Consider the following 144,179-nt stretch of genomic DNA (forward strand, 5'->3'; position numbering starts at 1 on the left):
TTCTAATCCCCCTTTTTCCTTTCTCATCTGCAGCATCCGTTCGTAAGTTGGGGTTGAGTCTTGGACTTTTTCCTAGGTTGGCAGCAAGAGTCAAAGATTTTCCTCTTTTCTTCATAGTTGTAATGTCATCCTTTTCATCAGGTCCTTCCCTATTTTCCACTGCTCTTTGAAGTGAGAATTCCCTCTTCTTCACAGTTGAGTTATCCAAATTACCGTCCAAATTACTAGGCTCCTATAATTTTACATATTCAAATAGCAACAGCATATTCAAATAGCAGTAATAAGAAGAGATAAAGTAGCCAAAGTAAAACCTAACAAAAATTAGATAAACTAATCTTCTATTCATCAACTCCATCCACTTTGTCATTGTCCTTGTCTTTTTCTATGCAATCATCATCACGAAATAAAGGAGATGGTGGGAAGGTGGAACTTTCTACATCTGAATATGGAGCTTTGTCCTTTAATATGTTTGTGATTTCTTCCAGTTACTTTTCAATTGATTTCTTCCAAGCAGAAAGCTCAATCTAGTGATTTTCAATTGAGTAGCGAGGTACATTCACGCTGTGAAAGTACTTTGTAACGTTAACAAATTTGCCAACACCTTGTATGTGACCAGTTTGAGGAAGCCTTCCCAGTGATTGTGCAAGTATGTCGTTTCTTCCATCTGACTTCAATGACCTTTCTTCAACCTCCTTTTTCAGCTTCTCCTGTAACATAAAAAAGAAAGCAGTCATATTTCACCACATTAATATAAAGGACAATGTTTAAGTTGCTCACAATTTTGTTAATAATGTCTGCAGTTTCGGGGTCGTATCCTCCATTTTTCATTCTCCGAGCTCTCTTCCAAAGTTCACTTCTATCAACTAAATCTTCAGAAGCACCGGTTTCTGAGCACTGGTGGATAAACAGGTTACATTATTTTAATGCAGTAAATAAAATCTCTTAAAATAATTAAATTAGTATAACATGAAAGCAACTTACTACATCTTTCATCAAACCAACGTATCCTCTTCGACTGAGTCGATGATTGAACTTATATAAGGCCCTTTTCCCCTTGTTCGTGGAACTGACTCTCTGTAGTAAAACATACATATTAGTTATTTCTTGTTATATGTCAAACATATATGAACAAGTGATGAATCAATTCTAATTTGAAGATATACACATGAAAGTCATCAGCTAAATGTTTATTAACAAACTCTCTCCAAACAAGTTTCTTAATTTGGGGATATTCAATGGGGGGTATATAGCAACTTCCGATCCCCAATGAATGGCATGATGTACTTTCCTGTCAGCACGTACTTGAAGTTACGAAATGCATGCCCAATTGACTATAACAGTGTCTTTTTACTGTTAGGATGAATAACAAAGCGTTCCTAATAATCATTGATAACAAAATAGAAGTGAGTGTTAGTAAGTGAAGGTTACTAATAAATAAATTATGTATATTCATCATAGGTTGTCTATTCAGAGTATGTAATGTTGAACTTTACCCGAATAGACTCCCATAGGCAATCCTTTATCTCAAATGACATTTTACGCCAATCTTTTTCGAGGATTGAAACCGAAGTACGAGCCAAGACTCCAAGATATGTATATAGCTCAGTGGCCTCATCACCTGTAGGAACTCCCATTGAATTATATTGTACCACTATCCTCCCCTTCGTCGTTCTTAATTTTTTATTCTGCCTGGCACCCCTATTGACACCTCTTTTCGGGTTACTGCTCTCTAGAACATCAGCACCTTGAAATCGTCACCTTGAACATCAGCACCTAGAACATCGTCACCTTCAACAAATTCACCTTCAACATCACATCTTCAGTGTCTTCGTCTTCATCGTCTTCATGGTTAAGCAGTTTATCATAATATGCAACCTCAAAATTATCCTTGTCGTCAAAAGAACCCTTTCTTTTATCCATTTAACTACACCTGAAAATTGCAAAACATAAATAACATAAGAACTTAAGCCACGACACAGAATTAAAAGAAAAAAGCCATCACACGCAAACATATGCACAAAACACACAATTAAACAATAAAATATTTAAGAAATTAATGATTACTCACTGCCAACAGGGTTCTATATAATGGTATTTCAACGTTCGATCCAAATTCCCTCTTCGGTATTTCGTGAGAATATTTCTTGCTCGCCATTGACAGAATGTAGAAAAGCATTAGTTGGTAAATCATAACAAAACGGAGGGTGTTCAGCAACATTGTAATAGATATCATCTTCAATTCTTTGGTAGGGATCACCTCTACTGGGCATATGACATACAATAGACCATTTTGTTTCAATCTGATCAGGTACATAAAACACTTGATTGGCTTGAGAAGCCAATATAAATGGATCAGATTTATACCCTAACCGGTTTAAGTCCACTAAGATGAATCCATGTTCATCCTTCTTCACACCACCCCTATTTTGAACCCAATCACACTTCAACACAGGAATTTTTAACAAGTGGTAGTCAACAACCCATATCTCATCTATAATCCCATAAAATGTCATGTCACATGTTATAGGATTTTTATCTTTAGAAGTAGCAACATGCATGACTTTCTCAACTAGAGTTACTCCACTATTTTGAGTAACTCGGTTTGACTCTCGATCACGTGTTACAAAGTGAAAACCATTAATATCATAACCTAGTTGTTTATCTACGAAAGGAAAAGGGCGTTGTGATATCCAACGTAAGGTATCCGATACAGCAACACGATTTTCAATCAACGAGTACACCTAATAAGCACGAAGTGTATGTGAGCATTATTTTTTTTAATGAGCAATAACAAACAAGTAAATGAATATTGAACTTAACACAAATGTTGAGCATAACCTTATCAGTTATCCAATCGGCAAAGGTACGGTTGTGTTCCTCTTGTAACCATTTTTCATTTTGATGTGGATGACAAGTTCTAAGCCATTCCAGGTACTCACTAAAAGGAATTGAACATATGATACATTACACATGTTATCCAATATAGATATTATACAAACAGATTACATTACATGGTAGAAATTGAAGAGATTACCTAATGTATGGTTCAACTTCTTGTGTGTTATGCAAAATGTACAAATGTGCTTGATCTAGTAAAGTTTGGTTAACTTTCTCCAGTTTTCCCATAGACAATGGCTTGTCAGAGAAAAGGTAGGGAAATTTATAACACAAAAGTCAATAAGCAGTTATAAAATGATGAGATAATCACCTGGCTGGTTCGTATATGGGGTGTCAACGGTCTACAATGGAGGCTAGGGCTCTTTTTATGTCAATGGTGTCCACTCGGCTTGGATTATCTTGAATCGCAGAAAACCCACAACAAAAATCATAAATAAAAGCAAAATGCACAATGGAGTAAAAGGAAAGAAGAGGATGCACGTACCTGAGTTAGGAATGAAAGATTCATCACGGGTGAGTAGAGGGTCGCCCGTCGATGGCTTCCAATTTCAATGGCTTCGATCTTCAAACAGCTGCGGAGATGCATAGAGGGTTGCTCCGTCGATGGTGTCAACGGTGTCGATGGCGTCGGATTTCAGGCCGGTCTTGAGAGTTTAGAGTGAATCGCGACTTCGATTTCCAATGTAGGTCTTGCGAGTTGTGAGAGTGAATCGCGAGAGAGTTGAGCAAACACTTAGAAACACTAGGCAAGCAACGGTTGTATTAGGTTAGCAAAACACACATTTGCTTTATTTTTTTAATAAAATATTATGAATATATGGCTTATTTTGTCTAACAAAACGCAAAGTTTGCTTTATTTTATCTAATAAATATTAATTAAAATTTGGGTCAAAATATGGTTAATATTAAAATTTTATCAAAAAAAATGTGATAGATATAATTTCTATCACAAATTTATCATATTTTATTGATAGACAAAAATTATATCATACGTCTATCACAAGACTATCATCTATTCATGATATACATAAGTTCTATCACAAATCTATTATTAATAGTCTGATAGACCGTTTTTCTATCACAAATATGTCATTGTTTTGTGATACAATGATTTTTATCATAAATGCTCTATCATCTATTCCCAATTTTCTTGTAGTGATTCACAATAAAACCGCTTAGTAGGATTGAAAATCGGCATATTTTAAGAATTGCACGAAATTCGATCAGGTGACTCGAATCAACATGGTGATCAAGACTAGGGCCACGGTTCTAGCCCCACTCTATTTTTTCGAAACTCCATCGTTTAGGACCTTAAATGGACAGTTTTATGTTTCAAGGATATTGTACTAATTTTACATTTTGTATTTTTCATTATTTAGGGTTGTAGATGACCCTTGTGGTCATTAAATTTGATTTTGATAAATATATTGAAACCCTATAGAGTTTTCTCTCAAATCTGGTGGATTCCAATGTTGTATTGTTGATTAAACGTTGATTAAATCTTCTTTGTTGTTTCCATCTGTCAATCAACTATTCCTTTGTTGAAGTAAATAATAAACGTATAAAGATAATCCTTGTATATTTGTTTAAATGTGGAACTTCCTGCTAAGAGAATGGTTAATAGCTATCAAGTCATACCGTTTGCATCTGCTTAAAAATTATCATGTAAGCCTTTTGCTTTGTGATTTGATAATGCTTTTCAATGCCTGACTTTTCTACTTTATTTTAAAGAATCGTTCTCATGCGGGATAAGAAATTGCTATTAAATTATAGAATTTGATTGACTACCAAATTTTATTACACTCCTGCAATTGACCGCACGAAATGCCCTTGTACATACGGAGACTCCATTGTTGAACATTGATTTTTTTTTTCTACAAAAAAACTAAGACCATTTCTTACATAAAATGGTCCTCATATCTCTGCAATTGACCATGAATAATAATATCTTAGGCAATGGCGTACCGAGTCTTTGAGGACTCAGGGCGAACTCTAGAAAAATGGCCCTATTAAAAAAAATTAAATGTCATATATTACTAAAATATGACTCTTCTAAATTCAAACATTTCGAGATGCAAAATCACTCATTATATGGCAAAAAGATATTTTTCATCCCTCAACTATGGGGTAAGTTTCATTTTTGTCCCCAAGCTTTTTTTCTTCCATTTGCGTCCCTCAACTATTGAAAAGTATCATTTTCGTCCTTTTAAGTGAGATTGAAGTTGGGAAAAACCTGATCTGACGAACAATATGATGCCACGTAGGATTTTTCAATGGTTGGATTTATTCGAGGGATAAACAAGGTACTTTCCCATAGCTGGGGGACAAAAAAGAGAAGAAAAAAAAGTTAAGGGACGAAAATGAAACCCGACCAATAGTTGAGGGATGAAAAATACTCTTTTGCCCTCATTATATTGGTGTAATCAATTTTTTTTTTCGCCAAATCACTTTTAATACCCAACATATTTAACTTTTATTGATTTTTAAGTTGAAATGGGCTAGAAGTTATTAGGCTAATTTTTTTCCCCCCAAATATGCCTTAAAATGATTTGGGTTGCTATAATACAAATAATTTTTCAAAAAAATGGGGTCATGAGAATTTGAGGACACCGGGGGGTCGGCCCGTGTTGCCACCCCTCAAGGACGCCTCCGATCTTAGGGTTTGCCCGCAGGAGGAGAAGATGGGTGGTTTTCACCAAAGCAACTGGTCCACGGTCAATAAAAAATTTAAAAAAGGCCATGTTTTATTTGTTGGTCCACGGTCTTCTCCCATACCTTTCAAAGCCTCAAGACATTTAAATTTCTTCAGCTTATTATATAGCCTTGGGTAACACATCTCCCATGCTATATAATAAGCTGTTGGGACACGGAAAGGAGTAGGAAATAATAATAATTTTCGATCACTTAAAATAAGCAAACAAAAATCCCAAATTAAAATACTCGCAAGCGTACAAGACTTTAGTATAATAGGTTATGCAAGAACGAAGTCGAACCCCAAGGATTGGATAAACAATACAATTAACTACTATACTAAACCTAGCAAAATAAATAATTATTGGGATATGGTTGATTTTAGATAGCAAGTAACGAAATTAAAGTAACGAAGTAACGAAAACACAAACTTGTTGATTTTAGTTGAGAAAACAAATTTATGAAAGCACTAGGACAATGAATCCATCTCAATAATCCTCTCTAGTTGTTGATTACCTTACCTTACCTTTAATCCACTCAATCGATGTTGTTGGCGAATCCACTAAGGTGTGAATTACCTATGGTATCTAGGTTAATTCGTTTATCTTAACATGCAATTTGGTTATGGTATCTAACTCAAATATGAACATGCAAGATGTCCTTAAGTGCAAGAATTCATTAACATGCCATGTAAACCCTAGGAGTATGGTATCTACCCTAGGCGTTCCCAATTCCTAATCACAACAAGCTGGTCCCAAACGCCGTATGGTATCTACATGAGCTTGCATCAAATTACTTAATTGCAAACATAGTTGGTGGCCAATCATCCAAGCAATCAAACAAGTATATAGCACAATGATTAGAAATCCAACATCAAAAGAGCAATCAAAGATAAGAACAGTAAACAAACTAGAGAATCATATCAAGATTTCATCATGCCCTAGCAAAAGTGTTAGTCATGAATGAAAACCACAAGAAAAGCTGGAGAACACCCTAGAAAAGTCGACTAAATGTCCGAGTGTTGAACCCTCCGAACGTATGTGAGAATCCTCTGAATTCCTCCTTAAATAGCTCTTTCAAACCCTAAACTTCTTCTACAACAAATACTAAAACTCCAAGGAAACTTACCCTTGGTTTCCGAAACAATAAACCCAACAAAAAGGGAAGAGGTTGACTTCTTCTTTGATTAGGAAACTGCACCGCTGGATGTCTTGCACGTATTTCTTCCATGTTCCACCCTTCATAAAAATCTCTAAAAATATGTAAATTGAAGCTTGATGTCTTAGCTTTCTAGTGCTATATCATCTCTAGGAAAATTATGTGGAATCTTCTAGACCCACTTCTTCACAGGTAGCGCAGTTTTGCCAAGATCGTATTTCAAGTCAACTTGTCTTCAAAATCTGGGTCAATTGGCTTCACCAAAAATTCCCAAAATATTCTCCAACATTCTTAAAGGTCTTAGCTTTATTCTCCAATTGACGGTTCTTCAAAATACTCAAAATAGACCATTTTCCATCAAAAACTATCCAAGTGCTCAAGAAAACTGAAAATGAGGAAAACAAAGTAATAAGTCCTTTTTAAAGCTAATCCTCTAACAAAAACCAAGTTTAGATAGTACTAAAATGAGAGAATATATGAGCTTATCAGGGAATATATAGAAGAGTGATCATTAAAGGAAACAAAGGTACAGTTTGTGTAACAGGGTACATAGCTTCATGGTTGATCATGAGACTTCTTGAGAATGGTTATTGTGTCAATACAACCATTAGGCCTCATCCAGGTCAGTTTTTTTTTTTCCCCTCCTCTTGCTTTAGCTTAATTTTGAACTATAGGACATGCTTTATTGTGTCATAAAATAACACTTGTGAAATAATATTGTTCACTCCCTCGAGTCCAAGTCCAAGCCTAACCCATTATAGAACTTTCAGGGTCTTTCTAAGATCACGACTTTAAAGCGCGTCGTACTAACTCAAGGAAACTCATGGTATTATAACATATCCATTATATTTTTATTTTAGCGATGTGAGACTTTTCTCAACAAATCCCCCTTTCACTGTGGGCCCGAGATCAAGCAAACCAAGTGGAATCAGGAGACATAGGTGAAAGATGTAGGCCACACAAGAAGGGGGTAAATTGTGTCCCAAAATTCCTTTAGGAACCTCTTTAATAAAATCATCACACAAAACACAAAAGATAAATTTTACAAGATAAGCAAATAATAAAAACAATAAGGAAAGTTGTAAAAGTGTAAGGAAGAGAAATGCAAACAGTGATTTATAGTGATTCGAAAACTTCACCAAGTCCTCCCATGTCCACTCTCTAAGCACCCTTGCTTAGGAGTTCAATTCACTATGAAAATGGTGATTTTTCGGAGTTCACCACCGAAACTCATAGGTTTTCACAAGTTCACCCTCTTAACTTTTACACACATGGTTTTAAAGGCAAATCACAAAACTCTCACAATTCTCATAAGGATGATATACCCAATTAAGGGCTTTTACAAGTGTTTGGCTCAGGTTCTCTCTCAGCATTTACAGCAGCAAACTAGGAGAAAAAGGATAATAGCTCATGGGTAGGATATGTAAATGAAGTGTAGGAGCTCTTTTAGAAGAAAAAATATACTCAGGTAGAGATGATCAATAGATGCTTGCTTGGATAGAAAAAATGAAATAATTGAGAATTGATAGAGATGATTCATGGCTCAATAGCTTGCACAAGTGTTCTTCTTAGTCTCTCTTGATGCACGACCATAATATATGGTTGATACTAGAGTTTGTCAACCCTTCGATTCTGATTTGATTCACAAAGTTATCTCCACGATTTCCTCTTCGGAATACGGTAATGTGATCTCTAATTTACTTGGCAAAAGTATTCTCAATCCTTCCATGAAATCAGACGTCATAATGCTCTCCAATTTGGCATACGGTTTGACTATCCAATTAGGAAATAAACCTTCAGTCTTGGTTTTCACAAAGTAGGAAAGAAATCCTCCAATTTGTCTTCACAAGGGGCGGCTATGATTTCTTTAATTTCTCTTCATTTTTGAAAAAATCAGCTCCCTTTGATTTGTATGGAATTTGATTTTCTTCTTCATTATTCTGCAGATTCAGCCCTCTTGTCTAGTATGGAAAATCTTCAAATAATCAGCTATTAATTTACTCTTATTAATGGTGAAATCGGCTCCACTTGAATTGGAAGATAAACTTCTTCACTTGTTCCCTTCTATAGCCGGCCTTGACTTCAACAATATAAGTAGACCAAGTCCTGATTTTATTTCCCACAATTTGTGCCTTCAAATGTGGTAAGTCCTTCCTTCATTTTGAATTCAAACACCTATAAAAAAATCAGAACCTGAATCCCTTGAATCTGGCTTGATTATATATTGGGAACTTTCTTAAAATTTGTCTGAGCTCTCCATTAATTACTCTTTGAAATGGCTTCCTTGATTTTAGATTTTAAGTATAGAAAGCGAAACTTTAAGTAGGATGAATAAGGAAGTAACCTTGTTTCTTGCTCTTTTGTTTTCAAGTAAGATTTCCTTCTTCACTTAGTCAACAAACGACAACCTTGAACAATAATTTAAACGTGCCACATCATTCACACAAATATAGCATGCTCGGCCACCTCACTTCTTGACATGGCCAATTTCTAAATTTACTCCAATTTGCTTCTAATTGCTAAGGGTATATAGGAATTTCTTAGAAAGCCCTAGGCCTTTCAAGACCATTCTTGGACCGTTGGAATGCTCATATATGTACTAGAAAATTCAGACCTAGCCTGAAAAACTTCAAAGTGTGCTTGTAAGATCACTTGAGCATCATGCTTGACATATGAGTTAGTTGAGTTCAAATAATCCATATTTGCACATAGAACATCATATCACAGATATATAAATATACATGTAAAATTTTAGCTTGAACGAATATCGTTAAGTCACATAGTAAACTACATAAGCATTCAGCTAAGAAAATAATATAGCAAATTCGGACGGTGATTAGAGCACAGATTTTGAGCAAGTAAACATTAAATTTTTTCAATCATTCCACCACAAAAAATGTTCATCAAGATGTGAATTAAGTCTCTGCCAAATTTCAGCTTAATCAGCGTTCATTTGATATAAGAACAATCATTAAGTTCTCAACTAGTTTTGGACACTTATAATGAAAACCGATTTTATGCAAGTTTCAAGTTCAATCATTTTGCAATCACATTCATCACATAATGCATTGAATCAAATACCATGGCATGGTTCAATCATCAAAACTAAAATTTAGAACCTTTGGTCCAACAACAGGTACAACCCACATTAGAGTTAAACAACCTCGCTTTGATACCATTGTTAGGAAACACCAATGGACTCACTTGCCCAAACTTGACTATCATTATAAAATACTGTCCACTGAAGCCCAGTACATCACATAATTTCTACTACCTTTCAAGGCTGATGGTTTTAAAATGCCTTAGTAAGTGAAGGAAACTCATGGACTTCAAATTTGTCTAGATTTTTATTTTAGCGATATCGGACTTTTTTTCAACATTAATCAACAAAATAGATGAAATTCAGGGTGTCTCACTGCATTTTACCCTACATTTCTTAGACTTAGGGTGTGTGCTGTTATGTTGATGACAAGACCATGTAACTAGTCTCATTTCTTCTTAACCACCCATAAACTTTGTCATTATAGTAGATGCTTGACTAAGATTTATAATAATAACATTTAACCAGTGATCATTATTCATTAATAAAAGATTATCACGTAGCAATGAGTCAAGTCATTCTGATTATTTTCTTTAAATGATAAAATATTGGAGTGCAAAGAGAATAAAATTTATAATCTAGATCGAAATGTTTTGTTTCATCTTAGGTTGCCAATAAAAATAACAGAGGAGCCACAAATCTCACCTATCACAACATACTAACAATCACGTTATGGAAGAAGGAGAAGAAGGTATCAACAATAATAAGATTTATTCCGGGACAGCTCATGATGTTCGTATTGATCTATTATATGCCTCTGTAACTAGCATTGAGTTAACCTCATATAATAACTGTTCTAGCCCAACCGTATCTTTTGTTTCATTTCTCTATTTATTTTGAATCCAATGCTCTATGTTATGTGGAATAAAATAATCAAATTCATTAAAGAAAATGCATAAAAATCAAAATGGTTCTAAACACTGGATGAAAATTGTATAACACAATTATTTTTTTTTAAATTCAATACTTAAAATTTTACATGCTTTCTATTTATTTTTTTGAGATTTAAAAAAAAATATTTTATACCTCACGGAGCTAAAATGGAATTATCATATTCAAGTGTTAAATGGACATCCTGCTAAACAGGCTAGTTCTATTGTACTTTATATGAAACCTGGTCCGAAGGTTAGGGGTTCCAAAACACTTGCTTAATTAATCAATAGGTCATGCACGCATGAAAAAACCTTTTTTAATAAAATTGTGTTAATGTATGATTTTTCGGGTTTCAATTATTCTTTACAAATGGTTTAAATCCCCGCACTTTATTCCATAGTAACAAACGTTACACCTAGCATCACGTTAGTGACCTAGGAATTTACAAACACGAACTAAGGAATTACAAAACCGAAGAACAAATACTATACTAATAGCAGGCAACACCGAGATGTTCTCGAATAACACTGTCTCGGGCTAAACCCGAACAGACTAAACAAAAAAAGAAGAAAAACAATACACATGAATTGGTTCAAGATTCTTGGCTTCCCCTTCATCAAAAAAAACCATCTCCACCAAATCTATGAACTCCATCATTATGCAACAAATATGTGTCACTGGAACATACCAAGAGAATCGATGTTGTGAAGAATCTATGACAACGGGATGAGAAGAACCATATTTCATTTTCATAGGGGACGGCGTGGTGAAGAAACCTTGCGTATTTCTTTTTGAATAGAACATAGATTGTAGACTAGATCTATGAACTAGCAACAACAGAACTAACAAAACATACTATAAAAGGTGTATGGAGGAGAAGGAGATGGTGGTCTCCTCCTCCTCCTCAGATCTGTACTACGAGAGAGAGAGGAGGCGGGTAGGGTTTTTTTTCGGGTTTCAATTTGAAGATCTTTAGGCTGGAAATAATTGAGTAGCTATTTATTAAGATAATTATCTCTTATTTAGATTTGATTGTCTTATGCTTCATTTTAGAATATATTTATTATTTTAATTTTCTATTTCTATTTCTATAATGAATTGTAAATGTTTGCAAACATGTCACAATAGTTAATGAATAAAATTCAATCAAAAAGTATTATTTCAAACTTACATTTCGAAAGAGTTCTAGGTTAAATAACATTAAAATGGATCAATTTTGTTGGGGATAGGCATGGCGGAACAATCACAAAATATACCATCTCAATGAACAAATTCGAATATAAACCAATCGGGACAAGTTTGAACTTTGAGCTACCAACAAGCAATAACCACATGCAGTGTAGGAGCCCACCCTCAAATTTACGCCAGAAACTTACATGGTTCAGTTAGAAAAAGCCTATATCCATGGGGTTGCGAGAGTGTTCCACAAGATGAAGAACTTGAACTTATTGGACAACCTCTAAGTTTGCTCAATCAAGTTTTGATCACACCTCTCAACAGGGATGGATGCAGTGTAGGAGTGTTGCAGATTACCATAATTATCTCCTAATTAGTTGTAATCAGATTGATAGAGATAGTCCATAATTAGTTGTAATTGATAGAGTGATCCCTGTAATTATGTGATTGATTCACCGTGCTTAATTCCTAGTCTTGTACAAAGGGCTATTAAAGAGGCCATGTATCCTTGAGTTTATTTATTGAATAAAAATCATCTTCAGTGACCTTCAAATCTTCATGGTATCGGAGCAGGTTCCGATCACTGGAATCCTTCGACAAATACCTGACTCTCTGTAACTTCATCATACCAAACCATGGCCACCAACCCAATTGAACCCACCACCAAATCATCTTCTCCCATTATCCATGTACAATCTGAAAACTCTGGCTTCAATGCCGGCATAACTCTCACAGAAACCAATTACGATGTCTGGTCCCAAATCCTTGAAATGAATATAGCTGGTCGTGAAAAACTGGATTATATTCTCGGTGACACTCCCGAACCTGAAGCAAAGGATCCTTCCTATTCCAAGTGGTATGCTGAAAATCAAAAAGTTAAAAGCTGGTTACTCACATCCATGGTGCTCGAGATTATGAAGAGATATATTCGCCTCCATACGGCTCGTGAAATTTGGAGTGCTCTTGCCAAAGCATTCTATGATGGTTCCGATGAAACACAAATCTTCGCTCTCAATCAATGTTCTTTTTCTCTCCGTCAATTGGGTTGTCCTCTTCCTACATATTATGGTGAACTAGTTGAAATTTTCCAGGAACTTGATCACCGTGACAAAGTGAAAATGAATGATCCTGATGATATTGTTGCGTACAAGAGATCTACCGAGAAATTGCGGATTCATATCTTTTTGAATGGGCTTGATGCTGAATTCGAACAGGTGCGAGGAGAGATTCTTCGTATGGATCCAAGTTTGGATCTTGAACACACATATGGATATGTTCGACGTGAAGCTAATCGTCGAACTCTTCTGATTGGTGATCTGACTACACCTGATTCGGTGGCTATGTTAGCCCGCCGTCCTACACCATCTACCCGTCGATCTGCATCCACGCCAACCTCCCGGAGTTTTGAGATTGGTAATAAATCTTCTGGATCATCGGGACCACCGAGAACTTGTACTCATTGTGGTGGCACGGGACATACCAAGGCACGATGTTATGACTTGATTGGCTACCCCGAATGGTGGGATCCAGCTAAGGCTCCAACTAAGCGTAACACAAAATCTTTGCGTAACGCTTCCGCTGCTGCTGTCATAGCTGAATCATCTACACCAGATGTTGCTACATTACATGTTTCAACTTCCCCAGGTAAGTCTCTCGACAATCCTGCTACTAGTGGGTCTTGTACTTGGATTATTGATTCTGGATCAACTGATCATATGTCCTTTGATATCAATTCTATCTCTAATTTGAAATCCCCTGATACACATGTCGTGTCTACTGCCAATGGAAACTCAGCTTCAGTTATTGGTGAAGGTTCTCTCTCTCTACCGAAAAATCTCAATTTAGATTCCGTTCTTGTGGTCCCTTCACTAAACTTTAATTTGTTATCTGTCTCTCAAATAACTACTACCTTGAATTGTGTGGTAATTTTTTGGCCTGATTTTTGTGTCTTCAAGGACATCAAGACGCGGAGGACAATTGGGTGTGGTACTAGGCGAGGGAAGCTCTATTATCTTGATCTTGCACCAACTAGCTCAAGTGCTTTAGCTCAGTCTTTCTCAGTCACTAATCAGACGTCTGCGTCATCTTCCAAACTCTGGTTGTGGCACAAGCGTTTCGGACATGCTTCATTTGGTTACTTAAAGCATTTATTTCCCAAGTTGTTTTCAGATATTTCTCCATCGTTGTTAAAATGTGAAGTTTGTGCATTGGCAAAGAGTCACCGTGCTTCTTTTCCACTGAGTTTGAATAAAAGTTCTTTGCCATTTATGATCGTACATTCTGATGTTTGGGGCCCTACAAAAATTCCAACCCTGAGTGGTGCAAGATGGTTTGGTTCTTTTATTGATGACCATAGCCGCATGACTTGGGTATGTTTAATGAAAACAAAGCAAGATGTTTGCTCTCTCTTTAAACAGTTTCAATGGTTGCCTCTCAATATCAGACGTCAATTCAAGTTCTTTGTACTGATAATGGTGGGGAATTAATCAATCATGAGCTAAAGCAATTCTTGAATCTCCATAGTATTGTTCATCAAACCACCTGCCCGTATTCCCCTCAACAGAATGGCATTGCGGAAAGAAAAAATCGACATCTCCTTGAAATGGTTCGCGCCACTTTGTTTGAAGCCCATATGCCTCCTACTTATTGGGGCGAATCACTTACCGCTGCATCCTACTTGATAAACCGTATTCCATCTCGTACTCTAAATTTCCAAACACCCCTTGAAACCTTGAACCGTAGTTTGTCCTCACCATCCACACCAAACTTGTCTCCCAGAGTCTTTGGGTGTACTGCTTTTGTGCACATACCAAATATGGCACGCCATAAACTTCAACCACGTGCCCTCAAATGTGTCTTTGTAGGCTATGGTCTTCGTCAAAAGGGGTATCGATGTTATCATCCACCAACTCAGAAATTATATGTTACCATGGATGTGCAATTCCATGAACACCAGATGTATTTCACGGCTGGCTCTACTGCAAGTCAGGGGGAGCAAAATATTGACTTGCAGTTTCTTCAATATCCAACTGAAATCATAGGTACTGTTGAACCTGGACCTACTGTAACTGCTGAACCCGAGCCTGTACTTGCCGAACTTGAACCTGCACCTACTGAACCCGAGTTTGCACCTGCTGATATACCTACTCATGATCTGAATTTACAGTCCTCTAATAGCCAAACAATTGATATATCAAATGGGTCAATAGCACTTGAGTTTCCAACGTGTAATCAACATAATATGGCTGCTCCTATAGTACCACAACAACAATTGTCTCCACTTAATAGTTCTGTCCCTTATCATGAGTCATCATCGGTGACCAAATCTCAGGTAATTCATGAACCTCCACTTAGAACACTTCCTAATCGCATCACAAGAGGCATTCCTAAAGTCCACTATGATCCCGTTCTTAAATCTACATCCAAGTACCCAGTAAACAATCATGTATCCTACCATAGATTATCAAAGGCATGTGCATTATTTGTGAATCATTATCTACTGCACATGTACCTAAGAGTGTGCAGAAGGCCTTGAAAAACTCCAGGTGGAAAGAAGCAATGAACGAAGAGATGAAATCTCTTCAAAAAAATGCAACATGGGAGGTGGTTGATTTACCCGCTGGAAAAAAACCTGTTGGATGTAAATAGGTTTTCACAATTAAATACAGAGCTGATGGTGAAATTGAGAGGTTTAAAGCTCGATTAGTGGCTAAGGGATATAGTCAAACGTATGAGATCGATTATGCATAAACGTTTGCACCAGTGGCCAAGATCGATACGGTACGAATACTCTTGTCATTAGCTGTGAATCTTGATTGGCCACTACATCAATTTGATGTAAAGAATGCTTTCCTACATGGAAATCTCCAAGAGGAAGTCTATATGGAGTTGCCTCCAGGATGTAATTTATTGGTGGAAGGTAGCAAACAAGTATGTAGGTTGTGAAAATCACTATATGGGTTAAAGCAATTGCCAAGGGCTTGGTTTGGTAGATTTACAAGTTCGATGAAGGCATTTGGTTATCGACAGTGCAATTCTGACCACACTCTCTTTATAAAACATAATAGAGGCAAGATCACTGTGCTCATTATATATGTCAATGATATGATTGTAACAGGGAATGATGCTGCCGAAAGAAAGGCTTTGCAGACTTATCTTGCTCGTCAATTTGAAATGAAGGATCTCGGACATTTGAAGTATTTTTTGGGAATTGAGGTGCTAAGATCTAGACGAGGTATTTTCTTGTTACAAAGAAAATATACCTTAGATTTATTAATTGAAGTTGGCATGTTGGCATGTAGACCGAGTGATACACCTGTAGTTGAAAATGTCAAGTTGGGTACATTCCCAAATGGCCAGATCAGGTTCCAGCACATAAGAACAGATATCAGTGGCTTGTACTACGGATATTACGGTATTTGAAGTCTTCTCCACGGGAAAGGGATTATGTTCACTAAGGGAGATACATTGTCTATTGAAGGATATGCGGATATCACTGTAAGAGATAGTCTATTGATGAAGGCTATACTGATGTTGACTGGGCCGGATCAATTGATGATAAATGATCAACAGCGGGATACTTGACATTTGTTGGAGGAAATCTAGTTACATGGCGAAGCAAGAAACAGGGAGTTGTGGCTAGATCTAGTGCAGAAGCAGAATACAGAGGTATGGCCAAGGGTGTGTGTGAACTCTCGTGGATAAAAAATTTACTACAGGAACTCAGGATTTCACCAAGATCACCTATGAAACTATACTGAGATAATAAGGCAGCAAGTAATATAGCTCATAATCCTGTTCAACACGATCGAACAAAACATGTGGAGGTTGATAGACATTTTATTAAAGAGAAACTGGAAGCAAAGATTATCGAAGTTCCATATGTTCGGTCCCAAGATCAACTAGCTGATATTCTTACGAAGGCTGTATCAAGTCAAGCCTTCCATGGAATCGTAGACAAGTTGGGCATGCAAAACATCTATGCACCAATTTGAGGGGGAGTGTTGCAGATTACCATAATTATCTCCTAATTAGTTGTAATTAGATTGATAGAGATAGTCCATAATAAGTTGTAATTGATAGAGGTGATCCCTGTAATTATGTGATTGATTCACCGTGCTTAATTCCTAGTCTTGTACAAAGGGCTATTAAAGAGGCCATGTATCCTTGAGTTTATTTATTGAATAAAAATCATCTTCAGTGACCTTCAAATCTTCAAGGAGCCCACCCTCAAATTTGGGTAAAAAATGACTAGTACATAATAAAATAATCATATCTTAAAATAAGCCCAATAATTTTAAATACAAATTAAATCTTAATTGGTCCAACTCCACCAGTGGTTGTCCGGATATCACCTCTGGACAACAGCATCTGCACTCACGTATAAAGATATGTATTGTTGATTTGATTTGATCTTCTTTGTTGTTTGCACCTGCGTCAGTCAACTATTCCTTTCTTGAAATAAATAATAAATGTATAAAGATAATCCTTGTATATTTGTTTAAATGTGGAACTTTCTGCTAAGAGAATGATTAATAGCCATCAAGTCATACCGGCCATTTGTATCTGCTTAAAAATTATTGTGCAAGTCTTTTGCTTTGTGATTTAATAATGCCGTTCAATGCCTGACCTTTCTACTGGAAATTTATTATAAAGAATCGTACGTTCTCATCAGGCAGAAGAAAATTAAATTAAAGAATTTGATTGACTACGCTGCTTGACGGACTTCTTCAACCAAAGATTGTGACCAAGTTTTATTACATTCCTGCAATTGACCGTACGAAATTCCCTTATGCATATGGAGACTCCATCGTTGAACATTGATATATATTTTTTTTTTGGTAAAAAAAGAAAAACTAGGACCATTGCTTCAATAAAATGGTCATAATATCTCTGCCATTAACCATGAATAATAATATCCATGAATAATAATATCATAGGCAATGGCGTACCCGAGTCTTCTAGGACCCAAGTCGAACTCTGGAAAAAGAACCCTATTAAAAAAATTAGATGTCATATATTACTTAAATATGACTCTTCTAAGTTTTAACATTTTGAGATGCAAAATCACTAATTATATTCGTGTAATAAATTTTTTTTTTCACCAAATCACTTTTAATACCCAACATAACTAACATATTTAACTTTTATTGAATTTTTTAAGTTGAAATGGGGTAGAAGTCATTAGGCTAATTTTTTTCCAAATATGGCTTAAAATGGTTTGGGATTGCTATAATACAAATAATTTTTCAAAAAAAATGGGGCCATGAAAATTTGGAGACACTGGGTGGCACCCATATCGCCCCACCCCAAGGATGCCTCAGATCTTAGGGTTCACCCACAGGAGGAGAAGATGGGTGGTTTTCAGGGTTAATATCACTTTTGGTCACCGAAAGATTTTGGATTTTCCAATTTGATCACCCAAAATTCAAATGTTACAACTTAGTAACCGAATATTCATATTTGTTCCAAACTAGTAACTCGGGTAGATTTTGACCATCTCGGGCAGTCAACACATCTAAATGGTATTAAAAAATCAATTTCAACTATTTTTTTGCTGTTGTGGCTTGCAAACGTGGAAAATGAAAAAATATTTTAAAAAAACAAATTTTAAGAAATTGAATTCTTCTTCCTCACCCATTACAGACTCCCCCGATGCCCAAAATCACTGTACGACCATTATTTCTAACGATCGACCACCCAAAACACTTGCTTGCCTCACCTCCACAAAAATCCGATCATCCCCACAACAGATCGAATCACAATACCGCAAGTGATTTCACTTCCATGGCAGCTTGGTCAGGATATTTCACTTATAGAGTCTAGTTTTGGTTTTTGTTCCAAATGACAATCTCCTATTGAAGAGAAGAAACGACTTTCGTCACTAAAAATGATCACTTTCATGGACAAAGTGCTTGGACTCTCAAATCTTCAACCACCCAAAACCCCTCTGCTAAAGGTGCGACCAAAGAGGGTGAGTGGTTGACGGTCGGAAAAGGTACAGAAAAAGGCCTAGCAGAAGCAGGAGGCAATTTTGAAAATCAAATGTCTCTAGACCGAAATTTGAGTTCCTAGTTAGATCTCTGTCTGCTAAAGAAGGAATTGTTGCTGGGCAGGAGGCGTTGGGTATTGAATGGGTGAATTAGAGAGTTTAGGGTTTTTTGGGATGAAGGAGAAGATGATGAGGTGGACTTTGCATAATTTTTTTAAAATTTAATTTTTTCCTATATGATGCCACATAATTCACGTTTTATAAAAAGTTTTTTTTTTTTACTTTTGTATAACACATCAGCTATTGGACTGCCCGAATATGGATAAATCTGCCCGAGTTACTGAGTTGAAACAAATTTAAACTTTAAGTTACCAATATGAAACATTTAATCTTTGGATGACCAAATTGAAAAATCCAAAATCTTTCGGTGACCAAAAGTGATATTAACCCGTGGTTTTCACCAAAGCAACTGATCCACGGTCAATAAAAAAAAAAAAAAAAAGAACTTCCCATGTTTTATTTGTTGTTCCACGGTCAACACCTATACCCTTCAAAATTCAAAGCCCCAAAACATTTGAACTTCTAAAACTGGAATAAAAAAAAGAATAGTGGGTACCACATCTCCAATGCTATATAATGAGCTGTTGGGACAAGAAAAGGAGTAGAGAAGATACAGAAGAATGATCATGAAAGAAAACAAAGGTACAGTATGTGTAACAGGTGGAACAGGCTACATAGCTTCATGGTTGATCATGAGACTTCTTGAGAATGGTTATTCTGTCAATACAACCATTAGACCTCATCCAGGTCAGTTATTTTTTTTCCTCTTGCTTTATTGTGTCATAAAATTACACTTGTGAAATAATATTTGGGCATAATTACCCATTCGTGAAAGGAATTATCCGTTTTGAGCCATAAGTTATCCCGATTTTGTCCTTAAAAAGCAATTTCAGGCCCAATCTTGAGAGGAATTGTAGGCTTTGACTAATTTGGTATGTCGTTTTTGTCCTTTGAAAGATGCTTAGGGCTTAATCTTAAAGAAAATTGTCCGTTTTGGCCTATCACGTTTTCAGAATATAAAGACTCGTAGAGAACAATTATGATAATTACAATATAATTTCTTATTGCTTTGAACTATTATAATTACCGTGTTTTTCTATTTGTGGTACATATTCATAAATCAATTACATAAAGAACCTAAAACATTCCGGGGGCAAGGGGTCCCCGCACCACTTTTGTACCCCCGGTGATTTTAATTCCTGACCCGCCACTGTTTGCAATGAATTATCTTTATCATGTTAATAGTTTGAAAGTATCTTTATCATGAACTGCTTATGCATGCTATAGCTGGTGCATGCATAAGCCGTTCATATTTCGTGAAATAGACTTTGACACACAATATATTGACATATATTATCAGAACGCAAGAGAGACATGAGCTTCCTCAAAAACCTACCAGGAGCACCAGAGAATCTCCATATCTTCGAAGCCGAACTCAGCAATCCAGAGAGTTTCGACGAGGCCATTCAAGGATGCATCGGCGTGTTTCATCTTGCAGCATCGATTGATCTCGGAAAAGGAGAATCTGTTGAAGTATTGACAAGAAGATCAATCAACGCAGTGCTAGAAATCTTGAAATCATGCTTGAAATCAAAGACCGTAAAGCGAGTCGTGTACACTTCTAGTCAATCTGCAGTCATTGCCAATGGCAAGAACGTGGAAGTCATGGACGAAAGCTTTTGGAGCAGCGTAGATAATCGTCAGGCGAAGCAAGCCTACACTATTTCAAAGACATTAACTGAAAAGGCAGCTCTAGAATTTGCAGAAGAACATGGTTTGGAACTTGTTACAGTAATTCTTCCATTTGTTGTTGGTCCTTTTATTTGTCCTCAGTTTCCCATCTCGGTCCGGATGATATTGGCTATGGTCTTAGGTAAGATCACTCGTCAATCCGTACACGAGATTATATCTACATACAGATCCTTACACATACTATACCTGGCGTAAACTTGTCCTTCTTAATTTATTGACTGGTTTTTGTTTGATAATTTTTTTTTCAGGTGACAATAATTATTATCCGATGATCTATAATTCATCCATGGTGCACATAGATGATGTGGTTAGGGCACACATCTTCCTTTTCGAACACCCCGATGCGAAAGGGAGGTATATTTGTTCTTCTGAAAAGCTAACACTTTTGGACATGGCCAAATTGCTTTCTGCCAAATATCCAGAGTTCCCCATACCATCAATTGAGTGAGTTAATTATTTTTTTTAATCAGATTTTATTAGTGTTGCTTAAAAAGAATTAAAATGTTAATTTTGTGTTTGGCAGATATTTAAAGGAGATTAAAGGCTATAAAATGCCAGGTTTGTCATCAAAGAAACTCTTGGAATCTGGTTTCGAGTTTAAGTATGGTGTAGATGAAATGTTTGATGGAGCAATAGAGTGCTGCAAAGAGAAGGGCTATCTGTAGTTTGTTTGTTAACATTGTTTTTGAGCTTGTTGTCATACTTGTACTTGTTTTTTTTTTTTTTTTTTTTTACCTTAAATATGCCCAAGTAAAAATTAATAATTGTGGGATTTGGATAAAAAATCTCATTTATATAGATGTAATCAAACTTGCTTCTCTTGTACCTAATTGTGAGTTGATCGTAAACAGTATATAACCATACAACTTTGTTAATTCACTTGTCTGCTTCAAATCTCATTGTCGAACTTTATTTTTATCCTCTCATTGACTTTATATGCGACCGGGGTACGTAGTCCCCATAAATCTAGAAATTTCAAGGAGTTAATTATTAGGAAACTTCAATGGATTTCCTTACCTAAACTTGATTATCATTATAAGATATTATCCACTCCCCCGAGTCCAAGTCCAAGCCTAATCCATTATAGAACTTTCAAGGTCTTTTCAGGATCACGGCTTTAAAGCGCGTCTTACTAACTCAAAAAACTCATGGGCTTATAACATGACCATATTTTTATTTTAGCAATGTCAGACTTTTGTCTACAAATCCCTCTTTCACTGCGGGCCCAGGATCAAGCTCACCAAGTTGAATCAGGAGTCACACAAGTACAACCACATTAAAGTTAAACAACCTTGCTTTGATACACTATTGGACTCATTTGCCCAAATTTGATTGTCATTGTAATATACTGTCCACTTTCTTAAGTACAAGTGACAGTTCAAGCCCAACTCATCACAGAACTTCTAAGATCTTTAAAGGTTGATGGCTTTAAAATGTGTATTAGTAAGTGAAGGAAACTCGTGGGCTTATAATTTGTCTATTGGATTTTTATTTTAGCAATATCGGAGCTTTTTCAACATGAATCAACAAAATTGATCAAATTCAGGGGTCTCACTGCATTTAACCGGTGATCATTAATAAAAGATTATCACATAGCAATGAGTCAAGTCATTTTGATTATTTTCTTTAAACGAGAACATAATTGATATTTAATATGGCAATACCTTATTGAGAAAACCAATGGAATTGACCAATTGTGTCTAAAAAAATGAAATTACTTTATGGAATTATATCCAAATAAAACGGAATTCTTGTCTGTTATACAAAAAACATAGTAGAATTACATATAAAATCATGTTGATGTCATCTCCATCTTCAACCTTCCTCAAGTGTGTGTCCCGATCTCTATCAATAGGTCGCAAACCATCCACCTTGCATCACCATTGTACCCTATTATCTCAAGCCATGACATGCTAAATTGTGTTCATTTAACAGTGTAATAAGAATTTGTGTTAATCAGAACAATGTAAGAAAAGATTGTGTTAATAAAAAATAATGTACTATGAGATTGTGACATTTCCGCTAATATTCATCCAACCAATATGCAATTCCAGAAACAAACCAACAAAAGTGGGATAAGATCCACGATCATGTGCATGGAATCAATTAATCCAACCAGTGGTAAAGACCAAATCCTACATCTTGAAATTAAGGCACTCTAGCCAAAATTGCAAAAAGATCAATCCACCACCATAGTCACCCAATACATTCTCTTTAATTTGTTTGTTAGCAATCAATGCGAAGGAAATAGCAATTTAATACATAGAATGAACACTCATAAGTCATAATAAAAAACATAGTTTTTTTATCTTTTTTTTTACATATGGTTGCTTGCTTTCTAATATGTTGCATATATACTACATAATTCGGATAAAAGAAAAAGGGACATTAATGTAAAACAACTTCATAAACTAAAATTATTTTTTTTCCCTGGAAAATATCTATTAAGAAAAGAATAGGTACAATTGAGAATGAAATACAACCCATACATGATTTTCCCCCAAACAACCAAAAACATCTCTTAAAGGTAGCCCAAGAGGATAAGCATAAAGACATAGCTAGGGAATGCAACACAAGGCTGTGGCCATTTTGACCTAGATCTAGGTCACCCGTGCAAGGGTTAATGCAACTTTTCAATTGGTAAATCCCCAATCGGATAGTGTTGTAGGTGTTTTGAAATTGATTTATTGGCATTAGGAATAGAAGAATCAAGTTGCATATCCATTGGTCGTTCATCGATTTCCACCGTTGTTGGCTGCAATGAGTCATCAAAGTAGATCTAAAGCCAGATCCACTGCAAACATACCCAATAGTATCCTTCTTTGAAGAACCCATTACTAGAAAGGCAAAATCGCTTCTTTCCGAACATAAGCCTGCAAAACAAGTAGAGTTCCAACAAAACATGCCAATCGATCAATAAAATGCTTCATCAAGAAGCCACATGGATTAGGGATGGCAATCCGACCTGAAATTTTGGGTCGAGAACCCGAAATTTTGGGTTTGGGTAGGGGTTCGGGTGCCACCCGAATGAAGTGTTGTGGGGATGGGTAGTGTATGGTAATGCCATACCTGGCCCCGAACCCAATCCGAACTTAATACTTTAATAAATAAATATATATTTATGTAGATATATCATATAGATTATATAATATATTGTACATATATATAGGAATATTAATTTGTATTTAGTATACTTATCTTCTTATATTTTTCATAATGAAATATATGATATGCTCTCCTAGTTCATATTATATATAATTATATACTCAATACTTCATTTCAATTCATTAAGTAATTAAGTAAAGTATACTATATACTCTACAAAATCGGATGAGTTGGAAATTGAAATAGTGAAATCAAATTGTGACTTGTGAGGTGTCGACTAGGTCAAATATTCAATAACTCAAATATAATTTTTGTTAAAACATTTGATCATTATAAATTTATAATCATATACGAAATTTCGGATCATACGTCCTAAACCCTAAACCCTACATCCCTAATTCCTAAACCCTAAACCTTAACTAAATAACAAAACCAAAAAATATTTTTTTGTTGTAATTTGGATCATTATGACATTATAATCATATATGTAAACCCTAAGTAAACCCTAATGCCCTATACATTATAAAGTATAAATAGTTCAATACTTTATACTACGATGTATATATTAGACTATTAGTATAATTTCTTTTTAAGGTTTATGACACCAGTAACCACATCTCTATTCTCTACGACTGCGACTCTACCTCTCTGAACCCATATTAGACTATTAGTATAATTTCTTTTTAAGTTTATGAGAAAATAAATATTCAAACATATTAATTTTCTTCTTAAAAGGTCAAATTTCGATTGTGCCTTTTTCCCCCCATTTTTCTTCTTCTGGCCCAGTTTCTCATTCAAGTCCAAGTCATAACAACCCAAAACATCCCTATTCTACGAGAGTAATGCAACTTCACCTTTCATTCTTTCAATTGCTTGAAACCCTAAAATTCGCATATGTATGTTCCTTGCTTGTTGCTGCAACCGACTGCTTCGGGGAGTACAAATCGACTAAGGTGCTGGTGATTTCAACTTGGTTCTTTGCTATTCTCTGGGTATACTTAGAAATAGTCTCAATTGCTGTGAATATGATATTGAGATATTTATTGTGTCAGAAATATTTTGCATTATTTTATATGTGCATTTCCTTTTTACTCTTTCAACTCATATACAGTTCTCAAGAACAGTGATCATGCACAAAGGTATTATGTATACTTTTTTGTATAGATGCGTCTAGATATGATTCAAACATTGTTCTACTACTCTCTATTGTTCAAGTTCTGCGACTATTACTTGTATTTAGGTTGCTGATTTGCTTTTCATTTAATTATTTCACATGATTTAAGTTCCAGAATTGTGATGGAGAAGGAGAATCCATCAATTGGGACTACTCCAACAGTAGGTGCTGCTCCATCAGCAGGAAATGCTCCAAGTCCAACAGTGGGGGCTACTCCAACAACCCAAAATGCTCCAACAGTAGGTGAAAGTGCAAGTGCTCCTCCCATCCAAACAAGTCCCAATGTAGGAGCTAAAAATGAGGTAATATCGAACTCAACTGTACTTCTGTTGAGGCAAATATTGAGGTAAATTCCAGAAATAATAGGAAACACAAATCACCTGCATGGGATCATTTTGAAGAGAAGTACGTTGGTGGGAAACGGAAAGCAATGTGTCTCGATTGTAAGAAGGTCTTAGGGGGGAAAGTAAGAACGGGACGAATGGCATAAAGTATCCTACGTACTTTGCATGATATTGCTAAGGATGTAATGCAGCGCGACGTGGTGGAAGGAATGCGTACTCAGACATGTTGATTCGACACACAAATACCAGATTTAAGGCTTCAAAACTTTGTTTATTCTAACGAATACCAAAGAATTGGAAAAGATTAGCCGTCTTTTAATTTTATTCAATCAAAAACTAGAATTCCTCAATGAGGGTTACAACCTTAAATAGTAAACTAAACGAAACCCTAGACACTTCTAATAGGAAACAAATACCTAAAAGTAAATATATAAAAGTACTCTTAATAAAAAAGATACTAGACTCCTAGAAAAATAATACTAATTGATTAACAAACAATTGATTTCCTAAAATACCAAAATAAAATATTTAATTGAAATATCTCAATCTCAATCTACATCATTCTCCCCTTGTTGGAGAAGACTCGACTTTGAGTTTTAAAGAATTGCAATAAGAAAACTTTCGGTTTCTCGATCATTGTCATTGAAACAAAAAAACAAGCCTCCAACTCATGACGCCTTAAACTCTTGATTAAATTCAGAAACAACATTATTAATGAGTCTTTTCCACGTGGGTCGTTAAGCCATTCCGGAATAAGAAACTCCACATGTTGTATCTCTACAACAAGTCCTTGATGAAATCTTTCTTTAGCTACAAATTTTGTAGGTTTTTCCACACCAACAACTTCTTCTATTAGAAACTCCTCTATATCTTCCGGATAATAATCAACACACTAATTCAGCCAAGTACGACTCTGACTTCCGATCTACCTCCGAGTCGTCAACATCATTGTAATCATCGAAGATAGGATCTCCAACTGGATCAAAGATCAGTTCTTCTACAAGAACTACCTATGAATCGAAAATATCAAGAACATCTCTTGCATGATCGTAGACCTCCTCACTCGGAATCCGTCCACCACCATGATTTTCATGTTCATAGGTCTCCTCTTTCGGAACCCGCCTACTACCACGATTTTCATGTTCATAGGCCTTCTCTTTCGGAACCCGCCTACTATCATAACCTTCACAGACTCCATCAACTCTATCGTGGCATACCATGATTGAGAAGGAAGACCTGGATCTTCGATACCAACTGATGTAGCGAGGCGTGGTGGAAGGAACGCGTACTTGGACCTATTGTTTCGACACACAAATACCAGGAACAAGTCTACTTAAATCTGTTGATTCGACACACGAATACCAGGTTTAAGGCTTCAAAACTTTGTTTATTCTAGCGAATACCAAAGAACTGGAAAAGACTAGCCGTCTCTTAATTTTATTCAATCAAAAACTGAAATTCCTCAATGAGTGTTACAATCTTAAATAGTAAACTAAACGAAACCCTAGACACTTCTAATAGGAAACAAATACCTAAAAGTAAATATATAAAAGTACTTTTAATAAAAAAGATACTAGACTCCTAGAAAAATAATACTAATTGATTTACAAACAATTGATTTCCTAAAATACCAAAGTAAAATATTTAATTGAAATATCTCAATCTCGATCTGTATCAGGATGTGTTGTCCATTCCTATGACGACCGTTGCTTCAGAATCAACGTTCAGTGCTATTGGGAGGATTTTAAGTCCTTACCGCAGTAGGCTTCATCACAAAACTGTGTAGGCTTTGATGTGTGCCCGAGATTGGTTATGGAGTCAATGTATTAAACTATTCTTCAAATGTAGGTCTTGAATTCTTGATAATGATTGCTTTTTTAGTTCTTAATATTTGTTATTTCGTTTGTCTTACCAGAGTCTACAACTTCAAAGCCTCAAAATTTTGATGATGATTCTGACACGGAGGTAATATTAGTTTCTTGATTTTTATTGGTGTTTATTGTATTGCCCTCTTATTTACTGCGTTATATTCATATTGCAGGAGCCTTGTGATACCACAAACATAAATGTGGATTGTGGAGAATGCTAATTGAAGTATGTAGTTTGCACTTTGTAGACTTTGATGATGAACACGTAGTATACGTTTTACAAATTTGTGTAATTGGCTAATGGCTATTTATCTACCTTTTTTTCAAGATCTTGCCAATGCAAGGATGGGTACGGGGATGGGGGCAGGGATTGAGTTTGGGGACGGGGATGGGGATGGCATACCCACCCCCGCCCCGTTGTCATCCCTAACAGGGATATACCCTCTGAAAACAAGCTAGAGAAATACATAAAAATAGTCATTTAACTAAGAAAATTATAATAAACTTGAAAAGAGACTTCAAAATAGGCAGATCTATGGAGGAGGAGATAGTAGATGTGTGATCTACGCCCCTTCCTCTAACAAAAAAGGTCTGAAAGTTTTTAATTTTCTAGAGAAAGAAAGAGTATGAGTAGCTGTGAGAGACAAACCCCCAAGTGAACACCCCCTAGATACCCACTATCTGGTCCATCTGTTGTGTGATTGCATCCAAAAAAGGGTTATCAAGATCTGAAGTCGACCACTAAAGCTATTTCCCAGCACCTCTAGGAGGAGTATTTGTCTTTACTCCAGCACCACCTATTTCTCTCTAGGTTCAGGTCCAAAAATTACCACCCTTTTCTCTCTAGATCCATATCTGTGACCAATAAGTACCAATCAAATCTCTCTAGATCCATATATGAGTCCATCAAAGGAAGAGGGAGAAGGGCAAGTGATGTGCCAAATATATACATACATTTATGCATCTTTTACACATAAGTTCATCTCATTTTGATTTGATTAAGAGTTGATATTGCATAAGAAAGCTATTTTGTGCATATTGTAGGTGCCAAGACAAGAAATGGAGGAAAAGAGTACAAAATGAAGATTTGGATTCCAGAAGCGATTTTCGATCGATCAGAAGGGACCACAGATCGATCGGACCTACCAAAATATCATTGAATTTGTGGAGACAGAAGCCATTTTCGATCGATGGGAGTTACTATTCATAGCACACGTAGTTTCATGAAAAAGTTTCAAATTCACTTGTTTTTGAGTCAAAATGGTCCCAACTTATTAGAGAAATGACATAAGAGTTTGAGGAAGTATAAAAGGACATAAAATAGGATTTTGGGGAATTCTTGGAGCTGAGATTCATTCTCTACCCTGGAGGCTACCATTGGAGCTTGGAGAAGAAGAGGGGTCACAAAGGATTTTCTTTTCTCCTCTCTTATCTTTGCTTTTATGGTTGATTTTCATTGCTTGATGATGTATCTTGACTCCATGAGTGGCTAGATTCTCTTGCTAGGGACCTAATGTAACCTAACTTTGATGATTCAATAAACTTGGCTTTGATTTCTCTTGATTTTTATCTATTGTTGATTGTTTATGGGTGTGCTTAATGCTTTTGAATGTTTGACCATCATTCAATTGATTTGTTGCATTGGGACTGGAAGGAGATATCTAGGATTTGTCTCTTATCATTGATATCATAGGTTGCATGAACCTTATGAATATAGGGGCATGACCTATGCAATCGCTACACGGTTAATACACAAATCTTAATGGGTATTTGTTTCTTGAACTCAGTTGTTAGATATAATAGGTGTTAGGGATAGAGACTTTTGGTGTAATTAGGAATGGAGCATCGGATAGGATAGGGAAACCGATTGTCAATAATGAGGTAGTTATTTAGGAAATTAAGGAGCCAAGAGAGTTGAATTGGATAAGGGACAGTGAAATTAGGTACTTTAATACTTTTCATTCTTGAGTCCAATCTTGTTCTTACTTACACGCTTAATTTAGTTGTTACTCACTCTTTAATACTTGCTTTAGTTTAGAATAAACCAAATCCAAACTAACTCGCTTCTTCATTTTAGCATAATTGTAGCTTTGATTGCTATTGAATTAAATTGCCAAAATCTATGTGGAACGGTACTCTACTATCTCTTTATTATTTGCACGATTTCGTATACTTGCGAATATGCGCCAATAGCAAAGAGGAGGGAGAAGGGCGGAGGGGAGACAGAGAGAGAAACATGAGGACTAGGGGGAGTGCAATAGAGAAAACTTGGTTGCTTCACTCGTCCATGAGTGAGAGGATTAGAGAGAGAAATAGTTTTAAAAAAATTGAAAGGGAAAAATTAAATATTAATCCTTCATTGAAAAGTTTTGTTTCAAGAATGATATTTTTTAAAAATCTTATTCCTAGTTTAAATTAATATTTTAAAAAAGACAAAAAAAATTGAAATATATAATTTTATTATCTAAAACACCCTCATATTTGCATAACACGTGCCACCTACATATGATTATCTCTAACACCCACCCTAAACTTTCAATATCATTGAAAGCTTGAACCACAATCATCCGATTTTCAAAACCTTGGTTAAAGTTCGAGTCGGGGCGAATATTGAAATAATCGAGGCTTATATTGCACTTGTTTTAGGCCTACTTAAGTACTTGACCAAATTTCCTCCCACCTCACACTCGGAGTGGTAGAAGTTGGAGGCTATGGATTTACTCTCAGTCTCGTCTCCGGCAGCCTCTCGTTTTCCGTCCCTGAAACCCTCATCATTCAGAGGCCCCAAACACTCCCAACTCACCTTTTCTCTGACATATCGATCTCTTGTTAAAGCGTCTATTAAACCCCTACAACAACCGATATGTTCATCCAATTCCAAAAGCCTCACTCTGAGCCTGTCTCCAGAGCTATCTTCGTCCGCATCTCAGGCGCCGGTCACGGCCATGAGAGGTGCGGACTCCGACCCCATGAGCCTTTTGCTTAGAGAGCGGATTGTTTTTCTTGGTAACCCCATCGACGACGTTGTGGCGGATTACATTATTAGCCAGTTGTTGCTCCTAGATGCCCAGGATTCTACCAAGGATATCAGGCTATTCATCAACTCTCCTGGTGGCTCTCTCAGGTCTTTTTTTTCAATCCTAATTTGTTTTCTCCTTAAATCTTGACTGATGGCAGAATTGGGTTTGCTTAAATTTTCGATCTTGTGTTCAATTGAGGTTCTGGATGCTCTTGCCTAGTTAATATATAACATCTTTGTCTGTTTGCTTGAGCATGTGTTTTTGTTTTTGAACTTTAAGCTTCTATTACAAGGAGGATTTGGATGTGTTTTCATCTCTAGGCTTGTTTTTAAGTTTTCGAACTTGAAGGAATCTAGGAAAAACAAGTAAGATGTGGGTGTTGAAGAGAGAAGGAGAGAAGGGGCTTACTCTGCTACAGCTATTGGGAAAAAAATGCACTTTTTGTTATTCTTGCAAATTAGACAGGTGGCCATGGACATTGGACTCATAGGAAAGCAATTTGGGTTTTATGTACTGATTACAGATGGATTAGTGAATGTTAAAGGCAAAGAAAATGATTAATTTAACTGGGGGTTAACATGAGCGAGTTGATGGGAGGATTTGGTATGGACTGCTTGGGATTGAGGATCATGTACAATGAAGCAATCAAGCAAAACTGGAATTTTTCTCTGCATTTGATTCACCATTTATAAACAGCCAATTAATTAGCTTTTACTTTCCTGCAACCCGAAACTTTGGTGAAGACGAAGTGGGCTCCATTTGATATTCCTTCGCGTAAATATAGCCCCTTGATATTTCCTTTTTGTGGCACTTGGAGAATATAAACATGTGTGTGTTGGTATAGTGAGTCAGGTTTTCCTAATTCTTATAGACTATACTTCTAAAGTAGCTAAGAAACAAACACAAATATTTACACAAACATATTTATTTATAGATACGTTGACGTTGACAAAATATGTAGATTCCTAAAGACTCCTGTGAAATATCAGAAATATTGGATTTGAGACTTGTTGAAAATTTCATACATGAGATGAAGATTTGCTCTGGTAATTCTTCTTAACTGCATCTGTTTTGGCAAGGAATGAAAAATTGTGAAGGATTTTTGTACACTGAAAATGTCAATTAGCCGATAGGGAGGATTTTCTTCCCTGCTACAATAGGTGGATATGGAGCCAAGAACATGGTTACCAAATGTAAGTGTTTCTGAGAAAATGGAGGGCATATCTTGTGGAGCAGGGCTGCGTCTGTTCAATATGGAGTAGGAGGTAATGAATGCACAGTAGGTGAGTGGGCAGCTATTGTGTTTGTGTCTAGAAGAGTGTGAGTAACAGATTGAATGGATTTTTTAATGAATTGTTTTTAAGGTGGGATTGGTTGATAGAGTTGAACTTTGTATTGTTATTGGGTGGGATGAGTCTGTTCGCGATGTGTTTCCCTCTTTTCTTCAGAGGATAAAAATTGCCGTATTTGATATTTATTTGGAAGGGTTTGAAGGGTTTTTTTGGTTCTCAAACTTGAAATTTTTTTCAGGCCTTAGGAATGGACTTGAAATGAATGTTTTGTCAGATGTTGGATACAATCAAGAAGTTTACATGAATTCTTTGGCTGTAGTTCATTGGAAATTTCAATTCCATGGAAGGTTTATGAAGTGTAGAAGCACCTTCCACCTTTTGTTTTCTATCTGGAGAGGATGTCTTCTGCTTGTTCTTCCTGTGGAAAATTTGGTGAAGAAAAGGAGTTTTGTTAGTATTGAAGATGAATATTTTTGCTCGTGGTCTAATGGCAAGATAGGTGTGGAAATGTTTTTAAGAGTATTTGCTACTTCTTGACGTTTTAGATATGTGCAGGCAAAACTGAGTCATCTTCATCTTCATGGTTCGATGGAAGACGAATATTTTTGCACTAATTGCTGTTATATATAAGAGCAAAACTCAGGAACAGTAGATCATCTTCTACTTTGTGGTTGGTTGCTAGGTAGGTGTATAAATTTGGTCCAGTGGTAGAGTTGTAGGGATGCAACCTAGAGGTCATAGGTTCAATTTCTTGAAATAGCCTTGCCACATATTATGTCAAGGTAAGGTCTACGTACATTTTGACTGTCTCCAACCCCGCCCACTATGGGCACATTGTTTACCTATATGGAGTTGAATAAAAATGGTTTGAAGAGCATTTCCATGTTGTAACATCAAAGTATATTGCAGGGTAAGGCACTGTAGGGATTAGGGATTGATTGGTATAAACAATAGGATCCTAGATGCAGTGTCGTTTTTCAGATAGACATTGTGGGGCATTGGAGTGGGTACATCAATGAATCACTTGGCTGAAAATGCGCTGTCACTCCATTATTCTTGGGTTCTGTCGTTCATTTGTGTAGTTAGACATATGGTACCAGCATATTGATTTTGGTGCACCTTCCTAGAGTCAATTATTACTTGAATGAATTTTTTTGTTGGTACATTCGGAAAACATCTGTTTCACTCAAAGTTAAAACTCTAATCAAACCGATGCAAGTTCTTAATCCACTATTGTCATTTAAGATTCTGATGTGATAAATTTTTTTAATTTTTTGGAATAGATAAGAGACTGGTGATAAAATCTTAATTTTCCATATAGAAGTTGAATAGGTAAAAGTAACTAAACTTCTCCTCTCACAGTTGGAATGGGTAAGGTGGCTTGTGGTTCGATTCATCTGATTTCTGATGTGGTCTAGTTGGTTGAGAAATGCAAGAGTTTTTGTGATGTGGGGATTACTTAAGAGATTAATCTTTTATTTTTGAGAACCTTTTTTTTCTTCTGTAATTTTTTTACTTCCATCTTCCAGGTCAAAGTATAATGGGGTTTTTCTGGAATTTTGAAATAGGCCTTTAGATGGGCCATGTTTAGATTGGATAGGATGCATATGGACCATAATCCTATAATCATTTTAACCATCCAAATCTAGACCAACAGAAAATCTAGACCAAATCTGTTGGATTTTTATACTCAGAAACTATAGTATCTGTGAGTTATTGGATGCCCAATCTGATATTCAGACCTGTTGTGGTCCTTTTGTCTCATCAATAATTCTGCTGCTGGCATTTTCTTCAAAACCATAGTTTTTATTCCCCAGATTAAAACTTGATTATCTCTAAAACCCAATTTTTTAATCAATTTCATCGAACTCTCAACCATATTTTACATAACATCTATGCTGAGAGCATTATGATGATAGCAGTCTTATGCAACACCCCTTTCTTTCGGACAATTCCCGCACTATCATTCTAAGATAGAGTCCCACTTGACCTCTCAAGGAGACACCTGAAGAAGGCCAGTGTTACTACTGTGAGAGAATGCTGTAGGGGAGAACCTGGGAGGTCTGGAACAAGATTTACTGTGATATCTCTAAAACCCAATTTTTTAATCAATTTCATCGAACTCTCAACCATATTTTACATAACATCTATGGTGAGAGCATTTTGATGATAGCAGTCTTATGCAACGCCCCTTTCTTTCGGACAATTCCCACACTATCATTCTAAGATAGTCCCACTTGACCTCAAGGAGGCACCTGAAGAAGGCCAGTGTTACTACTGTGAGAGAATGCTGTAGGGGAGAACCTGGGAGGTCTGGAACAAGATTTACTGTGATATCTCTAAAACCCAATTTTTTATCAATTTCGTCGAACTCTCAACCATATTTTACATAACATCTATGGTGAGAGCATTATGATGATAGCAGTCTTATGCAACGCCCCTTTCTTTCAGACAATTCCCGCACTATCATTCTAAGATAGAGTCCCACTTGACCTCAAGGAGGCACCTGAAGAAGACCATTGTTACTACTGCGAGAGAATGCGGTAGGGGAGAACCTGAGAGGTCTGGAACAAGATTTACTGTGAAAAGGTTGAAGCAAGAGGAAGTAGAGAAAGATCAGAAAGAACATTAGCTGTTTGTGATATTTGAGAGCATGTGATTTGAAATCGAAGAAGGCAAAGCTGAGTGGATGCTGGGTTCTGTAGCGCACAGTTAGGATTATCTTCATTACATATTATTCTACATGTAATATTTCAGTGTTATGTTTAGCTTCATGTGCCATATAATATTTAATTAACTAGAATATATGACAGAAATAAAGTTATTGGTTGGGTGCTTAACAGATTGAGTATTAGTGAGATATTCGGACCTATCTATTAAGCATTCAGATTATCAAATTGAGGCGCTAAATGGGTAAACTTGTCTATATTTACACTAAATACCCAGATGATTGGTTCCTAATCTGGAGTGGGCACGGACATCTACTGAGAGGCATATAATTGAATGCATTAGATTTTGGGTATATAGCTTTTTCTTCTTTGTTCTCTCTTTTTCATGTCCTCTAGTACCAGTTGTGCCTTTTATATTGTTGCTTAATTGTTATTTGACACTATTACGTAGTACGTACAGAACATTATGCTTTGTAAAATAATTTAATTTTGTTCATCCTGGCAGGTTAAATGTCTTAATGATTCTTCTATTGTTTGGACTTCATATTTGTGTGGTGCCTTTGATGAGATTCTGCTTTTTGGATTTTAAAATGATGCTTGTCTGTTCAACATTTCCCCCACTGATTTGCTTTTGCTGTTCTTACTTATATCAGTGCTACGATGGCCATCTATGATGTTGTGAAGCTTGTAAGGGCTGATATTTCGACAGTTGCCCTTGGTATTGCAGCGTCAACAGCTTCAATAATTCTTGGTGGTGGCACAAAAGGCAAGCGCCTTGCAATGCCAAACACACGAATCATGGTTCATCAACCTCTTGGAGGAGCAAGTGGGCAAGCAATGGATGTGGAAATTCAAGCACGAGAAATAATGCATAATAAGAATAATGTCACGAGCATTATTTCAGGTTTCACTGGTCGGCCATTTGAACAAGTTGAGAAAGATATCGATAGGGATCGTTATATGTCTCCAATGGAAGCAGTTGAATACGGAATAATTGATGCGGTAATTGATCGTGATAGCATAATTCCTTTGGTTCCTGTGCCAGAAAGGGTAAAACCAAGGTATAATTATGAGGACATCCGCAAGGATCCAAAGAAATTTTTGAACCCAGATATCCCAGAGGATGAGATATATTAGTTTGTGCCACTTGTTACAGGTAATTTATCGTCACTATGTACTATTTATGGATTCATTGAATAGAAGTTGTTGTTTAATAGTGCAATGACTTACTGCTTCATTGTTTTCTGAGGCAAATATGGATTCTTCTATGACAGTTTTTGAGAATGGATTGTGTTGAATTGCTTTACATTTTTTTTTCCCATATGAATGATTATGCTGATCGTCTTTTCTGCAAAAAACATATGTTTAACATTTGGAATGTCCGAAGCTTTTGTTGATCAGGCAACACCCGGATTTGAACTGGGGAAAAGGATTTGTAGTCCTCGCCTTGCCGTTCGGCCATGCTGTGAATAACTATGTGACTGTGAATTCATGAACGATTTATGAATTTTAATTTATAATTTCTAAAATTGTCTTTCCTCTCACATCTTCATGAGGAAGTAATTTCCTGTTGTTATCGGTGTACTTGATTGTTACCCTTCTTAAGATTTGGGATGGCATTATTTTGGTCTTTAAAGATTTTATTTCCATTTGGTTGATTGAGAATCGAAGGACATGATTGTGTTCAATTGCAGTATATTAGTAAGGTAAGCAGCTGTCTTGTACAAGACTCATAGTGGACAGAATCAAAGACAGACATAATGTGTACGACCCTTACCCCACACAATATGTGAAGACTCATAGTGGACAGAATCAAAGACAGACATAATGTATACGACCCTTAGCCCACACAATATGTGAAGAAGTTGTTTTTAAAAATTGAACTTGTGACATTTAGATTGCACTACTATAACTCTATTACTTGACAACATGTTGGTCAATAATCACAGTATATTAGTGTTCACTCTAAATGTTGCAGCTCTTGAACAATAAACAGCTGGTGGAAGATATTTCTGCAGGGATTATCAATCCAAGATTTTAAGGGGCATGAGAAAATTAGCAGCTCAGACATATTTGGAAAGGAAGCTTGAAATTATACTAATCATCAAGTGACAAATACGAGAATTGAAGGGTTAAGACCTTTGAAGTCCAAGCATGTCCCTATCCCACCCATATTTCCTTATTGGCAAAAGTCTGCCTTCCCAAAATTTTGGGTTGGGGAACATTAAACATGGTTCAAAATAACTTGTCAAAACTTGCAAATATCTAAATTCCCTAAAGTATAAACAACCAACTCCATTCCTTTGCCCCGCCAACACATGCTCTTCAAGCAAGCTTCATCTCACTTTGGCCTTCTCGCCTCGCATCATTTTCTGAGCAGCCAACTCAGTAGTATTTGATGGATCGTACTTAACACAAGAGGGGGGGTGAATTGTGTTCCCAAATTCCGATAGGAATCTCTTTTTATAATTTAAAAGGAAATCAATGTCAATTAACAATTAGCACACAAATTTGAACTCTAATGATTATCCTAATCAACATTCATTTCAATGCAAGATGTGATACAATATGGTGAATGATCAATTATCAAATAATCAAGGAATTGCAAAAACAGATTTTTTCAAACAACACATTGCACACAGATTTTACAACTCAAATTTCACCTAGCAAATCGAGTCAGAATTCAATGAAATTTGGTATGCAGTATCACAACACCCTAATGAATACTATATCAAAAATTCAGATTAAAATTCAAAGTTTAGCTATGTGAACAGTGCACGGACAGACTAGTGGTTCAGAAAATTCTGCAATCAAAACACTTAATCAATCAACAAGCAAGCAATGCAATCAAGAAAGTCCACACAGCAATTTATAGTAGTTCGGAGACTCTTCTCCTACATCTACTACCTAGGTTCACCAACCTAGGATTTTCCAACCTCCATTAAGGATGTGGTTTTCTCAAGAGCTCCACAAAACTCACAAGGGTTTTTAGGTCACCCTTAAAACTGAAGATTTCAAGACAATCTTCAAACTTTACAACCAAGGGTTTCAAGCACTCCCTTAAACTCAACCTCAACAAGGTTTTTGCCCAATGAAGGGACTTTTACAAGTGTTCGGTATAAATGGTTCACTCAAGGTTTGCACTAAGCAAATAGGGTTGAGGAACACTCAAGAATCACAATATCACCTCACGGGTTGGATAGAAAATGAAGAATAATGAGGATTTTCGAATCTGAAAATAAGAAGCCAAATGAGAAGCACTCCCTCTTTGCAAAAGCAAAATAGTGAGGAAGCCTTTAGAGTGGCTTGGGTAGAAGCTTGGATTCAATGGCACAAACTAGCTTGGAAGCTTTGAGAACAAGAATTTCTTCAATGTAATTTTGGCTTCTCCAAGTTGGAATGAGGAAGAACCCCTCTTTATAATTTACCAAGCTCTTGTGATTTCCACCATTGGATCTTTTTCTATCTTCAAATCTCGACCTTCAATGACATGTGCAAATCTTGGCCATTGAATGAATAGATCATTAAATCTTGACCTTACAATATGTAGCCGTTGCACTTGCATTATTTTCCAAGTCTAGCTTTCCAAGATTTGAGTTGTCATGTGCACTTGCAGTCATCTTTGACAATTTGATCAAACTTGCACCAAATCTTGACCTTGGTATCTCCAACAATTTTGTCATCTTTGACCATTTGATCAAACTTACACCAAATCTTAGCCTTGGTATCTCCAATGATTTCCTACAAAATGTGTAGCAACTTGCAACAATCTTTGACTCCAAAAATCAAGTAAGATCTTCTTTTAAGTCAAAAATTGCAAGCAAGAATATGGTCTTATGCACAACCATTGGATTCACCTTTTAAATGGTCATCTTAATCCTTCAAGTCTTGTTGTAATCTGATCCATTCATAATTCAAAACAATTCAATCTCAGCCATAGATTAGTGTACCGTTGGAGCTTGTAGTCTTCAAGAATATCTTCATAATCTAAGTCTTGTCTAGTTGCAAAATATACTTTCTCATCTCTTACAAATTTCAACCATTGCATTTGTCCTTTAGCTTCATCAATTGTCTTCTCACAAAAATATGATCATTGACCTCAATAAAGGAAGCATGTGCAAGATCTTGTTTGATGAAGACAAGAGATCCTTCAAGTGACCAAACATGTCCCTCCAATCTTGACTTCAAACTCTGAATTTGGCAGCACCAATATATCCATATTATACAGCCCTAAGGCTAGTTGCAATCATCAATCAAAATGCCTTAGTGGAAGGTTGATGAACATAGGTTTTTCTTGGTTTTCTAGAGATCCAAGCTCATACTTGAAAACCGGACTTCAATTCACTTGAGCAAACTGAATTCTGAGTGATATAACATCCTCATGATGATTAACCTACAAAGAAATAGGAGGTAGAACTCCCCAATTGCATGTAAGCTCAAAGAGCTTCATATAGAGCGCATAGGTTAATTACATTAGAAAAACAACCCAGAAAATTCGTATTACTGCATGATAAATCATTTTATATATATTAGAATGTCCACATAAAATTTCATAACAATCGGAAATCGTTTGGTCACTCAACCAAGCAAATAAGTCACTAATAGTGAAACCGATAAATTCTAAGTGTAAATTCAATGTTATTTTGCAAACTCAGTGTAAATGACATTTTCTCTTGAACTTTACTAAGTCAAATATGTTCATAGTGATGAAACTAAGATGCACACGAAATTTCATTTAAATCGGAGTTCATTTGGTTCACTACGTTCACAAAGAACACATATGCACAAAATTAGGTAAAACCTAGTTTTGGCGGAATTTAAGCATATGACCAAATATATATGTGATGCACTTAATTTCTCATGATTATAGTCCTAGAACATATATTAAACCTTCATGTGCATGTGGTTCAAGTTTCAAGTAATTTGGACCTAAGTAAGATAAATTATGATCATTAGAAGATTAATACCCTAACTTAGTCCATGTATATTTATTTTCAAAACTTAATTTCCAGCACTATCTCAAAAATATATAGATACCAAATTCACATAGAGATATGCATAAGCCTTCATTTGTATATGCACAATTAAGATATTAAACAATTAACCAAATAACCATTTAAGCATGTTTTCTAGCATTTTAGGATATGTTCAAGTCAAGCATGCTCACACACATTTTAGTATACAATCATACACAATCATCAAAAACACAATGTTGACTAGACACTAAGTCTTGGTCCAACAATCTCCCCCTTTTTGATGATTCCAAAATGTGCAATGTAGTTTTCTAAAGATGTACCATTTTTTCCAAGAACTACAATCTTTATCCAAAAACTATATTCTTTCTCCCCCCTTTTTGTAATTATCAAAAAGATGTTAAGGTTTAATTGAAATTCTCATTTTATACTCAAATTCTTAATTGTTTTCAATCATGCAAATGAAGTGAGCTATAGATCGAGTACAAAGTAATGTTCATATTAGCTCCCCCTCACTTTAAGCATAGTAGCATACATACTTCTCACCAAAACATGGCAAATGCACTCCCCCTTAAACTTTGGTCTATAAACCATTTCATATGTCAGTTCAAGTACTAGTTTAAGGATGCACCATGCTTGATACAAGATAAGTATATTTCGTCAATAAAAGCTCAAATACTAAATATCACATGAAAGTATACCAATTTAGAATATGTCATTTTAATGCATCTTTTCTAATCATTATCTCTTCCCTATAATGTAGTCAATCAAGAGGGAATAGGGAGAGGAGTTGACACCAACCAAATACATGCATTCATGAATAGTAATAAAAACACACCAGAAGTCATGTATTCCACATATTGCTTCCAAATTATAGAGACGCAACAAGTTCACTTAAGAAACTTAGCATACATTCTATCTTTTTCAATTAATGATAATACATGAATTCCTAGACTTAGGGCATGCTCCCCCTTCAATCATGCATACCAATGAATATTTGAGAACATATGCATACCACATATAATCAATGTATTCCAATCCAATTAAAAATTACAAGAGATACCAATTAAGCAAATATGCACCCATGATGCTTCATTCAAACTTAATGCACGTATCATCATCATTTAATCATGTCTAAAGCATATATCATCTAAAATCAAACATTCCAAATGCAATTGAGTTAAAGTTAAGCATCTAACAAAAATAATGCAAAGGAGTTTAAAGGTTTAAGAAATGACCGTCGAAACCCTCCTAACTTTTTGTTTGAGCATCTTGATGATATTCTTTTAATATTTGTTCCTTCCTTAGAGTGTTTGTGCTTGTCCATGTTTTGAATATATTTTCCTTGATTTAAAGTTGCTCCCTCAAGGGTTGCACACTTTCCTCACCAATTGGTGTTGCTTCATCATTTGAGATCTTTATCTTCTTTTGAGCTCTTCACCAATGGTGCATCCTCATCCAAGATAAGCACCCCACGGGTACCATTTGAGATTAACTCCTTGGGATGTCCAAGGTCCTTCAAATCTGAAAATTATTTCTCTACAAGCACATTGACCTCAAGTGTGGTTATATCATAAAAATTAACACAAACACTTTCCTTAACCATTCTAGGCTTAGCATCAAAAGCATTGTGTGCACTAGAAAGAGATAAGTAATCAAGAAGCATACAAATATCACTTTTATCATCAAACTTCTCCAGATTTTCTTTTGTATTCAAGAAAAAGCATCTTTAAATTAAAACTCCTAAAGTGGATAACTTTAGGTTTTCTCGTCATACAAAAATTACAAAAATAATTTGTTCAATGATTTTCTCATATTCAACCTTTGTCATACATATCATGCATTTCATGCTTAATTTGCAATCTTTTTCAATAAAGATTAAAAATAGTATAAATGCATAACTCTCATACAACAACCAAACATCATATAACCTAATAAAATCGTTTTCAATGACAATCATTAAAAATCATATTTGGGCAGCCCCTTCATTTAGGTTCTAGCATTCAATTTTATTTTTTATTTTTTTATTTTTTTTATTATTTTTTTTTAAAAGAAACAAATCAATAAAGCCTAGTATCCCAAACTAATGCATAGCACATCTAAATAAAGTGTGATCAAGACGCTTTAGGTATCCAAACCTTGGATCCTTTAGGGTTAGTGGCCACAATTGCATATGCATTAATATTAAAAGAATTCTTCACATATGCTTTCACATCAATATCACACAAACCCTTTGGCACCCACAACCTCCTTAGGTGAACTCTCCTTAGTCTAGGATGAGTTTCCCTAGAGGTACTAGTCTCACCCATGGGATAAGCTAGCTTGGTTTTGCCTTTTGAAAGCTTGGCAATGGTACCAACACTACTCAAGGTTTCTTTGAGTTTCGTAGGATCAAATCCAAGTCCACTCTTATCAAGGTAGTGTCTTTGAGAGACAAGCAACTCATCAAGCTTTGATGAACTCATAGAGAATTTAGAAAATTGAATTTCTAACATCCTATACTTTTCTTTCACATCATCAAGCTCAAGTTGCAAAGAAGTAGAGTTGTTCAAAATTATACATTCATGCTCATCCCATGTTCTCAACTCTTGTTCTAACTCATTCACTCTAGCATGCAAGGCATCCAAATCATGAATCTTTGAAGTATTACAATTTGTCATGTTACTACTAGAAGTGTGCATAGATAATTGCTTTCTAAGATTTTCATTTTCTTTCATCAAAGCATCAAGAGATAAATATATATTATCATGCTTTGCATTTAGATCAACATACTTATCATTCAAGTCATTAATCTCATCCACATGTGATTTCTCAATTTTCACAAGCCTAGATATTTCTTTTGTAGCATGCTTGTATTTAGAAATTAAGTCACCATGAGCATCACATAATTCATCATACACATCACTCAATTCATCATAAGTGGGTAGTGTAGAATCATTTACCATATCATCCGGAATGGATGATAACTCTTCTTCCTTTGCCACCAAGCAAAGGTTGGCCTTGATTTCATCCTCTTTATCACTAGAGGTCTCCTCCACTTTGGTCACTAGACACACATCGCCATTTGACCTTTCATACTTTCTTTCCATCATTTCCCAAATTTGCTTTGCATTTGTACATCCGGAAATGAGTTCAAGTCCACACCTACTAAGAGAGATATGAAAGAGATTAATAGCATAAACATTTAAGCACATTAATTCAATGTCCTTATTTGTCCATTCATCTCCTCTACTCCTACTAGGACAATGAGTACCATCCTTTACTACCCTCCATACGTCTATGCCTCTAGATTTAATAAATATTCTCATTCTATTCTTCCAAAATGGATAGTCACCATCAAAGATAGGTGGAATATCCATAGAAAGGCTTTCGGCCTCAACATGCAAATTTGTGTAAGTCATAAAAATGCTAATAAGGGTGTTAATCCTATGTTTTAGCAAACCTGCTCCGATACCAATTGATGGATCGTACTTAACACAAGAGGGGGGGTGAATTGTGTTCCCAAATTCCGATAGGAATCTCTTTTTATAATTTAAAAGGAAATCAATGTCAATTAACAATTAGCACACAAATTTGAACTCTAATGATTATCCTAATCAACATTCATTTCAATGCAAGATGTGATACAATATGGTGAATGATCAATTATCAAATAATCAAGGAATTGCAAAAACAGATTTTTTCAAACAACACATTGCACACAGATTTTACAACTCAAATTTCACCTAGCAAATCGAGTCAGAATTCAATGAAATTTGGTATGCAGTATCACAACACCCTAATGAATACTATATCAAAAATTCAGATTAAAATTCAAAGTTTAGCTATGTGAACAGTGCACGGACAGACTAGTGGTTCAGAAAATTCTGCAATCAAAACACTTAATCAATCAACAAGCAAGCAATGCAATCAAGAAAGTCCACACAGCAATTTATAGTAGTTCGGAGACTCTTCTCCTACATCTACTACCTAGGTTCACCAACCTAGGATTTTCCAACCTCCATTAAGGATGTGGTTTTCTCAAGAGCTCCACAAAACTCACAAGGGTTTTTAGGTCACCCTTAAAACTGAAGATTTCAAGACAATCTTCAAACTTTACAACCAAGGGTTTCAAGCACTCCCTTAAACTCAACCTCAACAAGGTTTTTGCCCAATGAAGGGACTTTTACAAGTGTTCGGTATAAATGGTTCACTCAAGGTTTGCACTAAGCAAATAGGGTTGAGGAACACTCAAGAATCACAATATCACCTCACGGGTTGGATAGAAAATGAAGAATAATGAGGATTTTCGAATCTGAAAATAAGAAGCCAAATGAGAAGTACTCCCTCTTTGCAAAAGCAAAATAGTGAGGAAGCCTTTAGAGTGGCTTGGGTAGAAGCTTGGATTCAATGGCACAAACTAGCTTGGAAGCTTTGAGAACAAGAATTTCTTCAATGTAATTTTGGCTTCTCCAAGTTGGAATGAGGAAGAACCCCTCTTTATAATTTACCAAGCTCTTGTGATTTCCACCATTGGATCTTTTTCTATCTTCAAATCTCGACCTTCAATGACATGTGCAAATCTTGGCCATTGAATGAATAGATCATTAAATCTTGACCTTACAATATGTAGCCGTTGCACTTGCATTATTTTCCAAGTCTAGCTTTCCAAGATTTGAGTTGTCATGTGCACTTGCAGCCATCTTTGACAATTTGATCAAACTTGCACCAAATCTTGACCTTGGTATCTCCAACAATTTTGTCATCTTTGACCATTTGATCAAACTTACACCAAATCTTAGCCTTGGTATCTCCAATGATTTCCTACAAAATGTGTAGCAACTTGCAGCAATCTTTGACTCCAAAAATCAAGTAAGATCTTCTTTTAAGTCAAAAATTGCAAGCAAGAATATGGTCTTATGCACAACCATTGGATTCACCTTTTAAATGGTCATCTTAATCCTTCAAGTCTTGCTGTAATCTGATCCATTCATAATTCAAAACAATTCAATCTCAGCCATAGATTAGTGTACCGTTGGAGCTTGTAGTCTTCAAGAATATCTTAATAATCTAAGTCTTGTCTAGTTGCAAAATATACTTTCTCATCTCTTACAAATTTCAACCATTGCATTTGTCCTTTAGCTTCATCAATTGTCTTCTCACAAAAATATGATCATTGACCTCAATAAAGGAAGCATGTGCAAGATCTTGTTTGATGAAGACAAGAGATCCTTCAAGTGACCAAACATGTCCCTCCAATCTTGACTTCAAACTCTGAATTTGGCAGCACCAATATATCCATATTATACAGCCCTAAGGCTAGTTGCAATCATCAATCAAAATGCCTTAGTGGAAGGTTGATGAACATAGGTTTTTCTTGGTTTTCTAGAGATCCAAGCTCATACTTGAAAACCGGACTTCAATTCACTTGAGCAAACTGAATTCTGAGTGATATAACATCCTCATGATGATTAACCTACAAAGAAATAGGAGGTAGAACTCCTCAATTGCATGTAAGCTCAAAGAGCTTCATATAGAGCGCATAGGTTAATTACATTAGAAAAACAACCCAGAAAATTCGTATTACTGCATGATAAATCATTTTATATATATTAGAATGTCCACATAAAATTTCATAACAATCGGAAATCGTTTGGTCACTCAACCAAGCAAATAAGTCACTAATAGTGAAACCGATAAATTCTAAGTGTAAATTCAATGTTATTTTGCAAACTCAGTGTAAATGACATTTTCTCTTGAACTTTACTAAGTCAAATATGTTCATAGTGATGAAACTAAGATGCACACGAAATTTCATTTAAATCGGAGTTCATTTGGTTCACTACGTTCACAAAGAACACATATGCACAAAATTAGGTAAAACCTAGTTTTGGCGGAATTTAAGCATATGACTAAACATATATGTGATGCACTTAATTTCTCATGATTATAGTCCTAGAACATATATTAAACCTTCATGTGCATGTGGTTCAAGTTTCAAGTAATTTGGACCTAAGTAAGATAAATTATGATCATTAGAAGATTAATACCCTAACTTAGTCCATGTATATTTATTTTCAAAACTTAATTTCCAGCACTATCTCAAAAATATATAGATACCAAATTCACATAGAGATATGCATAAGCCTTCATTTGTATATGCACAATTAAGATATTAAACAATTAACCAAATAACCATTTAAGCATGTTTTCTAGCATTTTAGGATATGTTCAAGTCAAGCATGCTCACACACATTTTAGTATACAATCATACACAATCATCAAAAACACAATGTTGACTAGACACTAAGTCTTGGTCCAACAGTATTCTTGGCCTCAAGCTCAACACTTTCAGCATGAGCCCTCGCTTAATCGGTTACAACTTGAGCCGCTGATAACTCCTTAATTTGATTGTTAATTGTCAGCTCAAAATTATTGTCTCATCTTCTCATGTTACTCTTTTTCTATTGTCTCATCTTCTCATGTTACTCTTTTTCTTATTGCTCTTTCGATTTCCTTTACCTGTCTGACCCCCGCCTTCACGTCTCTCCTCATACCTTTTCCTCTCAAGCAATTCTCTAGCTTAAAAGAAGTTCGATGATTTGGGCAGCATATCTCCTCCTACACGCAAGAATGTTAGAAGCAACGAGAAAGAAACAAATGCAAGATTTGACATTTGCGACATACGTAAATAACTGCGAATTCGCACAAACTGGTGACGAAGATGAGCCGAATCCAAAGCAACTCTCCACACCTTTTTCTCTCTAGTATCTTGTAAAAGTCGTCCAATCCCTTCTCAACCCAAGGTCAATATCGTTTTTTCTTCTTCTTCGTGTATCCAGGAATTGCAAAAAGAGAAACATGAATCTCAGTCAATAGTGGACAAGAAATAAAAAATTTGTCACATTACTAATTTTTGCCAATGACCATGTGGAATTTATCCCTACTTGTCTCTCGAAAATCAACTCCCCCTTCGCAAAAAAGTAGTTTTGTTTCATAACATCTACTACATATTAGACTAGTTTTTAAAATGGTTTTTTACTTGACACTTGGTGGAAGGAGAGGCAATATGTTTGCTTGTTTGGACTTCTTGCTATAAAAGAATTGATTTATTCCTTGAAAGCTTCCTTCTTAAGTATTGGATTAGAATATGATCCTATCATAGAAAGTGATGACAAGTAGAAGAAATTCAAAGCTGAATGAAAGTTGAATGAAAGGCAATGGCATCTAAACCAAAGTTCTGCACTATTTTGCAAAGTGAAATGCTTCTGGGCAACATCAGAAAGAGACATGGCATCAGAATAGTATCTTTGATTTAGAATTGGAGCTTTGTACTCTCTAGTTTATCTTATGTGGACTCGAGGTTATGGACTTATTCTCCATGTTTAGATTGACAAGATTGTTCAGGCTCAATTTCTATTAATACCCAATATCTAACTTCTTTTTTTTTTTGAATACTGAGAAAGGGGATGGGGGAGACTCAAACTCGAGACTTCTATAAGATACCACACACATAAATACTATCTGAGCTACTCGTGATTCTTCAGTATCGAACTTATTAATTAGCAAGACTTGCCTTTCATTCATTTATATTTGGTTATGCCTTAACATCAGTTGATGTGGCTTCTTAATGGGTCACAGTTTGCTATCCATCAATTTGGACATCACATAGAGATGACCATGCCACTAGATGACCCATTAAGAAACCACATCAACTGATGTTAAGGCATAACCAAATACAAATGAATGAAAGACAAGTCTTCCAAAATTATGAGGGTTTGTCAAAATTTTGGTCCGATTATAACACTAAGAACCAAAGAACTAAGAACATCAATTGTCCGAGTATGAGATGAAGTTTATGTAATCGGATCAAAAATCATGATATATTATCAAATTGTTTTCTTTGATCTCTGCTTTGGGATGAAGAGAATTTAAATATTTTAACAAATAGATGACCTATATAGTATACAAACTCGTCACATTGATAAAAAGGACGTAGCCAGGATTCAAAATGAGGGGGCATTGTGGGGTTTCGGAGGTAGCACCATCGTATTCTTTTTCCTATTTAGATATCATTTGTTTAATGATAAGTATGATACATGTAACTACTTTTACAGGATTATAATCATATCAAGCATAAATTATTATATCAATATTACTTATAAAAATAATTATAAATCACTGTTGTTCACGATGATTTTTTTATTTTCTAGAAAGATTGTATGATGGTTTCATTACTACCAATGGATAAAATAAATATCATTTTCAAAAATCGATAAACCAACGTATACATATGAATTCTTTTTTTGTTGAACTATTTTCTTAGATTAGAGATAGGGCTGAACAAATTATTTTTGGACATGACTTTTGGGATTGTGCATAATAATTTGGGCTTGGGTAGAGTATATTTGAGTTCGGTTTAAATTAAATATATATATTAAAAATCAGGGGCACATGCCCCTCACAATGTAGCTCTGCCCCTGCATTGATAGCTTAGTCCAAACTCGGAGTTTTTCATTTAAATAGAATTTTATTTAAAATTAAATATTAAGTAATTCTATAGAGCTCCAAAATATGACCTTCCATTTTATCTCCAAATTATGTGGCATGCAAATAGTCATTGATTATAAACACATATATAGGGCACACTTAACATCTAACACTCTACATTAATTAGGGACGATATGGGGGTCATTTTTGGAGGTTTAAAGCATTATTCTTAAATATTAGATGCAAGTGACAATTTTAAGTTTTTTTTTAGGGAGGTGGCGGCCTCGTTAGGCCTAGTAAGTTATCACTATGCCTCACGGAAATGTAACTGTGCAGCTCACTGTCTTGCTCGACGATCACTGGAGTTTTCGGATGGGTTCAGAGTTTGGCTTGAAGAACTTCCTAGTTTTCTTGTTTCAATTATAAATGACAAATCTGTATCATCTAATATCGATCTTTCTTCTTGAATGAGATGGTTTCTTTTTTATCCAAAAAAAAAAAAACATCTTTAGATTTTTTTTCAATCGTGTAAATTGTCAAAAAGTGATATTTGATTATGTAAAATATAAAACATGTTAAGAGACTCTAATGCGATTGCTTGAGAGAATTTGTTTGCATTTATATGCATTCATGCTTATCCATTCTCATTATATTTCAATGCATGCATGACAATCTTTACATTTATTGTGATTGATTTTTAGCGTGAATTTTTATTTATGAAATTTTATTTTGTCCATTCGGTTCTTTATTAAAAATTAAAATATATTTAGTTTTCTTATTGAAAAATTATATTCTATACGCTTTCATAATTATTCTTTTATTTAATGACCGTTGTTTGATAAAATTACGTCTAATACTAAATTTGTTAAAAAAAACCACAAAGTGGAATTTAATTTCAAATAAAATGCTATTTTGATGAAAAAAAGACTGTACAAAAATTATTGATATATTCAAACTGATTGATAACCAAACAGATGAATAGATTATTTTCAACATAATTTTATATATATATTTTTAACAAACCAACAGATCGAGCGGTTAAATTCATATAAAAAAACCGAGGAAAAAATCGACCTTAACCAATCATTTTCATCCTAGAGCGCCCAAATCTCCATTGTAGATGGTGGGCCAGCTCAAGTACGTCATTATCCAGCTAAAGAAAGGACTTTTATTTTTAAAATATGGGAGGCCCATACAGGCCCATCCACATGGCGATACTCACGAAGGATACATTTGCTTATTAAAGCACCACACGCCACTCAAAACAGACGTTCGGTACGATTTATACACAGAGAGAGTAGCAGAGCAGATTACCAGTGAAAGGAAGAAGACAAACATGGGTTTGAAGGTATGCCCAATTCCTTCAACAATTTCTGTTTCAAGCACTATTACTTTTCAATGAATATATGATATCTGATTAACCTCCCTTGATTGATTGAATTTGTGTCTGTTTTGATATACTATTCTTTGATAGATCGTTTCATGATTTTGTATTTGTTGGCTTAATTGATCTTTTGTTTTGCAGTATAATGTGTTCAGATCTTTATCTTCTCTGTTTTTGGTTCTTTGGAATTGCTTGATTTACTGCTATTTGCGTTGTTATTCGGGTGAAGAAATTTCCTTGCGTTAGTTCTTCCAGATCTTTTTATTGGACCATTTCTCTCTTTTGTGGAACTTCTGATCATCTTGTATGCCGTAATTGCTTGACTCAGAATGTTTACTTTAAGTCATTGATCATCCTTGCACAAGTTGATTTGGATTTGGTTTTGTTTTATTTACTGCAGCATAGTGCATTCCTTTACAATTTCACTCCTTTTTTTTGTGCATATGGTATTGAAAACAGGATTTCGGATCAAATCTGCAGTCTTTGTTAACTAATTTGGGTTGGTCTTTTGTATTCAGATCTGGGCGATATTGTTGTTTTGTTCTTAATTTTATGTCATTTATTTATTGTTCAGGGGATTTTTTCCTGAAAAAATGGAGAGACTTGTGAAGTACTGAGTACTGACAATTTAGGTCATTCAATATCACCCAGTGAATATAAAAAGAAACGATATACAGAAATTTTATTTGAGGGACAGAAATTTGTTAGTTCAGGCACATATGGTCAAGGGACGAATATTACCCACGCTTGTTGAGACTATTGGGCTGTTTTTTTTTTTTTTTTGTTTGACAATGGAACAGTTTAGTTAAAAAGTAAATTGCAGTAAACAAACCGGACCAGCAGAAACTATAGTAAACATCAAACATAAAATGTCATGGGTGAATAAAAAAGTTACTGTTCTGGACATCTAAGACTTTGCTGGCAGTTTTATTGAGCACTAACAAACTACTTGTATATTTACCCCTTTGATTGTAGGGATTGTTGTTCTTGTAATGTCTGCTTTAGGTACATTTCTTCTGCCGTAGAAGCTCGGAAAACAAAAGAGTCAAGTCATTTACTGATCTTAATGCCATACTTATTTGGAGGACTAGATTGTTAATATTGAAATTCTTTTCTTTAACTAATGTATGCTGCGAATTTTGTTTGCTTGAGAATGCTGTATCAACATGTGCTTGATTTCCCTTCACATTTTGATTCGACTAAATGGATGGGTCCTTGCAGGAAGATTTTGAGGAGTATGCCGAGAAAGCTAAGACTCTTCCACCAACTACAACAGATGCGAGCAAGCTTATTCTGTATGGACTTTACAAGCAAGCCACTGTAGGGCCAGTGAACACCAGTGAGTTTTTTGCTTGAATAAGAAGCACCTAAACCTTATCGTTTCTCGTTGTTCTTTTGTTGTTCCTATTCCTTTGTTTATTCGTTATGGCGATTTATTTGCAGGTCGTCCTGGAATGTTCAGTCCACGAGAGAGAGCAAAGTGGGATGCATGGAAAGCTGTCGAAGGTTAGTCATTTGGAATTTCTAGCTCAAAAGAAACTGTTAATTTTCTAAATAAAGTAGAAAAATGAATGTTAGTATAAAATGGTTTGTCAATACCTTTTTCCAATAACTCTGATTAATTTGCTTTTGGCAGCTAAATCGAAGGATGAGGCAATGAGTGATTATATCACCAAGGTAAAACAGTTGCAGGAAGAAGCTGCTGCTTCTGCTTGATGCCCTCTTTAAGTGTGATGCTTATCGGCTTCTTGTGTTTGCAATAGTAAACTCTATTCTAAATAAACGTTGTCATTCTGTTTCTCGTGGTTTCTTATCTATGTGTACTGTTTATTTAACTTCATTACATTGTGTACTCAACTCAAAAGGGATTTGAATGTCTCCATGTTTCCCTGGTTTCTTGTGATTTGAATCAGAGCTGAACTTGAATGGTGTCTGAACCCTAGTACCGTTGTAGTAGTTTTCTATTAAAGGTTTTTGAAAATCTCCGAGGTTAAACAGTGAGGTCGTCCTCCAATTTGGTTTGCAGGTGCTCTGATGAGTAGAGAAACTCGACTAGGTAATGTCAATATTAACAGTAATATGGGAACTTTGGTTTTAGCTTCATAGAATGTCAAGACCACGGAAGAATGATGATTGTGTGAATCTGCAATTTGAAGCTCTTTGAAAAAGAATGAGAATACAAATCAAACTATACTGAACCACGTTACTTCTTTGAAGTTCAAATAGTACATACCGTTAAGAAGATTTACATTTCCATGGGGGTACTGGACTGCTCTATCAAGTTCAAAACGGCTACAGCACACATTCATGTTAGACTAAAGCTTTTTGACCACGGAGGACTCTGAAAATTCTATTGAACAGAAGAAAACGTAGAAATATAATATTCCCGCGAAGCGCCATCTCTGGACAGAATCCCTTCTAGATCTCCAATAATTCTGGCTAACCATATTTCCAGATTTCTCTGGACTTCTTTTAGGTTATATCTGATGGAGTCCAACGAACGTCTCGTTGTCAGTTGTACCTGGATTTCAGGCTCATACCCATAGTAATTCTGTCCAATGTCAGATTGCAATGCTAGAAGCTTCTGCCCAGTTTCAGATGCACGCTGCTGAAGCCGAAATGCTTCAAGCAGAAACTCAGTTTGCCTTTGCGTCCGGAATTCTGGGTTGAGCGTAGGTTCACTGGGGTCGCTAGCCTGCTGCAAGAAACATGTGAAACACCCTCATATTAACAACAGCCAAAAAAAAGGGCTCTGTAGTGAATGTATAAATAATGAAACAAGGTAAAAGGACATAAAAATAAAATGAATCCCCAATATTTTAGCAGCAGATTCTGCCTTTGTGATTCAAGGAGGAAAGCATCAGTGTTCTTTTAAGTAACAGTCACCAAGAACCCAGCTTTCATCTTACAAATAAATTCAACGACAAATCGATCAAGAGCATGGCTAATGCAACCTTCGGTGCTTTGTTGGAAGTAAATTAGTCAATAGATACACTGAGTTGAATTATGATTTCTATAACCAAAATAGATCGAATGCTAAATCCTTACTTAAATGCAAACAATAAAATTAGGCCTCTTTTCCCGATAGGAGCAGCTTTTTTGTTCTCATTTTAGGGCAGGTTGTTTAGGTTGGTCAGTTGGGGAAATAAACTTTCAAGTTATAAATTCACATCATATTCTCCAGAAGAACATATGCATAAGTTTTAACAATAAATTTACAAAACTCCAAAAGTATCTGTCACAGAAACCAACCATCTTGTTGATAATATGACATGAACGAGAGATCACAATTAAACAGGAAAAAAAATTTTGATTTAAAAGGATCTGACAGTTATTTTAGTAAAAGATACTTCTTTAACAAAAATCTATCAATAAAGTTGCTTCAATCATCAAATGCTGAAACCACGAAAAAGGAGTAATGCTGTGTATATTCCTTTTTTCAAAACCTTGCAGTGGCAAGAGCTTAATGCCGTGAGCTAACGGTTTATTGTAATTAAACATTACATTTATCGAGGGTTCTGAACCCTTGATCCTCAAAGTATTTTGTATCTGCTAACGAGAGGAAAAAAGTGTCATCAACTAAAAGTTCATGATGTTCTCAAGATTACACATGTTGGAGGAATTGATTAGCATGCTTCAAGGTGTTGAATCTTACAGACTCTAACCATGATGATATAATCTCATTTTAACTAAGAAGCTTCCTAGCATTTCAAGGGTAAAAAAATCTCTCGACTAAGGGAATGGATTTGAGAAATAACGAAGGATAGACTATATAGAACGTGAAAAAATAACTAACAGAACAAAATAAAACCAGAGGTGTATGTGTGATACCATTCTTGTGCACAGGTCACCGATCTTCCCTGCAAGAGCTTGATATCTCTTAGCTTGCTTCCTCATTAGAGATGGAACCTTGGAGAGATCACTCTTTCCAATTATTTCCATATTCAGCAGTTGCTGCTCCAGTAGTTTGAGTTTAATAGAAACTCCTGTTGATTCACCATCTACTTTCCAGGGGAATTCCCTTACATAATAACAGAAACATGTTGACCATTCTTTAGTTTACAGAGTTCAAGCAAAACAAAACTGCGAAACAACATTAGTGCCTGGACTGTTAACCATACCTTGCAACAAAATGTTTGGGATGGTATAGCGATTCAAGGGATTCATATTGTACATCCTGCAAAAATGAGCATTTGAGTTGATGCTACTAAAATATATTCACCAATAATTGCTCTTCGGCAAGGTCCTGTAAGTCAAAAGTTGCCTCAAGAAATGTTTCAAGTTCAACAAAAAGAAAAGAAGTCATATAAACAGCAAACCGAAAAGTTTCATGGAAAATATCTTATCAGGAGAACAGCTCTTTGGAATATAGTTAGGTTTCCTATGTTTGGAAAAGAGGTTCCGAAAGAGTAAATTCATAGATCTGCGCTATGTAGACTCTTTGATGTTTCCTAAGTCAAGTCATAGTTATAATTGGAGTCTTATTAGTTTACTTTTTAGGAATCCAAAGTATTGTTTAAGGAAGTTTTATAGAATTCGTATTAATAAGAATGATGGTTGTACTCTCTCTGTCTCTCAAGAATGATGATGATGATGATGATGAATGAATACAGCTTTGATAGAATCTGTTAGCATATGATTTGCTTTCTGATAGTGCGATACATTATCCTTTGGTGTGATGTCGAGGAACCCTATGTCTGATGCTTAGGTTATCTTTTCTTTTACTTTGTTTCATCTATTTTCCTTGCAAATTCAGATCTGATTCTGCTATTTTAATCACCAAAATCATAAGCTTTAAATAACGATCTCCCTAAAAACTCTTGTAAACAGGGATTGCGAAGGCTGTCCCACATCATTTCCTATGTTTGGCTAAAACTATCTTGGTCTCTTTGAAATGAGCTAACTATTATTTTTGCCTACTTTCTTTATCCTAAAGTTATCCTTTTACACATGTTTTCCTTCTAACAGACAATGGAAAATCATGAGCTTTCCTAAAGCATGATTTTCCTTGAAATAAAATAAATGAAACCTACGTCATTAAAAAACTTCTCTCGCTATAACTATTTTCTCTGACCTCTCTCTAAACTACTCACCTCCATTTTCAGATCTGTTTGAAGGAGGAGGTGGAGCTCCTTCTTCTCCACTTCCTCCTCCAGTCCTCCCCTTGTTGTTGATGCATATTTACTTTTTATACTCTTTTCAATTGATTTTTCCTTTGTTTTATGGGCAAATTTGCTGAATAATATTCTAGTGGGGTTTTTCCCATGGACCTCCCCGTGAGGTGATTCTTTGGAAGGTGAAGGTAGCCAGTAATTTCGCGGCCCATTTTTCCTACGATGTTTTGCTACAAGAGTCTCGAAGATTCATCATCACTAGATCTGGATCTAGAGGGCATCACTCATCAAGAGCTTCAAGTAATAGTGCGCCACCTTTCCACCTTCTACAAGGATGATTCCCTTGGAGGCTCAGACCGAAATGAAATTGATCAAAGAAATTAATTGCAAGTCCAAACATAGCTGAAGTCAACTCCTACATAGAAGCTAGAAATAATAAACAGACAAGAAGAGGAATTTACATGGAAACCAACCTCACTAGTATACTATGCATGGAATAAGACAAATAATGCTTTTTCTTCCGCTGTAACTAAATTAAGCACAAGTCTGAACAATTGCCAATGCAAAACTTCACATAAACTCAAATCCCCTTGTGCACTCAAAAATCCATGAAAACCTTCATCATGTGTCAATATCTTTCAATGAAGTAAAATTCAGTCTGAAAAGAAAAAAGAAGCAAACGGAGATTCATGATAGTCCTTGCTTCCATAGTTGAAACAATAGACTAACCCCATAGCTCAAAAACTCTCTTATGTGCCAAACTTTTCCAATAAGCAAACAGAAAAGGAGTCCATAAAAGTTAAAACCCACGAAAAAAACAACTGGAAAACGTAACACTGTTCAAACCTGCCAAGGACAAGCAGTCTCAGCCCAAAATTTGGAGGCAGATGCCATAAAACCTGAACCAAACTCATTACCCCTCACAAGCAAATGCTGTTGCTGCTCTTGCCCGTAAGCGAAATTCTCCTTCTCCTCCACCACCTGCTCCCTCCCACAACAGTCTGCGCTCCCGCACCCACTCAATCGCCCTTCCTCGTCCTCCTCTTCCTCGTGACATTCTCCACTTCTAGACCTCGACATAAACCCAATCATCTCGTCTCTCTCATCAAGCTCTCTTTGCAAATCTTGGATCCTGACCATGACCTCCTGCCTTCCTCCCTCAAGCTCGTTGACCTTGGCTTGCAACGAATCGATCTGCTCCAGCAACCGCCTCTCCTCAGACTGCCAAGCATTGCGATGGCTGGCGAAGATCTCGACGACCCTGGCATTAGCCTTGGAGTCCTCCTTCCTCCTTGATTTCATCTGCTTTAGCTGCTCCTCCGCTTGAAAGAGACGCAGAGAGAGGGTTCTGATCTGGGAGTGGAGATTAGGTACCAAGGAGACTGAATGTCTAGGCAAAGAAGCTAAGAAGAGAGAGAAGCTTAAGGACAGATACGAAGAAAAGATCTTCTTCTCCTCCACCTCCGTCTGTTGTTGTTTTGGTTCTTCCATTATTGAATTCATGGGGGACTGACTGGGGAGGTGCTCTCTGGGTCTGGGGATCTGTGTGAGAAAGACAACTTGGCTATATGTTTCTTAGTTGAAAAAGTGTTGGATAAACTGATAAAGTGGATGTCTGTCACGGGTTAGACTCCAAAAGAGACAAAAAGACCCATTCGACCCGACTTAATCGGATCGTAGGCTCGGCCCAACGTTAAAAAGGCTATTATGGGCCCTGCCATAAAGTGATAAAGACTCTGTTTGAAAGAGTGGAAAACTAAATTTTGAATGTTAGCAAAAATGTTATAGGAAAAAAACTAAACTTAAGTAAAACTGAATTTTCAATGTTACCGGAAATGTTATAGGAAAAAAACTAAACTTAAAACTGTGGAATATATTGTGAGGTGTTTGACAGACATACAAGCTGATGCTAGCGGTTATGCTGTAAAATATGTTGTGATGTGGCGAACAATAAAACTAATGCTAGTGGAAATACTGTTTAATTTATACAAATATTTAATAATAACGCAAATGATTTTCATCTTATATAGTCTTAACAACTTTTATTATATATTTGTTTTCTTTTTTAGTCAAACAAATATATACCATCTCTGTTAAATTTATTTCTATAATTTTTTAAATTTAAAAAAATTACTAATTTAACATTAACACAATTCATATACCATAAATAATCATACATTAAAATAATATTAAGTATCATATTACAATCGCACAACTCGAAATAGTTAACACTTAAATATTGTTTACATAGACCTACAATCTCAATTACGCTCCCTTTGACAGACAAGTTTGTTTGCAATAAGATCCCGAACATGCGTCATTGTATTGTCGTCACGTAAATCCGAATCCCCTGGTGCAGCAACGTCACTAGGACCTTCTTCATATGAACAACTTGGTTCTTCATCTATGTCCGTGAACTCCTCATCATCTGTCACCCTTAATCGAATAAAATTGTGAAGCGCCATGCACGCTATCACAATTTCAACTTGAATCGAGAACGGGAATGAACGCATATTTCTTAGCATCAGCCACCTATTCTTTGTTACCCCAAAAGTTCTTTCTATCACATTTCGAAGCGATGAGTGTGCATGGTTGAATACCTCCTGAGGTCCGGATGCTCTACGGCCATTTTCAAATTGAGACGAATGATATCTTTCACCTCTATACGGGGCAAGATAACTAATCCTGTTAGGATATTCTGCATCTACTAGATAATACTTTCCTGCAACAATTAAAATAATTAAAATAAAATAATTTATGCTTTAAACAACTTTAAAGTAGTATGAGTTTGTTGTACCGGGTGGTGGATGCGGAAAGTTTAACGAATTGTCGGTAGTTGCATTCTGAAATACCCGTGCATCATGTGCAGATCCCTCCCAACCAACCGAGACAAAAATGTACAACATGTCAAAGTCGCATGCGGCCATGACATTTTGTGTAGTGAATCCTTTCCTCCCTATGAACCGACCTCTCTCATCCTTGGGAATAGCGGCTGGAATATGAGCACCATCAATAGCACAAATACAGTCCCTAAATGGCCTATATTTAGGTTCATTCCTAATCCTAGCAGGGACTGTATCGAACTGGTTCTCCCTCGGTTTGATACGGTCCATGGTCATTAGGTATACACTATGCAGAACATCCCTGAAAATCCGGCTAATTGTTTCACCGGAATGCTGAAAGCATTCTTGTAACAGTCTATTACTAGCTGTTGTTCGTAGTCGGTAACATGTACTTGTCCCTTAAATCTTTGCATAGCTCTCTAAAAATCTCTTTCTTCATCCTGAAAAGTTGAGAACATCTAGCTGGGTGTCCTCTCAAAATTTCTGCCACCCAATCAGAACCCTGTAAAGCGGATGTCCTACACGCAACCCTATCAATATATGTTCCACGCCGGTTGTAGTATAACATGGCAGCTGCTGCAACACTCACAATGACTACAAACCGCGCTACCCATTCACGTTCTGCACGTTTATTATCATCAACATCCATGTTAATAGTTTCCAATCCTGAGCACAAGTAACAAATAAAGTTCAAAATACATCCATTTTACTCCATTAAAAAGTATGCAACATTCCGTAATATACATAATACATCATACAACCGTAATAAACATTCCATAATATACATAATACATCATCATCTGGAAAAACAAAACTAGTGGTTAATATGCGTGTCATCCCATAATGGTAACCGCAACAAAACTGGTCAAGCAAGTTTCAGAATTCACAAACCGCCGACGTTCATCCCCTTCTTGTATTGATCAAACTTCCTCTCTATAAAGGGCATTCGGAGTTCATCATCGCAGTCTATAAAGAATTCAATGGTCATGTTGTCACGCAACAAATCCACTGCAAATAGGTACAACTCTGTACTCATGGTCTTGTCATGTAACATTTTCTTGAGAATTGCAGTAGCTATTCCATATTGGTTGTGGCCTCCTCCATATCCCATACTTGAATCATGTGAAGGTGAATTCAATTTCCCAGCTACGCTATGCACAGCTTGTACTAGCTCGTTCATTGTATCATCCTTGGTAGTGGCTCGCTTATTGCCAATCCTGCATCCACTCATATTAGATGACCTTTTACCCAAGCTACCAGTTGTATGTGTTGGAGTCACTGACTGAACTCTAGGTGGGGAAGTAGCTGTAGAGAAAACCTCATCATTTTTTTCCTCAACCACTCGTACTGGGCTGTTATCCAGGTTCAGGTCATGCAAGGGTGGCTCAAGCACATAGGGATCATCATCAAACCATGTATCAAAGCCATCTGAATCCTCATGGTCATGTTTTCAAACCCCCCCGATGTATGAGATGAATGTTTCAAACCACTTGGAGGTACCATTCGATACGAACCAGTTGAATAAGTACTTGCAAAGCAAAACTCAAGTTCATCTTTGAACTTGAATCCATGTTTGCGAAACTTCGCATACTCCTTGTTCTCCTGCAAAATTCATCAAATATTTATCAACATCATTATCTGAATTAAGACTTCTTCCATAGTCCATGAATACTGTAAGAAGCTGTAGGATAAAAGAATGCAATTAAATTAATGCTAGGTTTTTAAGAAACAGAAGATTGAGTCAAGGGAAATTTTCATATGACCTTTGAAAAAATAAAGGGCTGTCATAGACAACCACAGTACACAAATACATCTCCCTAAACTAAGAAGGATAAAGCAATTAAGAAATAATAGTTTAGAGCTATTAGTTAACAAAAAGTTTACCTTAATTCTTTCCTCCCACCACTCATTTGATGCATCAACTGTACCCAACTCAGCATTCCATCTAGTACCGGTATCCTTAGCCGTCATTTTCGTCCTTAATGTCCAATCCTTTCTAAGGGCATCCCATCTGTTTTTCAAAGCTATCTTTGGCCAGCTATATTTGGTCTTTGCATTAAATTTTACAATGAGATCCTCCCATTCTATCTTAGGGATCCGACTACCAGGTACCCTCTTAGCAGATTGCATAAATCATAACACAACTCAACTAGGACTGCAGTGGATTTGTCATCCCATCTAACCTTATCATACTCCCCACCTTCAATTGAGCCAACCTTTTGTTTTCCTTTTCGTGACATCTATAAACACATAACATTAACAGTATGCATGTGCCAAACAAAAAAAAAAGACATTAACATATAAATAAACTGAAAATTTGATGGTTTGAACAAAGAATGCAATAAAATTTTCTACAGAGAAGGAAGAGCTATTTCGCTATGCGGTAAACAATTCATGATGTGCAAATACAAATTTAACCAAACTTATGCTTAAACAACATAAAACAATACAAATGGTTTGATCATTTACTTGAACTAATCCTTATATTAGCTCTTCCATAACTGTATGAACCAAATAATAGTCATAAACAATGTAACTACTTCTTCGCGAACAAAAAATATGTGTTAGAAATGCCCTTAACCAGCTGGAAGCAAACAGACAATCAATATGCATTATAATAAACTGTTTGTAATGCCAAAAGGTGGGCATTTCTAGTGAGTTGAACAACAACTAACAGATGCTTATTACCAAAGCAATAACCAAGCTTGCAGTACATATATTACCAATCAATTACGAAGTAAACAATACTTCCAGAACAAACGTCCCATAGCAGAGCCACATCTGTGGTTGCAAAATACAAATATAAAAACAAGGAAAATAATGTTTTATGTACCAATCAAAACTGGGTTTCTCAATTACAATGTACATTGAACAGGAAATTACTAACACAGGCTGTACGAGCATATCTCTTGCCTAGGTTCTCTCTGTACATGCATAACACTAATAAACTCAAAATGGCCACATATGAAGTAATTTTAGAAATCAATTGCAGTTTTCATACAGAGATAACCATTATGGGATAACAACTACAATCAAATCCAGTATGAGGTGACAAAAAACAAAAATTGAATTCGACTGAAGAAAAGGTAATCGAGAAGCTTACCTTACTCGCGAAGAGGAAATCGACCAGACTTTCTTCAGAATATGAAGCCGAACTCGGTAAGAAGCTCGATTAAGGCTTCGGAAGATGGAAATCGTCGATTGACTGGATCGAATGAGCTGAGAAAGATGGATATCAACTGGGTGTAAAGAGAGAATAGAGAGAAAAGTGTGTAATAACTCTGAGAATTTTTTTTTTAATTTAACGCCTTTGATGAAAGCGGAAGAATCTAATAAGCTCCTATTTGGAGCTTATTAGATGCTGATGGATCCGCTGCCATTTTGGCAGCGGATCCGCTTCTGCCGCTCTACCGTTTGGCAAAGCATCGGACATCAGCGTTCCGCTAAGTGGAAACGCTGCGTCTCCTACTCTGCCAAACAGGCAGAAAGTCAAGTAGGTGGAAGTTTGACTTGGATATGAATGCTTATATACTTATATGTAGAAAATGCTTTTTTGCAATGTTCAACTAAAAAAGTAGACCAAGTAGAATAATGTCTCTCCATTTCTCTCACCTTCACTTAAGGGCAACTGCAATGGTGTCTTATTTGCTAGGCCAATAAAAATATTGGCCCAGTCCCATGCCTATTTTGCCATCCTTCTTATTTATGCCCTATGTCATACTCTGGGTTTGAAATTTGAATTTATCACTGGGAAAGTTTTTATCATTTTAAAAAAAAAAATAAGATCATGTTTCCTTTTCAATTACTAACAACACAATATGGATAATCAAAGTATTGAGGTTCCTCATTTACTTGGGTATGATTGGGTGATCACTTTGGCTAATTATTAGCCATGTCAAGTAAGAAAAATGATATAGTTACATAATTTTTGGCATCCATAACATTCATAATCTATGTAACATGCTTAGTTGGCATGTCACATAGATTTTTGTGCCTAAAGTTGAATACTACTTTTCCGCTTCTCTCTCATAAGATATTTTTTTACATGTTTAAACTTTTTTTGTTCTCTCCCGTTCTTTCTCTTCAAAGATTACATTCGCTCTCTTCATTCCGACTTCTTCCTCTTTCATCTCATCTCTCTCTTCTCACTTGAGCTCACCACTACTCACATGGCATCTTTATCATCCGGCCACCGTTTGTGACACGGCTGGTTCCAGAAGAACCATAAAGAGATGAGGAACAAAACTCAACTCCGACAAGTTTCATCCACCGTAATTGCTAGAATCATGCTCAGAAGTTTGCGGCCATCGTGAGAAAAATCGTCAGATCTGGACAAGTAGTATCTAACCCACCCTGTTTCTGACCAAAAATGTTTCCGAAATCCGAAAGTGTATTTAGGCACTGTATTCATTTGACAGTGTAATAGGTCACTTTTTTTTATTTCCTCTCCCTTTTTTGTTGTTTTTGTGCATTTTGTGAGGGGAATGTGTAACACTATCACAATTACATTGTCTCATTTTAACTGTGTGATAAGACTCTCTCTATGTTGGATTGCTATGTAATGGAGATAGTGCCTAATTACATTGGCACATTAGACAGTGTGATTAATCACATTGTCCCCACACTCTATTGTTACCAAAAAAACTTGATAAAGGATTACCATTATTTCATAAGAATTATGAAGCCGAGACTTAAAAATGTTGTCACTTTTGTTCTTAATGTTTACAGACAATTTATTTGTTGTGTCTTTTATTTTGGTACTTCAACCATTAGGTCAAATCAGTACTTTCAAATTTTGATTTTGTTTAGTGGTGAACTATTACACGTTTACATTTAGACAATGTATTTGTTATCATTTTTTTATTTACTTTGTGAATTTTGGTAGTGTATTTCTCTTGGTGGGGTAATAAACTGTGAAATTGACAGTGCGTTTACCCTAGTGGGTTATTATACAATGAAATCTGGAGCTTACTTAGACCAAGGGTTATTACAATGTGCACTTGACAATGTATTTAGCACAGTGGGTTATTACATTGGGCACATGATAGTGTAAATGACCCAATAATATGTTACCCTGCGCACTCGGTAGTGTAATTATCTCAATTGTAATTATCTCAATTGTTTATCATCCTATTCATCCCCAAAGTGTAATTAGTAACAAGTACTGAAAACAAGTGCTCATTGTATCTGTACGTATTTGTTACCACATCGTCAACACTTTTCATGATAATCAATTTCACCAGAAACAAAATTTCTTTCTCCATTGATGCACTAAAGCTTCAAGTTGTTCACCATTTTCAAATTTATAGTGCAAGACCTTCAAACAACCCAATTACGTTGTGCATACTTCTAGTGTATTTATCTATGCGTCAACCAAATATTGATACAAAACCCAAATATATTATACAACTGACAGTGTATTTAACTATTTCATTGTAATTAACTAATTACATTCAGACTACCTAGAAGGATTTTCCCTAAATCCTATACACAATTAAAATAGTTACAAAAAGAGAGAAATAAATCAACAAAACCCCATATACTTTAACATAGAAAATAAAATCCCAAGAAATATCGTCAAGACAGAAATGAAGTCACTGCTAAACATAAATCATTAAAGTTTTACCATGAAATAATATTTCCATCGGAAATCAAGAAATAGCGCCACTAGAGAGCAAAAATGAACAAAAATCCACCAAATTAATATGAAATCAAGTGAAATGAGTCTTGTGCAGATCCACCAAAATAAAATCCATAGTTAGTTTTGGAGTACACTTTTGGTCAACAGATCTAAAGATGTAGTAGCCTCTGTTGCTGAGTAGTCTTGTGCAGGAGCTCTGTGCAAAAAGAGTCCGCAAAAATCTTATACAGGAGTTGCATTATGCAGGAACAATAACCAATTACACTTTCATACTGCCAATGTAAATAGCAACTACCAATGTATTTACCTACTCTATGTGAAATGAATCCACAAAAGTCTTGTGCAAAAACAATAACCAATTACACTTTCATACTGTCAATGTATTTAGCAACTACATTATACAAAATTACATTATTGGGGATACACTATGCAATATTGCAAGGCTAACAAACAAATCAATTAAATTGTGCATACTTCCATTATATTACACTTTTGAACTTACATTGTATGCTTTCAACCAAAAAAGGCTTCTAAACCTCATTACACTATCAAACTGACAGAGTATTTAGCCCCTGCTTTGTGCAAAATTATAGATTGTCAATATACATTACGCAATAATCTAAGGCCTACAAAAATATGAATTACATTTTTGCAACCAATCTTCCCCAACAAAACCTACTTACATTGGTCTTACATTTGAACCCATGGACAATAAGAGGAAATATGTGATAATTACGTTTTTTTTTCACAGTATAATTAATTTCGGACAATGTAATAACGCATTGGAGCATACGTTCGACGTGAGTCTCCGTTTGCCGGTGGTTGTTTCAATCGACGAAGGACTGGGCTAAGTGCTCCTCACCTAACGGAGTTGATTCGTGGTGTTGGGTTGCTAAACTGACACCATAATTAGTTGGATAGATGCTTTTTGTTTGACGAGTAACGCAACTTCAAGGTGAATTTCTGGAAAAACTAGTGACGGTTGACAACAAGTGGTGGTTGGGCTTTCCTCATGGGGGCTAGGTGCTTCTTTTGACAGTAGTGGTGGTCAGATTGGTGGTCGGACGACTAAGATCCGACGTTGGCCATGAGAGAGGGAGAGAGAAGTCGAGTGAGGGAGGAGAGGGAGAGACAAAGGTGAGAGAGAAAATTGAAATCCCAAAGAGAGATACGAGTGATTTTAGGGGTTTGATTATTAATTTTTGAATTTGCCTAGTGAGCATCCTACATAACAAGCCATGTCATGTATTTTTATAGATACCAAAATTGTGTATGACTATCACTATCGACCAAGTGATATTCCCTTTGAAGTATTGGAGTATATCTTTTTTATTTTTATTTTTATGACATAACTGACACATGCAACACACGCAACAACACACTCACCAATATTAACAAATTAACACACTTACAAAAATTAACAAATATGATGTTGAACCCTATAAGCATAAATACACGAATGGTTAACCAACCAACTGAGCTAACACTGACATGTTTCAACTTTTCTACTTAATAGTTAAAACCTGGGACTTAACAGAAAATAAGGGATTAGCAATCACATCACATGATCTGGTCATGCCAATCACCGAGACTGAAAGCTCATCTTTTATTAGCAACATTAAAATAGGGCAACCAGGCAAGGCTTTAGTTACAATTTGTAGAGTTGTCTAGAACATTGAACTCAAACAACAGACCAAAACACAATTCACAACATCCCAGAACTTTCAAAGTCTAGAATAATCCGCAGCACCATATAAATATTCACTTGGTTGAGCAGTTATTTATGGCTTAACAGAACTGGTACATTCGACTCTTATCATCTGAACAGAAAATGACAACAAGTCTCTTGAATTTTAGTGCCTACATTCCGCTTCCATGCCAGACAATTTGTAATTTTTCCAGTTCTAGACATCCAAAGCGGTCGAGAGTATCACATAAAACCTTTTGTAAGAGTACTATAAGGGCAGCAGCAGACAGTGGAGATAGTCTTGATCACTTGCAGAGGGTAAACCAGAAACAAACACAACAAAATATAGTAGCCCCAGTTGCAGCACCAACAGGTAAGAAAAGACATCTCCATTCCACATTTTGAGAAGGAACTTTTTCTCTTCTCTTTCACTTTACCTGACTTCTACCAGTAAATTGTTCTAACCATGACTTACTTTCAGGGTCATGGGAAAGGTTTTCCAGCTGCAAGGATTGTGCAACAGATGATGGACACAATGGAAGATCCTTTTACTTACACTGGCCTTCTCTAACTGGAAGAGAGGGAGGGATATGGTAGGGTAAGGACGCCTTGGGAAATAAAGGAAAGGGAAAAAGGACTATAAGATGAGATTTGACATGCCTGGTATGACCAAAGGTGATGTGAAGGTATGGCTTGAAGAGAACATGCTTGTGGTTAAGGTGGAGAAGATCAAGAAGAAACAAGAAGCTCAAGTCACTAGTGATGATGAAGATGGCCAGCCACGAGCTTTGGAAAGTACAACAGTTGGATTGCCTTGCCAGAGAACATAGAATTTGAGAAGATCAAAGCTGAGGTTAAAGATGGCATGCTGCATATTACAGTACCCAAAGCTAGCACCATTAGTAAAATCATGGACATTGACGTACAATAGAAACATACTTCAGAATCTATGGACACCCAAAAACTTGGAAAGTTATAGGATATAACAATCAAGTCGAGTTCATATGCTCAGATATTTGTTCTTAACATTGATTTTCTGGTAAGTAAACTAATAAGAGTGTATAAATTCCAACAGAGAAAGGATGTAGAGCTCTCTCATCTCTGTGTTTTTTAATCGTAAAAATCCAAGTCCAAAGAAAAAATATCATAATCGAGTATCAAACTGAACTCTTCAAGGATACTTTTTGCTCTGTACAATTTCTGAGATATGTTTCAGCCCTTGGGTACCCCTTTTCATTTCCCTACCAAATAGACAAGGACGCACTCTTGTGAAGTTGCTAAAATAGTATAAATAAATGGGGAACGAAAGAATTAGAAAACTGCTACCTCTGGTACAAGTAAATAAAGGTCTAGTACAGCGGCAGCAGCATCAAAAGCAAGATAGGTTAAGCAATATAGAGTAGTAAACTTTTCTGTTCCTGCACACCTCAAAAAAGAATCATAATGATTGAAAAATGAATGACGACTGAAACACAGTAAAATGACATTGTTGGCTTCTCAATGCAACAAAGTGCATGTTATTGGTTTCTTGATTTTCATATTTTCAGTCAACGTTACCAAGAGTCGGGACATTTAAGGTAGGGATGCACAAATGAAAAGTGTAATTTCTATCCTGACTCAACAATCAATCCCATTAAAAGCACTATTGGATGAAAGAATGAAAAAAATTACTGACATTTTCATCTTGCGTCTGTTAGAGAAGGGTTTCTGACCTCCAGTATAAGTATGAGAATCACAGAAGCGGCGTAAGAAAGAATTCTGCATTGAATACAAAAGGAACCAAATTAATGAGTAAGAGAAATGTCAAACATGCCAAACTTTCCTATTAGAAACACAAAACTATAAATTACCACGAAGACGACTACCTTGGGATAGACTCGGCATAAAAATATCATGTTGAAAATACAAACATTAATGAAATTGATATCAGAATCCATTGCTAACAGGCCACATGGCTGGGGACCCATAATACGCTGTGCCAGCCCTGAACATGGGCTGGCCTGGGCGACCGCCCGAGGCCCCCAATCTGGGGGCCCAATATATATATATATATTATGTAAGTGTATATTGAAACAAAGTCCAATTGCACAACATTCTGTTGCGTAGATTTGGCCATAGAGTTTTGTTCTCTTCACTATCGCAGAGAGCACTAGAGCAACCATGGCTCTCATCTCAATTCTCAAGTAAGTCTTTTCCATTGTTTCGTTCATTTTTTTTATAGGTATATACTGAAATATGTGATTGAATAATTGGATGGGATGCTCACAGAGAAATAATGATGGGATGCTTACAGAGCCAGTTTCTCTAGCTTGCTTCTTAAAAAACTCACACAAGTTCATTCTGAGTTTTGAGTGATGAGGTAGGTAGAGAACTAGAGATTATCACTTATTAATTTATTGCATATGTTTATTTTCTTTTTTTCTAAGGTCAATTTATTGCATATGAAATTATGTTCTGAATAATTGCATATGTTTGCTAGGAAACATCAATCGGGTAGTCATAAAAGAAATAAAAGAATAAAGGTAGAACAATTGATTCAATCACAAAGAGGAGCACTTGATAAGTTTTTCAAAGGTAATTCTTCAATTGAAGAGTCAGTGGATGATGATGTAGTCAGTGAATTAGGGGGAGCAGTGAATGAAGAAGTATGTGATTTGGTTGAAAATGAAACAGAAGCCGACACTATTATGCTAGAGAATGAAAATGCAACTGATGAACAGTTACAGACCAAGAATGAAGCAAGAAAAAAAGTGGATATGTATGATCCAAGAACTTGGGGAGAAATTGATAACAAAACAAGGGATCTTTTGGTAGAAAAGGGTCCTACAAGAGAAAACAACTTAGAGTACCTTCTGGATGGGTTGGGAAGGCATTTTTCTAATTCTCATTATACTAGAAAATTGGCAAATGGAGAGTATCAAGATAGAAATTAGCTAGTGGACCCAAAGGAGGTGAACAGAGTGTATTGTTTTTGTTGTAAGTTGTTTAAATTAGTGCACAACAAAAGCCTGCTAGCAAATGAGGGGTTTTATACTTGGAAACATTTAGCTGATAGACTTGGAGAACATGAAAATAGTTTCAAACATCTCAATAACATGTGGACTTGGCTTAATTTGCAAAATAGGTCGAAGAAGAATGAAACAATTGATAAAGAGTTACAAGAGCAACTTAAAAAAGGGAAAGAACACTGGAAACAGGTTTTAGTAAGAATCGTTTATGTTGTTAAGTGTCTTGCTTCTCGTGGGCTCGGCATTTCGTGGAGAAAATGAGAAAATTTACCAAGATAATAATGGTAATTTTTTAGGAATACTTGAATTGATTGCTGAATTTGATTTTGTTATGCAAGAGCATTTTAGACGCATTCTGAATAAGGAGATTCATTATCACTATCTTAGTCATAAAATTTAGAATGAGTTGATTCATTTGTTAGGTTCTAAGATTCAAAGCTCTATAGCATAGATAATTAAAGAGGTAAAATATTTTTCTGTGATGCTTGATTGTACCCCTGATGCAAGTCACCAAGAGCAAATGAGTTTGATTATTCGATGTGTAAATGTGTCAAAGAGACCAGTAAAAGTTGAAAAGTATTTTATACAGTTTTTGCAAGTAGATGATGTAACGACCCATCCCACACACCCACCCCGTAGTAATGGGTTGATTGAAGTGTTAAAGTACCTACAGCTTGACTTTGATAATGTGAGGAGGCAAGGATATGATAATGGGTCTAATATGAAAGGAAAACACCAAGGTGTTCAAACGAGATTGTTTGAAATAAATCCTAGAGTCTTTTTTATGCCATGTGCTTGTCATTATCTTAATTTAACAATGTGTGATATGGCTAATTCACGTGTTAAAGCTAAGAGTTTTTTTGGAGTGGTTCAACGATTGTATACTTTGTTTGCTGGCTCTACAAAGAGATGAAAAAATTTCCAAGATTTTGTCCATAAGTTAAGTTTGAAATCTCTGTCATCTACTAGAGGGGAAAGTCATATTGATAGTGTTACAGCAATAATTACTCAAACTATTGACATAAGAGATGTTTTGTTTGAATTGTCAAGAATCAGTGAAGATCCTAAAGTAAGCAGTGAAGCCGAAAGTTTAGCTACACATGAACTTGAAAATTTTGAGTTTTTGTTGGCAATGACTGTATGGCATACTGTTTTGATGAAAATTTAAAAACTTAGTGAATTTTGCAATCTGAAGATATGTAAATTGATGTTGTTGTACAAAGGTTGAAAGTGATGATTTCTTATTTCGAAAATTATAGGAAATTTGGGATCCCATTGGCTATGGACATTGCCAAAAAGATTGCAGTTGATATGGAAATTGAACCTATATTTCCTAAAAAAAGACTAATCCGTAGAAAAAAGCAATTTGATGAAATTGAGCAGGAACATACCTCATTTTCTACTGAGGAATCATTTAGGGTTTCTTATTTTTTGGTTGTTGTTGATGTTGTTATTTCGTCTTTGAAGAACAAATTTGAATAATTGGAAGCATTTGAATGTATATTTGGATTTTTATTTAATCCTAAGAAGTTGGTTAAGATGGAATACAACAGTTTGAAAGAATCTTGTGTCAAGCTCAAAGCTGCTCCAACACTTGGCAACAAATCAGATATTAACTCCGATGACTTGATTAGTGAATTGCAAGTGTTGATCATTTACTTACCTACAGGAACAGAGACAGCCATTCAAGTTCTTGAGTTTGTGGAATCTTTGGATTGTTTACCAAATGTTTCTATAGCTTATAGAATTTTATTAATTGTTCCAGTAACTTCTGCATCAGCAGAGAGGAGCTTCTCTACGCTAAAATTGTTGAAAAACTTTTTGCAATCAACTATGTCACAAGAGAGGTTGAACGGTTATGATACTCATACATAAGTTTGGTATACATAAGGATACATAATAACTTGGCATGGTGATTAGGATGCTGATTGTGTAATTTTAAAATTCAAAATCTCAAATGGGAAAATATTATTTTAAGCTGGCTTTGTTATTTCCAATACAAAAACCCTCAAAACCTCGGTAATCACAAGTGGAGAGAAACTTTCAAAATTATCCCAATATGCCGTCCATCACTCCTCCCCTGTTTAGACCTCCGACGAGTTTTTTCATCTCCGGTGATAATCGTTTGTGCTCACCGTTGTCGGCATCTCCGTGACAACCGTAATCTGGCTTGGTCTTGTTGTAGTTCGGTTAATATCGACAAGCAAACCCACATCAAAGTTAAAGGTATGAACTTTGAGTGAATAATTTGTTTCTAAACAATTTATTTGACGTTTAATGATCTTTTTTACTCGGTTTCATTAAGTAGGTAGAAAATAAATTTGATTACACTATCACCGGTTTCATCACTATCGGGATTTTGTCCCCGTCTTCAACTCCGGAGTTAGCTTCCAAGTGAGAACGAGGTGAGTACAGTTATGGGCGATTACTTTTAGGGCTTTTTTTGTTCACTGTTTGATTGGTGAGAAAATTATAGGGAAAGCAATCTTGGTCTTTAGTTATAATCATGGATTGAATTCACCCAACTAACTGTTAAAAGTGAATCTGTAGTTGTATTTGTTCAGCTAAAAATTGATTTTTTTATTAGACTACCATTGTGTGGGTATATAAATACACTGCCTATTTGAGAGGTTTAATGGGTTTGTTTTGCTCGGTTCCATTGTGTAGGTATCTAAAATCTTTGATTACACAACCACTTTGTGTGGTTATATAAATACGCTGCCGATTTGAAAGTTTTAATGGGTTTGTTTTGCTCAGTTCCATTGTGTAGGCAACTAAAATCTTTTATTAGATTACACTAAAATTTTGCGTATTGTATTGGGTCAAATGCAATATGCATAATGTATTACGTTTACCTTTTGACTGGGATGATTTACATTAATGTATAATACACTACCAAATTATAATCTATTTATACTATTTTGGTTCATCACTTAAATAATCTATCAAATTATAATGTATTTATACTGTTTTGGTTCACAATACTTAAATACTTTATTAAATTATAATGTATCTATAATGTTTTGGTTCACAATACATAAATACTTTTCCAAATTATAATGTATTTATACTATTTGGGTTCACAATACTAATATATCTATATTGTTTTGGTTCACAGTACTTAAATACTTTTTTAAATTATAATGTATTTGTACTATTTGGGTTCACAATATTTAAATAATCTATAAAATTATAATGTATTTATACTGTTTTGATTCAGAGTACTTAAATACATATTACCAAATGAGTATACATATAACGTAAATGAGTGTGTATATATATATATATAAGTGGAATGTCATAATTTTTTATGTATATAATGTATGTAGATAGCTTATTATGATACTCTATTTCCACCACCGGTTGGCAGTCAATACACTCAAAAAAATTGGTCACAATGTGAGACACACCATAACAAGCACCAACTTCGTAAGTTCTGAAATACATTGTCATTAATTAGTTTATTTTGATTAATGGTTCATTTTCACATTATGCTGACTACACTGCCAGTACGTTGTTCTTAGCCAGTTTTGGATTGAAAGAGTTAGTTTTGTTTGTTGGGTGACATTTTATTTTTGTAGAGTCTAAATTATTACACTGCGAGTATAATTATTTATTTGACTTGATTGCTGTAATTTGGTTTTTGTGTTTCATTTATGTTCGTAAATCAAATCTTAATCACACTACGAGGATTGGAATATATTTGTTGTGTATGAACAAATCTATAACTACCTTGCCTTTGTGCATATTGTGGTTGGCTTTGTTTAGTAATGTGTGTCTGATAATGAGGATGGATTATGTGTTTGATGGTGGACCCTGAGGGTTGATGGACTTTGAAGTGTTTTCTTTATTTTTGGATTTGTTTACAGGTTGAGTTCCCCAATTTATGGGGAGTTGTAGCCGAAATTTTTAGTGAAATTGTAATGGTTGGTGTTTTGTGATCTTTTCTTCATGCTTAATGGAAGTGTATTTAGTATTTAAATACATTACTAGGCTGTGTAATGTATTTGGGTTAAGTATGTTCGTGTAATTTTTCTTTTCATTTATTGTTATTGTTTAGTAAATATATATAAATACACTGACACATTCTTTTGTAATAAAAAAATAGGGTCGATTACGGCTTAATATGCATGTACGTAATTGATTGCATATTCAACAACGTGAGTATAAAGAAGAAGCTGACCAAACACAGACATCTACCAACAGAGGGCAAACCACATTCATAAGTTTTTGAATGATGGTGGATATTCATGGGATGTGTACCACTACAAAAAAATGGAAATAATAAGCAAAACATTTATCTAGTTATGTAATTGTAAAGGGAATACGTGTTTTATATCAATTGAACCATGTTAATTTTGTTGATGTTTGGATGCTTAAAAGATAAGTGAGCCTTATAACTTTTGTTGATGAACACCTCACATGAATGTACATAAGTATTAGTAAGTAAATATACTATATAATGAATTAACAATTGTGAAAGGAATACATTTTAAAAAAATAATGTAAGAAGCTACTGTCATGAAGAAACTGTGAAACAAATGCAATTGATAAACACTATCAGACTAGAGCGTCATAAACCCCATGTATTTAACAAGGAAAATGACTATGCTATCACTACCGTGCGCTAAATACAATGGTAATTCATTAACAAATGGGTAATAAATACCCTATCAAAACATAATGTAATAAGACATTGCCATGGACAACTATGTTAAATACCCTGTTAAATCATAATGCATTAACATCTGAGATACAAATACACTATAAAAACATAATGTAATAAGACACTGCCATGGATAGCTATGTTAAATACCCTGTTAATTCGTAGTGCATTAACATATAGGATACAAATACACTGTCAAGTGCATAGTGTAATTCCCTTTACATTCCTCTTGAAAGTCTTTTTCTTCGTCACAGAGTATTAAATACTCCACCGGCAATACTTCACCTACGAAAATTGACTTTAAAATGAAAGTTTTTGCATGTGAATTGGACATGAACCTTCAAATGCAATAGCTTCCCTAGAACCCTTCAACTATAATGTGCTTAGATTGTCATAGTCAAATATAATCCTTGTATTAGTTCAGAGGTCAAGCAACCAACTAAAGAAGAAACCCTTTAACTATAAAATCTATACTCAAAAACTAGATTCCATCAATAATAACGTAACAGATATCCCAACAAAGTTCCAAAGCAAAACAATGCAACATTATATGGATTTTCCAACAAGTTCAACCACAAAATTTGAGTAAAATTCACGGGTACTACAATTTCAAATTGTAATTGGAAGTAATCATTAACCAAGACAAGCAACAAAGTAGATAAGGATTATATACAAAGGAGTAATGAGAGAACGATGAAGAAGGTAAGAGACATAGAGAATACCCACTCTCTTGCAAGACATGAGATGGGTTGAATAACTCTGTCATTCCAACGTTGCCCACATCTTCAATGAAAGAGGGCTTTTCTACATAGCCCATATACATGGTGGACAAGCATCTACTGCTTCTGGATTCGCATGCACACACGCACACACTCTCTCTACAAAGTTTATCAAACGATGGTTTAAAACAGAGAGTCCAACCACCGAGATAATCAAACCACAAGATCTACGAAGAAAAAGCTGGATGGGCGGAACAAAGTCAGACTATTAACAAGCAACAAGTGATCGCACGAACCCGTAGCTTTAATTCTGTGGAGAGAGAAGAAAGACAATAAAACCATGTACGACCCATAACTTTGATTATGTGGAGAGAGAAGAAAAACAGTAAAATCAAGTACAGGGCAACATCAAAGAGAGAAGCGGGAACCAGGTGAGAGAAGTGGGAAAACAATATTGACATTTAGGGTTTTGTGGGACCTAGTCCACGTGGCATGCTTAGTTGGCATGCCACATAGATTATAGATATTATGTACATCAAATATTATGTATGTATGTATGTCATTTTCCGAGGTTGAATGGATTAGCCATCTTATGCATCGAAAAACATATGTTCAATGAGTGTGAGACTTTGAGACTACTATTGATGATTTTGCTTCCCAAAATGTCGGAGGTCTAAGATATTTTTCATGTAATTTTCAAAATGTAGAAATTTTTTTCTTTTTCCAAATTTTGTAATGACTGATTATAAATTTTATGTAATGAAATTCAAGACGTGATGACATAACCTCCCAAAACTGGGTTCCAGCCATCAAAAATTTCATGTGTTACATTTTATGTTTTTCAAGTATAAAGGACCTCCAAATAACTTTTTGCCCAGGGCCGGCCCTGATAATTTGTCTGCCAAGAACCTATTGCGACTCTGGTTCAGTACAAGCATATCATTCATTAATACAACATAAGGCGATGATAATGGCACGACTCCATAGGGGAATACTTATCAGGTGTAGAACCTAAGATCAAGTCCATGAACTGAAAATATAAAACGACGAAGAGAATCAAAGATGCAAAGCTTTCCAGAGGTCTTTCATATGAGATGGAAACCATTTTCTGCGATGCACCAAATGTATGTAATTGTATCAAGTATCAACCCTGTCACGTAGCAAAAATAAAACCATACGAAATCTAGTCCAAGTTTGATGAAGAGCGAAAGTACAAGCCATATGAAATCTAGTCCAAGAAGCAAAACATAAAATACAACTTAGTCATCTAAATAAACCACAATCTGCTTCTCCTCTGTCATCAATGCAAGTATCTGAAGCTTTTAATGATAACATTCCATTCGAGTTCCTGTGAAGCAAAAGCAGAAAATGATTTTCGTGACAGAGATTCAAATTTTATAAATCCGAACTCTAGCTTCCAAGCAATTAATTCCGTTTTGCAAATGCATACTCTCATAACTTCCCACAAATGTGTATGTCCTGTTGTTTTCTCACAAGACTTGCAAGAAACACTACAGTGGAGTAATGTTGGTTACTTAACAGAAGAGCAGATGTTGCGAAGAGACGGTTGGAATAAGAAGATGCACCTAGAGACTAACATAACAAATTAAATATAGCCAAGAGCTTCCAACACACTATTTATCCTTCTCTTGTAGATTCTTCATTTTATATACCATGATTCAGGAATATGCCAAATTATCAAGAACCCACACGACCACTTCCACAAATGGAGAATAAATGCATACTTAAACGTATATCCTTATATAGTTATGAAACACAACAGACAAGATATCCCAACCACAAGAATTGAAAACAAACATGGATTATATATAATTAAAGAATTTCACATGCATTATTTTTTGTAAAAGGAAACTACGGAGATGTGAAGTGTGGAATTAATTTCACGTATTTAGATTTTAGACTGCAAATGTCAATCACTATCAATTTAACACACAAATGTGATCAAGGTTATAAGTTTGGAGGTGCACCGGAGGCCGGAACGCCCTACGATTGAGGTAGTAAGAGCCAAACCTTAGCCAGCAGTTTCACATGGAACATCATTATCTGGTTTGTTGCATTCCATTCACTTGCTCCATCATAAGAAATAGTGAACGTGTTCTACCAGGAAAATTCTTACATTTTGCCGTGTGGTGTTTCATGTTTTTTGTGCCATGCTAAGAGGTGCATTGCATGTACGATGAAGGACAATACTTACACTTTGCATGCAGGGACAAAGATTCTGCTATTTTGTTTAACCTATCAAAGTATTTCCAAACAATCGATATTGAACTTTCCTTCTTGTTAGTAAACTTGGCTATAGTTTTTTTTTGGAAGTGGAAAGGTTGAGGCACCACTTTTATCATTCTGTGTTAGGTTCAACCTCCTCTACTGAGTCCGAGCCTAAATAATCGGAGCTTGCATCCTCCAGAGGTGGTGGAGGTCCTGGAGGAGGAGGAGGGAGGAGCCATAGTCTTTTGCTTAGGTATCTACAAAAAAAAATTTATATATACATATATAGCATTAGAGTGGCCACAGATAAACATCAAACATGTAAGTTCAAATGATCTCCAGCAAGTAATGCTTCATTTTGAAGGAAATAGAGAAATACTGTTATGTCAAGTGGAAAGATATTGACCACCGCACATACCAGTTCCTAATAAATTGATTTAGTTCGGAACATATAGATAAATTAAGGAGAAGCCCATGAGCAACAAAAAGTACTACTTAGTTGCGAGAATCCAGAGAAAACCAAACAAAGGAAAAAGATTCAAAAACAATACTTCATTGATCCTTTGACCTTTGCTTTAAATCAAAACTTCAAAGAGAATGAAGATTGAACATGCAAGAGTTATTTTCAGAACAAAATTATTTCTCAGAATAGAGTCACAAACAAGTTAAAATAGGTACATATCATAAATACAAGCCCCACAAAAATGACCTAAGCTGCTCTGCAGTCTGCAGTTCTAGCTCCTTTAATTCTCTCCATTGGAGAAGCTCTGAGATCCTTCAACAAAAAACCAAGCACTCTAGCACAAGCTCCACAGTAAAACTTCTTACAACACAAGTCACACAAAAATCATTGTCTAAAGTTCCATAAACAGACACAGTAAAACTAATCATCAAAAAGACCCAAACCCAGCCAAAGCTTCTTTGTTTCCGTGCAATTAAATCAATAACAGATAAACAAGAAATGCAGCAATTATATGGTAATTTATTGCAGTTCAACAGAGAACAAATATCTTAAATAACAATAAAATCATATCATGTGATTAAGGCAATAATACTAATACTGATACTAACCTCTTCTACCCAGTGAATCCTCAGAATCAAGCGAAACACCGGCAGATGCTAAGCTGTGACATCTTCAATGTCGCCATATCTGGCAGCCTATCAAATATATAGACTAAAAGTCAACTAACAGGCTTTGGAGTTTTGAAGTGTTATATGGCAAGAAACAGCTACTGTAGTGCTATACTTGAAAGATAATCATTTAGAGACATTATAAATAGAATAAAAGATACCTCCGTAAGTAGTTTTTGCAACTAATGTTGTCAATCAAACAGCTCGAGCGGTGCTCAATAAATACTAGATAATGCTGAGCAGTAATGAACCAAATCAAGCTTAAAGAACAGACGCCACTGAAAACAGCCATAAACAGATCCTCCAACAGCCTAGTCTTTCTTGCTTTTTTTCCATCTATTTTTCCTATTCTTCTTTCAAACAGGGGATTCGGGCAAAAGACTAGCAGCCTAAACAACAACAGGGCATTCTAACAAAGCAAAGAGAAGGGCGCATTCGAGGGATGCCTAAGAGCCTAGTTGTCAAATTCCTTCCTCGATTAACAGAGGTATCCGACTCCTCATTCCATGAAAGAATCAGACAGGAAATCAAAACTCCATAGGAGAGAAAAAAAATTTAAAACCGGAAAGAAAATAAAGTAAAAACATATGGATGAATATAGAAAAACTACATGTGATTGCAAGGAATTTTTATGGAAAAATTACCTAATCGGAAAGCTGGAGCGGTGCTTTTGATTCGAATAAAGCCCTAGAACGAGAAAGACGAGACGATGGGGCTCCTTGTGGTTTGTGGTGGGAGAGAGAAAAGGAGTAGTGTGTGTTTCCAAGGTTTTTGAAAATTTGGAAAATCTGTTGCCTGTTTTAAAAATCAAAATAAAAAATACAAATAATATTGTTTTTCATTTTTTTAAAATTAAAACGAAAAACGAAAAAAAAAAAGGGATAATGCTTGAAACCCAAAAAATCATTCCAAAAGATCTCATTTTATGTAGAGTATTGAATGTGAAGTGGATGCTATATGTGTGTTTTTAATCAATGACTATTTTAATGTCATATACATTTGGGGACTTTTGAGATCAAATTTTGGGGGTTTCTAGCAGTGTCTATATCAAAATGAGACATCAAAACACTCATTTGATTATTGTTACAGTACTTTGATATCTCATTTGATTCTTGAAAAAGTTATCAACTCCAATCCAAGTAACCAAATGAATAACTATTTTTCAAAACCCATTTTAAATAGCCCATTAAAATTAGTCCACTTTAGCAAAGCTCATCTTTAATATTAAAAAAAATAGAAATTTTATCTACACACCACTAATCTTCTATCTCTAGGAAATTTTTAAAATTTTTGTAGTTTTCATAAATATCCCTTAACCTAAAAATTTAAAATAAATAATTTTTATATAATTTATTAGTGACTACTAAAATTACACCAATATTCCAAAAAAAAAAAGGCTAAACTATCATTTAGGTCCACGAACTATTCATATTTTCTCGATTCTATCCTTATACTTTGAACTCAGTTATTTATATCCTTGAACTTTCAATCTTTTTTTCATTTCTGTCCTGCGGCACACTTCCGGTGGGATTTTCACTGGATTTTGCTGATGTGGCTGCAAACTCCGAGAAATTGTACATATAGACATGATGATGTGTTAAAAAAATCAAATCTACTTGAAATCAAATTAAAAAAGAAAATAAAAACTGTTTAAAAAAACTCAAAAATCGATTCAGGATAAAAAACAAAAACCGATCTACCTCTTGAAAAAAAAAATTGTGTTCTTATCAAATTTAACTCCCCACCGACGTTGATCTCACATCCTTCAACTCCCCACCGACGTCATGGTGCGAGCCATGTCACTGGCAAAACCAGTGTTTGAAATATGGGTTCTCTCTCTATTTCTAATAGTTCTCTAATCGGTAAAGTTAGGTCACACAAATTTGAGATCTCAATTTGGTTCGGTGCCATCCTCTTCTGCTCTTTCTTTGGCCCGCTGGAAGCAGTGTTGTGGATCCAAGAACTGTGCTCCCTTATTGGCCCATGGGTTTGTTCTCGGTCTATTCCTCTGTTTGATCCAGGTCAATGTTTTCCTTGCCTCTTTCGACTTGTGGATTAGGTATTTCTTTCACTGCCTTAATGGGTTTGTCTGGTTGGGTTTGAGGTTCTTGGTGTGTTCTCTGAGGTTCTTGGATCTGAGTTCTTCTAATGGTGTGTTCAGGTTGTTGTCCTTGGCAGATGTGGGCTTTTGTTGATTGTTGACAGATGTGGGTATTTGTTGATTATTGGCAGATGTGGATTTTTGTTTGTTGGATTTGTCACGCTTGTGTAAGCTCAGGCGTCGTGTTCTTTGGTGCAGGTTCGTCTATTGGGGTGTTAGTCCAGATTCGTGGTTAGCTGGTGTTCTAATTGCTGAAAATTCGTTGTGAAAGATGGAAGTCGTGGTTTGGAGTAAACGAAGAAGAGGAACAGTAGAGAACTGGAGATAAAAATTGGAGGTTTTTTTTAAAATTTCATTTCACGTGTAAAAAGTTGATTAAAAATAATAAAAAATATTTTTTTTTACTTATCATCAAGCCACATGTACAATTTGACAGAGTTTGACTGCCACATCTACAAAATCCGACGGGATTCTCATCGGAAGTGTGACTCAGGACAGAAACGGAAAAAAGATTGAAAGTTTAAGGATATAAATAAATGAATTCAGAGTTTAAGGATATAATCGAAAAAATATGGATAGTTCAAGGATATAAATGATACTTTAGCCAAAAAAAAAAAAGAAGTTAGTTTTTACGTCAAGAAACATTATATAGCATATCGAGTTCATTTAGAAATTGCAAAAGATGGAGGATGACGAATTCATGAATGCTCCCAGTTTCTCCCAAATTTATCAGAACCACTCTCCATCACAACACCATCAACAGTGGTTCCTTGACTTGTTTTTCCACACACTTCCTGCCCATGAAAGCCTATCCCCGTTCATCATTCCATTACTCGATCCCAACTCATGGTCTTTCACTCTTAAATCTGTGTCTTCTCCGTTCCCTCTATTAACTCTCACAGTCTACTCTCTACTGATTTCAGTTCAATCACACTCTCCGCCACATTCCTAGGGACTGAATCAATCAAATTTTCACTCGTCCCCCATTAACAATAAATTCTTCTCACTCAGACCTCAACAGGGATACATAATTGCATATACATAACGCAATTACATACAGTTATTCATATCTTTTCAAATCAAAACACACGATGCCGGCAATCAGGGGGAAAAAATCCTGAACGGCCAATCACACAATGATTCAGCAATTACAGTGAATGAAAACCAATTCAATGACAACAAAAACTGAAGAAGAAAACCCAAATTGTCAGCTACTCCATGGGACTGTTTGATTTCTATCTTCCACCCATAAAAGCTGCGAATTATGGCAAGTTGGCAATGCAAAAGGCGTATGCTTCTAAAATTATATATAAATAAATATAAAATTCGTACAAGGTTGTCTCCAACCTAACTGCACCCGAGTGTTTGTGTCCAATCCAAATACAATTGTATGAAGTCAATATTTTTATTTATGGTATTACTGAAGAGAAGGGTAGGTTTTGTGAAGGAACTGAAAATAGCAACGAAAGTTCTGAAGTCAAGCAAAATCTACTCCATTAACAAAGAATATGAGATTATTTAGATAAGTAAGAATAGAATTAACTAATTACAAGGATTTAGAGATAAGCTCTGACACGTACGAAGATGGCTAGGTTTACGTATTGAACGGATAAGGGACCGTGCCTGGTTTATGCCAAGAATCAGTAGACCTGATCGTTGGATTGTAATGAGAACGATAGAGAGTGGAGATTTTTTGTGAGTTAAATGTGTGTAAACTTAACATAAATATTTCTAATATTGTATAAAATTAGGGTAATTTGGTCTTTTCACTACAAATTTGTGTGTAAACTTATAATTTTTTAGTGTAAACTTATCATGTTCAAAAAGTGGTGTAGACTTAGTAGATTAGTTGTGTGTAGATATAATCTCTAAAATTAATTCATTTAAAAAATTTCAGATAAAATTCACAAGTCATACTCATGAACTGACAATCATACTAGAAGCAGTTGCCTCAATGATATCAATGTCTTGGAACGTTCTCTCGTTTTCTCTGCTCTAGCAAACAGTCGTTCGTCGTCGATAAATTTTACAATTAACAATCAAAATTATTCTATGGGTTATTAACTTGCAGATAACATCTATCCAAATTGACCACTTTTGTGAAGACAATTCTAGCTCCAATTGGGTTGAAGGCAAAATATTTTGCACAGACACAAGAAGCTGCTAGAAAAGATGTGGAGCGAGCATTTGGAGTTCTCCAAGCTCGTTTCAATATTGTGCGTGGGCCAGTAAGATATTGGGATGAAGACACATTGGCAGATATTATGAAAGCATGCATAATATGATTATTGAGGATGAAAGGGGAGCACTAGACATTGATTTTGATGATGCAACTCCTAACGTGCAAGTTTCGTACGTGCATACAAATGAGTTTAAGGAGTTCCTACAAATTCACCGGGAGATAAGAGACAGCTACACTAACTCCTAACTCCAGTTGGATCTTGTTGATCATTTGTGGAATTTATATGGCGTAGAATGAGTGTCATTTCAATATATGTCTTGTTTTAATGTACTATGTAATGTTGTTTTAAAAATTTTAAGTTGATGTTGTTTCAATATACTACGTAATGTTGTTTTAATGAAATGTTGGAATTTCTTTGAAACAAAATGGTCCATATACGTTTATGTCATATAAAACAAAATGTTTTATTCCCAAAGTGGCTCATACAATAGCCCATATAAATGGCCCATACAATAGCCCATATTCTAGATCTTTCTTTGTTGATAGAACACATACACGAAACCTCACAAGTCGCAATGATCGGAGGCACAATATGGAAGCACCAGAGAGACAAGGCAGAAGCATCAAAGATGAAGAAGAGAGTTGTAGCACTCCATCGGTAATATGTAATTTTCCCTCTTCCATTTGATTACTCCTTTTTCTCTATCCTCTGGTAAGTTTTTTCACATCCAATAAACTGGAACACTAAATTTGCTTCCCCATTTGGTTATCCCGTTGTAGTGTTGTTCTTGTGATTTGGGGCATCAAATTGGAAGTTAGGGATTTTGATGTCTCCCTTGGAGATGCTTTTATACATAACCAAACATTCATAAGTGTACATAAGCATATGTGGCATGACACATAAGCCTAGTGACATGATAATTTTTTGAATTTCAAAAAAATAAATCCTACACTAAAAAATGTGTCAATCTTGTAACTCTTTCTCTCACTTCCTCTTTCTCTTACTTTCTCTCTCCCTCTCTCTTCCTCTCAAAGAAAAAGAAGAGAGACTCTCTCAAACAAGTCGAAGATTAGAGAAACCTAGAGAACCAGAGAAGATGAGAGAAATTGATACGTATTTCATCGGATAAAAGGTTGTATGGGTGGCGACGGTCAACCAATATTCCATTTCCAGAGGCGATTCGACTAGTTTTCAACCATAGAGGATATGGAATTCATGGATAAGTGTTTATGTAACGATTTTGTAAGTAAAAGTGGTATTTGATGTGAGGTTTGAGATTGTTCGAATTTAGTGCTTAGTTTGATATTGTTACACTTTTTGATAAACTAATGTGTAATTAGTTTGAAATTGTTATACTTTTTGAGATACTAGTGTGTAATTAGTTTTCTGTCAACATAATTCCTTATGTTGTTGAAGGTTGAATAATTATTTTACAAGGCCATTTATTTTAGCATTGATATCCTATAATTACACTGTCTTTGTTTCTTTATTTGACAAAAACTAAGGAGACAAAGAAGCCATAGCCAAAGAAGTTGTGCATATCGATGATTAACAACTTATTATTGGATAATATTCAGGACAAATTACAGGAGAGAGAGGCGGAAACATGTTGGCTTATGTGGATCTAGATATAAATATTTTATTACCACATTCCTAGGCGGAATTCACATGTGGCTATTATGGATACTTATGGACAAAAGTTGAAGGGAAGTTTAGTGTTTTCGAAACAAAAAACAACAATGAACACCAAACAGAACCTAAATTTTCGAAACAATAAATCCTAACCTAAACTGTGCAACACTATCAAATTCTTATCTCTCCTAACAAAGGTTTCTTAGAGAAAAGTTAAGGGAGAAGTTTACCTCTCTTTCTCTTGGTCCGGTGGTATAATCCGATTTTTCATGATCTCCGACAATGATCTTTGCCCAAGATCTGTGGCCTCCTTTATGGGATTAAGTTTACTATAGTTTAAGTTTTTGACAATATCTGTTAAAAGTGTGGTCATACAGGAAAAAGAAAGCATGAAATATAAATACTTCAATTTAGGGATTTGGTATTTTTGGGTATTCTAATTTAACCACTCCAAATGCTTATTTTAATGGTTCACCGCAAAAATTTTTTTGAACCCCTTAGTAAAAGTTTGGGGTTTTACACGTCGATTATGAGTGGTCTGCGGAAAGTACATAAGGTATGTAAGGCATTATCAAGTACATGAAGCAAAAACAAATGTAATGTGATCAAAATATATTTTTAAAAACTTTATTTGTTTGTAATAATGTAATAGTTGGTTTTTTTCATTTTTTTCTAATTAATATGATCAAAGCGCAATCTTAAATGTCAGTATGTTTTTTCTTCTTCAAAACTGAAATTGATTGGGGACTTAAAGCCATTTCAATACTTCTTATGCTTAATTTTTGACTTCAATGATGTGCCTTTTCTTATGCCATTGAATTTTTGCTTTCTTGATGATATTATGTGAACTATTTGAATGGTAATTAATTTAGGATTCTTCAAGTATTTATGTTTGTTCTCTCAAATAATTGATGATTTGTTTAAGTACACAAATACTATGAGTGGTCAATTAGTATATGGAGCGGAAAAATATAATGCGATTAAAATAATTTTTAAAAATTTTTTATTTGTGTTTATAATAATGTATTATATTTGTTGAAGGTGATATTTGAACTTCTTATTTTTTTTAGAATTAATTACTCTTTTTTATTGTTTTGATTTTTATTTTTTAAATATTTTTAGGAGCTGACTATTCTACTAAAATATTTGCATACTCGAAATATATGCACCCAAAAAGAGTTGAGAGAAAATGACATTGTAATTATGAACAAGCAATCCAAATTAAGGGCACTTGCAAGGGTAAATTATTGTTGGGCCAACAAAGATGTTGTCTTTTGTTGGTATAGCTGTATTGAAAAATGTGTTTTGCTAATATGGTTGTATTGAGAAACGGGTTTTGTTGATGTGGTTGTATTAGAATTATGTGTTTTGCTGTAGTTTTGTTGGGGACAACATGGAGGCATGGAATGTTGTTGGCCTCCATGTTGGGTGGGAAAGGATAATGTATAGAAATTTGTGTTTTGTTGATGTGACTATATTGGAATATGTGTTTTGCTGATGTGACTATATTGGAATATGTGTATTGAGAGATGTGATTGGCTTGACTTTTTGTGTAATAGAGGTGGAACCGAGGCAACATTTTTGTTGACCCAGCAAATAGGGCACCATTGCAGTTGCCCTTAAGTGTGGAATTTTGTTTGGTTTTGAAAAACATCCAAATTTAATTGACTATAAGGAGATGGTTAATTTTATTTTATATTTCGTTCGCGATTTGAGTCAAATCACGACATTTTCATCTAAACAATATATTTAGTAAGTCGTAGACAAACTCATTATTCTTAATCTATTTCACGATTGAAAAGGTGTGATAGCACCATAGAACCTACCTAAATACAAGAATTTTGATTATCATAAAATTACTAACATCTCACATGGGCGATATAAGGAGTCATCTAGTATATGGAGTGGAAAAATGTGATGTAAAAAATGATATTTTTTAGATTTTTTGTGTGTTTAAAATAATGTATTAGTTGTCTTTTCTTATGTTTCCAACAAGGTTAAAGAGTAATCTTACTGAATGAGATTTATTTGTGATTGTCCAAAATTAATGGAATAACAAGAGGACGTATAGTCCAATTCGATAATGTTATTCTCAATTAAGTCGTTGGTAAGTAATTTTTATGAGTTATATTTTCAAATTAACTTAAAAAGTGTTTTTAATACATTTAATTTTCAAATGCCAAGTAGTAGCAAACATTTACAATTTACAGTTATCCAAATAAACTCCTCTGGCTTGCTCATCCTTAGTTGGTATTCAATTGTTGACAATCAATTTTCTTTTCTATTCAATATAATGATCCATTTCTGGTTACATCAAAAGTATTCTTAACAATAATCCTTGTTATTACTAACATTCGAGTTCAAGTGTTAAAAACCTATTAAAAACAATAGGATAATCATATAGTGTTTGCATATGTCATTCACCTATATTCCTATGGTTCATGGACCCTATATTGCAGGTCTGAACAAAACCCGACCCAATCCGATCAAAACCAACCCTTACCCACAACCCAAAAAATAATACAGTTTTGATATTATAACATATTCCACAAACGGTTTGGATGTGGTATATAGTTAGACCTGACCCGTGTACGACCCGACCTGACCTATACTTAACTAAACACACCGTTTTATGCATATAACTGATACACAACATTTATTGATTCTCTCGTGCATGCATACTCCGTATTCTAACCTAGGTCTTCTGATTTTCTCTCAACCTACGTCGTCCTCAATCTTCGTCACTCACCAGAATACCACCACCACCAGTCCACAATTGGCAATTTGGCATAACCTCACCAGTTCACCCCATTTCCATCATCTCATCTTCGGCTAGCACGACTGTTTTGACAAAGATATGTCACAGACGTAGACTCAGAGTGATGTTGCGATCGAAGACACCACCGCTGCTGCTTCTTCTCAAGGTGGGGTCTCTTTCTGAGTATATGTTACTGATTTCTTTCTGATTTCAAAACCAGTAAGGTAGTAACCAATAACCAATAACCCATAACCAATCGTAGTAACCAATTATTAGAAAACCCTAACCTTGTATACTTGTAGTTTGCAGTATATATTTGAAATTGATGACTCATATGTTCTATATTGTAGTTGTACCGATGGAAGGTGTTTAAAACAACCAAGGTCCTACTGCTGTGAACATGACAACTAATGTGACAAATCCTTAAGGACCACCATAGAAAGTGAATGATGAAAATGCAGACAACCCTCATAAGTGAAGCGGTCGCAAGGGTAAGCGTACGTCCTGAGTATGAAATCATTTTGCATACATAGTAGGACCACCTAAAAAAGCCAAATGTGATTATTGTGATAGTAATATTGATGTTCATCAAAGACACATGGGTCTTCAAATATGAAAATTCACTTGTCCAAATGTGCAAAATCTCCTCTCAGAAAATTGGACAAAGGTCAGAAAACCCTCCTTCTTAAGTTTGTTAAGAAGGAGGTGGATACTTCTTCAGGTGTTGAGCTTAGGTCTGTTAGTTTTAATATTGATGATGCTACGGATGCTCTAGCAAAGACGACGATCATTGATGAGATGTCATTCAGGTCTGTAGAGGGTGAATGGTTTAGAAACTTTGTACAGTCACTCCAACCATTGTTCAAGGTCCCATCTAGGATAACAGTAGCTAGGGATTGCATGAAGATTTATATGGAAGAGAGGAAGAGATTGAAAAAGGTTTTAAAAAATGAAATGGTGTGTATAACCACCGATACTTGATCATTAATCCAAAACATCAATTATATGTGTATTACAGTACATTGGATTGATAGTGACTGGAACTTGAATAAAATACTCATAAGCTTTGTTCAAATTTCAAGTTACAAGGGAGAGGTAATTGGGTTGGCCTAGGGATGACAATCCGACCCGCGGGTTTGGGGACCCGATTCGAAATTTCGGGTATGGGTCGGGTGCCACCTGAAACAATTATTGTGGGGATGGATAGGGTATGGTAATGCCATACTCAACCCCGAACCCGAACCTAACCCAACCCGAACTTAATAATTTAATAAATAAATATATATTTACATATATATATATATATCATATATAATATATTGTATATATATATAGGAATATTAATTTGTATTTGGTATACTTATCTTTTTATATTTTTCATAATGAAAAATATGATATGCTCTCCTAGTCCATATTATATATAATTACAAATTATAAATTTTTTGTTAGAACATTTGATCATTAACTCAAATACTCAATAACTCAAATATATTTTTTATTAAAACATTTGATCATTATAAATTTATAATCATATAAACCGTAAACCCTACTTCCTAAACCTTAAACCCTACTTCCTAAACCCTAAACCCTAACTAAATAACAAAACCAAAATATTTTTTTTTGTAATTTGGATCATTATAATCATATACGTAAACCCTATGTAGTCATAAACCCTAAGTAAACCCTATACATTATTTATTATAAATAGTTAAATAATTTATACTACGATGTATATATTAGTATAATTTCTTTTTAAAGTTTATGACAAATTAAATATTGAAACATACTAGTTTGATAATCTCGGCACTCTAAATACTAGTTTAAATATAAAAAAAATTGAACTCTCCCCATCAGGTCTAGGTCTGGGTCGGGGATCCCTGAATCTCAAGGAGCGGGGATGGGGACAGGGACGGGGGTGGGGACGCGGGCAGAGATAGGGATGGGGATGGCATACCCGCCCCCGCCCCGTTGGAATCCCTAGGTTGGCCATAGAGTTGTTATTATTGGATTGGGGCATTGAAAAATTATTCACTGTGACCATAGATAATGCAAGTTCTAATGATACAGCTCTTAGGCACTTGAAGCTTGTTTGTAGGAATTGGAAGGGCACCGTGCTAAATAATAAATATATGCAAATGCGTTGTTGTGCGCACATTCTAAATCTCATCGTCAAGGATGGTTTAGATGAGCATGATGAATCCATTCTAAGGATTCGCAATGTCGTAAGATATGTGAGGTCTTCACCGGTTAGGTTAAGTGCTTTTAGGAAGTGTGTGGAGAGGGTGAAGGCAGATTGTAAGCAATCTTTGTGTTTGGATCTTGACACCTGATGGATTCCACATATTTAATGTTAGAGGTTGCTTTGAAGTATGAAAAAGTCTTTAAAAGGCTTGGGATGGATGATAGACGTTACTATCAGTATTTTAGTGAGTTTGGTGATGATGGGGTAAGTACAGGTAGTGGGAGGAAAGGAAAAGGAAAAGGGAATAGAAACATTGGGCAGCCTAATGAACAAGATTGGAAATATGCTAGGGAACTTGTGAAGTTTTTAAAACTTTTCTACCAAATTACTTTGAAGTTCTCAACTTCCCCTCATGTTTCTTCAAATACATGTTTCATTGAGATAGTATCATTGCATAGTAGACTATTGGATATGTGCAAAGATGATGACATTGACATGAAACTTATGGCAGAATGTATGAAAGCAAAATTTGATAAATATTGGAATAACTTGGATAACATGAATTTTTTGTTGTATGTGGCTGTTGTTTTGGATCCACGTTATAAGATGAAATATCTTAAATATTGTGTTTGAGAAAATATATGATTCACTTAAAAGGGATGTTATGTTGGAGAAGGTGAAAGAGATATTGACAAAATTGTATAATCACTACAACAATGGGATAGGAGACAGTCCTACAGAGTTTCAGCCAACTTCAACAAACATGAGGGTGGATGATAATGATGATGATTGTGTGAGAATGTTTGCCTCAAGGGTGGCCCATGAGTATGTTAGCCGATGAGAGTGTTGAGAACATGACAGAATTGGAAAGGTATTTGGAAGAATCTTGTGAGACTTTTAAAGAGAAATTTGATGTGTTAGCTTGGTGGAAGATCAATGGCAGTAAATATCCTATTCTTTCCCGTATGGCTAGAGATGTGTTAGCTGTTTCGGTGTCTACAATTGCTTTTGAGTCAACTTTAAGCACTGGTGGCAGGATTCTAGGACCATATAGGAGCTTATTGTCTCCAAAGACAATGCAAGCTCTCATATGTGCTAAGAATTGGTTAAGGGCAAAACCAATATCAATTGACATTCAAGCAGATTTGAAAGATATTGAAGCTATTGAGGAAATTGAGAAAGGTATCTAATTTGTATATTATGTTTTATTTGTGTGTTTTCATTTGAATAACAATTAAAGAGTTTCAACAGAAATTGGTTTGCCAGAGTTCACCTTGGATTGTGAGTTTGTGACTACATCACTTAATCCTACACCTAGTAATGCTTGACATCTTCTGTGTAAGTGGTAACTTATTCTGTTTTAATTATTTTTCTGCTATTTAGTTACAATGCATGATGACTTGATCTTTTAATTATAATGTGTATTTTTAAATCTTTTGAGATGTTGTTGTAGAGTGATTTTGATTCCTACTAGGGCTGGTTGCTGGTAATATGGTATGAATCTTGCTACTGGCTACTGGTAATTTGGTTTGACTGATGTTGGGAAATGGGAATTTGTCAATCTACTGCTTGCTGGCTGACGACTGTTAGGGTTGTACAAAACCGATAACCAACCCGACCCAACCCATAGTAAATCGGACCCCAAACCTCAAAGAACATTTTAGGTATAGGTTGAAATAGCTTACCTGTTTACGTAACAGATAAGATATGTATGTAGTCTAAACCAATCCGTATGAACCCGACCCGACCTCACATACATAAAACGTTGTCATTTTATGCTTTTAGTATACACTACACAGTACACATATAGAATAATAGAAATAGAAATATCAAATAACTTAATAACTTACCTGTCTTAGCTAACCCTAGATCTCTGTCTTTCACTCGCTTAAAGACTCATACTCTCAGTCACGACTATCGACAACCCTTTCACTCTCCGATCTCTCTGTCTCTCACTCTCCGATGTCTCGGTCTCTCACTCTCCGTCTCTCACGAAGTCAGTCTCAAGGTGAATATCAAAGTCTCTCATGGTCACGGACGAGTAACAATGTCACAGGAGAAGGCGCAAGCCATAGTGAGTTGATGCCAGAAAGCACCGCCATAAACCCAACCCCAACTCCTTCCACTGCTTCTCAAGGTTGTTTACTTCTTTACTTGTTGATTACTTGATTTACTTGTTTATCTCGATTGGTCTGCATAAACTCTAGTGACTAGTGTTGCCACTGAAAATTTTTGATCTATGTATACTTATGTTTCATTTTCCAAGGGAGTTATTTGAATTCTGAAATGATTCTCTTTACTGTTGTTGTATGATCACTTTAAAGATGGGACAAGGTTGGCAGAGAGTGATGATTTGTTTCAACCACCTAGTAAATCCATGAGGGTGGAGGACAATGAAGAAGATTGTGTGAGAATATTTGCTTCAAGGGTAGCCATAAGAATGAGAGAAACTGAGAATTCAGAGAACATGACTGAGGTGGGAAGGTATTTGGAAGAGAGTTGTGAGAACTATTATGAAAATTTTGACATATTGGCTTGGTGGAAACTAAATGGCGGCAAGTACCCTATACTTTCTCGAGTGGCTAGGGCTGTTTTAGCCATACCGGTTCCACAATTGCTTCGAAAATCACTTTCAGTACTAGTGGTCAAATCATTAGCCCATATAGAAGCTCGCTCTCTCCAAAAACAGTGGAGATTCTTGTATGTGCTCAAAATTGGTTGAGGGCAAAACCATTGTCTATAGATATTCAAGCTGAGTTGGATGATGTTGAAAAGATATGAGAACTTGAAAAAGGTAACTAACTTTCAATATTTTTAATAACTTCCAGATTTTTTTATGTGTGATGTGTATACTTAATTAACTTATTCTGCATCTTTTTATCTAGAAATGGGTTTGCCTGAACCTGCTCTTGAGTGCGACCTTGTTGATACGTAATGTTCAATAAGACATGAGCATTGCAAGGTAAATTGATTTCTATTGTCATTATGGACTATCATTATTTAGTAATTAGTAATTCTAATAAATGGTGTTTACAACAGGTGAAATAGTGAAGATCTTTATTTGAAGTTTGAAGATGGCAGGATGCTGAATTACTTTTGTTTATGTTATTTCCACTTCCAGACTTTCAACTTTCAAGTACATGTTTTCTGTCTTATGGATTATTGTTGAAAACTTAGAATGTTATTTTTATTTTGGGAATGTAATAGTGTATTAGTGTTATTAAAAGTACATGTTCTCTGCCTCTTTGGTAGGTTTTTATTTTTGTTGGTGGTGATCAAACTTTTATTTTGGGAATGTATTAATGTAATAGTATGATGATCCTACTGGGAATGTAATAGTGTAATGGTCCTTCTGTTTTTGACAGGTTCTTGCTTTTGATGTCAAGTTCAATTTGAAGGATTAAAGTTTAGATTTGAGTTATATACAGTTTTGAATATTTATGCTATAAGACCCATTCAAACTGAGGTGGGAAGGTATTAACCCGACACCATCCTTATGATAGGAACACCATTTGGACTGGTTTCAAGTGGACAGATCCTCTGACATCTTATTTAGACGTCGAAAATACAACTTGTCCGCGATCTAAGGTAGAATTCAGAAAATTAGGTCCTTAAATATTGTCTTCACCGCCTAGTAAGAACTGGGTTTCGGATCCTTCTTTGAGTCTTTTTCTTGTCCGTTCTTCTTTTCAAACTTTTTATTTTCATTTTTTTTGGTCCCTTCCTGAGATGCAAACCGCCGATCCCCTGCTTGTCTTCTTCCAGTTTGACGTATTGCTTAATCCTATCTTGAAGCGCATCCATGCTTTTGGGTGGAGCCATCGTCAAGCTCTATCGCAACTTGCGATCACGAGGAAGACCAAGGTGAAAGGTAGCCACCGTGGTCCTTTCATCACAATCTTTTATATCTGTGTAGGTATCTGAATACCTGGTAGCGTAAGCCCTGAGTGATTCTCCCTTCCTCAGATGTAAGGCAAACAACGTATTCAATGTTACTGGGTCTCGACTATTTGCTATGAACCTTGCTACGAAGATCCGTGCCAATTCCTTTCAGGATGAGACTGCTCCGAAAGTTGGTGGAACCATTTCATGGCTGTCGTCCCGAGGCTTGACGAAAACATTTTACACATGAGTCCATCCCGACCTGCCCATAAAGCCATCTTGTGAGAGTAGGCCAAAATATGTGCTACAGGATCTATTTTCCCGTCATAGACTGCAAACGCCAGAGGAGAGAACTTGTTTGATGAGTCTTCCAGACGCAGAGTCCGCACAAAGGGTGTGGAAATAATCTTTCTAAGGCTTTGCTCAGCCTTCTTTTGAGCGCTCCATAGGACTTCCCTAGTGTCTTTCTTCATTCTAATTCCTGGGGATGGGCTTCGGCGCCTTGTCCTCCTAGGTGGCTGCGGGGATTTGTTCCTCGCACTCCTTGGAGATGGAGTGCGCCTTCTCCTTTTTGTAAATGGTCCCCTCTTTCGGTAGGAGCTCCCTGTTCTCCCACTGTCTTGCTCCCGAACAAGCTTTGGGTCCGCATCCCTAACGCCTCGGACAACACTCTGGATTTCACTAGCCAAACGCTTTCCTTTTCTCCTCATGGTTTGGAGTTTCTCCCTTAGAGCTTGAGCGTACTCTTGCCTTTCTAGCACGTCCTCTTCTGCCTTAAGGAGGGCTTCTTCCAATTCCAATTCAGTTGCAATTTGCCCTTCTTTTCTATTATGGTTGTGCTGAGCCCTATCCTTCTCTGGATGAGGCAGTTTCTCCCGTCTTGACACTTTCGGATCTTGAGACATGGTTTATCTCAAAGAACTCTTCGCTTCCCACAAACGACATCAATTGTCGATGCTAGATTTGCACCGAAATATAAAATACGTATAAAGTAGAAAGCTTTAAGAAAATGCCAATACAAAATTTACGTGGTTCCGCAACTTGCCTATGCCCACTGAGTCTAATTTTTTATTAGAGTAGAGTGTCAAGAATCCCCATACAAATGTGGGAACGATATGTATTTATAGTCCTTGCGGGTTTGTCAGTTGATGCAGTTATGTCAGTTTCTAAGATAATTTAACCGCCTCTGGTAACCTCCTGTTGTAACTGCTCATGCCTAATTATAAACATTGGATAACTGATTTGTCTTGGAATTGTTTGTACTATCGGATAAACTGCTCTTTTGTCTGAGAGTTGTCAATCTTCTAGAACCGTACTGGCATACATACGAAGTGTAGTAATTTGCTCCACAACACCCAAAAAATATCAATAGTTTTTTTTCATACTGTCATAATTGTATTGTATTTTTTGCTACTTGTTTGGTTGTTATAACATTTAACGACCTTCAACAAGGCTGTCAACGGGTCTTTATTAGGATAGGTATGGGTCTACCCGAACTCGGATCTGATAAGTAAAATAATGTTTCGGATCTGATGCCTTCGGGTAATCGGGTACTCCAATCTAACATTATCAATATTCAATATACTCGACTACATTTCTTTTGGTAGTTTTCATTGTCATTATTCATTTTGGTTTTTGCATAAATCACTTCAAGTTGGAGGAAATGCTGATAAAATAGACTTCTACATATAATTACCATAAATTATAATATCAATATATATAAAATTATTAATGACGTCATTGCATGGTGGTTTTCAAAATGATATGTGTCCATAATTTTTCATAATCTAGGTGGCACGCTAACTCTAAATGGTCTTAACATTTTTCCCCATGTCACCTAGTTATGGTCCCTACTTTTTTCTCATATCACATAGTTATGGACACATTATGAATGCATAAATTATGGACATGTAGTGCTTCCGTGGTGGTTTTAATGTAAATATTATGCAAGATATTTATGAAACATTACATGCATACTAATAATAGTTTTAAAAAATGTCACGTGTATATAAATATTGTAATGCGAAACGTATTAACTGTTGGATAAGCATAATTTAGTTCCTAATTTCTTTTTCCCTTTTTTTTAATAAGGTAATGTGTGTGTTTCTCTCTCAATAAATGCACAATTAATGTAGAGTGTTGGATGTATAATGAATCCTACATATGTGTTTTAATCAATAATTATTTAATGTTACATAGATTTGGGGGTCACAAAATGAGAATGTAACATTTGTCCTATTCAGATTTTATTAATCCTCACCAAATTAACATCAAACCATTACCCCTTCATAAACTATTAATGTTGTGGTGAATATTTTCCACCAAGGAACTATTCGCTCTGGTTACCTGTGGACCGTTAGTTCAGCCCTTTATAGGATAAAGTGATCAACAACTACATCAACTTCACAGATTTATTTCAAGAAAATATTCCACCTCCCCCACTCAAATCTATGACCTCTAATGATAGGAGAGTGATTATCCAACTTACTGAAGGATTCAAACACCTGAAGATTGACGTGGGACCAAGAACACACAACTATTAGCTTTATCTAAGAAAAAAAAAACCTATCAAAAGAATCAAAACCAGCCGGTTATATCACATTTGTCTCTCAAATTTCAATAATTCATTTGCTTACTGTTAACAACTAAACAACAAAAGTGCCAGCAGACTATCCACTTTCAGAGCAACCACAATGATTGTTATTTGATGGGGCATGAATGTTTAAAAAGTAACGTTTTATGGGGCATGAATGAATTTATAAATACAACAATGAGATTTTGTTGGTTTATTTTTGTTGTGGCATGGAGAGAGGAGGGGACATTGGTTTGCTCACATGTTTGCTCTTTATGTGAGTCCCACCATTAATACACTCATATTTTTATGGGAAAATTAAAGATTAGTCCCTTATTGAAGAGTTTTGTTCCAAAAATGATACTTTTAAAAGTCTTATTCCATAAAGTCCATGTAGTTTAAACTAATATATCAAAAAAGACAAAAAGTTAAAATATATGATTTGATTGTCTAAAATACCATCATCTTCATCCTAAAACATGACACATGCCTCCTACACATGATTCATCTTTGACCTCTGTCGGAAGCTTCGTCTCCGCCGTCGGAAGCTTCTTCTTAGCCCCTCATGGCTTATTCGAGAGTTCTATGTCATTTTTTAGTGATTTTTCATCCCGATTTTTATTGTATTCGAACTAGTTCTACTCATACTCACCACGAGACCTTCTTGTTGTTTTCCTTCGATTTGTCATCACATCATTATTTTCGACATTTTCTGTGATGATTTTTCGTGATTTTTTTGGGATATGCAGACTATAGTTGATATGTTATCAGTTTCGATTAATTTGATATCTGTCATAACGTTATCTGTCTTGCTAAATGCTATCTGTCTTGTTAAAATGTTATCTGTCTTTAATGAAATGTTACCTGTTTGAAGTTTCGAAACATATAACATATCAGAAACATATATTATATCTATAGATTCAAATTTGATTTCAAAAGAAAAAAAGAGTTTGAAAAAGCAATAAAACCTCATAGGTGATGCGCCTTGGTCCGTGGAGTTGATTGGGGGCGTTGATAGTCACCGGTGGTTGTCATATTGGTCAGATCTAACTCTTTTTCAAACGGTGATTGTGATTTCACGAAGCTTTTCCGACAACTCAAGTGATAATCGATTGTGGGTGATGACTGAGCTTTGATCAGACTGACCTAGAGCTTCATTTCGATATTTGGCTTGTTGAAAATGATGGACAGACAACCAACTTTCGATATGGTAGAGCAAGGAAGGAGGAAGAAGAAGAATGAAGAAGGAAGAAGGAGGGAGGGTATTTTTGTAAGTTGATAGGTTTTATCCTTTTTTCTAAAAATTATTTTAGGTTGTCTTTATTTGAATATAACTTTTAATTTTTATCCTTATGGATAAAAACCTCTATTTTTATATAAAAATTAATATCGAGTTCCACCTCTATTATACAAAAAGTAAAATCAATAAATTTACATCATTATATCGATATATTTTGCTACCCCAAACACATCAACAAAACACTTTTCACAATACATTTTGTTATTCCTACAAAAAATCATAATTATGGTTGTTCATCACACCATCCTAAAAACGTATTAATATAAAAGAAAGAAAATATTTCAGTTAAACGAGGGCCGTATTGATAGTCTCGCACCTAATGCTCCATTGCACGCACGTGCTCTGCCCGGTATGTGGGTCCCCCTCCCTCGCGCGCGCGCGAGAGAGATTAATTTTAATTCTGTTAATAAATTTTGTTGTGGGTATTAATAACTACACTGCACTAACAGCTGCGACAGTGGTGGTTGTACGATCCGACCGTACAGCTGGCTCTGAGTGTGAAATCCCAGCCAACCATTTATCTCTATACAACCCCGGCCTGTCGTTCTCGATCACGATGGTTGCTCTTGTCGTTGTTGTTGTTCGAGAAACTGTTCAACCCACGCTTCTCGAGTTAATTACGCTTCTACCATTGCTCCGCTGCTGCTGAATTTGTCGCCGAACTGACCGCCGTGATCCGAAGGATTGGGAGGAAAATCTACGGTTGTCACTTATTATCATTTCTGAACGTAGATACAGCATATCTGATGGATGTACGTTGCTCCATCTTTGGTGGAACCCACTCGACCCGGATTCTGTTCCTGAGATGGTGATACGGTGCTCGAATCTACTGCGGTCAAAACTACTCGTTCCAGCATCATCAGCCAAGAGAAGCCCGTCTTTTCGTTGCCGGTCAAAGCATCCAACGGTAACCGACTCACTCTTATTCTTCTTCTTCAATGACGTTGAACTATCGAGAGACCTCCTAAACGACACCGGATTGTTGTCCTTATTATTAGAAGAAGAAGAATCCGGATCTTGCTCACCGGGTTGCTCCACTACAATTTCTAAAAACCCACTCGCTTTCTCACCCGCAGACGAGTGCCTCCCCGAAACTCGCCGAGATCCCTGAATATGAATCGAAGGCTCTTCTATTGCATTCGGACTGGTTTCATTTTCCGGTGGTGGAGGCTGTTGTTGCCGGATTGGTTGGTTCTCGTGCAATATTTTGCCATCATCGATCAAGAAAATGTCCTCCGGGTCAACCCGGTATCGACAGAGAGGGCAAGTCGAATGCGCCTCAAGCCAAGTATCAACACATTCGACATGAAACGCGTGCTTGCACTTGGGGAGCAATCTCAACAGCTCCGTAGGCTCAAACCTAGCGAGGCAAACGGAGCACTCGAGTCCGTCCTTCTGTCCCCTAAGGGAACCGAATCGAAAGAGTGGGAGCGACTCAATCACGGTCCTCTCGATGCCGGAGTCCTTCCTGCCCACCGACGCAAGATTAGTAGATTGTCCGCCGTAATAACCCCCACGGCCGCCACCGCCATCAGTGCCGCGCTTACAGTGTTTGGCATAGAGGAGAAGGAGAAATGTGATGGAAAACACGGTTGTTAAGACGGCTATAATCACGGCTATGCTGGGCCTAAACGGAGCAAGATTTTGAGGTGTCAATGACGGTGTCGGAGGCTGAGGCAGAGACGGAGCAGGAGGAGGTGTTAGCCTTGAATCATCATCTGCAAATAAAGGTCTAAATAGAACGACAAAGAAGAAGAAGAATAAGAAGAGGGCCGGAGTTAGAGGGCAAGAAATGGACATGTTTGTCCGAGATCTCTCTCCGGCTCCGCAGAAATTGAAATACGTGTAAGAGGAGAGATTGTGTAAGGTAGAGCTCAAGATATAATAAATACACCCATCGCAGAACAAGACAAAAACTGAAAAGCCAATTTAACTGAATACTGATTTGATTGGGTATTAATGGATTGGTTTTTCTCTTTCTTTTTTAGTTATGAACCAGCACAAGCCTCAGTTTCAGTGGTGCTTTTTCTCTAATGCAAGACAATGATGCGCAATTTTTGCAAAATCTTGTTAATAACTATGAATAGATTTAGTCCTTGGTAGCTTCAATTCGAACTCCAATTCTCTACAAAATTATGTTAAATCATGAATTAAACTGTGTGATTAAATATTTTGGTGTTCATAATATTAAACATTAATTTTCAACCCCTAAACTCTAATATGTCATTTCAAAAAAAAAAATCTCATTATTTAACATGATTTTTCAGGGAGAATTGAAGCCCCTTTTTTTTTTTTTAATTTACTAAAAATAGTTGTTGTTAATTGCTATGGGAGCTGCCTTGATAGTCGGCTGTTTTGGTTTCTTTTCTGTTGTTTTTTTTTTCTTGGTCTCCTCCTCCTTCATCTCCAATTAATTTTTCCCTCTGCAAGAACCTCCTGTCATAATAATAATGGCATCGGTAAGATACTATTTCTCCTTTAACGTTTCATAATAAATGCATACACTGATCACAATTTTTTTAAAAATAATAGAAGAGTCTGAATTTGTTATGTATGTATATACAATGTTGATGATTGTGAAGGGGAGGCCATTGCCGAAGTTTGGAGAGTGGGATGTGAACAACCCAGCATCTGCAGAGGGATTTACAGTCATATTTAGCAAAGCCAAAGATGACAAGAAAGCAAGTAATGATCCTCCATCAAAAGCGGGTGGAGCAACCTCGCAAAAGAAACCAAATCACAATTCTCAAAATCCTCCAACGGTATGTATACATGAATTTCAATCTTGAAATAAAATAGAAGAAGATTCTTTCATGATCGTGACCCTTTTCCTTTTTTTTTTCTTTTTATTTATTTTTTTTTATTTTGGGTTGCAGAAGAATTGGTTCTGTTGTTTCTAAGAACCCATTGTGGGCTGAAACGGTGTAGCTTTTGTGACCATGGTTGTTGGTATTGTTAATTGTTGATGTTGTTGAATTTCTAATTCATACTTTTCTGTTTATTGGGAGGCGTTCTGGGAAGAATTCGTACTAATAACTATTGATAATTCAAAAAGAAAGGATTTTTTTGCCAAATAGATGTGTTATTTGTAACACTGAGGAAGAATCGATTCCCCGGCCATGTCCTACTGCACTGTTCTTGGGTGTAAAATGTATAGAGTACAATGTGAAATTTAATGAGCATTAACTGGGTTCCGTGTGATAATTTGATGTTGGAGGTTGAGGCTTGGCTTCTCGTGATTTCTAACAAATCCAAAAGGAAAATTGTCGTGTTGATCTTTCACTGTATTTGTTGATTAATTTGAAAGGAGCGACATTCTATAATTTTTCTTTGATATATGGTATTTAGCAATTAAGCTCTAGCTAAGTGGAATATGCTCTAATTTTCTCGATCGTATGAATTTGCGATTGCTTCTCCTTGTTGCTGTTAACAAAATTTTCTATTGAAAAAAAAGAATTTCTAATTCATGATATCATAGTTAGCCAAGTTTTCATGAGCCTTTCTTTTTGGATTAATTGTTTACACAAGAATTAGTTTATTCACTAATTTATGCTTAATGATTCCAAACAATGTTGTCTTGTTTTCCTTAATTATTTGGTAAGTATATAGTTTTCCTATTTAGTGCAAGTGTGCCTTTAAACATAGTGAAAACTTCCAATAATTCCAAATGGACGTAGTCATGTACCTTAGACAAATCACGTAAATCTTTTCTTTTCTTTTCTTTTTCTATGTTTGTTTATATTCTTTATTATACTATTCCTAGCAATAATCAAAATCACAGAGATAATACAACTTGGATTTTTGTTCCAATCCCAATTTGTAAAGTCTTCAGTAAGATGATTGATTAGCATCAAAGTCAAGATCAAAGTAGTCATTCATCAGCCAGGAAGTATAGCCAACTATGTATATAGACTTGCAAACAGTCTGATGTATTGATGGATAAAAGCCAGATTAATTGATTCATCAAATAAAACAAGTTTTGTGAATAAAAAGTCAGTTGAATTAGTCAACTTCAATCCAAATCCAATTGTGACAATACAGTCGGTTGGATTAGTCGCATTTATGCTTAATAATACAAATGAGTTGAACTACTTCAATCTCTTTCAATCTAAATTCTCCATCTAAAATGAAAAACAAAGATGAGTGGGGCTAATTTTATGTGAAACTAACATGACCTTAGAAATGCAATAATTAATTGAATGAATGGAGACTATTACATTAAGGTTTGTTTGGATTGATATTTTGGAGAGTTAAGTGAGAAGAGAGAATGATAACTTTACCTTACTTGGATTGTAGCAGGGAGAGTTGAGTGGGGTGAAAGAGGAGGAAAATTCTCCCTCACCTAACTCTTCAACTCAACATTTTGTAATCTCTCAATTTGAGGAGTTTGTGAGGTGAGAGAAAAATTTTGTTTAGCATTTCTTAAATCATCCTATGAATTTGCATCTCTTACCTCATTAAATCTCATTCACTCTATCCTCTATCCAAGTAAGGGTGAGTCATGGTACTCCCCCTCCCATAACTCCCCCTCACATAACTCCCTCCATTAACTCTATTCTACCCTTCATTTTTCAATCCAATCAAGCCTTAAATAGTTTTCTTAATCTTGTCTTAATTTTTTGTGGGGTAGCAAATAGTATAGTTTTTTTTGGTAAGTAACAAATAGTAGAGTATTAAAGCATAAATTAAGGTTTAGGTTTAGGATTTAACAGAGTATTAATAGTAACTTACGCATTAATACTCTAACATTAATTGCAAATAGTAGAATATCAATGCCCGAGTTAAACTTAGATATTACAATTAGAAGAATTCGGTTGTCCCTGAATAGTTGATTTCAAATTAGACTCTCAAGACATATGGGTGGTGTTTGGTAAAGTGTCTCCTCCAGTGGGAACACTAACGTTATCGCTAGCAAAAACTCGCCTGCCAAATACCTCGTTGATTCAGGGGAGGTCTAGTGTCAAAAAAGATTAGGGTCATCGGACGTGGCTTCTATCGGGTTATTTGATAAGACTATGGAGAGGTTTGTCAAGGCCGATAAGAGATCGCGAGCGGATGTCAAGGCAAGTGGGCAGAGCATCCCTGCTTCTTCTAAGACTGTAATAAAGAAATATGATTGTGGAGCAAATTACTACGCATTCCGTATGTATGGTTCTAGAAGATTGACAGCTCCCAGACAAAATAACTTTATCCAGAAGCAGTTTATCCGACAGTTCAGTTATCCGGCGGTTACAATTAGGCAGGAGCAGTTACAATAGAAGGTTACCAGAGCGGTTAAATTATCTTAGAAACTGACATAACTGCTCAACTGACAAATCCCCAAGGCCTATAAATACATATCGTTTCCACATTTGTAAGGGTAAGGTGCCAAAGCCCTCCCCAGGAATTAGAATGAAGAAATACACTAGGGAGGTCTTATGGAGCGCTCAAAAGAAAGCCGAGCAAAGCCTCACAAAGAAGACTTCCTCACCCTTTGTGCGGACTCTACGATTGGAAGATCCACCAAACAAGTTTTCACCCCCGGCGTTTGTAGTCTATGATGGAAAAACAGATCCTGTAACACATATTTTAGCCTACACTCATAAGACGGCTCTATGGGCAGGTCGGGATGGACTTATGTGCAAAATGTTTCGGTCAAGCCTCGGGACAACAACCATAAAATGGTTCCACCAACTTCCAGAGAACTCAGTATCGTCCTAGAAGGAGTTGGCACGAATCTTCGTAGCAAGGTTCATAGCAAACAGTTGGGATCCAGCAACATTGGATACGTTGTTTGCTTTACATCTGAGGAAAGGAGAATCACTCAGGGCTTACCTTGCTAGGTATTCAGATACCTATGCGGATATAGAAGATTGTGGTGAAAGAATAGTAGTGGCTACTTTTCTCCTCGGGCTCCCTCGTGATTATAAATTACGAGAGAGTTTGACGATGGCTCCACCTAAAAGCATGGCTACGCTCCAGGACAGATTAAACAATACGTCAAACTGGAAGAAGATAAGCAGGGGGATCGACAATTTGCTTCTCAGGAAGGGACTCAAAAAAAGGAAAATAAAAAGTTTGAAAAGAAGAATGGACAAAAAAAAGACTCAAAGAAGGATCTGAAGCCCAGTTCCTACGAGGCGGTGAAGACAATATTTAAGGACCCAATTTTTTGAATTCTGCCTCAGATAGCAGACAAGCCGTATTTTCGACGTCCAAATAAGATGTCAAGAGATCCGTCCACTCGAAACCAATCCAAATGGTGTTCCTATCATAGGGACAAAGGTCACAGGACAGAAGTTCAAACGACACTTGGAAGAATTGGTGCGGTAGGGGCATCTTAAGGAATTCATTGACAAAGAGAAGACCACTGCCGAAAAGAAGGCGGAGCCCCAGCCAAAGGAGCGGGGAGAGCCTTCGCACTACGTGGTTAATTTTATTGATGCAATGGTGTCAGATGGACAACTTAGCGAGGAGATAAGGCGGACGAAGTATGGGAGGGCCCGACACCAACAAGAGGTAATGCAGATGGATTTTAATCGCAAGTTGGGAACCAAGAGGCCAAGGGAGGCAACTGCAATCACTTTCACAAAAGAATATGCAACAGGAGTGATCTTTCCGTATAATGACGCTTTTGTGATTTCTGTGCAAATCGGAGCAGCGACAGTGAAGCGAATGATGGTAGACCAGGGTAGCTCCGTAGAGATCATGTATTATTCAATCTTTCAGAAGTTAGGGAAAACTCATGCGGACATGATTCCTGTTCTGACACATTTGGTAGGACTTAATGCAACCCCAGTTTGGCCTTTTGGAAGGATAAGGATGCCAGTCATGGCAGGTCCAAGAACAGTTGAGGTGGACTTCTTTGTCATAAATCTACTATCAACGTATAATATAATTATGGGCAGGACCTGACTTCACTTGATGGAGGCTATTCCCTCATCTTATCATCAGATGCTCAAATTCCCCTACCGGGACAAGGTGGTGGAGATAGGAGGAGACCAGGCTGCCTCAAAAGAGTGTTTTATGGCAACAACAAAACAAGCAGGAAGAATAATGATGATGGAGGAAGAGGCTCCAATCCTAGAGGAAGTTAGAAAGGAGCTAGCAACCAAGTTGATGGAAGAGCTTGAGAAAGTGCAAGTTACACCAAAAAGTTCTGACATATACTTCTTGGTTAGGACTAACTTGCCCATACCAGAGAAGGAATCCCTAATTGGGATGTTAAGGAGAAATATGGGGGTGTTTGCATGGACTCCCTATGAGATGCCAGGGGTGGATCCGGAATTGGTAATCCATAGGTTGAATGTCAAACCAAGTTTCAAACCTGTAATTCAGAAGGGTAGAAGGTCAACTGTTCAACACACGGAGGCCGTGGTTAAGGAGGTGAAAAACCTGTTGGAAGCTAAGGCCATAAGGGAGATCCAGTACCCCGAATGGCTCTCAAACACGGTGGTGGTCTCAAAGAAAGATGGAAAATGGAGGGTCTGTGTCGATTTAACAGATTTGAACAAAGCGTATCCAAAGGATTTGTTCCCGCTTCCTAAAATCGATCAATTAGTGGATGTGACATCAAGAATGGCAAGGATGAGCTTCCTGGACGCATATCGGGGGTACCATCAAATCCCGATGCATCTATCTGATCAGGAGAAGACTTCGTTCATCACCCCTAAAGGTATATTCTGTTACCAAGTAATGCCTTTCGGCCTAAAGAATGCAGGTGCCACATTTTAGAGGATGGTGACAAAGCTCTTTGGACCTCTGATTGGCAAAACTGTGGAAGTCTACATAGATGATATGATGGAAAAGAGCAAACTCTAGCAGGACTACTTGATGCACCTTCAGGAGGTGTTTTATGTCTTAAGGAGAAATAACCTACAGCTGAGTGCTAGTAAATGCGCTTTCAGAGTTAGTACGGGTAAATTCTTGGGCCATCTCGTCACACAAAGGGGAATCAAGGTTGACCCAGCGCAGATCAAGGCCATTCAATGCTTGGAGTGACCCACCAATGTAAAGGGGATACAAAAACTGACTGGAATGATGACGACACTTAACAGGTTCATCAGTAGATCCTCAGACAGATTCATGCCTTTCTTTCGATTGCTTAAGTCGGCGAGAGCTTTCTAGTGGGATGAGGAATGTGAGGCGGCCTTTATTGGATTTAAAAGTTACTTGCAGAAACCCCAATTGTTGGCCACTCCCAAGGAAGGAGACACACTTTAACTATACATGGCAGTGTCAGACCATGCCATCAGCGTCGTGATCTTGAGAGAAGAAAGGAAGATCCAACACCCAATCTATTACGTAAGCAAGACAATGTTAGATGCTGAGACAAGGTACTCACCCCCGGAGAAGCTTCTCTTGGCCTTGGTAATGGCTTCTAGAAAGTTGAACCATTATTTCCAAGCATATCCAGTGGAAATGGTGACAGAATATCCACTGAAGATGTTGTTAGGAAAAGTGGACATGTCTAGAAGGGTTGCCAAATGGTCAGTCGAATTGGCTCAGTATGATTTATAGTTCGTCCCAAGGACAACCATTAAAGCTCAGGTTCTAATTGATTTTGTTGTTGAGTTCACCACCGAGCAACGGCCTGAGAAAGCCAACCAGACATGGAAGGTACAGGTAACTCCTACATATCTTTTGGAGTTGTAGGTTGATGGTTCTTCAACAAGACGAGGATTTGAAGCAGGAATTGTGCTCATAGCACCTGAAGGAGAAGTGCTAGAGATGGCTACACGATTAGGGTTTCCAACAACAAATAATGAAGCAAAGTATGAGGCCTTGTTTCAAGGAGTCCAAAATGCTCTAATGCTTGGGGCAAAGGAGTTGGTGATTTATTCAGACTCTGAATTAGTGGTCAATCAACTCATTGGACTCTACAATACCAGGACGACAACCATGGCAGTCTACATGGAAAAAACTAAGCAGTTGCTCGACCGACTTCATGACTATACGATAATACAAATTCCAAGGGAGTAGAACGACCACGCAGACGCTTTAGCTACCCTTGCCTCGGCCGACCAACTAGGGGTGAAGAGGGTTATCCAAGTACAACTGCTTGAACGACCCAGCATAGATGAGTTGCTAGAAGAGATATGATACACAGAAGAGCAGGCGCCAAGTTGGATGGATCCGATTGTTGCTTATTTAAAGGATGTCATTCTTCCCGAAGATAAGAAAGAAGCTAGAAAATTGATAGTCAAAGCAGCGCGCTTTCGGTTTTCTCCTGACTAGAAGCTTTATAAAAGTCTTTCTCAGGTCCTTATTTACTACGTGTTTACCCAGGAAGAGTGGAGGACTTGCTGTTTGAGATTCATGAAGGCTCTTGCGCAGCACATGTAGTGGGAAGGACGCTTGCATTTAGAGCAATCACCCAAGGCTTTTGGTGGTCGTACATGCAGAAGGATGCTTTGCAGTACATGAAAAAATGTGTGAAGTGTTAGAAATTCACACCAATCCCCCACCAACTGGCTGGAGATCTTTGTCCTCTTATAAGTCCGTGGCCTTTTGCCCAATGGGGGTTGGATATTATTGGACCGCTTCCACGAGCTACTGACGATAGATGGTTTTTGATTATCGCTACTGACTATTTCATGAAGTGGATCGAGGCAAAGCCTCTGGCCGCAATTCGAGACATAGAAACAAGGAAGTTCGTCTAGAAAAATATCATAACCAGGTTCAAAATCCCTCATGCCTTGATCAATGATAACGAAACTTAGTTTTTTAGTGCCAAATTTAAAGAATTTTGCGGAGGATATGGGATAAAGAATCTCTATTCCACCCCTGCCTACCCATAGTGCAATGGTCAGGCAGAGGCGTCCAACAAGATCATCTTAGACGGGATTAAGAAAAGGTTGGAGTCTTCCAAAGGAAGATGGGTAGAAGAACTCTTGTAAGTATTATGGGTATACCAAACCACTCCTCACAGGTCTACGGGAAGATGGGTAGAAGAACTCTCGTCAGTATTGTGGTCATACCGAACCACTCCTCGCAGGTCTACGAGAGAATCCCCATTTGTGTTGGCTTATGGAGCGGAGGCTGCCATTCCCTTATAAATAGGGCTTCCAACTCTCCAAATGCATATGTTTGAGGAAGGTAACAATGATCTGGCAATGGAGATGAACCTGGATTTGTTATAGGAAAGAAAGGATTAGCCTATGGTGCGTCTAGCTGCTTACCAACAAGTGTTGTCTTGATCCTATAATAAACATGCTAGGGCAAGAAGCTTTGAAGTTGAGAACTTCGCCTTGCGGAAAGTCTTATCCCAGACTAAGGATCCAACCGATGGAAAACTAGGTCCGAACTGGGAAAGACCTTTCCAAGTCATAGCACAGGTCAGTCAAGGAGCCTACAAGCTAGTTAGACAAGATGACAGAAGTGTCCATGGAACTTGGAATATCTCCAACTTAAGGAGGTTCTATGTGTAACGCCGATTATGGCTGTCTTAAGCCTTCAGCAACATATCATCAATAAAAGAATAAGTTTTCTCTTCATCTAATTGTGCATTTTGCTACTTGTTCAAGCTAACTTATGAAAATTTTAATGATATTTATTCCTGGCTCCAACACAAATAGGCTAAGAGAATCTCAGTTAAAAAATAAATCAGGGTGGTTTTCACTAAAAAGCGGTTGGAAAGGATGCCAGAAGTTACTTCAGAACTACTGCTCAATCATTTCAGCAGTTACTTCACACGTCTCGGCTGTTATCCCATAATAGCTCAATCGTCTTGTTATTTCTGCCTATAAATGGACATGAGAAAGGTATAGAAGAACGAAGTAAAAAAGAAAGAAGCAATAACTATTATCAACAATAAGTTCTTCTTTAGGTCCCGCGAATGCCCTACCTAAAAAAAGGTCGAAGGTAGAGAATGAGGATGAAGATCTAATCGATCTCGAACATCCAACAGGTGTCCCCCTTAAGAAGAAGGCTAAGTTGGAATACGAGGATAAGGATATGATCATCCTAGAACAACCTGCAAACAATCCACCTAAGCAGGTGATTGAAATAGAATACGAAGACGATGATGAGGAACTGAAAGTTATCGAGTCATTCCTAACTAGGAGTGTAGAAGACCAAGTAGAGGATTTGAAGGAAGAACTAAAGTATCTGAAAGGGGAATTTCAAAACGTTAACAATTGCAATAAGGAGCATATAAGCGCACTATGATTTGATGAGCACTCACTCACCCAGATATGTGACATGGCCAGGGTAGTAGCAATGGCTCAAGACCCACAAAGGCTTCGGATGTCTCTCTTGGGCCTCTCAGCCTATGTTAAATCTATTTTAGACAGGGCGGGGGTAGTTTTAGCAATATGGTCCACCTGAAATTTAATTTGTAATCTTTTCCCTTTTATCCAAAGTGTTCACTGGATTCAACAGCAAGAGTTTCCGTATATTTCTTGCGGCATCGGGCTATGCTTTCCTCAACCGCTTTCGTCCTTTTTGCCTCAACTCTGGACAATTGGTTTTTGGTTTTGGAAAGCTGGCTTCGGGTTTTCTATATCTCTTCGTTGGCTTCAACAAACTTCTCTTCAACAATGGATTTCTCTTGCACGATCTTCTCAAAATCAGCTTGCATAGTCTTTGACTTCACTAGCTCTGCCTTTGCTTCAAAAAGTTGACGCTTCCAATCAACTATGTAGTGAAGGCACATTTGAGAACCCTGATAGAAACAAAGGAAAGGTTAGTATAAATTAATCTACATACACACGAATTTAATGAATAAGAATAAGTAAGAGGAAAACACAAAGAAGCATCTGCAGGCCAAAATCTTCGCCTTTGGTAAGTTTATTAAAGAATTTTTTATCGTCGTTGGAGATAGTAGAACAAAGCTTCTCAATGGAGAAAGGTGAATATCCAACATGCAGAGACATGAGATCATCCACAAAGCCTTTAAACATACTGTCGGCATTATCCCAAGATGGAGGAATCAAGGTGCTTCTGCCCAAAGTAAGGGGTGCAAACGTAGTGCCACTACCTAGGGAAGAAGAGCCATCGGCACCTTTGGATACTCCAAAGGAAGGGAGACTAGGACGAGTCCCTGGGGATGGAAAAGACAACGTCGACTTGGCCAAAGAAGAGTTGGCGAATGAGGTTGAGGATCCTCTGATAGGCCGAGGAGATCCAAAGATGTTTGCCCAGGGATTAAATTTAGTCTTAGGGAGATCAGGGATTGACACACTCCTCAGAGATTCGAAAGACCCGCTCGGAAGAACCTCTGCAATCATACAAAATAAATGGTATGTATATAAAAGTACATATATATAAAAAAAAACCAATTAAACTAAGCAAAGGAAGACAAACCTAAGGGGAAGGAATGTTCGTTGGAAGTATCCTGAAGGTCATCATCATCCTGGTCTTCCTCACTCTCACCCTCAGACTCTAATCCAACCACCGTAGGAGAAGAAGTGATGGGAAGAGCAATTGTTGCCAAAGAACGCTTCCTCTTGGGTTTCTATTGTCGCTGTCGGGCTAGGGGTACCTTGAAGTACTAACACGCTTCTTCGATGGATACGCCAGGGGGGAGAGGAGCAAAACCACGATAAGAGGGTTTACAACCAAATAACACTGGGGCAGATCTCCAAAACTTACCACCAGGCCTAGAGCTAGCATAAGAGTGATCAAGGAGCTCTTGTACAATTTCACTACGACCTGAAACAAAAGACAATCAATAAAATATATATATATATATATATATCACAAGAAAATCAAAGATCAGAACAAAGACATACCGTGGGGCTCTCCTTTACGAGAGGTAAAGCCGCTCCAATGCCTGGAGACGAGCATATAATCCACGTCTTTATTGGAGTTTGGAAGACAATGGATTAACGCAGAGTCACATGATATGGATTTAATTGCAAGCGCACAAATCGCACAAGTAATAAAGAGGTGAGTAAATTATCGTTTCCACTAGGGATGTGTTGGCAATAGAAATCAATGTCGAACAAGTTTCAATTATGCAAATTTGGTAAAAAAATTCGAGATTGGTCTTGTTTTTAAACTAAACTAAAGCAAAAGAACAAATACAAATCAAACACAAGTATGAAATCAAGGATGGAAAGTACTAGGGTACTTAACTTCACCTCACCTATCCAATTCAATTCCCTTGATCCTTTAATCCCTAATTCCTCTCTCTACAATGCCAATCGATTTCCCAACCTATTCAATGTTCTATTCCTAGATACATCAAACGTATTTTCAATATAAATCCCTGTTATTCCTAACAATCGGATTAATATATCAAAAACCCATTAAGAACTATGGAAATCATTTAGCAATTGCATAAGTCACAAACCTATATTCCTATGGCTTGAGGCAAACCCTAGATATCTCCTTCCGGTCTCAATCTAGGCAACAAACCAATTGAATGATGACCAAACATTCAAAAGCATTAATCACACCCATAGACAATCAAGAGAGAGAGAGAAATCAAGAAATAAGGAAACCAAGTTTATTGAATCTTCAAGGTTTGGTTACATTAAGACCCTAGTAAGAAATCTAGCCACTCATGGAAGCAAAATACATCATTAAACAAAGGAAATCAACCATAGAAACTAGGATAGAAAAGGAGAGAGAAAACCCCCTTGTAGACCCTCTTCTTCTCCAAGCTCCAATGGTGGCTCCAAGCTCTCCAATGGTGATAGAATGTGTGTGAGTCCCCTAAAACCCTAAAAACTATCTATTTATACTTCCCTAAACTCCTAAGTCGTTTCTCATACAAGTTGGGGTCGTTTTAGTTCGAACCCATTTGAATTCGGAGTTTTTTCACGAAATTTGCTGTGCTGTGAATAGTACCTCCGATCGATTGGGAATATTTCCGATCGATCGGAAATGAAATCTGTCTCCATGAATTCTTGGGTGTTTTGGCAGGTCCGATCGATCGGGAATGGCTCCGATCGATCGGAAATCAGTTCTGGACTCCAAATCTTCATTTTGCACTCTTTTCCTCCATTTCTTGCCTTGGCACCTACAATATGCAAATATAGTTTTCTTAGGCAATATCAATTACTAATCAACTCAAAATGGGATGAACTTATGTGTAAATGATGCACAAATGTATGTATATATTTGGCACATCATCACACTTTGGAGACAAATCATGCTTGCCATTTGAACTCTTGTTCCTGAGGATTAAGTAGCAGCAGAGAAGATCGATGGCTGCAAGTTTTTTCCTAAAGAAAGAATTCATTTGCATCACACCACCGATGATCTGATAAGCATTCAAAGCTAACTCCAAAGGATGAAGATCCGTATAGATGAAGAATTCCTGAAAGAGAGGCGAGAATGGAATGTGGATTTTGCACTCCGACAATAGGAACACGGGATCCTTAATGTACTCAGGATTAGAATCCCTATTGTTATTGAAGGGAGCCCGAATGTCGAATGGAGGTAAAATCAGGTGCTTCGCTTTGAATGCGGCTAAGTTCTCTGGAGAAGAAATCAAATCCTTGAGCTTACCCATGGCAAAACTTGTAAGATCCAAAGTATGTAAATTAGTTAAAAAAAAAGTATATATATAAATCAATAAGTTGGATCTGGGCCGAATCCCCAGTATGGGGGTCAGGGCCAAACCCTCACCCCTGTTGGGGTTCGACAGACCCCACGTAGGGGTTGGGGCAGAACCCCCCACGTGGGGTGGGGGCTGAACCCCCGTTGGGGTCTGACAAAGCCCACGTGGGGGTTGGGGCCGAACCCCCAAACGAGGGGGTCAGGGCCGAACCCTCCACTAGGGCAAGGGGGCTGGGCCCCCAATCCCCAGCCAAGGTGATTTTCCTCCGATATTTTGTGAGGGCTTATTCCGTACAAACTTGACTACAGAAAGAAAAGTTTCAACTTCAACAAAAAGATTCAAGCAGAGAAAATAATTACCTCTTGAAGAATAGAAAAGAGACGACCTTTGAAGCATATGAAGTTCATAAAAGAAAAAAATCTTGACAAAGTGCAGCTATTTATAGAGGATGCCAGGACTCCTAATCCAACTAGGAGACTACTTGTTGAGAAACATGAGCATCCCAATCCAACTAGGAGACTACTTGCTGATAAATATGAAAAGCCTTTAAATTTATCCTAAAATTATTTAGCTAAAGAAAAGGTTGGGGGCATTTATGGAGCAAATTACTACGCACTCCGTATGTATGGTTCTATAAGATTGGCAGCTCCCAGACAAAAGAACTTTATCTAGAAGCAGTTTATCCGACAGTTTAGTTATCCGACGGTTACAATTAGGCAGGAGCAATTACAGTAGGAGGTTACTAGAGCAGTTAAACATAACTACATCAATTGACAAATCCCCAAGGCTTATAAATACATATCGTTTCCACATTTGTGTGGAGATATTGGACACTCTACTCTAATAAAAGATCAGACTCCGTGGACATAGACAAGTTGCCGAACCACGTAAATTTTGTGTCATCTTAAAGCTTTCTACTTTATGCGTATTTTATACTTCGGTGTAAATTTGGCATCGACAATGATGATACAATTGTTGATTCAGGAGAGGTCTAGTGTCAAAAAAGATTAGACTCCTCCAATGAACAGTCCTAGTCTTCAGTAAATAACACCTTTTTTTTTTCATCACATATTAAAGCTAAAATAAACCTCACTTTTGTTCTCTCCATTTTTCTGCTCTCCATTTCTCACATCATCTTCTACTTCACGCCTTACAAACTATGAACCATAGAGCTTGACCCTCCCCAAGAAATGATTCTTCTAGCCACTACCATTGTCGTACTTCTTGTCATTAAAAATCCAATTGCAACACAAAACCTAGAAAGCCAACAACACCAATTGATAGTACTCAGTTAAATACCACTTAGAAAAATAACAGCACCCTAATTTTGTTGGCACACAGACCGATCTACCAGGTTTATTCTGTATAACTCAATCCAAGGCCAAGAAAATCCAGCACCCCAGCAATAAGCACTCCCCTCCTGTATTCCAAATCCATCTCTATAGACACAACTTTAGACACCGAAATGCTCACCACAACCAAAGAAATCCACATGACAACTCAGGCTTTGATCGTGAAATGCCCAAAGACCCTAAACCCAATGCGGTCCCAAATCACCAGAGAAAGACCCACCCTCCACCTTGATTTTTTATGTCTGGATTAGTAATAAAAGTTCTTGGTTTTTCAATTATTTGAACCGTATTTGGCATATTGCCGTTTTATTGAGAAGCAGATGATTTAGAAAACTTCTTGTTTACCTGTTTGAGGCATCCAAGCTATTTTTTGTTGTTTAAACAATACTTAAACATCTAGGAAATATATATGTAATCGACTTCTCTGTCGGTAAAAGCTTGAAACCCCCATTGCTGCTCTCACTACAAGAACAAAGTACTTTTGTGACGGAATTTTCCATAGGAATATAATCAAATTCTGTCACAAAACAGATCTGTGATGGTAGTTTTTCGGTTGCAAAAAAATTAGTGACAGAATCGTTTTGCGACAAAATTTCCATCGCAAATCAATAAATAAAAAATATTATATTATATTTTTAATTTTCGTCGCAAATCTAATATATTTTTAATGAATTTTTAAACAATTATATTTAATAATTTTAAAAATCACTTACCAACGGATTTTTTTTCAAAAATTTCGTCGATAATAATATTTTGTTTTTAAAAAATTTATATAATTTTTAGATTTATGTATTTTTAATTTAACCCCAATGCAAAGGTGGCCATGTGCGAATTCTATGAAGTAAAGGCGGCCAAATATATGTTTTTACGTACTCCTCCGACTGGGACTCGGCAAACCCCACTCAACTCTACGCCACACCGTCATTAACAACGAACCACTCTGGATTGTCTTTGCCTCAAACATGCTCATAAAGCTCAAGCACGAGCTCATCTTCAATAGCTACAAGATCGTTGATGGCAGAGGCACCAATGTCCAAATTACCCAGATGGTTCCTTCAATATGTGTCCCACATTATCATCTGCAACATCCAAATCCACCACTGCAAGCCTTCTGGTATCACCATCTTCGGGACCAAGAAAATTTGGGTTTAAAGAGTTTGTATAAACGTTGTGTTGTTCTCATTGATATTGTATGAACCAATATATAGGAATACAAGTCCTGTGATTACTATATACAAAGGAAACTAGAGTGTGTTTGGTTTAGAAAATATTTTCTATTTTCATTTTCTGTTTTCTATTTTCATTTTCTATTTTTATTTTCTAAGAATAGAAAACATGTTTGGTTTGAAAATATTGAAAAACTGTTTTCTATTTTCAATTAAACATATTATGTGCTGATTCTTACTTTGCATTAGCCCCACTTTTGTTTCTTTGTATCAGTTTTTTGTACAAAAACTTATAATATCAATATGTACGAATAATTGTAGTATTAACACATGCTTATAAATGTTCGTTTTTCTTTATTTCCTCATTTGAAAGGATGAGGTGAGAAAGGTTTAGGCCAAATCCAATCCACTTGAGGTTTGCTTCACTCTTACTACATTACAATACACTAAAATTCAAATTAACAAGCATTGCTTGAAAAATGAGCCCACATTTGTGTTGTGATTTGATCTGTAGCGAGTCCCATTTGAGCATTTTGGGTGACATCAAAGTCTATAACTGCTGTACGTTGGCTCGACTCTGCTTCGTCCTGCTCAACTAGCATCACCTCTGATGAGTATTGAGTAAACAAACTATCCAAAGCATGCTCTCGATGTATGAAATTGTGAAGTGCACAACATGCAGCTGGAATTTTTCTTTGTGTCCTGATAGGGTAGTTTGACATTAACTTCAGAATAGAAAATCTCGCCTTTAGTACTCCAATGCAACGTTCTATGATGTTGCGGCATGAAGAGTGTCTGTAATTGAATAATTCCTCCTTACCACGTGGTCGTCCTTGTCCGCGGTAGTCACGTAAATGATATCTTTGACCTCTATATGGGGCAAGATATCCTAGCATGTTTGGGTACCCTGAGTCAACTAAATAAAATTGATCTAGCAAAAATAAAATCATAATTAATCTATGGTAGTTAATGATAATAGTATCTCACCATATTACTTTTCATAGCAATAGTATCTCACCATATGCTAGAAATTCCCAATAAACAAGAACAATAGTGGGTAGCAGAAAAAAGTATCAAAGAACTAATTATACATATATATCTCTTCAAATAAAAGTCTTGCCACAACCATTCCTTTCCAAATTCTCCACCATAAACAAGTTGACATCCACAATACTGGGTAAAGGTTGGTCACTCCAAAATAGGGAAAAAATTGGCGAATTGCAGCAAAAGTTTCTTCCTTACACTCTTAATGATAATGACCACAACTTTCAAAGCTGAAAAATACTACTAAACACTATCTATAAAGATTTTTCTTTTGGAGGTTTTCTTCATAAGCAGTTAGTTAAGCATATAACGAGCAGGATAGAATTAAAAAGTCAACTTCATAAAAGTAACAGTTGTGCAAGACTGACGGACGCACAAGTACATATATAATAATTCATCAAGCTACATAAGCCTTACTTGAGTTTCAAGAATTCTGGATAAAGTTTTAGACCTCTGCAGAAGTCCAAGTTCGACAAGTTTTCTATTTTCTAATTATTTTCATTTTCCTTGTTTTCTAAATCCATCAACCAAACGCGTTTTCCATAACGTTTTCTATTTTCTAGAAATTGAAAACAGAAAACAATTGGAAAACATTTATACCAAACACACTCTAAATCTCCTAGTTAGGAAACTATATAATGTAAATTACAATGATTTCAATCACAAAGATATCACAATGATACAGTTGACTTGTGTATGTGACGAGATTCCAAGATCCCTAACTTGGTGCTCTATCAGGGTTGACATTTTCAGTGCTCTTCTAGTACTTCCTGATCTCTCTTAGCGTGTGTTTGGATTGAGGGATTTGGGGGGAAGGGAAGAGAGGGGAGGGGAGGGGGAGAGAAGGGAAGGGAGGGGAAGGGGGACTATTTTTCCCTCTCCCATGTTTGGATAGATAAAAAAAAGAAGGAAAGAAAATTTGTTTAATTTACTAATTTATCGTTATTTTTATGTTAAAATATTATGTACAAGGGTAAAATAGATATTTAACTTACAAATGACTTAATTAGTAATCTCTTCCCTCCAAATGACTCCATTTTGGAGAGAGAATTTTAACAAAATTTTAATGAAATCTTCCTCCCAAATCCCCTCAAATCTCTCCCCTTAATTTTTAATAAACTATCCAAACAAGGGAATTGGAAAGAAACTATATTTCTCTTCCTTTCCCTTCCCTCCAAATCCCTCAATCCAAACACGCTCTTAGAGTTGTGTTTGTTTGGGTTGGTTAGAAAACATCGACAAAGCGGGCAATTCTGAATTTTTTTTGCCTAAAATTAAAAATTGAGGCGAGTTAATTCTAACGGTGGATGAGTCTACTTATGGACCGTTAAGAGGCTTTATAAATGTGATCTGTGCGCACATCGAATGACCCAATTGGAATGATTAACGAGGAGAGGATACAAAAGATATGTCTACTGTAGATATTTAGGTCAATCGACAGTTTATATCCGTGATCCGTGTGCTCATGGAAGCACCCAATAAGAATCCTTGACCACCTGACACACAAGCCAGAGTTTCAAAACGCTTAAGCGTCCACAGTGGTAAACCTTGTGCACACACTTCTTATGTCTCAAACCTTGTGCTTCTCAAGTGTTTGACTCCAATACACCCACAATGCCAAAAAGAAGTCAAGCACTCTAAAAGGGCTGGAGAAGAGGGGCTGGAGAGAGAAAATACAAAAGGAAAAGTGAGAAGAAAATACATGTGTCATATGGGGGTGTGTTTGGGTCCGATAAGGGCACTATTCATCAACTAGAGAGTACTCCAAATAAGGAGTGTGGGCAAATTAATTAGTTTTTCTTCGAGAGTCATTTTGCTTTGATTGTGAGGATCTAGCTCTACACTTATCCATAAAGTGTTGTTTGGAGCACTCCAAACACTACCCACTGTGGATGCTCTTAAGAGGAGATCTAGACCACTTCTTTTTTTCTTAAAAAATGTAATTATTGTATGAAATAATTTAAAGAAAATGTCATTCGTATTACCCAATTTCATGGCATGCAATTAGGGTTCATAGATACACAATCTCTTTACCATAGTTTAATAACTACCAGGTCTGGTCAATAATAGGACACAAAATAATAAAAACCATGATTATAATTAATTATCTATTTATTAACGAAATTGCCAAGAAAAAATATAAAAAAATTATCATTCTTTAACAACGACAAAATACTAATTTCATCGCACTTTGTAGCGATGGAATATGTATTCCATCACTAATTTCCGTCACTAATTTATTGTGACGGAATGTATTTGAAATGGAATTTTTCCATCGCAAAAGATTATAAAATTTCAAACTCGTTTCCATCACAAATATTGTAATTTGTGACAAAATATATTCCGTCGCAAAAAACATGATTTCTTGTTGTATGGTCCAAGTGACCTGATAATTATGTAGGGTGTGTGGGATGGGATAGTCGGAACAAAGTCTTATATGATATCCCAAATGAGAAAATCTTATCTTATGTTTAATTGTGGATCATTATGTCTAAAAATTCCGTGCTTTACTAGGTCCACTGTGGATTTGGGGGGGGGGGATGGTGCACACTGAACCGGTTCCGTGTTTTACACTGTCAGATCTGACAGTCCCATTATTTTTTTACCTTTTAAAAATTAAACAAAATACCCCAAGGGGGGGGGGGATGGTGCACACTGAATCGGTTCAGTGTTTTGCACTGTCAGATCTGACAGTCCCATTATTTTTTTACCTTTTAAAAATTAAACAAAATACCCCAATAAATGGATTAAATTCTGCATGTATTACAAACTTAAAATCTACAAAATAATTGAATTAAAATATGTACTTTTAATAAACTTAAAACCTACAAAAACATGGACTGGATTAAAATCTACACTATTTAAACGATTTAAACGTTTGTGTGAAAATCACAGTGTGTTATATTAGTAGTATATCATCAATTATATACAAGTATGTGTGAAGTGTTTCCTTTAACACATTAGAAAACTAAATCACAAACTTAAAGGAAATAAATACAAAAGGTAACTATAATATAATTGACACTAAACTATAGTGATCATCAACTATGTTAGTGGGATGTTAGTGTCCTGTATTATCTCCATCACCAGCTGTATTAGTGGACTTGCAATCTTTGAATTTATCTCTATCATGCCCCCGCAAGCGCAAGGGTCCGAGAAGGACGCGAAGCGTGGACCGATAGTGCAAGAACAATTGCCGAGGAAGTGGTTTCGCCAAGGATTTTGCACATTGGTCTACGGAATGAACATGAGAGACAAGCAGAGTTTTCTTGGCTATTTGATTACAAACAAAATGAAAATTTATCGCAATGTGCTTCACGTGCGAATGGAACACCGGATTCGAAAAGAGATCAGCCCTAGTCCCCATCCGCAAAGGCTTGAAGTAACCGAGAGTTGTTTTTGGAAAGAAATAAACCAAAGTGAGATGTACTATTTAAGTAGCACACAATCCGTTTGACATCCAACCAATGACGTCGGGCAATATGTTTATGCATAAACCGCACCAATTTATTGACTACAAATGATAAATCCGATATAGTAAGTGAGAGGTACTGAAGTGAGCCAAGAACCCTGCGAAATTCAGTGGGGTCGTGTGGCGGACAGCCATCCGATAGACATAAGGAATCAGTGGACGACATTGGAGTAGAAACTTCCTTGAAGTGATGCATATTTTTTTTTAGGAGGTCCACGACATATTTTTGCTAGCTGAGAAATAAGCCAAGACTGTTACGATGCGCCTCAACACCCAAGAAACAGTGGAGGTCACCTAGTTCTTTGAGAGAAAATCGACTAGTAAGTTTCACAGTGATATCCCTAATAACCTGAATGTTGGTACCTGTGAGAATAATATCATCCACATAGATAAGAAGATACAAGATGAAGGTGGTCCTGTGACATATGAACAGAGAGGTATCATAGTGTGAATTTTTGAATCCATGGGAAAGAAAGAACTAGTGAAGTTTATTGTATTAGGCATGTGGTGCCTTGTGTAACTTGCACACATGGTTCGGGAGTTGAAGACTGATAAAGCACTGTGGTTGCTGCATATAAATATTGTCAGAAAGAGTGCCATGCAAAAATACATTGTTAACATCCAATTGCTTTAAAACCCAACCATGTGCCACCGCTAGACTGAGAATTAAACGTATAGTGGCTAGTTTAATGACCGGGCTAAAAGTTTTTATGAAATCAATGCCCGAACGTTGATGGAAGCCCCTAGCTACAAGACGAGCTTTGTAGCGGACACTTGTTCCATTGGGGTTTTTTTTTACTTTATTGACCCATTTACTCCCAATAATATTATGCATGGATTGCGAAGGAACTAGGGACCAAGTGTTGTTGCAAAGAAGGGCCTGGTATTCATCCTTCATGGCACTACGCCAATGAGGATGTTTGGCTGCCTGTTTGTAGGAAGTGGCTTCGGGGATTCCAGGAGAGGAGATGTTGGTGATAGAAGTGGTAAGAGTGAAAGGGTGTTTGGGTTTGAAAATGTTTCGCAGAGAACGGGTTATCATGGGATGTTGTGGTACAGTCACTAATTAAGGATGGGGTTCGGGTACGATGGAGGCAGATGTCTCAGGTAATAGTGTTGTAGGGCTTTTCTGGGAGGTATCCAAGCTGACGGCATCCTGACATGAGAGAGTAGTAGAACCTTTATGAGAAGGTAAGTCACTATAGGGTGTAAAAACCGATGAAGAGGAGTGAGATTGTACTAGAGACTGATTATCAAGAGGAATGAAGGTTTGGGGATACCAAGGATGTGGAGGTTGGATTTGGATCAATGGATGTCAAAGAGTCATATACTGCCATACAGGATTGGAGTTGGGAATGGAAGATTGGGAAGGATTTGGTGAAGAGGATGTTTGGTATGAAAATTTATTTTCAATGAATAGAACATGTCGGGAGATAAAGATTTTGTTTCGAGATGGATCAAAACAGTAATAAGCATGATGGGGTATAGAATATCCAAGGAAGATACACGGGTTCGAGCGAGGATTGAGTTTCTGCTTAGTGTATGGACAAAGCCACGGATAGCATAAACACCCAAAAACTGGAAGATTCCCATACTTTGGATGAAATTGAAAGAGTTTGTGATAGGGTGTATCAAAGTGGAGAGCCGAAATTGGCATTCTGTTTATAAGATATGTGGCGGTTTGAAAGGCGTAAGGCTAAAATTGGGAAGGGATAGAGGCTTGGTGAAGAAGAGTGAGACCGGTTTCAACAATGTGGTGATGTTTCCTTTTGGCGGATCCCATATGTTCCGAGGTATAGGGAGGAGATGTAAGGTGTTGTATGCCATGCTTTTGTAGTATGTGTGAGAGATCTTGAAATTCTCCACCTTCATCGGAAAAAAAAATCTCACTCAATTTTTTGAATTGGTACAAAATGAGAGGGTACAACCATGTATATTTGGTGTAATAATTGATAAAAATAACTTAATAACCAAAACCACCAAATGATGAAACCGGAACAAGACCCCAAACATCTGAATAAAGTAATTCAAATGGTGCTACGCAATTAACAGAAGAGAACTTGAATGGAAGTTTATGACTTATTACAAAACCTGAATTGTAAGCAAAAGAGGCTAAATTAGTAGAAGGAATTAATTGATAGGCAATTAACTTCTTTTGAATGGGAGCAGACGGGTGACCAAGACGTTAGTGCCAGAGTTGGGATGATGTAGCAAAGTGGATAGATGGGTTGAGAGACTCAGAGGAGGGATGTTGAGTGGACTATTCATACAGATTGTTCTTACTTCGGCCTTGCGCCAAGAATGCCCCCGTGCTCAAATCCTTCACAAGAAAATGATTAGGATAAAATTCAATAGATGTATGATTTAACCTATAAACTGAGAAACAAAGATAAGATTCTTCTTAATGGAGAGTGCACATAGAACATTATTAAGTGTAAAAGTGTTGGTGGGTGAGTGAAGTAATGAAGAACCAATATGAGAAATATTAAGGGTGTTACCATTGTCAATCGTTATGTTTTCATCCCCGGTATAGTTGAAGTGTATGTTCAGGTCCTGAAGAATAGATGTTATGTGATTGGTTGCACCATAATCGAACACCCAATTGTTTGGAGATGGGCTCGAATCACTCCCAACAATTGTTTGGGAAGAGAAATTCAGCGAGATCAAGTACCCAGTAATAGGTATGGAGGTAGGGAATTGAAGAGTTAGAAGTAACTATCACATGACTTCCTTGAGAAATTCCTGGATTAGATTTTGGTGATGGAGGGTATGACAGTTTTATTGAGAAAGTTATAATGATGAAGAAAACGGATTGGTAGAGATGAAGATTAGATGAAGAATGATTGTTCTAGACAGCAAGGCTCTAATACCATAAACGATTTAACCATTTGTGTGAAAATCACAGTATTGTATATTAACCATATATCATTAATTATATACAAGTATGTGTGAAGTATTTCCTTAACACATTAGGAAACTAAATCACAGACTTAAAGGAGATAAATACAAAAGGTAACTACAATGTAATTGACGCTAAACTGTAGTGATTATCAACTATATCAGTGGGATGTTAGTGCCCCATATTTATCTTCATCACCAGTTGTATTAACGAACTTGCAATCTTTGGTTATCTCTATCACTATTTACAAACCTAAAATCTACCAAAAAACTTGATTGGATTAAAACTTGCACTGTTTATAGTCTTATAATCTTCATAAAATTGGACTAAAATATGCACATTTTACGATACCAAATCAGTCACCCAATTGGCAAATCACCATATCAATATCAACAAAAAAAACTAGCCAAATGTTGGATTAGTACATGGAATCCCTCAAGAGTATCCTAGAAGTTTCATCAGGAAAAACTTCCTTCTTCCAAGTCCGATATTAATTTGAAATAAGGTTCAAAATCTTGGTTTGTTTGAAAAAAATCTTTTATACTGACATCCACATATATGGGAAAAAGGAAAAATGGGCTAAGGCATATATGAAAAATTCATTCACATTGGGCATCCGACGCGCACAAATGTATGAAAGTGTAAACAATGATTTGAAAGATTATTTGAAAATCACTTTGAACATTGGTGATTTTTTTAAACATTTTGATAGGGTGGTGGAACAAAAGCAATTAACGAGTTAGAGGCCGAGTTTTAAATGATAAAAAATGTACCTCGTTAGGTTTCTCCAAATCTCCAATACTAAAACAAGTTTTGAAAAGGTACACCTAGATTTTTTTCATCTCTTCAAAGACAAGTATGGTTTTAATGATTCGTATATAGTGAAGAATGACATACAAGACCCACATGTATAAATTGTTTCTTTACATTGGAAAAATGAGAAAGAATATAATGTTTCTTGTGACATTAACAATGACTTGATGACTTGTAGTTGTAAAAAGTTTGAAAGTGAGGGGATGTTGTGTTGTCATATATTGAGAGTGTTTTTTGTCCACATTTGAATCTGGCGTTTTCTTCCATTTATTCTCAAATTCCCCCACTTCTTCATATTTGTGTATGCACTTATTAAAATGGGGACTTATTCCTTATGTAACAACCAAGGTGTTTCAATACATTTTGTTAATGTGTCAAGTGCACAATCCATGAGATACTTTTGGCCACTCACTCTATAGGGCATTTGCTATAGCAATGTTTTCATCCGTAAAAGATTGAACGAGGCAACTTACCACCATGTGCATTTACAAATGTGTTGAAAAACCACTTGAAAGATTTAACAGTCTCATCATACAAAACTGCACCCACAAAAAATACTATATGTTTATGATGATTATATTTAGTAAACACGCTAAGGGCCACCTCCCTTCATTAGTACCAAATTGGTATCAAAAGTTACCACATCACCAAAAATAACATAATCATCAACTATTTTTGCATTAACCCAGAATATAATATTAACTTGGTCATCATTGTCAAGATATAGAGAATAGTAAAACTTAGGATTGTAGAAGCAAAATATGAGAAAAATACTACCAAGCTCCCCATATGCCATATTTCTTTCACTCCTAGATCTTAAATATCGTTTTTGATCTTCAATAACAAACTCAAGTTTAGCCCTACCACCAACTTCCCTACTCATTAATTCTTGTGCTACTTTAGGAGTAAGCCCTGAATCAGAAGCCAATTCAATTACTAATGCATGCGCCGTAGTAAGCTCTTTATGTGATCTAAGAATGTGAACTATTGTCTAAGGTTGTAACTCGTGATTATGTTGCTCAACAAACTCATTCACTGTATATTTCACTCTCTATTTATCTAAAAATACCTTTAACCTTGCATTGCAATTAGTTTTCGTACATGAACTTTGGCAGATCATGTAACCATCATCTTGTTTTTTCTTTTTTATCTTCTTTGCGACACACAAACAATGGACTAACAACACTCTTGTTTTTTCGATTATTGTTGTACTCTTTTCTAACACCAAAACCAATCTTTTTTGAGTAAGCTTTCCAAAATTGATATGCACTATCTAATGTGTCAAACTCTATATCAATTTTAGGTATTCCAATTTGCTCATCATCTCTCATTGGAGGATTAATATCGCAAGTGGCAATTAAGCTATCTATGTTAAAAAAAAGTACTTGAAAAGGAAAGGAAAAGGAAGCAAGTGGTCACACATGAAGAATCCGTGGAAAGAAAAGGAAAATAAATAGTATTTACACACAGATGCAACAAATAGAGTTTTGATAAATAACATAAAAATAATTTACAAAGAAGAAGTCGAAAAACAAGTACCACCCATCTTAACTTTTATTTATTTATTAAAGGGAAGAAATACCCCTTTTAAATAAGAATGTAGTTTGCTAAACTCCATACTCTTATAAACAAGTCAGAAACACCAAGGGGCTAGACTAAATATGTTCTAAAAAACCTGCACCTAATTCTTTACTGAAGTGAGTAAACAAATGCAAAACAACTGGTTAAACCCACATAACTCATTTAAAACCTGAAGTTAAAGTGCTCATATACATGCTTATACTACTAGTTAAAAATACAAAATCATATTTCACCCAATACACACTCTCAGAGAACTTGAAAGAAGCCCAAAATCACAGAACTAGTTTCGATCATGCATAAGTCACTCACCAGTGAAGCTACTCTCAAGCTTGGTTCACTAGGACTCGTTGCATCTGGATCGACCATCATCTGAATCGTTTGATTTTAAGACTAGAAACAATGAGGGTTAAGTGCAATGACTTATCAAAAACTCTAAATCACACAGAAGAGCTTCACTTCAACAAAGATGAAGGCAGAAAAACATTTGATTTTCGTTGAAACCCAAAATCAAAAACGAAGGTAGAAAATGTTGCATAGGCGTGAAAACTATAGAGACAAAGTGTCACACGTACGTGGTAGGTGATAAGCCATAAAAGTATACACAATCTATGTGATTAAAGAAACATATATGACAACTATCTCTAACTAAATGTTGACTATTGTTGGAAATTAGAGAATTTGTTATTTTGTACCTAACAAATGTATTTTGTGCTAAGTGTATTAATATAATCATCTATAATATATAATTTATTTATTGTAGATGTAATCCATGGGCTTCAAAAGTATCCAAATGGTTTGGTCCAAAATATTAAGTTTTCTTTCTTTTACCAATTTTCCTTCGTGCTTCAAGAAAATTCAATTGAATTGAATGATTTTGTTGGATTTGGTAAAGGGAAGATAACATGGTGATGGTTTTGTATAGCATAACAAAGTTGTATTACAAAAAAAATTGATGAAAGTGAATGTGAGAAATTCCTAAGTTGTGCTACATAGGAGAAGATGAAATTATATTTGATTGAATCACTCAAAACTATTATTGAAAACATTTTTCATAACACCTTTACCCTTGATATTTATCATTTTCCTTTCTTTCCTTACCCTACATTACGTGCCAATAAAAGTCCTATTTGATTTCGAGAAATGGTGATTTGGATATTAATATAACATCTACATTATTATATGTGGGGTATATCATTCTTTACATTTCATATTCTTCCATGAGATTATATTTATCATTTGAATCATCAATGTCAATTCTATACTTTTATATGTGAGATATTTATTCTTCTATCATCATATTCACTCACATATCATTGAGAGTTGCACATATTTTAGAGTGATTTATTTGATGAGTGCCACTTGGTGAGATTTGAATCAAAACATATTTCAGATAGAAATTTGGATCATATTTTATTCTGAAATTGTGGTTATGGTTATAATGGCTAAATAATTCACACACTTTGAGCTAGAGTATAAAGTGATATCTTTAATGGTTGTTAGTATTTTGATTATATTGACTAATCAGTTTTACTCAAGTGATAAAAATTATTTGACCATCTTATTTTTTAGCATTTGAATATGAGAGATTGTATATATTTTGAGACAATTTTACTAAACCATTTTCTGAATGTTTGTGGGTATCTTTCTAATAAATCCTCATGAGACTATAACTCGTCCACTAGGGACACCTAGGGGTGTAAAGGCTTATTGCATATGTTAATGCAATTGTGTTACCTACGACAATAGTTTTAGTTAGTTTTTACTTGAGGACAAACAAAATACTAGTTGAGGGTATTTGATAAGCCATAAAAGTATACACAATTTATGTGATTAAAGGAACATATATGACAAGTATCTCTAACTAAAGTTGAATATTATTGGAAATTAGAGAATTTATTATTTTGTACATAATAAATGTATTTTCTGCCAAGTGTATTAATATAATAATCTATAATACGTAATTTATTTATTGTAGATGTAATCCATGGGCTTCAAAGGTATCCAAATGGTTCGGTCCGAAATACTCCTTACAAAGTGAGCTTTGACACAAGTTTTGTACTTGACACATAACTTTGGACTCCCAACTTGGAGTGGGCTGATTCTTATGTCTTTGGAAATCTAAGATAAAGCCTTAAAACTTTTATTCTTATGAAAATATCTGAAACGCATCGGAAGATAGTCAATTATGGTGTGCCATGAAGATGACGATCATGAAATCCCATAGTATTCTTATCATAACTTTTTACTTAACTGTCCAAATGAGTTGATTTTATTCTACCACAGAAAGATAAGAAGCAAACCTATAACTTTATGGTTTACTACAAAGTTGGATTTATTCGCTATCAGAGTCATATATGGTCAACAACAGAGAGAATGGTAGCAGATCAATTTTTCAACCAACTTGCATTAACTTTCAACATCTCCATCAATTTGTGTTCCCTTGCTCCTCTTAATCTTTTCTCTATATAAAGAGATGTTTGTGTGTAAAAATAAGTAGTAGATAGTAGTAGAGAGTAGTAGATTCAATAGACTAAGTAGATCAAGTAAAGAGGAAGATATAACAAGCAAGAAGTTTCATTTCATTATGTTTTCGTCATCTTTCCTTATCATTCTTACATTTTCCATCTAAGTAAGCTTCGTTTGTAGAGTATATGATGAAGCCACTAGCCAAATAACTTAGTTTTCATGAGTTTACTTGGGATTTCAATCTATCTTATATGTGACAATTATTTTACCTAGAGAATTATCCATTGGATAATTAGTTTATGATTTTACATCAATCTTCACATGAAGACTCATTCTTAGAATCTTGTTTTCATGAGACTTGTTCTTTGAATCTTGTTTCTAATGATGGTTGTACTCAAATACACGTTTAGATGCTTGATTGTGATAGATGTGATGGTGAAACAATAGTTTTATGTTCCTTGTAATTGGATTATTATATAATTCATGTTTAGAGAAGACGATTCATGCCTATAACCCTAGAATAACCTTAGTTTAGTGTAGATGAGTCGTGCCAATAAAATACGGTTATGCTTTGTATTTAATTACATGTTTTTCTTGATAAATTATTGAGGTTGGAAGGCAAAATATAATTTCATCACAAAAATATATTGTTTTCCTAAAGTAAATTCATATTTCTAATTAAGATGTTAATAGTGGATTCAATACTCTACACTTTTTCCATTAAAAATCACATCATTTCCATTGTACACATTTAATTATTAGTATTTAGTTTATAAAATCAAAATAAAAAACAATCAATCTTGATCCATCATTGAGATTAAACAGAGAGTGAATTGGACATACTCTCACAAATTCCTGAAACAGTTTTTGTGGACCGACACCCTAAATACTTGCCTTGCTCTTTGAGCTTGTGCACTTGCAAGAGACATAATTAAGACACATCAATAGGGTTTAGCACGATAGACATTTTTTAAAATATTTTAAGGTAAAAAAAAAGAATTGCATCCTCCACTCGTTAATGAAAAGTGAAAGTAAATGATTCATTATTTGTACATGCAGGACTTGCTTAGAGCATGTCAAATGAGTACCATGCATATCCTAAATTTGGGGTATAAAATCCATATCCCAAGACTAAAAATTAAATTTTGTTCTCTCTCATCTTTTCCCTCTAATGAATTATTTATGTTAATATCAAAATATCAGTAGTCGTAAGTATCCCAACCTTAGGTATTTATTTGTACCATAATAGAGCCGCACACATCAATCAACACATGTCAAGATGGGTCCCATAATTTTTCAAGGATGGCTAATCTCTTGGTGACATGTGGCAGAGGCTAGACTGTTTTTACACTAACAATTATTCGTTTTATAGGTTTTTGATTAGTTGTTAACCTGAATCTAGGAGACAGTTTCCATTATCGTAATTTGTCCTATGGGGCCTTGCTCAGCCTAGTGTGTGCAACACTATCTTCCCACACTAAGCCTTGGTTTAAGTCTCAACTGGTCCATCCTGGTATCTGAGTCTTTCATGTGGCAAGGAGTTTACCAGTCAGTCATCCGATGGATAGTTAGGTGAGTTCCACATATCATTTTCATTAAAGTATTAGATGTGAAGCTAAAGTAAAGGATGTGGTTGAAGTAGTGTTAGAGTAGAGATCCTTTATAAAAGATTTTTAGTTAAAATAAAGAAAAGCATGGGGAAAAAATTGAATCGGCCCCTGAACTTTGATGGTTAGGTCGATTAAGTCCCTAAACTTCATTTTGGGTAAAACAGACCCCTGAACTATGATGAATGATGTCTGTTACCCCTTCATCACATTTTCCATCCAAATTCGTTGATTTGGCAATATTTTTCTAACATGGAAGATGTGTCTTTCAAAACCCTAAAATCCTTAATTTTGTTAAACACCTCATTTCACTCCCAGACGCCTCCTCCCCTAAGATCTTCCCCTCTCATCTCGTCCCCTCCTTCTAGAGAGAAGACTCGATCTTGGTTGGTTGCGATTTCGGTTTAATTTCTCTCATACCAACTTGATTGGTTGAAAAAGGTCTAGTTCGATTTCTTAGTGCTTGTGAAATCTAGGGGTTTTAATGGTTTCCCCTAAACTTCGATTTCTTACCTGTTGTGATATTTGCAGAACTCAATTGTGCAATGTCTAGTTCAGATCATGGGAACACAACTGATTCCAGTATCGATGTAGATGATGATGTTTTCTATCAAGACAACTCGTTAGAGGAAGATGAAGAAGAGATTGATGCGAGACAAAAGAAGGGTTGGAGGGATTTTGCATTTTTGCAAAAAGTGACAATGAAGGATCAGAGGATGATAAGTACCCGATTACTCAAGATGTGGTTGAAGGCAATGCTACTGGAGCTACGAGTAAAAGCAAGTTTCCATCATACCAAAAACGTAAAGGTATTCCTAACTTTGAATTTGGCATGTATTTCGATATCAATGAAGAATTTAAGGAGACATTGGGCAATTATTCTATCATGACTAGGCGTGATATTCACTTAAGTAAAAATGAGCCAAATAGATGTAGACATGGTCTTTACATCAATCTAGACACTCGCAGATCAATTCTCAATGTAAGTCTATCGTATAAAATACATTTTCATGTTCAATGTTGATTTGTGAATAATGACTTGTGTATATATCAATTTACACATGGTCATTTAAAGAGGACTCAAGCTTCCGCTGGTGGAGCAACTGGCCAAGGAAAACAGAGACTTGATGATATGCTATATTTGAAGAATGTTTGAAGACCTTTTGATGATGTTATATGAAGTATGTGTTTGGATAATTATGATGATTTGTTTGTATTAAGGAATTCTGTCCCTTTTTTCTCTACAGATCACTTTGAACCATTTTATCAATGTGTGAGGGCCTCGTTGAATTGTGTTCAATTGTACGAGGGTTTATTTGACTCATTTGATCAACCTACAGGGGCTTAAATGGACCATTTTTGCAACTACAATGACTTTTTTTTACACTGTATAAATTTTATAGATTGCATAAATTTAATTGAAAAATGACACATGTCAACGTATTATTAGTTCAAAACATGTGGCATCCATGTCAACAACATGTTAAACATTTAATGAAAAAATCTTGCCAAATTAGCGAATTTGGATGGAAAACATGACGAAGGGGTAACAAACATCATTCTTCATAATTCAAGAGGTTGTCTGACCCAAAATAAAGTTTAGGGGCTTAACCCAACCATCAAAGTTCTCGGGCCAATTCGATTCTTTTTCCCAAAAACCATGTAACCATATTTTTGGATACATAGTTGAACTTGCGCTTAACCTTCAATTCTGTCTTCTTTATTAAAATTGAGGGTATAAAACCAATGAGTCTTTTACCCCTACAATATAAGGGGAGGAGATTTAAACCCTCACAAAGAAAATGAAAAATAAATCCCTCTTGTCGTTCCCAACCGGTGATTCAAATCCTAATAATGGCAATGACCTTACAATAAGAAAACATAGTTTAATCAAGATGGCATAGAAATTAGATTCCTTTAGTAGGTGTTGATACTAAGGATCTATTGATACAGTGGTAGGATACTCAGAATTTAAATTAGGGCAAAATCTAGTAATTCTTGATTTGAAGAACACATGTGAATGCTTGAGATTCAATATGGTGCAAGAGAGGACCAAAGGGACATGGTTATGGGTTATACTCTCCCAACATTGAGAGATAAGGCAGTCTACAAGCACACCAAATCATTGGTTTCTCTATTGTAGACAGCATCTTTATAAACATCTTTCAATCAACCATAAAATACAATCTACTTACTACTCAACTAAATTTTGATGGAAAAATACCAAAACCAAAAGTATATATTTCAAATTTTCAAATACTTTAAATAATACCACAATTTCCCCGCAGTGGGAAGACCATATGTACATATACCTTACTCCCATACACGACTTGAACATATGACCTCTATGTTACACTAGTGCAACTTTACCACATGTTCGCTAAGTGTGCGTGGAGTTCCACCAGTCAATCTACAAGAAGTGTATTGCCTCTGTCTCCTCAAATACTCCCAGAATATTAACATGAAAAATCATGGGTCCTCCAACTACAAGAATTCATTCTAACCAATGTTTTTTTTCCTTCTAGATAAGTTGGAGAAGAAAAAGGGACATCTAAACATACCAAGCTCAGCTCAAAATCAGTTTAGCTAAATAGAAGTATAATGGGCTGGAACAAACACATTATACCTTCAAAGCCAAGGTGCCGGATACATTGCTTACTTGCTTTTGGCCTGTTTTGTTTTTGATTCATCGTTCTGGTCTAATGAGTTGTTATTGCTACGTCTACAACTCTAGGCCGGCTGAAACTTAGTACTGTTATTTTCTTCTTGATGCAACTGTCAAGTGTAAAAAAATACTACAAATTATAGCATTTGCAGAAAGTGAAAAGAATGTGCTTGAACTGCATAAAGTGCTTCAAGTGAAAATCAAATAGAAAGGAGAAGAAAGAACTTGCAAAATAGAATAATTCATTTGATTAACTTGCTCTATAAAAAAGGAATACAGATATTGATAAAAATTCTTCACCTTTATCGACATCGTCAAGAATTCTTCTCATTTGTCTCTATCTGCGGGGAGTAAACTTCCTTTCTATCAAATGGTTTACTTCTCCTTGGAACATCAGCTAGATTGCAGAACTCGGTCAAAGTTTTTCGGATTTTAACTTTCTTCTTTTTGTCCGAGGGCCTCGGTCCTAGAGCACTGACATCAATAGAAGCGGATTGTTCTTCAGAGGATTGTATGATTGCATCAAAAGCCTTCGAGGAAAGGTTAAGGCCCTCATTCTGAGCCCTCAAATACAATTCGTATGCAAGCCTTGGTTTACCATCCTTTGAAAGAGCCTCAATCAGCATCTCATAAGTAATCTCATTTGGCGAGATGTTATTAACTTTCATGCGGTGAAACCATTCATATGCAGCACCGCCCATGCAATTTCGAGCACAGCCGCTGATAATTGCATTGTATGTGACAACAGTTGGTCCAATGCCAGAAGAGACCATCTCATCAATAATAGTATCTACCATCCTAAAGTTTCCTTGCCCGGTGAACACTGAAGCCATAGTTGTGCAAGCATACAAGTTTGGTTTAACACCCACCTTAAGCATGTGCTTCCACACCCCAACAGCCTCATCATAGAGTCTACCCTTTTCAAGGGCACTAAGCAATGCCCCATAGGAAATAATAGTTGGTTTTTCCCCTTGTTCCACCATTCTCGTAAATATCTGCACAGCAGCAGTAGTTTCAGAAGCTTTAGAACAGGCAACAAGAACTGCATTCCACTCCCTACTTCTGGGTTTAAGGCCTTTCGCTTCCATTTTGTTCAGCAGTCTAATGCCCCATCTCCAAATTCCTCTCTCCCTAGCGGCAGTAAGTAAAATGTTAAATTGAGAGATAATCAATTCATATGACAAGTTATTCGGTTTGGGCCCCTTGTCCAACAAATCCTCATATATCTCCAAGGCAGCCCACCACTTCTTAGCCTTTCCCATTAACCAAATCACATGGTTGCAGACAGATAAACTGATTTCCGAGTGCCTTTCTCTAATCCTCCGATACAATTCTTTTGCGACAACATAATGGTCTTCACGGGTACAAGCCCACACAAGGCGCTCATGTTCTGGCCGAGCAAATTGAAGCCCAACGTTATCCATATCGGTCAGAAGTTTCAGAACGTCAGAGCTTAGGTTTTCTCGCTTCACGAGCCACTGTCGCATCACTTGGTAGCAAATACGCATCGTGAAGTTCTCAAGTTTAACAAACTCATTTTCCCAATCTTCGTCTGGATGTTTTCCAATCTCACCTTTTATATACTTCTCTCTAAATTCAACAAAAAACTGAAGAGCTCCATACCCATCTTCCATTCTTCGATAAGCCAACAATGCATTTGAATATGTAGCCGCTGAGGGTATGAGGCCTTTCTTCTGGATTTCCTCAATAATACTAAGGGCCTGGGCTGGTTCTCCCTTCTCTACATTAATAATCATCAATGTATTATAAGTTACAATATTAGGAACAATTCCTTCCAAAGCCATGTCATTCATAACTTTCTCTACTTCTGCAAATCTTTGGGATTGTTTTAAAGCACCCAATAAACTATTATATACAAAAGCATTGGGCCCTGTAGTACCATCTATTTCTTTCTTCTTTCTCTTAAGCCACTCAACAAGAGCCAGTGCAGGTTCCATTCTCCTGTCTCTTCCAAAACCACTAATCATTGAACAGTGCACTTGAAGAGGAAGTTCTCTCTTATCCTTGAGGACCTCTTCCACATCATCAGCAGTTTTAGCAAACCATAAACTCCTTGCCAATGCACGAACATCGACCCTCAAATTGTTTTCCTGTCCAAATTCATCTTCACTCTCAGAAGCTCCTCTACTATTCTCTTCATCACTAGCATCATTACTACCTTCCACACAGATTAAATCAACACTATCAGTATCATCATCTCCACTCTTTAGTGAAATCCCATTCACAAAATTTGTATCTTCTCCAGAAAACACTTGTCCAATTGCTTGCTGGTCCTGTGCCCAAACCAAAGCAACTGAAGAACCAAACAACTTTTGTTGGGAATATCCAGATAAAAACCCGCAATTAATATCGAATTTTAGACTCCCACAAGAGACCTCTCTCCTACAAGACCTTGAAATGCTAGAAACCAATAGAACACCATTACTACTACAGTTGAAAACAGGGTGAAAAAGATCCCATCTCTTTCTCCTCCATTTTGTGATTGAAAAACTAGGAGACCCAGATTCTAAGTCCACTTTGGGCACCAAACACAACACAGCTTCGGATGGCCAGATGCTCACAGATTGCATTTTGTACGGAATTCACCCGAACCCACTAAGTACACAAGATAACATGTTACTTTCTTAGATTCGCTGCAGTATTTACTGTCTACTCTTCCTCTGTACAGGAGACGCAACGAGAAGGACTAGTGATTTGTGAATAACAATCTACCGAGCTTCAAATAAACAAAAAGGAACAAGCATTCATACCTTGAATTGCCGCATAGAGATTTTGGATATTTGAGAGGATTTATGAGGTGGGTTTTCGCTTTTGTGTTTTCTCTGCGTGCCGTGTGGTATCCTTCCAGCCATTCATCTACGGAAAAGAAACGAGAGGTACAGACAGCCGAATTGAAGTGATGATAAAATGGCCTAATGGTCCATGGGCCGAACTCTGATGCTAATAAACGCACTTTAATGGGCCGTAAGGATCTGAAATAAATTTATAACGGGCCAGTAGTCCTACCAGTCTACCGCAACTAACATCCACCTCATAGAGTGGAAGTATAGAAGGCGACGCTTCATGCATGGGAATACGTCCCAAATATCCTCAGAAACATCACTCGGTTTATCACCAAGAGTCGTATACAAATCCTGATGATATAGCATATCCATGACCTCACAATGTCACATACTAAAATTGATGGAATATGGATATTTAAGAAATAATAGGTGTAACAAATATGGCGTGAATCAAGCATGGCTTTATGTGATCAACAAGCAATCAGGACAAGTCAAATGAATTAATCAACAAGCAATCAGGACAAGTCAAATGAATTAATGAGTGGGCGATTGATGGCTAAAGTTTAGCCACTATGACAGCAACTTGAATGCAGCGTGATTGCTTTTCATAAGAGAGTTACGCAAACATCTTTCCTTTACTATTTAAGTTATGCATTGTCTTTGTTATTGGTATCATATTTTGATGTTAAGAAAGTTTCTTATTAAGGAGTGATTCCTTGTTCAATAAAATATCAGAGAGTGATTCTCAAAAGCTAGTGTGATTCGCCTGCAAGTTCTATTCTGGTTGTGATTATCAGTGTTGTTTGCATCAACTTGGTATCGAAGCAAAATGAACACATGGAGTCGTAGTGTTCACGATCCACATGGCTTTGGCCATTATAATCGTATCTACGGATATGAAAACTCAAGATGGGATAGTTATAGTTCACTCTGAACGAGGAAGTCTTCTTACATGAATGAACGTGAATATCTCTCCCAATTTTGTACCCATGAGGCTACTAACGTCACAGTGACTTCAATTGTAGGAAGAGCAAGTACTATGGGCACATTCAATCACACTAAATGGGATGCTATGGCAAATGAAGCTGCAAAAACTGCACAACAACTTCAAATTCTATCTCAGAAGTTCGATTTGTTCGTAAAGGCCATGCAGAAGCTGAAGATTCAGAGTGTTTGTATTCAAGAAAAACTCAGGCTAGAAATTGAAGATGAGAAACAAGGAGGTAACGCGTAAAGATGTGAAGGAAGCGTTTTCCAAAGAAATCGAGAATGGAGATCAAGCCAATAAGGGACAAGAAGGTATTGTTATTGCTTGCGTGGTGGAGGAGCCAGAAGGCAGTGAACAAATCCTTAGCACTCCAGACACAAAAATTGGAGAGAAAGTTGAGGGTGGGACAACAAAAGAGGTATCAATTTTAAATTCAAAGCATGAATCTTTGTCCACTTATGATTTTCTTGGTAGAGAAGTTAATGGCAAAGAAAGCATAAATTCATTTACATTGGCTGATATGGTTATCCTACCGAATAAAATTGTGGTTAAAGCTTTCTTGGTTGATAAAAAAAGGAGAAAATTTTATGTCTTACCTGAGCCTGAGGGTTGTGAAGAAGATGGTGGTGAAATAAATGACCTACATCAAAAACTAGTTGGATGGGTTGTGGAGAATATGCTGATATTTGATCCAGGTGGGCGGACCTAAATTGTTTACAAGAAACCTTTCCTAAGAGATGTGGAAATTGGGTCTGGTTATTGTTAGGAACTGTGTTTGGTTTAGAGACTAAGTATTTAAGTTGTTTTGTCTTAGACTTGTTGACTAATGTAATGTTATTTTTATATTTTTGTGTTGGATGGTTGTGATCTTGCCACTTGTATGGCTGGATGTATTTTTGTTATGTAAAAAAGCTAGAGCTTCTCTTTTGTAAGAGATTAGCTCGGTGATGTAAAAGTGTACAAGAAAAAAAGTGTTTTCGAGTGTCTTCTTCTCTACTACTGCAGAAAAGAGAAGTGTGTTTTTTGCTGTTCTGTCAAGGTAAAATTGCAGCTACCTAGCTTGGTTTCTTGGATTCCTGATCCTAACATCTGGTATCGGAGCAGAGCTTCTTGGTGGACCTGTAAGTTGCAGAAGAGGTTCCAGGAGAAGGTTGTTAAAGTCTTGCAAAAGTAAGTTCCTTTGTTTAGCCTGAATCATGTCTCAGTCTTCATTACCTTCACCTGCTGTCTTTAAAGGAGTAAATTATGATCTTTGGGCAATAAAGATGGAAACTTTCTTTATGGCTCATGGTTTATGGAATTCGGTTGAAGAAGGGTTTGATCCTTCATCTCTTGCTGAGAATCCTACTGTTCAAGCATTGAAGGATTTCAATGACAAACAGCAAAAAAACTTTAAAGCTTTGACCTTCTTGCACTCAGCCATAGATGACACTATTTTCACTAGAGTTGCTGGTATTAAATGTATAAAGAAAGCATGGGAGAAGTTGCAGGAAGAATACCAAGGCAATGCTAGAGTAAGGCAGCAAAAACTTTTAACTCTAAAAAGGGAGTTTGAGTTATTGAAGATGCATGAATCAGAGCAAATTAAAGACTACTCTGATAAATTAAGTGAGCTGGTAAATCAAATGAAGCTGTATGGGGAAGAAGTTTCAGATCATAAGGTGGTTGAAAAGATTTTGATTAGCTTACCTGACAGATTTGAGGCAAAAATTGCTGCCATTGAAGAGTCGTGTGATTTAACCAAGATGTCTGTTTCAGAGTTGTGCAGCAAGCTACAAGCTCAAGAATTGAGATTTACTAGAAAGTCTGAAGAAGTGACAGAAGGCGCCTTTCATATGAAGCACAAAGGAAAACAGTTTTTTTCATCAAGAGAAGGCAAGAAACCGTGGAAAGGTGGAAAAGGAAAGCAAGTTAGCAATGCTGCCAATTTTAGTGAGTCACCTGGAAAGGGCAATTTTTCACCTTGTTCTCACTGTAAAAAAACAAATCATCCTGAGAGTAAGTGTTGGGAGAAATATGGCAAGCCTCAAATTCAGTGTAGGTTTTGCAAGAAGATGGGGCACTTTGAGAAGTTTTGTAGAGCCAAGCAGAACCAGAACCAGTCTTCAAGTTTTACTCCTCAGCAAGCTCATTTCTGTGATGAACAGAAGAAAAATGATGATCATCTATTCATGGCTGCAGATGCTTCTCATGTACAGAATGATAATACTTGGTTTGTGGATAGTGGTTGTACAAGCCACATGACAAAAGAAGGTAGTTTGTTTACCACTTTGGATAGTAGTGTGAAGACCAAAGTGAGGTTGGGAAATGGTGATATTGTTCAAGCTGAGGGCAAAGGCTCAATTTCTATAAACACCAGAAAAGGTACCAAGTCCATTTCTGATGTTCTTTACATTCCAAGTTTAAAGCATAATCTTTTAAGTGTATCTCAAATGATGAAGAAGGGCTATGTCTTGAACTTCAAGGGAAATTTTTGTAGTATATTCAGTCCTGGTGGCAGTGAAGTTGCCAAGATTAGAATGGTTGAAAACAGTTTTCCATTGGTTTTTAATGCTGCAAAAGATTGCGCTCTTAGTGTAAAGACAGATGATTCTTGGCTGTGGCATAGGAGATATGGCCATTTTAATCTGAAATCTTTGAAGTTTTTGAAAGATAAGGAGTTGGTTAGGGACATGTCTGAGGTTCATCTTAGTGAAGATATATGTGATGCTTGTCAGTTTGGAAAGTTGCACAGGCAGTCATTTCCTTCAAATGCAACTTGGAGAGCAAAACAGAAGCTGCAATTGATTCATACTGATGTATGTGGACCAATGAGTCTGCCTTCACTCTCTCAGAACAAATACTTTATCTTGTTTATAGATGACTTTACAAGGATGACTTGGGTGTACTTCATCAGCAGTAAAACTCAAGTTTTCTCTGTGTTTAAGAAGTTTAAGGCTTTAGTTGAAACTCAAAGTGGCTTGAAAATTAAAACATTGAGGTCTGATAATGGAAAGGAGTATACCTCTGAAGCATTTGATAGTTTTTGTGAAGACATGGGCATTGCTCACCAATTGACTGTGAGCTATACACCTCAGCAAAATGGGGTTTCAGAGAGGAAAAATAGAACTGTGATGGAGATGGCCAGATGCATGTTGGCTGAGAAGAAGCTTCCTAAACAGTTCTGGGCAGAAGCTGTTTATACAGCTGTATATCTCCTCAATAGGCTGCCAACAAAGTCTGTAGAGGGGATGACTCCTATTGAAGCTTGGCTGGGAGTTAAACCATCTGCCAAGCACTTAAAAGTGTTTGGTTCAATCTGTTACAATCATGTTCCTGCTGTTAAAAGGAGCAAATTGGACCAAAAAGCTGTTTTGGGAATTTTCCTTGGCTATGCAACTCAGTCTAAGGGTTATAGAGTGTATAACTTGCAGACTGAGAAGATTACTGTTAGTAGGGATGTTGTGGTTGATGAAACGGCTTATTGGGATTGGGAAGAAAAGAGAATAGTGAAAGCTACTTCAGATGTGTGTCAGCAAACTGGGAATGAAAAATCTGAGGCAGTCAATGGTAATTGTGGTGATGATTCTGATGATGAAGTTTCTCCAAAGAAAACCAAATCCTTGGCAGAAGTCTATGAAAAATGCAATGTTGCTATGGTAGAACCTGTTGATTATGCAGAAGCTGCACAGAGTGAACAATGGAGGCATGCAATGCAGGAGGAGATTAATGTGATTAATAGAAATGATACTTGGAAGCTTATGGACAGACCTAGCAATAGAGATGTAATTGGAGTCAAATGGGTTTACAGAACAAAGTTAAATCCAGATGGCTCAATTTATAAGCATAAAGCTAGACTGGTGGTGAAGGGTTATGCACAGCAAGCTGGAGTAGATTATTCTGCTACTTTTGCTCCAGTTGCTAGGCATGACACAGTGAGATTGATCATTGCCTTGGCAGCTTACTCTTGGTGGAAAATTTATCATCTAGATGTTAAGTCGGCTTTTCTAAATGGTGTATTGGAGGAGGAGATCTATGTTGATCAACCTGAAGGTTTTGTGATTGTTGGAAAGGAAAATATGGTTTACAGGCTTAACAAAGCTCTTTATGGCCTTAAACAGGCACCAAGAGCTTGGTATAGTAGAATTGATGCTTTTCTCCTTCATCATGGTTTCAAGAGGAGTGAGAATGAGCCCACTTTGTATGTTAAAAGTGGCAATGAACACTTGATTGTGTCACTATATGTGGATGATTTTTTGGTTACTGGAAGTGATCCAAAGTCTGTGGAGTTTTTCAAATCTCAAATGCAGCAAGAATTTGAGATGTCTAGTATTGGTGAAATGAAGTACTTTCTTGGCATGGAGGTACTCCAGGACAACTCAGGTATCTTTCTTTCTCAAAAAAAATATGCACTTGATCTTTTAAAGAAGTTTAAAATGGATAAATGTAAATCTGTGATTACTCCTCTGGTTTTGAATGAGAAATTGACTTTGGATGATGGTGAAGAGAAAACAGATGCATCAGTATACAGAAGTCTTGTGGGAAGTTTATTGTATCTAACAGCAACTAGACCAGACCTTATGTTTGCTGCTAGTTTGCTGTCTAGGTTCATGAGTGCTCCTAGTCATAAACACTTGGGAGCTGCAAAAAGGGCTTTAAGATACCTGAGAGGAACATTTGATTATGGTATTTGTTTTATGAAGAATGAAGGTGGAGTTCTTGAAGGTTTTGTTGACAGTGATTGGGCTGGTAGTATATCAGATTTCAAGAGCACCACTGGATTTGTATTTTCTTTTGGCTCAGGTGTAATGTCATGGAACTCTAAGAAGCAAGAAGTAGTTGCACAGTCCACAGCAGAAGCAGAATATGTTGCTGCTGCTGCTGCTTCAAATCATTGTCTATGGCTAAGAAAACTTCTTGCTGACTTGGGGTTTACTCAAGATGAAGCCACTGTAATCAAGTGTGACAACAAATCTGCTATAGCCATTGCAAATAACCCTGTCCAGCATGGCAGGACAAAGCACATGAATGTGAAGTTCCATGCAGTACGTGAAGCTCAAAAGAATGGTGAAGTTCAACTTGAATTTTACAGGTCTGAAGGGAATTTGGCAGATATCTTTACAAAGGCTTTACCAAGAGGGAAATTTGAAATTTTCAGAGCAATGCTTGGTGTCTCTAAACTGCAACTCAAGGAGGAGTGTTAGGAACTGTGTTTGGTTTAGAGACTAAGTATTTAAGTTGTTTTGTCTTAGACTTGTTGACTAATGTAATGTTATTTTTATATTTTTGTGTTGGATGGTTGTGATCTTGCCACTTGTATGGCTGGATGTATTTTTGTTATGTAAAAAAGCTAGAGCTTCTCTTTTGTAAGAGATTAGCTCGGTGATGTAAAAGTGTACAAGAAAAAAAGTGTTTTCGAGTGTCTTCTTCTCTACTACTGCAGAAAAGAGAAGTGTGTTTTTTGCTGTTCTGTCAAGGTAAAATTGCAGCTACCTAGCTTGGTTTCTTGGATTCCTGATCCTAACAGTTATATTGAAAGCGTTTCCCATGCAAGTTCACCCTTTTATCTCTTGCTGGAATCACGGGACATATCTTCTTGGTGCAAAGAAAGTTCTATAACTAATTTGCTTGTATCTCTTGTTGTCTGCAAAGCTGAGGCTTATGTTGAGATAATTCCTCCGTACAAGCGCATTACCAACGACTCTGAACACAAGAAGTTGGGCACTATGATTTTTTACCCTGGTGGTGGCCATTTGATGACAAGAAGAACCATGATTAATTATTGCAATCAAGATCTTGTTGAGCAACTCTTGACATTTTATGGAGGAGTTCACCAAGTGCACAATAGTTTCAGTCATATTTCATGCCGTGAACGTGCTTCCCCACTAGACAAGAGAGTTGCAATTTCTCGAAGCTTTGGGTTTGATTTCATGGTGGTTGCACAAGCTAGTTAGTTGTCTTCTGTATTCATTTCTAGAATTTTTGTTGACATGCTTGGGGCTGAGTCATGTCTTGAAATTAATCACGTTACGAAAGGGTTTAAGGTGAGAAACCACTTGCACTTAGGAATTTCATTGAAGCGCCAGTTTTTACAAGTGTTTAAAACCTACGAAGAGGGTGTTCGAAAGTGCTGGGAAATTTTCATTTTAGAGGTCAGAAACAACTATTGCAACCCACCATGTACGAGTTAACTATCGGGACAAATTTGGCATATAGTATGGATATGGAGACCAATTATATTGACAAGCAGAGTACTTTTGTTTTTGATCCAGGTGGTGACCATGAGATTTTTGGGAACCGACACAACTTCAAACGTAGGAAGTTTTGGTTCTATACATGTCTAGTGAACCAATTGTCTTTGTCGGTGTTCTATTTGACGGAGTCGAATCTTTGTGAGACGGCGGGAATGATGGAATATGGATATTTAAGAAATAATAGGTGCAACAAATATGGCGTGAATCAAGGATGGCTTTATGTGATCAACAAGCAATCAGGACAAGTCAAATGAATTAATGAGTGGGCTATTGATGGCTGAAGTTTAGCCACTATGACAGCAACTTGAATGCAGCGTGATTGCTTTCCATAAGAGAGTTACGCAAACATATTTCCTTTACTATTTAAGTTATGCATTGCCTTTGTTATTGGTATCATGTTTTGATGTTAAGAAAGTTTCGTATTAAGGAGTGATTCCTTGTTCAATAAAATATTAGAGAGTGATTCTCAAAAGCTAGTGTGATTCTCCTGCAAGTTCTATTCTGGTTGTGATTATCAGTGTTGTTTGCATCAAAAATTCTCCTTTCCATCAAACTTATCTACATCATATCTAGCATTGGAAATTAGCCTAGAAAACGTAGACCCCAAACCTGAAGATGAAGACAATAACGACGCTACCTCCTTCTTATACTTATCCGAACTATTTTCACTCATCTTCACCAAAGCAAGATTAAATCAACCTCAAACAGCGGAAATCAAATACCTAGGATATGAAATGATAGGCAAACCACAATAGAAAACCCCCAAATCTCCAAGAATCAAACCCCAAGCTCTGATACCAATTGTTATTATAAAATCAAACAATTACCCACACAATAGCACTAAATAGATTGAATAATCAAGCACCCAATCACCAAATAAGCAGATAAATTAAGCAATAAGTAAAGAGGCAAGAGATTTACAAGGTTCGACAAATTTGCTTACGTCCTTGGGCTATGGAGATCTTTTTCACTATGTTGGAGAAGAGAAATTCAAGTGAATAATCCACCAATACAACAAGATTAAGCTTCAAGAGCTCTCTCTCACTCACAAAGGGTGTTTTATCTCACAAAAGTCGGCTCTCAAAGTGTTTTTCGAAGATGGGATAAAACCCTACAAAAATTCAGAATTAATAGTGCAAACTACGTCTCGACAGCCGATCGATTGGATTTTGCCCCTGACTCTAAAGCTAGAATCAAGGTTCGATTGATCGGATTGAGTCCCGATCGATCGGCCTTTACTGCTGACTCTCTCCAGAACCTTTATCTGCATAAGTGAGCCAATAAGCCTACAACTTGCATGCAACATGGTTGGCCTCTATATTGGCTCCAAACATAGGCCCCACTTAAACCACATTCGCAAATACGTCAAAAATCAATACGGGCCTCATTTCTATTACATTAAAAATCAAACCAACAAGTTTACATCATTGTACCAATACATGTACCATTTCATTCTCATTCTCAACCACCTCAACAAAACACGTCTCTCAATACATTTTATTGTCTCGAATGACATTGCATCATTGTGGTTGTTCTATGCGGAGTCTCGGGGAATTGGTGGGGGCTACCAAAAGCATAATCAAAGGCGTTGAAGAGGGAATACTACTAATTTGTGATTTTTATCCAATTTTTGTCTTGTTGGCCTAAGTGTAACAAGAGGGTATAATAAGTCGAATGGTTGCAATCAAAGGAGAAAAATAAATAAAATGTCACCTTGCAATGACCACACATTGCAATGATCGATCAAGCACGGCCTTTTTAGTGTATGTATATATGAATTGCCATTGACGACGTTTTTATTGAGGTTTATACAAATATCTCTACTTTTAAGCTTTTAAATCTAACCAAATTACTGAGATGAAAGTTGATTTGGGATTCATGGGTTAGAGTTTAGGGTTTAAGGAATAACGAGTCGTTGGCTGAGATGGTGAACATGACCGTGATAACTCTTAGTACAAATGGGTCGTCGTGAGTTCAAGTCTCATGGGTGTTTCTAATATTGCAATACGCGAGATGAGCACTTGCTTAGCCTAATATATGTGAATGTCAACTAATATTATCTTCCTGCATTGGGTCTCAGTCCAGGTCTCAACTTGTCCACGAGGGTTGTGAGATCTTCCATATGGCTTAGGGTTTACCAATCAGTTAGTTGTCTAATAGACAATTAGACGAGTTTCATGGTTAAAAAAAAGTAATCCACCTATATATATGTCAAGTAATCCACCATATATATATTGTTGGATTACTCAACATTAAGATAATATTACCTTTACCTTTATGAGTGCCGTTTACTCAAATCTTTGGAGGTCTTTATCATTTTGCTGGAAAGGCATTGGTGGGGGGTTGTCCAGAGATGATAAGATATGGATGTCTTGTTTATTGCATCTCAAGCTATGATTACACCTGAGCACTAATTGAATTGGTAAGAATTATGTGTATCATCTTAGTGACTAGGGTTCGAATTTCCCTTCCCGTTTAAAAAAAAAGGGGGAAAGATTAACTATGATTACCTTTTGTGTTATTAAACGTCTACTTCTTGTCTTCCAACTTATTATCCCATTTTCCAAGTTCCAACTAATAGACCACCTTTAATCAAATCCAACACATGATCAGTCAATTCTAGAAGAAAAAAAGGGTGATTGGAAATATGGAAAAGAAGACTTAATTAAGTGATGATAATTTGGTCATTAGTCAGCTCTATTTATAGTCCAACCCATCAATTCAAGCTTCATGATATTGAATGGCTTGAAACCAAGACAAGCCTCCTTTCATTAATGAAAAGTAAACAAGGCATTGCATTTGCATGAGACTCTTGTGAAAGAGAATCATGGCTTCTACATTGTATATAGCTGGGAAAGAATCATGTCTCCCATCAAGGGACGTGACGATATTAAATGTGCCGCCAGACAAGAATACCTACAGTGGAAATTGCTGACAGTTTTTGAATCCGCCATCCGATTTGTTTTTGAATTTTGAAAAAACAGTGTGGATCCCATACTGTAAAATAGATAGGATGCAATTGTTTTTCCCATCAAGGGTGCAATAAGCAAAGATGCAATGCTACCAGGCCAGGTACTCCAAAATATTTAACTAATGCCTCTTGTTAATTAATTGCCTTAGATTTCTAATATTTGTGATAATTTTTCTTTACCATTTTAATAACTCAGTAGTACAAGAGCAGAATGTGAAAGTTTCCAAGAAATATAAAGCAGATTACTGGCTCTGCATAGAATTAACTGGGTACTTGAAACATGTTAGGAAGAGAAACATAAAATAAACAACTAATCTTGAGAAAGGATAGCAGTTCTAACTACCTGAGCATTGCAGCTCTGAAGATCCACAACTGGAGATGCTCTACACCCGTCTCCCTAGCGGAATCAAGTTTGGAACTTCTACGAACCAAATGACTGAGTAGGTTTGAACCCAAGACCTCCTGCTCAATTACCATGTTAAAGATTAGTCATTATGTCATTCAACCCAACAAGTTAACTTGTTAAATTGGTACGTTTCACATCATTATCATGCCACAGAGAACCTGTAAATAAGAAAAGAATCTGGGAGTCATTGTCATACTTATCTTCGTAATTATAAGATCGATGACAATGGTTGAGAAGAAAGACAAGCTTTATATGGTTACAGGGGCAAATTGAAGTCTGATAGTTGAAGCTTTATTGATAAACATAGCATGACACTGATTATATGCAGAATGCAGCATATATGTGCCCTTTTTATTACATATTTACGTAGTATATATATCTATAACTTGAACTCAAGTTCATATACCCTTCAAGCCTTCTTGAACATAATTTTGAACGGTGTGTCGCTGAGAGCCAGACGATGCCTCCCATTCTGAGTATAAATGCCAACATCTCTGCAAATAACTCGGCAGATATCACACACTTCAGGACAGTAGTATAGCTTGTAATCATTTCCATACTTTTCAATCTTAAACCAGTTGCCAAGAGTCTCCCGGCCAGGATTTCCTTTGACACCACCAGTTGTGATAAACACTTGCCCCGTTGATTCGCGTTCAGTGTTGTCGAGCTTCCACACTGTGGATTGGACACAGATTGTAGAAGCAGAGAACTTGATGTTCAGATCAGTGGATACGCGAACGACACCTTGCTTGACATTAACAGGTGAAAATGTCAATGGGAGACCATTTGAGACCTCTTGCTTCTCCTGGACAACATCAAGTGGGCACTTCTCATTGCCAAAGCTGTCCAGGGTGAGACCTCCGCCTCTCCCACGGACAACTGGCAAGATGTAATATTCAACACCAGTTTGAAGCTTGTCACCATTGATGTCAAGAACAGGATCTAGTCCAGAATCTGCTGCTCCAGAATATTTTAAAGCAAAGATAGAGAGAAAGAGAAAGAGTAATGCAGCCTTCATTGTGTCTAATATGATTTTGAAAGGAATGCAGAGGAGCCTGCAATTTATAGAGGCAGTGAATTCCTTGAGTTCATTGACAAGTCAAATATTAAATATAGATTGTAATGTCAAAACATCTTATCCCCTTATGACAAAGCATAGATGAAAGTTTCAGTCTGACATTTTTCGCATTCAAATCACTTGGCAAGCCCTATAAGTTAGAAGAAATGTCAATGTGATAATGTTAGGAAGAATTTTGACATTGCTTGTTGAATAGGGATTAGGGATTGGCAATAAAATTACCCATGAAGTTTAAGAATTGATAGAAGTTTAAGTTTCAAATGACTTTGTACTCTCCCTAAGAAAATATGATAGTAGGAATGGTCTCTCAAAATGTCAAAAATGTTCAGCATTAAGGAGAAATGAATCTTTTATATGATAAGGGTGTCCGGAGTTTTGCCCCGACTATTCCTTTGAGCACGTGCAGTCCTTATGTCCTACGTGCATCAAACAATTACAAGGCAGCCATGGATGACTCTAAGAAATGGTCTCACTATTACTATTAAACCTCCCCCCCCCCCCCCACTCCCCATTTATGAGCTGATTTTTTTTTCTAATCTAATAACTTAGCATTGGCTTAAGTCTCCAATGACATAAATATAAACTGATTTGGTCTAAGAAAACCTAACATCCACTATTCAAATGCCAGCAAGGCCTTATAGGGGGAATACAAAGTCATTTGAAACTCAAACTCTCCTATTATCTATGACCATATCATAATCAAATCAAATAATTAGTGAAATGGCCTAAATTATCAGCCACGTACAGTGAATTAACAGGGGGAACCTCCTCTACAAACACAACTTGCCCAGTAGCGAGAGCACCTACCCTAGCTAAAGTATCTGGCATTTGGTTACAAATTCTTGGCGCATAATGCAGTTGACAAATCTAGATTTGCAAGCTGGGTGCCAATCTCATCTAAGATGAAACCATAATGAGACAAGGAATGAAGATTAATATAATTAATAGCAGAAACTATCTCTTGTGCGTCCCTTTCTAATATGAACTTCGACAGTGCATAATCAACTGCAAGATTGATACCCATCCTGAATGCCAAGGCCTCCACCGTTGCTGGACCCCCAGCTGAGGCCACTTTAGCCATACTGGAAACTAGAACCAGCCCCTCTTGATCTCTAATTATTGCTCCAATGCCTCCATAGTTCTCACCATGCCTCCAAGAACCATCTACATTAACTTTAAAAATTCCACCAGGAGGGGGTTGCTGCCAACTAGTAGGAGCTGGAGTCTGAGGTATTTGTTGGGGGGCTCTAACAGCATTGTACTCTCTAATCAAAGACAATGATAAAGAGACAATGGAATCTATGGAAGTAGGAGTTTCACTGTGGATCAGCTTGTTCCTAGCACCCCAAATATGATAAAGGATCCCAAACAGGTTAGCAAGCAAGTCTTGAGATAGAACTTAGCCATGACTAGTTGATGATCAGTGGTAGAATTTTTCTTTTTTAGATAGATGGATCCAAGAACATGTATTGGGTAAAAGAACGTGAAGGTGTGATAT

The 144,179-nt window shown here is 36.3% G+C and overlaps 8 protein-coding genes, 1 long non-coding RNA gene and 3 pseudogenes across 15 annotated transcripts; 5 read left to right on the forward strand and 7 right to left on the reverse strand.

The window, feature by feature from the left end:
• Positions 1-341: 341 nt before the first annotated feature.
• On the reverse strand, positions 342-1,114 carry LOC120010250. Its single transcript, XM_038860982.1, has 2 exons — positions 982-1,114; positions 342-894 (listed from the first exon to the last, which is right to left on the reverse strand). The coding sequence occupies exons 1-2, from the start codon at positions 1,090-1,092 to the stop codon at positions 685-687; spliced, it is 321 nt and encodes a 106-aa protein (XP_038716910.1). The 5' UTR covers positions 1,093-1,114; the 3' UTR covers positions 342-684.
• Positions 1,115-19,556: 18,442 nt separating this feature from the next.
• On the forward strand, positions 19,557-21,578 carry LOC120011372 (vestitone reductase-like). The gene is made up of 4 exons (XM_038862474.1): positions 19,557-19,694; positions 20,308-20,820; positions 20,948-21,143; positions 21,223-21,578. Exons 1-4 carry the CDS (start codon positions 19,568-19,570, stop codon positions 21,362-21,364), a joined length of 978 nt encoding a protein of 325 aa, XP_038718402.1. The 5' UTR covers positions 19,557-19,567; the 3' UTR covers positions 21,365-21,578.
• Positions 21,579-29,768: 8,190 nt separating this feature from the next.
• Positions 29,769-35,793, forward strand: LOC120010057 (ATP-dependent Clp protease proteolytic subunit 4, chloroplastic-like). 3 transcript variants are annotated; one of them, XM_038860743.1, is made up of 3 exons: positions 29,769-30,314; positions 34,825-35,327; positions 35,559-35,793. In XM_038860743.1, the coding sequence occupies exons 1-2, from the start codon at positions 29,902-29,904 to the stop codon at positions 35,306-35,308; spliced, it is 897 nt and encodes a 298-aa protein (XP_038716671.1). In that variant the 5' UTR covers positions 29,769-29,901; the 3' UTR covers positions 35,309-35,327; positions 35,559-35,793. The 3 variants fall into 3 exon arrangements, with proteins under 3 accessions (XP_038716671.1, XP_038716672.1, XP_038716670.1); XM_038860744.1 differs by having other exon boundaries at positions 35,573-35,793; XM_038860742.1 differs by lacking the exon at positions 35,559-35,793 and having other exon boundaries at positions 29,771-30,314; positions 34,825-35,479.
• A 13,023-nt stretch (positions 35,794-48,816) lies between these two features.
• On the forward strand, positions 48,817-50,939 carry LOC120011157 (acyl-CoA-binding protein-like). 2 transcript variants are annotated; one of them, XM_038862222.1, is made up of 4 exons: positions 48,817-48,961; positions 50,219-50,336; positions 50,441-50,503; positions 50,634-50,939. In XM_038862222.1, exons 1-4 carry the CDS (start codon positions 48,950-48,952, stop codon positions 50,711-50,713), a joined length of 273 nt encoding a protein of 90 aa, XP_038718150.1. In that variant the 5' UTR covers positions 48,817-48,949; the 3' UTR covers positions 50,714-50,939. The 2 variants fall into 2 exon arrangements, with proteins under 2 accessions (XP_038718150.1, XP_038718149.1); XM_038862221.1 differs by lacking the exon at positions 48,817-48,961 and having other exon boundaries at positions 50,201-50,336.
• Positions 50,940-51,168: 229 nt separating this feature from the next.
• On the reverse strand, positions 51,169-55,689 carry LOC120011155. The gene is made up of 4 exons (XM_038862220.1): positions 54,958-55,689; positions 53,119-53,174; positions 52,829-53,018; positions 51,169-51,695 (listed from the first exon to the last, which is right to left on the reverse strand). Exons 1-4 carry the CDS (start codon positions 55,612-55,614, stop codon positions 51,348-51,350), a joined length of 1,251 nt encoding a protein of 416 aa, XP_038718148.1. The 5' UTR covers positions 55,615-55,689; the 3' UTR covers positions 51,169-51,347.
• Positions 55,690-56,372: 683 nt separating this feature from the next.
• Positions 56,373-57,224, reverse strand: LOC120010535 (putative nuclease HARBI1). The gene is made up of 2 exons (XM_038861322.1): positions 56,909-57,224; positions 56,373-56,833 (listed from the first exon to the last, which is right to left on the reverse strand). The coding sequence occupies exons 1-2, from the start codon at positions 57,222-57,224 to the stop codon at positions 56,373-56,375; spliced, it is 777 nt and encodes a 258-aa protein (XP_038717250.1).
• A 7,202-nt stretch (positions 57,225-64,426) lies between these two features.
• On the forward strand, positions 64,427-65,213 carry LOC120010537 (annotated as a pseudogene).
• Positions 65,214-66,636: 1,423 nt separating this feature from the next.
• On the forward strand, positions 66,637-67,891 carry LOC120010670 (annotated as a pseudogene).
• A 5,840-nt stretch (positions 67,892-73,731) lies between these two features.
• Positions 73,732-76,810, reverse strand: LOC120010336. 4 transcript variants are annotated; one of them, XR_005470864.1, is made up of 5 exons: positions 76,197-76,810; positions 75,976-76,062; positions 75,614-75,679; positions 74,891-75,161; positions 73,732-74,023 (listed from the first exon to the last, which is right to left on the reverse strand). It is a non-coding gene; the product is annotated as an uncharacterized LOC120010336 (long non-coding RNA). The 4 variants fall into 4 exon arrangements; XR_005470862.1 differs by having other exon boundaries at positions 74,707-75,161; XR_005470863.1 differs by lacking the exon at positions 75,614-75,679 and having other exon boundaries at positions 74,707-75,161.
• Positions 76,811-94,999: 18,189 nt separating this feature from the next.
• On the reverse strand, positions 95,000-96,670 carry LOC120010390 (annotated as a pseudogene).
• A 31,001-nt stretch (positions 96,671-127,671) lies between these two features.
• Positions 127,672-131,281, reverse strand: LOC120011421 (protein LOW PHOTOSYNTHETIC EFFICIENCY 1, chloroplastic). Its single transcript, XM_038862529.1, has 3 exons — positions 130,973-131,281; positions 128,502-130,817; positions 127,672-128,311 (listed from the first exon to the last, which is right to left on the reverse strand). Exon 2 carries the CDS (start codon positions 130,790-130,792, stop codon positions 128,516-128,518), a length of 2,277 nt encoding a protein of 758 aa, XP_038718457.1. The 5' UTR covers positions 130,793-130,817; positions 130,973-131,281; the 3' UTR covers positions 127,672-128,311; positions 128,502-128,515.
• A 10,551-nt stretch (positions 131,282-141,832) lies between these two features.
• LOC120011107 (kunitz trypsin inhibitor 5-like) lies at positions 141,833-142,644 on the reverse strand. The gene has a single exon (XM_038862153.1). It carries the CDS (start codon positions 142,619-142,621, stop codon positions 142,013-142,015), a length of 609 nt encoding a protein of 202 aa, XP_038718081.1. The 5' UTR covers positions 142,622-142,644; the 3' UTR covers positions 141,833-142,012.
• Between the last annotated feature and the right edge of the window lie 1,535 nt (positions 142,645-144,179).

This window comes from Tripterygium wilfordii, chromosome 12 (genome assembly GCF_013401445.1).
Source record: "Tripterygium wilfordii isolate XIE 37 chromosome 12, ASM1340144v1, whole genome shotgun sequence".
NCBI lineage: Eukaryota > Viridiplantae > Streptophyta > Magnoliopsida > Celastrales > Celastraceae > Tripterygium > Tripterygium wilfordii.

Coding starts and splice junctions, on each gene's coding strand:
- LOC120011157 (XM_038862221.1), top strand. CDS start 50,201: ATGGATGGGTCCTTGCAGGAAGATTTTGAGGAGTATGCCGAGAAAGCT. Junction 50,337..50,440: donor TGTAGGGCCAGTGAACACCA/GTGAGTTTTTTG, acceptor ATTTATTTGCAG/GTCGTCCTGGAATGTTCAGT. Junction 50,504..50,633: donor TGCATGGAAAGCTGTCGAAG/GTTAGTCATTTG, acceptor TGCTTTTGGCAG/CTAAATCGAAGGATGAGGCA.
- LOC120011107 (XM_038862153.1), bottom strand. CDS start 142,621: ATGAAGGCTGCATTACTCTTTCTCTTTCTCTCTATCTTTGCTTTAAAA.
- LOC120010535 (XM_038861322.1), bottom strand. CDS start 57,224: ATGGACCGTATCAAACCGAGGGAGAACCAGTTCGATACAGTCCCTGCT. Junction 56,834..56,908: donor CTTTCCGCATCCACCACCCG/GTACAACAAACT, acceptor TAATTGTTGCAG/GAAAGTATTATCTAGTAGAT.
- LOC120010250 (XM_038860982.1), bottom strand. CDS start 1,092: ATGTATGTTTTACTACAGAGAGTCAGTTCCACGAACAAGGGGAAAAGG. Junction 895..981: donor TTGGTTTGATGAAAGATGTA/GTAAGTTGCTTT, acceptor TTTATCCACCAG/TGCTCAGAAACCGGTGCTTC.
- LOC120011155 (XM_038862220.1), bottom strand. CDS start 55,614: ATGAATTCAATAATGGAAGAACCAAAACAACAACAGACGGAGGTGGAG. Junction 53,175..54,957: donor AGACTGCTTGTCCTTGGCAG/GTTTGAACAGTG, acceptor TCATTTTTGCAG/GATGTACAATATGAATCCCT. Junction 53,019..53,118: donor CCCAAACATTTTGTTGCAAG/GTATGGTTAACA, acceptor TTATTATGTAAG/GGAATTCCCCTGGAAAGTAG.
- LOC120010057 (XM_038860743.1), top strand. CDS start 29,902: ATGGATTTACTCTCAGTCTCGTCTCCGGCAGCCTCTCGTTTTCCGTCC. Junction 30,315..34,824: donor TCTCCTGGTGGCTCTCTCAG/GTCTTTTTTTTC, acceptor TACTTATATCAG/TGCTACGATGGCCATCTATG.
- LOC120011372 (XM_038862474.1), top strand. CDS start 19,568: ATGATCATGAAAGAAAACAAAGGTACAGTATGTGTAACAGGTGGAACA. Junction 19,695..20,307: donor AACCATTAGACCTCATCCAG/GTCAGTTATTTT, acceptor ATATATTATCAG/AACGCAAGAGAGACATGAGC. Junction 20,821..20,947: donor GATATTGGCTATGGTCTTAG/GTAAGATCACTC, acceptor TTTTTTTTTCAG/GTGACAATAATTATTATCCG.
- LOC120011421 (XM_038862529.1), bottom strand. CDS start 130,792: ATGCAATCTGTGAGCATCTGGCCATCCGAAGCTGTGTTGTGTTTGGTG.